This window comes from Danio aesculapii, chromosome 10 (assembly GCF_903798145.1).
Source record: "Danio aesculapii chromosome 10, fDanAes4.1, whole genome shotgun sequence".
Classification (NCBI taxonomy): Eukaryota; Metazoa; Chordata; class Actinopteri; order Cypriniformes; family Danionidae; genus Danio; species Danio aesculapii.
In genome coordinates, this window is record NC_079444.1 from 12,753,903 (window position 1) to 12,870,979 (window position 117,077).

At 36.2% G+C, this 117,077-nt stretch overlaps 4 protein-coding genes across 12 annotated transcripts; 3 read left to right on the top strand and 1 right to left on the bottom strand.

The window, feature by feature from the left end:
- The first annotated feature begins 3,309 nt into the window (after window positions 1-3,309).
- On the top strand, window positions 3,310-39,678 carry carm1l (coactivator-associated arginine methyltransferase 1, like). Of its 3 annotated transcripts, none has more exons than XM_056466921.1 (13): window positions 3,310-3,511; window positions 9,740-9,865; window positions 10,741-10,847; window positions 12,841-12,924; window positions 14,351-14,461; window positions 23,202-23,379; window positions 25,092-25,182; window positions 33,257-33,338; window positions 33,418-33,503; window positions 35,521-35,610; window positions 36,752-36,889; window positions 37,038-37,127; window positions 39,452-39,678. In XM_056466921.1, the coding sequence occupies exons 1-13, from the start codon at window positions 3,352-3,354 to the stop codon at window positions 39,459-39,461; spliced, it is 1,353 nt and encodes a 450-aa protein (XP_056322896.1). In that variant the 5' UTR covers window positions 3,310-3,351; the 3' UTR covers window positions 39,462-39,678. The 3 variants fall into 3 exon arrangements, with proteins under 3 accessions (XP_056322896.1, XP_056322897.1, XP_056322898.1); XM_056466922.1 differs by having other exon boundaries at window positions 12,844-12,924; XM_056466923.1 differs by lacking the exon at window positions 39,452-39,678 and having other exon boundaries at window positions 37,038-37,131.
- A 1,942-nt stretch (window positions 39,679-41,620) lies between these two features.
- Window positions 41,621-83,926, bottom strand: sec31a (SEC31 homolog A, COPII coat complex component). Of its 7 annotated transcripts, none has more exons than XM_056466915.1 (29): window positions 83,750-83,926; window positions 79,776-79,855; window positions 78,785-78,908; window positions 76,322-76,520; window positions 76,139-76,234; window positions 74,614-74,754; window positions 74,244-74,386; window positions 71,996-72,095; window positions 71,750-71,911; window positions 71,049-71,201; window positions 70,731-70,961; window positions 70,578-70,652; window positions 70,424-70,471; window positions 68,630-69,577; window positions 66,766-66,934; window positions 66,138-66,316; window positions 64,959-65,085; window positions 62,115-62,260; window positions 61,862-62,035; window positions 61,170-61,376; window positions 60,971-61,066; window positions 56,283-56,376; window positions 53,770-54,048; window positions 51,103-51,138; window positions 50,459-50,517; window positions 48,586-48,825; window positions 47,567-47,686; window positions 44,681-44,752; window positions 41,621-43,840 (listed from the first exon to the last, which is right to left on the bottom strand). In XM_056466915.1, the coding sequence occupies exons 2-29, from the start codon at window positions 79,852-79,854 to the stop codon at window positions 43,661-43,663; spliced, it is 4,677 nt and encodes a 1,558-aa protein (XP_056322890.1). In that variant the 5' UTR covers window position 79,855; window positions 83,750-83,926; the 3' UTR covers window positions 41,621-43,660. The 7 variants fall into 7 exon arrangements, with proteins under 7 accessions (XP_056322890.1, XP_056322888.1, XP_056322895.1 ...); XM_056466913.1 differs by having other exon boundaries at window positions 53,725-54,048; XM_056466920.1 differs by lacking the exon at window positions 68,630-69,577 and having other exon boundaries at window positions 53,725-54,048.
- A 40-nt stretch (window positions 83,927-83,966) lies between these two features.
- Window positions 83,967-95,490, top strand: zgc:113274 (uncharacterized protein LOC552925 homolog). Its single transcript, XM_056466924.1, has 5 exons — window positions 83,967-84,017; window positions 86,806-87,019; window positions 90,401-90,786; window positions 90,865-90,950; window positions 94,155-95,490. Exons 3-5 carry the CDS (start codon window positions 90,411-90,413, stop codon window positions 94,305-94,307), a joined length of 615 nt encoding a protein of 204 aa, XP_056322899.1. The 5' UTR covers window positions 83,967-84,017; window positions 86,806-87,019; window positions 90,401-90,410; the 3' UTR covers window positions 94,308-95,490.
- A 5,121-nt stretch (window positions 95,491-100,611) lies between these two features.
- LOC130236480 (serine/threonine-protein kinase pim-2) lies at window positions 100,612-106,687 on the top strand. Its single transcript, XM_056467199.1, has 8 exons — window positions 100,612-101,119; window positions 102,933-103,262; window positions 103,466-103,563; window positions 103,688-103,738; window positions 105,505-105,886; window positions 105,973-106,149; window positions 106,337-106,466; window positions 106,602-106,687. Exons 1-7 carry the CDS (start codon window positions 100,732-100,734, stop codon window positions 106,453-106,455), a joined length of 1,545 nt encoding a protein of 514 aa, XP_056323174.1. The 5' UTR covers window positions 100,612-100,731; the 3' UTR covers window positions 106,456-106,466; window positions 106,602-106,687.
- Window positions 106,688-117,077: the final 10,390 nt, after the last annotated feature.

Consider the following 117,077-nt stretch of genomic DNA (forward strand, 5'->3'; position numbering starts at 1 on the left):
TTGCAGGTGTGGGTTTAAAAATCTCACTAGTCTGACATTTTTCACACAACTTTAGACATGACTCTTATACCACATATTTTGGTACAGAAAGTCACAATTAGGCAGTTCTTTTTTCTTATCATTCTTTGAGAGAAACAGCAACTGACACACTGCCAACAGATTGGAGTAACAGAATAGAACAGAACATAATAGAATAAAATATAACAAAATAGAGCAGAACAGAATAGAATAGAATAAAATAGAATAGAACAGAATATAATGGAACAGAATAAAAAGAATAGAATAGAATGAAATAAAATAGAATAGAACAGAATAAAATAGAATAGAATAGAAAATAATAGAATAAAATAGAATAGAAAATAATAGAATAGAACAGAATAAAATAGAATAGAACAGAATAAAATAGATTAGAATAAAATAGAATAGAACAGAATAAAATAGAATAGAACAGAATAAAATAGAATAGAACAGAATAAAATAGAATAGAATAGAACAGAATACAATAAAATAGAGCAGAACTGAATAGAATAGAATAAAATATAATATAATATAATAGAACAGAACATAATAGAATAGAACAAAATAGAGCAGAACAGAGCAGAGTAGAATAGAATAGACCAGAACAGAATAGGACAGAAAAAATATAATATATAAAATAGAACAGAATAGAATAGAACGGAATAAAATAGAATAGAACAGAATAAAATAGAACAGAACAGAATAGAATATAACAGAATAAAACAGAACAGAACAGAATAGAATAGAATAGAATAGAACAGAATAAAATATAATATATAAAAAAGAACAGAATAGAATGGAATAGAATAGATTAGAACAGAATAAAATAGAAAAGAATAGAATAGAACAGAATAACATAGAATACAGTAGATTAGAATAAAATATAACAGAACAGAGTAAAATAGAATAGAGTAGATTAGAATAGAATAGAACAGAATAGAATAGAACAGAACAGAATAAAATAAAATAGAACTGAACAGAATGCACTCAAAATATATATTTTTTTGCTTGTTCAAACTACTTTTTTAAGATGAGCTGAAACAACATGATTCTTGAAATTTCATTAGGACTTAATTTTTTTTTTCATTAAACTTAATTTTTTATGTTCAATCCACATAAATTTGTTAAAAGTGTTAAGTTAACTTAATCAATTTGTGTTGGGATAACATGAATGAATTGTGTGCAACCCTGCATTTTTACAATGTAGAATAGAACAGAACAGAATAGAACAGAATAAAATAAAGTAGAATAGAACAAAACAGAATATAATATAATATAATATAATATAATATAATATAATATAATATAATATAATATAATATAATATAATATAATATAATATAATATAATATAATATAATATAATAAAATATAATATGGCTGCATGGTGGCGCAGTGGGTAGCACGTTCGCCTCACAGCAAGAAGGTCGCCGGTTTGAGCCTCGGCTGGGTCAGTTGGCGTTTCTGTGTGGAGTTTGCATGTTCTTTCCGTGTTCACATGGGTTTTCTTCGGGTGCTCCGGTTTCCAAAAGACATGCGAGACTAGGACAAGAGACTAAGCCGAAAAGAAAATGAATGAATGGATAATATAATATAGGGTGGTGCAGTGGGTAGTGCTGTCGCCAAACTGCAAGAAGTCAGTGGTTCTGTTGGCTGTCACTTTGGTGGAGCTAATCAGTTTTGGCGAACACAAACTGTTATTTTTTATGAGTCTAACATCTAGCTGTGCAAGAAAACACAATCTGACGTAAGTCAAGTGAAGTCAAAAGGTATGAGCAGCCAATATTAAGGTTAATTTTAAAACAAATTAGGCTATTGTTGTTATCCATGAATTTTCAAGTTTAAGAGGAGCTAGATAAATCATGACGCACTACATTATCATTACTATTATTATCATTATTTATTTCTGTGTGTCACGGAGGTGCAGTGGGTAGCATGATCGCCTCACAGCAAAAAGATTGGCGTTTCTGTGTGGTTTGCATGTTCTCCCTGCGTGTTCCGGTTTCCCTCAAGGGGAACAAACCACAAAGACATGTGGTACAGGTGAATTGGGTAAGCTAAAATTGTCCGTAGTGTATGTGTGTGAATGAGAGTGTATGGATGTTTCCCAGTGATGGGTTGGGGTTGGAGGGCATCCGCTGTGTAAAACATGTGCTGGATAAGTTAGCGGTTCATTGCGTTGTGGCGACCCCAGATTAATAAAGGGACTAAGCCAAAAAGAAAATGAATGAATGAATGTTTACATTTTTTATTATTCAAATGGCCAAGTTTTGACTGAGGAACGTTTTGGTGTGCTGGTGAGTTTGTTTTTTGCCTAATAAATAAAAACAGGCTACAGTTTTTAATTTAAAACATATTTCTTTATTCTAAAAATTTAGGAAATGTTTTTGTTACGTCAAAAAGTGTAGTTATGATGACCATCTGACAAGCTAATCCTGCTAAAAATTGTGCTTAAAATCTCACTATAAAGGACGACGCAGTGGTGCAGTAGGTAGTGCTGTCACCTCACAGCAAGAAGGTCGCTGGTTCGAGCCTCGGCTGGGTCAGTTGGCGTTTCTGTGTGGAGTTTGCATGTTCTCCCTTAGTTCGCATGGGTTTGCTCCGGTTTCCCCCACAGTTCAAAGATACAGGTGAATTGGGAAGGCTAAATTGTCCGTAGTGTATGAGTGTGAGTGAGTGTGTATGGATGTTTCCCAGAGATGGGTTGCAGCTGGAAGGGCATTCGCTGTATAAAACATATGCTGGATAAGTTGGCGGTTCATTCCGCTGTGGCGACCCCGGATTAATAAAGGAACTAAGCCGAAAAGAAAATGAGTGAATGAATGAATGTCACTATAAAAACAGTTTTAAATCTCATAATTGAATAGAAAATGAGGCGAATAACTGCAAAAAGGTCACCATGGCCAGGATGTACATTGAAATATGACCAGACATGTTGCCCAGAACACTTACACGTTCTAATGATGTTAAAGACTTTACTTACCTCCTTCTTCTCATCATAAACAGACACATGAAAACGAAACTGAAAATGAGTGTTGCCTCTGATACTATTTACCACACAACCTTCGAATGTCATAAACAGAATTAGCCTTTTTAACATGATTTACTCTGACTCACCTGTCGCTGTGTGGTCATTGTTTTATTTATATGTTGTTTGAAAATATCGCAAGCCGAGAGCTCTCTCAGAAACCTTAACACCGCCCACTCACTGACGTCACGCCGCTTTAGACCCGCCTCTGATTAGAATATATTCAAAATCTCTGTCGGAACTTTTTTTTAAAGACTCGAGAGCTTCAGCACAACGCATTTAACACAATGCCTGCTGGATTCAATCATGGGCGATAATCAGTTGCAGAGCAGTTTCTCTGTAAGTCTGACCTTTCTGAACGAGAGCGACGTGAAGGAAGATCTTCCAGCAGCATCTCTTCAACACCAGGAGCTCAAGCTTCAGGTCCTCAGAGAGGTGGAGGACATCAATCTCAACATTACTGACGGTAAAAACACTAACAAATCCTGCTTTAGTGTTGTACAGAGCTGCAGAATTTACGTGGACAGTTAGCATTGGTTAGCCGGAAAGTAATTAATAGTTGTGTTGTGTTGTGTTATTCAAATGTCAACGACTTCTATGGTATTTTGGGAAATGTGTATGACAAGCCGTTTTGACATTTACAGTTTTTTTTTCGATTGCTTACACACTGAAATTAAACTTTTCCCACAATTAGCAAAACCTTACGCTCAAGGCTAGATCTGCACAACTGTAAGCACGTTGTCAGCTTCACACCTTTTGCAAAACATTACACACAGTGATTTGAAAATCACCAAACAAACTTGAATACTTTTGGCACAGATATTTTTCATGATGGAATTTCCTTGCAATTTCAAAGCAAAGGCCTTTAAATGAACACACACATGAACCATGGGCAGTGGTGTGAAGTAACTAATTACAAATACTCAAATTACTGTAACTGAGTAGTTTTTCTCAGGAATTGTAATTTACTTAGTAGTTTTTAAAAATGTGTACTTTTACTTACACTTGAGTACAATTTTAGGGCTGTATCTGTACTTTTACTCCACTACTTTCCTTGAACCTGCGGTCACTACTTTATTTTTTCTTGTCTATGGGGATTAGAATAATCAGTGCTGCGAGACCAATCAAATCACACATAGAAGGTAAATCGCATCATAATGAACTACCTCAAGACATGGGTGATTTAGAATTGCAGCAAACTGTTTGGAAGTATTCAAGAAGACGTCACTGATGACAAGATGACGGATGTTTACTGTATGATGACCGAAATGGCCTTAAACACCCAGCAGGCACAAGACGTCAACATGACGTCAGATTGATGTTGTACCCCAACGTCATAGGGACGTTGCATTTTGTTTGGAAATGAAAATCGGGTTGACGTCAGAACTCAACATCAGGCCAACGTCAATGTCCAATCTAAAACCAACCAACTATCAATGTCTAATAATGTAACAGCTTGACGTTGTGTGGACGTTACCACTAATGACATTTATCAGACGTTGGATTTTTGTTGCCATACCTGATGAATAAATGTCAGGATTTGACGTCAATATGATGTTGGTTTTAGATGTTGGGTCGACGTTGGATTTTGGTTACTTTCTAACAACCTAAAATCAACCAAATATCAACGTCATTGGATGTCATTATTGGACATCAAAATAACGTTGTCCTTAGATGCTGGCTAGACATTGAATTTTGGTCACCTGACGTCACAACCTAAATCTAACCTAATAATAACGTCTTATGACGTTGTGTGCCTGCTGGGCTATAACTAAATGCACTACAGAATGTTACGTTTACACACATCCACAAATTACATGTAAACGCACCAGTTTTTAACAGCGTAATACTCACTACTCTTGAGTACTTTTGAAAGGTCTTGTTTTTACTCATACTTTGAGTAATATTTACAACCGATACTTTTTATTCTACTTGCACTACAGTTTTAGGCAAGTAATGGTACTTTTACTTGAGTATGATTTTTCAGTACTCTTTCCATCACTTACCATTGGTTAAACACAGCCATCAGGTGTGCACACACACTGCTGCAAAATTGTAGACACACCAATCAGCTGTAACCAATAAAAAAGCAATAGGTATAAACTATTAGTCTTCAATAAATATATTTTACTGAAGCTATAAATATTAATCTTCAATAAATATGGAAGGCAATGTCGCAATATGGAAGAGGAAACACGAAAGTGAGAAAGATTGGTAAACAGGAGACAGGGGATGGGAATTTTTTTAATATATTGAAACGTATACATCACCAGAAAGCTGAATAAATATGCTTTACATTTGTTGTAGGGTTTGTTAGGATAGGGCAATATTTAGCTATCAGTCTGTCACTGTTTGGTGAATACAGTATGCTCATGTACTTTATAGCAATTTATAGCACCTCTCAAACCCTGATCTGTGTGTAAATAAAGCAAACAGATTTGTCTTGAATGAAGTGTGTGTGTTCTGTACAGTGTTCAAATTGTGTTTGTTATATTGTAGTAAGGTTTTGAATGAAGTGTTTCATTTTGCAAAAGTTCTGATGTGTTCTGCTGTTTGTGTGTGTGGATGTGTAAATTGTGTGTAGGGTTTTGACAAAATGAGCCTTAATTTCAAAGTTGTGCTTAAGCAATCAGAATAAACGGTAACTTAATCTATAGCCTGTACTAGTATCTATTTTCATATTACTAGTACTTATTTTTTAGATACTAGTATCTTTTCCATTAAGTACTAGTGCTTATTTATTAGATACTAGTGCTTATTCGTTAGATTTTTTAAAAATGTTTGTGTGTGTAAAACAATATTGCACAAAGAAATGATGGGGTTTTCTTCTATAAAGCAATTGTTACCACCCCGTTTAGAGCATCATTATGGGTGTTTTACGTTATAACTAATGTGGTTCCAACGATGGATCTGCGACAGAGAAACTAAGAGTTTTGGGAAACACTCGTCACTACATCGTTCTTTTCCCAAAATGATGCATCGTACTAAGGTAGTTCAGCCGCGAGTTACAACGTTGTTTGGGAAACGCACCCGTGATCAGTAATACAATTACATTTTTTAATCTTACATTAACATAAAAATTGTCATAAATGTGACTCTTTCATTGATTTTAACACATAAATGTTTACTAATTTACTGTTTAACTTTGTAGTCCTTGTGCAATGACATTTTTTAGTGCTGGGCAAATATTAATTGTAATTAATTGCATCCAAAATAAAATTTTAGTTTTACGTTTATATATGTGTATTATATTACAGTTGAAGTCAGAATTATTAGCTCTCCTTTGAATTTTTTATTATTTTTTTAAAAATCTTTCCCAAATGATGTTTAACAGAGCAAGGAAATTTTCACAGTATGTCTGAAAATATTTTTTCTTCTGGAGAAAATCTTATTTGTTTTATCTCGGCTAGAATAAAAGCAGTTTTAAATTTTTAAGAAACCATTTTAAGGTCAAAATTAGCCTATTTACGCAATTTTTTTTTCGATAGTCTACAGAACAGTAATTGCTAATAATTCAGGGGGGCTAATAATTCTGACACTTCAACTTTATTATGTACATGTGATACTTACACATACATATACATATATATATATATATATATATATATATATATATATATATATATATATATATATATATATATATATATATATATATATATATATATATATATATATATATATATAAAATAAATAAACAATTTCTCAAATATATGCATGTCTGTGTGTGTTTATATATACGTAATAAATATATACAGTACACACACATGGGCAATATATTATGTTAAAACAAACGTTTATTTCGAATGCTATTAATTGTGTTGCCAGCACTATGTTTTTAAACATTGGCTTAGTCTAAACATTCATATAAAATAAATCGGTAACACTTTAAAATATGGGTCCATCAGTTAATGTTGGTAAATGTATTTACTAACATGCACAAACAATTAGTAATACATTTATTATGGTTTCATTTAACAAAGTTGAATAAAACCATAATAAATGTATTACTAATTGTCAGTTGGGTCAGTTGGCATTTCTGTGTGGAGTTTGGAGTTTGCATGTGTTTCCCCGTGTTCGCTTGGGGTTCCTCCGGGTGCTGCGGTTTCCCCCACAAGTGCAAAAACATTTTGGGTAAGCTAAATTGTCGGTAGTGTATGTGTGTGAATGAGAGTGTATGGATGTTTTCCAGTGATGGGTTGCAGCTGGAAGGGCATCCGCTGCTTAACACATATGCTGGATAAGTTGGCAGTTCAATCCACTGTGGCGACCTCAGATTATTAAATAGGCCAAGCCGACAAGAAAATGAAGGAATGAGTCAACTAATGGACCATTATTCTGAAATGTTACTTATAAATAAATAGACAAAAAATTGTTTTGTTTATGTATTATACCTTAAAGTGACTCTTTTTTCAGCTTAGGTCAATATCATGATAATATTCTATATAGTGCTAAAACTATTGTTAAAATGATCAGCAATTATTGCAAAAGGAACATTTGATACCATCGAAAGAAGCCGGTTTTTCAGTATCTCCTGTCTATATAGCGAATAAAGAAAGTAAAGAAGCACATGGAACCGTTTACACTGTAAATAACGTCATAGCAAACGGTTTTCTCCAATGGCTCTTTTGTAGTGTCTTGTTTATTAGCCGAAGGACGAATGAAGACTCTTTATTCAGGTGGGCCACACATTTTCTCGGCTCTCATTGTGTGGTCTTGACTGCCTTGACAGATCGCTGGGATTTACTGCACCGCTGTACAAAACTCCATGACTGTTCTGCGGCTGGAGCTCTAGCATCGCCTGCACCGGACTCTGTTTTCTTTGACATGGTACACTGGTCCTGGCCGCCAGTGCTTTCTGCCTCCTGTTGCACAAAATCAGATAGCGTTGGGCTGTTTTTCTTTGGGGCGACATGGTGGCGCAGTGGGTAGCGCTTTCACCTCACAAGAAGGTCACTGGTTCGAGCCTCGACTGGGTCAGTTGGCATTTCAGTTTGCATGTTCTCCCGCGTTCACGTGGGTTTCCTCCGGGTGCTCCGGTTTCCCCCACAAGTCCAAAGACATGTGGTATTGGTGAATTGGGTAAGTTAAATTATCCGTAATGTATGTGTGTGAATGAGTATGTAGGGTGTTTCCCATAGATGGGTTGCAGCTAGAAGGGCATTAATAAAGGGACTAAGCCGAAAAGAAAATTAATGAATGAATGTTTTTCTCTCTATCCCATGTATCTTGAAAGCTGAATACAGTTATTTCTCGTGTCAAACTTATCAGTGTGACTTACTTTTTAATGGTGAGTGAAAAATAAGATGTTTAGCAAAATGTTCATGCTTTTAGTTTTGTTATTGAAAGCATTTAATGAATGGTTAAAGGCCTTTAAAGGGATGGTTCACACAAAAATAAAATTTCTGTCATCATTTACTCATTCTCCACTTCTTTTACACTGGTTTAAGTTTCTTTCTTCTGTTGTACACAAAGGAAGATAGTTTGAACAATGTTTGAAAAAAGCAGCCATTAACTTAATAACTGGGTATCAATCTCTTAGTGTTTATGCACATTTTGGAATATCACAAAAAAAAGCTTAATGGAAATGCCAAGATGGCCATAGATTTTTAAAAATGTGTGAAACATATGCGCACACTGAATCGGATACATTTTTTATTTGATTTTTGCTACTAGGTTATCAGAAAGGGTCTATTTTGTTCTCTTTGACTCATTGGATGCTTCATTCCTACGTGTGTTATGCAATATTCCAGTTTCGTGCAAGTGTTTAATTCACATTTTTGATAGAATGGCTGCTAATTTCCAGCATTCTTCAGTTATGTAATCTAAAGAAGAAATAAATTCACCAAAGTTTAGAAACATTGGCGGTGAGGAAATCGTTTAATTTTTGAGCGAACCATCCTTTTATGTTAAATTTTTTTATTGCGAAAAAACAAAAACTATTTTAGTACAAATAGTTACATATGATTATTTTTGTTGTTGTTGTTTTTTATAAAAAAGAAGATAATAATAATAATAATAATTGGAAATAAAAAATGGAAACAAGAATAATAAAAGTGTACAGAAAATTACAACCAACTGAATGCAGATGTTCAACAATCACAATCAATTTTATTTAATCAGACCTTATACTTCTTCAGGGTGGCGCTGAATAAATTTATAATTTGTCTTTCCAAAATTTTGCGTTCTGATGAGCTGTAAACTATAAGATGTTGTTGCAATGACTTGCCCCAGAGCTAATTCTGGTCAAGTCTTTTTTAAATAATAGTGCCACATATACCACATTCATTCATTCATTCATTCATACATTCATTTTCTTTTCGGATTAGTCCCTTTATTAATCTGAGGTCAAACTTATCCAGCATATGTTTTGCGCAGTGAATGCCCTTCCAGCTGCAACCCAACACTGGGAAACACCCTTACACTCTCATACACACACATACACTACGGCCAATTTAGTTTATTCAATTCACCCATACCGCATGTCTTTGAAATGTGGGGGAAACCAGAGAAGCCGGAGGAAACCCACGCGAACACTGGGAGAACATGCAAACTCCACATAGAAATGCCAACTGAGCCAGCCGGGGCTCGAACCAGCGACCTTCTTGCAGTGCTTACCACTGAGCCAGCATGTCACCCTCGTTCCTTTAATATTTATCCATAATTCCTATGCTGTTTATTCTTGTGCTTGCAGATGCTGGTGTTTGTGTTTTTAAGTTCTCCATCACAAGGGAGACCGAGTGCTGTCGAGTGGCCACTCGCTCATTCCTCATCACGCTGGGCTGCTTCAGTGTCCTCATGCGCTTCAGCACTCAATCAGGTCAGATTTATGCATTACGTATTGTTTCAATCAGTCTTTACCTCAGAATTATTCAAGTTGCCAGGTTAGTTTTGAAATAGTGACAGTAATGTCTTGATTTTTTTATTTTTTTTTGCAAAAAGTCACTTCAGATCTTTTGTGCGTCACAAACCTGATCCAAGTTGTGCAGCGTAAATATATATTTTTTATGGCCTGTCGGTATAATTTCATTTAATGTTTTGCTTGTATTACTAATCCAAGATCAAAGTATGGAATCTTTCTGTCTTTTCCCTCCGAGGAGCATTTCGTTTTTCCAGCACATCTGTTGTACATCTGCGTTAAACGGCTCAAGTAGATTTTTGGATAAATCCATTGGCAAGTGTTTCAAACGTGATAGAAATATCAGTGAATTGTAAACCCCATGGAGACACGCTCAACATTAGACTCATAGCATAAAATTTAGCATAAAATTACATCCTGACCAGTCTAGTGTTGGCAGAAACAATAACAAAATATATAAATTAAACTTTTAAATAATAAATTTTGGATTTTCCCCTTCTCCTGTCCTTGCTCACAATAATCACAACCAGTTTATCAAGGAATAACACGGTTTATTTTAATCATTTTAACAATAAAGATCTCGGAAGCATCTCTTCGGAAGGGAATCCAAGCCAAAAAAAAAACAGCTAACTTGCAGGAAAATAATCCTAACTTACCTGCTAAAATACTGTTTTAGAAGAAACTAAAACTTAAAAATACTCACAAAATATGGAAAGCTGCAAATTTTTTCACACTCTATCTATCTGCTGACAAAATTCATGCCATAGATTGTGTTCCGCAGGCACAACATCTGGCAACATTTCAATGATTTAGTCCTTATATTATTCTGAACACAGAACTTCAGGTCTTCCACAGAATGCTGATCTCATGGATCGACCTCAGAAGAGACCAGTCTGTGTTTCGCCAGAGGAGCGAGGATTCATCCACACTGCAGTACTTCCAGGTAAAATCAACACAGGCTCATTGTAAAATACTTGCATCAGGGTACATTTTAGTGAATGGTACTTTGACATACATTTAACTGCAGTTTCTAGATCAAATAAGCGTAGTATGACACCATGAACTTTTGTTCCTTTTCACACTAATAATGTTTACAGGACATATTATTAAGGAATAATTTATTATTATTGTGCAGTTCCTTACACAGCACTAAACAAATACCACAAAAAGCTTAATGGTGCCTATGATTTGTAATCGGTAGTGTTTGCCTCATCAAACTATTAAAATATCGGCAACTTTTCTGGCGTGGTTAGTTTGCTTAGTAGCTTATTTTGTAAGATGTTGTAATTGTTGTGCAGAGCTCTCGGGCTCGATTTAAGTGCGGCACAGTTCCACAAAACAGGTAAAAATCATAGTAAAACTATGTGGCCCCAATGCAGTTTTCTCTTACGCCTGCTTTTGAAAACTAGTCTAGATTTGCTGGTCTTCTCATGGACGTGTACAAGAAGGACATGTAAATTACGTGTAACAAAACATACCCAAAGTAACATATTTAAGATTTGCACAAATATATACAGCACCCTCCAGTGGATTTGTAATCAGAAGCTACAATGAAATGTACCTAGATGAACATATTGCAGGATTTGCAAAAATGTAGCCCGAGGCACACATTTTCAATAGGGATCGATCCTAATATCGATAGTATCAATACCAACATTGGATCGATAGTAGCCTTCCGAGATCGATACTTTTATTTAAATTTCATCTAATTTACGTTAAAGTACATTGCTCCTGTTTCATTAAAGAGCAGACATGTCTCTAAATACCCCGCTCCTTTTATATCTTGTATGCACCGTTGCTCCTTTCTGTTCTGCTGTTATTAGTTGGCCTTTCATCACGTGACTCAGCTGCGCCAAAGCGCAAGCAATTTTTGCTGTTCTGAGATGACGGAAAGAAAGAGGAGCGCTGTTTGGAGTTAATTTACAGCAGTAAACGAAAATATTGCAAACTGTGATGTTTGTAGAAAGTCTATTCTCTACTGTGGCAACACCACAAATCTACACAAACACATAAAACAACACAAAAAAGAGAACTCCGAGCTGCAAAAAAGGAGAGAAGAGGAGGGAAATCTTCCAGACAGACCCCCAGCAGTGCCATCCCTGAAACAGAGGTCACAGGCCGAGTCGTTTCGGAGAGGCAATGAATATCCAGGTAGTGGATGAAAGTGGTGAAAATAATATTTGAGTTATATAGGACATTCAGTATTATTAGTTAATGCCAATTTGAGAAAAACAAAAAAACAAAACAAATGAATACTCGGTCATAGTTGAACTGATTAAATGTTGCCTATAAAGTCGGCACATTAAAACCTGCTATTTATATTAATTATTTTGGAATTTTGAAAAAATATACAGTGGTAGCCAAAATGATTAGATGATCATTTCATTTTTTCACCAGCTTTTTCACCAAGTCAGTTATCTTTTGCTGTAGTGTGTTAGTAGAAAATAAAAACCCCATTTAAAAACACTGTTTCTAATAATTCTGCCCACCACTGTATACCATAAACTTAAAATATGAAAATGTCTGAATATCCCTTTTTTGTTAACAGTGAAAGGGACACTATAGGCTATATTTAATTAATAATAAAACTGATTTTATTTGGCTTAAAGGTGTTTAAAATTTGTCCTGGGTTTAACATATACATTTAATCATAGCTGCTTTGACAGAATTCAACTCATCACACACTGTTATCCCCTTTAGAAAAGTACAAATAGGTTCAGGTGCATGCTTTTTAAAGTATCTGTATTAGTATCAATATCGGCGATACTGGCCCTGTATTTTCGCCCAGCCCTAACTTTCAATGAGTCTGGGTTGGGTAAAATTTTGAATAACACCATGCATACTTGGACTTTTAATCAGTATGCATTATTTACCACAGTAAGGTGTGTGAGATTTCACGTGTAGTTTTCTCTCAGTTCTATGATTGTCTGTCCCAGCAGCAGAACATGCTCCAGGATTACCTCAGGACCGCAACCTACCAAAAAGCCATGCTGCTCAATGAGGTTGACTTCAAAGATAAAGTACGTGTTAATGTTCCTTAAATGGTTGATTTGTTTTGATTTACTTGATAAAATGACACCACAGGAAACTTTCACCCGTTTGTCTGTAAAGGTGCACTCAGTATTGTCGTATGCTTTGTTGGCCAGTGGGCCAGCGGTTTTGGACACATACTGACCGTACGTTCACACTGAAAGCGGCAAGAGCGCCAAAGTAGCCGGAAGTCGTTTATTTTCAATGAGAGCGGCGGCGAGAAGCAGCGCAGCGCGGCTTTACCGGTGTGGGTGTTGAGGAGAGAAGAAATTAAGTCAATTGTATGGTAATGAGCTATGATACGGTTCGACAGCAAGCAAGAATGTAGGAGTCCAGAGAACACAGTCACTGTGAATTTTGGTTCCGACCACAGTTATTCCCAAGGGTTTGATTATTGCGGTTGCCGGATTTCCAATTATTTGCGATGTTTTCTTACAGGAACATTCATTAGAAGTTACTGGCGAGTTACTGATGTTTATTAACGTTCTATATATTTTTCTTTAAAAAAGCAGGAATCTCATGCGACAATGCAAAACAGTATTGCTGCTTCAGAATATTTCAGACATATGGACACATTGGATAATTAAGTGGAGCAAACCCACACCACATGCAACTTGATCTTCCATTGTTAAATGAATTTGATAAAAATTGCGCAACATTTTCACGCTAGAAAGCCTGTTTTATGCGGGAATGTAACCGATATGTTGCAACGGCCTCTTTAAATACGAGATCAATGTAGCGAATTTTAAAGCTGAAGGGAGACAGCGTTGTCGATAGGGTGGCCAGAGTGACCTTTGATGCTCTCGCCGCTTTCGGTGTGAATGTATGGTGATATTGTTCTTCCAGAACGTTTTAACAGCGCTTCACTTTTTCCACATTTTATTCCAAACTGGATTGGTTTCCAAAGTTCTACTAACAATACGTCATAATTCAGGGATTAAGGAATAATTTTTTGACCTTAAAAGGGCTACTGTAGTGCACCATAGTGCGCTGTTTAAGGGTATAGGGGACAATATCAGATACAGCCATGTACTGTACATGAGATTTTCTTTCTTTTTAAATTTGTTACAAACTCACAGAGGTTTCATTATGGGGTGGAAAGTAATAACATTATTATTAAAGATTATAATATCTATTTTGAAACAAAACTGCAACATAAAATGTGTTAAGCTGTATTGAAACCATGTTTTGGTTGGTGTTTTCTGACACAACAGCAATCACATAGAAACCAATGAGGTAAAAAGTACAAAATAAATATGTATAACAAATGTTACTGAGTGCATCTTTAATGTTTTCAATAAGTACAAGTCTTGTATTTTAATAAACACATGTAATATACAATAATCTGACTTTATTGTCTTAATTTTCTCTACTGAAGACATCATGCTTATGTTTATTCCTTTCATCTGTTTGTAGGTGGTTCTTGATGTCGGATGTGGAACAGGGATTTTGTCTTTCTTTGCCGTCCAGGCCGGAGCTCAGAAGGTTTACGCAGTGGAGGCTAGTTCTGTGGCCAAATATGCAGAAGTACAAACTCCACCTCACATCATTTCAAACCCATACACCGCAAAAACATGCTTTTCTTACTTAGATTTTTTGTCTTCTTTCTAGTCCAAATATCTAAAAATTCTTATATGAAGAAGCATTTTCTAGGTAAGCAAAATATATGGTCTGGATTTCAGAAATAATATGCAAAAATTAAGTGAGTATTTCTTTAAAACAAGCTAAATAATCTGCCAATGGGGTAAGCAAAACAATCTTGTTTTTCCATTCAACATCAGATTATTTTGCTTACCCCATTGGCAGATTATTTTGTTTGTTTTAATGAAGAACTCACTTAATTTGGGCATATTATTTCTTAAAACAAGACCATATGTTTTGCTTGTCTAGAAAATTCTTCTTGATTTAAGAATTTTTAGATATTTGGACTAGTAACACGACAAAAAAATCTAAGTCAGAAAATAGTTTTTTGCAGTGTATGAGTTTCTTGCTAAACACAAAAGATGATTTGCATGTTTAGCAGAGTGTTTAAGAGGGGTCTGGATGCAGACTCAGTGCAGTTGCAATCTGAGCTGCATGCAATGCTTTTTAATGCCCACACTTTACCCCACCTCAAACCTTACCGCACATCATGATATTGCCAATTATGATGCGATCCTGGATTAACATCTGTGTTGATCCTGGAACGTCATTTTTGTTTGAAAATGTAACCCATACCTATTCCCTACCCCTTAACCCAACCATAGCTGTAAATTATTCCCCATATCAGAGGGGAATAGTTGAATAACAATCATGTAGAAGTGCATAAACCTGTAAGCCTCAACTTAACACAAACAGTATCCCTTAAATCTGATTGGCTGATTGGAATGTTGTTCCAGGATCAACTTAGAGGAACATGTCCGACTTGGAGAAATCAGGTTGGTGTAACCTTACCCCTCACACTGACGTCACTAGGTCCAATGAGTGCATTGAGATATGCAGTCTCAGCTTGCAAATCCAGATACAATTGGAATGTTTTCCAAAGCATACAATGTACAATATTCATAACATTTATTTGTGTGTGAAACAGATACATTTATTATTATTATTTTTCATTTTAAAATAATTTAATAGTGCATTTGCCAATGCTATAAAGACCCAGTTTGCACTGAAAGATTATGCGGTCTCTGTTGCCATCTTGTGGTGGAACTTCAACCGTCTCTGCTCTGCTCAATATGACAGGCTGATGGATGCAGATGCGCTGTATCTCTGAAGTCATAAATATTAAAAATAGGCACTATCCGTATAAATAAACTTTATAGTTGCAATCTAAACAACTACATTCTCACCTAAAAAATCCTCAAATGTACATTATGTTGTCCAACAGCTGCAATATTTGTCAAACTGTAGTCAGTTTATTGATCTGCTGTCACTCTATGTGAGCGGAGTAATACACAATGGCGAAGAGGCTGTATGAGTGCTGTTATTGCAGAATATCACACGGCTATCAGCCAATCAGATGCGAGAACCAGACAGAACTGTTATATGATGGGTGTATAAAGGGTTAATGGTGCCAACTGATGATCAACAGTAAAAATGACAAATGTGACCTCTTTCCAACAGGGAAAATCACCACAATTAAGAATGCATGATTATATGGTGTCAAGGCTTTGCAATCAAAAAATGTCAGTATATTGGAAGTCAATGGGGCAAAAACAACCACAAACATAATGAAAGGGTAAATTTGAACCGTACACAAGGGTTAAGAACCCACATAGCAAAATTTTTCTGACCCGGTACATGACTGGACCAAGTCTGGCTTCCAGACAAGGGCCAAATATTTTTATATTTTTTTGAAGCAACCTGATTGGTACAATTTTTTTCTTTATTCAAAAATAATTTATATATATTTTAAATGTGGGTCAAACGTGGGCCAAACGTACATGACCCACATATCAATTTTTAACATCTGGGCCAAATAATACACTGTAAAACCCAACAGTCAACTTTATCAAATGAAATGAGTGAAGTTAACTCAAAATTGACTGAAAGTTAATTCTACTCATTTGAAAAGATTTTTGAACTCAGTGTTGAAGGTAATGAGTTAAGTAAATACCTCATTGCTTCAACTTAAATGGAGTAAGTTCACAGTACTTATAAATTTAGTTTTTAGCTCAAATGGTTTGTAGCAATCAGTTTCCTCAAACGGTTTGAGTTGCCTTAACTTATTGGGTTTTACAGAACTCAGCTGGTTTGAGTTCTCTTCATTTATTGGGTTTTACTGTGCTCAAATTGCTTTGTTTATTCAAATTGATTAAGTTCACAGTACTCTTTAGGATTCGTTTATTCAACTTAAATTGTTTGTTTTAATCGGTTTCCTCATGGTTTGAGTTACCTTAACTTTTTGGGTTTTGTGTGCCGTTTTAAAGACGGTGACACCTCTGCCAAACCAGGGCCATGTTTTTCCCATATGCTGTATGCCAGTGCCAGATTAATGCCCTATGTGCAAACTTTATGCCAAATCTGGGCTAGAATTCTTTGCTACCTGGTAATCTAAATCTGGTGGCTTGGAATGATATGAGAGTGAGGACATCGAGACATGTTTCCAGCTTTTGGTAAACCTAGGAGAAAACGCCCTAGCAGAATATGTGAAGTTTATTTATAAACTAATTTCGAGAGGATGATGTGCTTATGATTGCTTGCGGCTGGTCCCGCATTATTCAATTTATGATTCACCAATGATTCACCAAAGCCACTATAAATACCCTAAGTTCCATATGACAGCCATCTTCGTTTTAAAGAATCCCCCCTTCCACCCCTACTCCTCCTCCTTTCCTAGTGGTTAGCACTGTTGCCTCACAGCAAGAACGTCACTGGTTCCAGTCTTTACCAAGCCAGCCAACGTTTCTATGCAGAGTTTACATGTTCTCCCTGTGCTCACGTGGGTTCCCCAGTTACCTCCCATGGTCTAAAAACATGCAACTTAAGTTAATTGACTAATTCAAATCGGCACCATAGACTTGCTCCTTGTAAGTCCTTATCTCTTAACAGCAATCACTATCTGTTCATTAGCTACTACAGCAGGGGAGTTTTCGAGATCTACCTGAGCTCAAACTCCCCTTTCTCCTTGCAAACGGGAGGGAGCCCCGGGCTCGAGGATCTTATGAGCTCAGGGCTCTCTCCCAGGACAGCATGCCAAACAAGCTTTATAATCAATCATCAGCTAAGAACTCTTGAACACTAGTACTTTTTCTTGCACTGTGGCTATTAAAACCTCCATGTTACAACATCTTTGAGTGCTTAGTGAGGACATATGTATTTCTTGGCCAACTGCAGGATGTGCGGGGATGATAAATCACGTATCACTATCTGTGTCATCATACCCATTTAACCTGTGATTCAGGACTATGGGCTTTTTGTGGAAAAATACTCAGAGCGAGCAAACTTCTCTGGAAGGTTTTCACAGGGAAACACCTTCATGAGGTCCTTCTGAAGGATCTGTCCTGCATGACTGGAATGCGTGACATTCTGCCTGCTAAATGACTTGAAGACAGATTTGGCCCAGAATCCTGCATATTGGGTATTTTTTGGATAAAGACGGCTTTCTTAAAGAGATAGTTCACCCAAAAATGAACACTTCCTCAACATTTACTCACATTCAAGTGGTTCTGGATGTTTGTGAGTTAATGAAAGTAACACAAACTTGAATATTATGAAGAATGATGGAAATCAGCCACTAACATTCATGGTAGAACAAAAAAAATACTATGAATGCTGTCCAACGTTCTTCAGTATATCTTCCTTTGTGTTCAACAGAGGAAAGAAACTCAAACAGGATTAAATGATGACAGAATTTTCATTTTTGGGTGAACTATACCTTTAACAGATGAGTGTAGTACTAATAGCTCACTTCTTTGTATTTAGTCGAAAGGTCTTGTTATTCTTGTGGCATTTTGTACATAAGAGACGTCTGTGTTGTTTCTGCCACATCTGATTTACGCAACCAGTGTTCCGACCATAATGCATACAGATTAATCTCTAAATGGTTTTCTGCTTTTAGAAAAAAGATTACAAATGTTGTATTCTTATTGTGCAAGGGTGATAATCAGATTAAAACCCAGTGAGGTATTATTCATTTTAGTTATTTTTAAATGTGCTAAATAGCAACATCATCTCTGGTGGGCACTATATGTACGGAAAAGAGAGTAGACGTGTTTATGAGAGGCTCTTAAAAATAATCAAATTTATTTTAATTACTAGCCATTTTTTAGAAAAATCTTATGTTTTCATGACAAGGCCGAAGCCTAAACCTACCAAAAAGTAGACAAGATGGATAAACCTGCAGAGAAACAGGATGACATCCAAGTCGACCAGGCCTCAGACAGTCAGATGCTGCTGAACTTTAGCAGCAACCCCTTTACAAGTGACAACAGAAATGACATGTAGTGTAGTACGTTTGGTGCATTGGTGCACAAAGGTGCTATAAAGCGCATTGATTAAATAGGTTAAATTGTTGTCTACATAGAAGTTATGTGGCTTGGGTAAGTTCAAACATTCTCCAAAAACAGTTTTATATGCTCATTTATAACCACAGGAATTACCCCTAGGATGAAAATCTCTGTTTTGACCATATTTGGTATGGTCGTGAATATTAATGAGCTCTGCTCTGACTTTCTGCTAGTCATGTCAGTAGCTATGTTTACATCCACCTATTTTTAAAGAGTTCACACTTAGATAATGCTCGACTATGATAGCAGGTTTGGCATGCTGTCCCGGGAGAGAACCCTGAGCTCGGAGATAGATGAGCCCAAGGTTCCCGCCTGGTCAATGAGCATTAGGAGGGATACGAGATCAGGAGTTTCTCGAGTGCCCCCTTTTGCTATGTATGCGTTAAGTGCTTGTGACTGTATTACGATTCACTTATGTACATGTTTTAGACTGTGGGAGGAAACCGGAGGACCCGGAGAAAACCCACGCAAACACAGGGAGAACATGCAAACTCCACGCAGGGAGTGCCGACTGGCTTAATTAGAACTTGAACCTTTGGCCTTCTTACTGCAAGGCAGCAGTGCTAACCACTGAGCCACCGTGTTGCCCGATCATGAAAGAGGAGGAGGGATAAGGGAAGGATGGGGGGGGGGGGGGGGAGATATTTATAGTAGTTTTAGAATGATCTGATAGGCTACCTAATGATTAGTAATGAGGATCAGCTGTAGTCAATCATATCACGTGCTCCTTTTGAAATTAGTTTGTGCAAACTTCACTTATGTGCATTTTGGAAGTGCGCATGAAAAAAACAGTTGATGGAAATGCCAAGATGCACATCAATTTAGAAAATGTGCATAAAAATATATATGCGCATAACTGAGTAGGATAAACTTTTTTTTCAATAAGAAAAGATGCGCAAAAACTGCGATGGAAACAAATTCCAATATGCGCATTAAAAAATGTCATGTGATTTTGTTGTAAGAGATCATGTGATAATAAAAATTTGTGTAAATGGACAAAAGAGCAGGCTGACCACATTGTAAACCATCTGCAGTATTGTTTTGGTCATTCTAAAACGCCAGTATTACTGTTATTATATTAATAATGACCTCCAGAATCAAGAGCGGCCATGCTCCGCGTCTCACGCCTTCAAACGCCTCTCAGGATTGCCTTCTGAGGTGCACGTCATTTATTAAATGAAGAAAAGATTGACGCAGCTTCTCCTACTGCTGCAAATTCAGTTGTTACTGTTGATATTTGGCGGCAGTTAATCAGGAAGTGACAATTTTGTTCGCTTTGATTCGTTGGATGGAAACGCTGCTTTATTCGCACATCTTTTATGAGATAATCCCGTTTTGCGGATAAATTTCATTCACATTTTTGGATGGATACATAGCTAATGCCTGCTCACACATACACACCTTGTTAAATCGTATTTTTTAAAGTGGTGGAGTATTTTAGCTAGAATGAGTGCATGAGCTATCCTTATGCCAACAGGTTAACTTAGTTTACTCCTGAGTTGTGTTTTGGTTGGAATATCGGTTAAATTATAATTATACTCGACAAAAGGCACAGACCCAGATGTATTTAGAGTTGTAATTTGACACTTTAAAGTATATGAAAACAAAGGCAGGAATAGGGTATATGCAGAAGCATGCTAAAAGGACTTTTAATTTGCCAGTAACCTGGGTTAAGCGCTTCCGGTGAATTGTTTGCAATTGCAAAATCGGCGTGTTTAAGGTCTTGTTTTCTTTAAAAATCAGCGATCTCCACTGGCTGAGTGATATCCGATATAAAGTGGGTCTCAGATTGTACAAGAAGCACTACATTAAGTTACCTTTTTCCCCGCCATGTCTTTAAAATATGAACATATAACTTACCCCAGTATATTCAATAGAGCTTCTGCGCTAGCCTGCCGATTCTGACAGGCACGTGCAAGTAACCGGCTTTTTGTGTCTTTTTACGCTTGAACAACTAAATGAATGCCAAAGTCTATTTAACTGATTGTATTTTAATCACATTACAACATCGATGCTGTAAAAGGAATCGTATAAATTGGAAAAATCTCACAATAACCGGTCACCAAAAGTTTATCAGTATGGGAACAACACTAGCTCGGCATATACCCTATAAATGGCAGCTTCTGCATAAACAGATAATTTTTTAAATAAAATTTATTGACATCCTTTTGTTCCAAATCACAGTAAGAGCTGAAAGATATGACACAGTGCATTAACAACACTTATATTCAGCAGTGTACATGTGTCTGTTGCTTTATTGCAAGCATGTGTGCATGCACAATATACACGTTAAATCAACAAAAGATACATGACCTTGTGCCTCTTTTTGGAGTGACACTTAATACATTTTTAATCTATCTTCACTGCAAATTTGCATTCTCATGAGCTGTGGTCAGGCATGTCTCCGGTTTTTCTTTTTTAAATATTTCCCAAATGATTTTTAACAGAGCAAGGAAATTTTCACAGTACGTCTGATAATATTTTTTCTTCTGGAGAAAGTCTTATTTGTTTTATTTCGGCTAAAATAAAAGCAGTTTTTATTTTTTTTAAAAACATTTTAAGGTCAAAATTATTAGCCCCTTTAAGCTATATTTTTTTCGATAGTCTACAGAACAAACCATCATTATACAATAAACTTGCCTAATTACCCTAATCTGCCTAATTAACCTAATTAACCTAGTTAAGCCTTTAAATGTCACTTTAAGCTGTATAGAAGTGTCTTGAAAAATATCTAGTCAAATATTATTTATTGTCATCATGGCAAAGATAAAATAAATCAGTTATTAGAAATGAGTTATTAAAACTATTATGTTTAGAAATGTGTTGAAAAAATAAATAGGGGGCTAATAATTCTGACTTCAACTGTACATAGTATGTTTAATACAAGCTTATATGAACCAAAAAACCTCATCAGGAATCAAACCAATCAAATGCTGCTTGGGGTGTGTATATTAATGCTCCTGTGTGCAATGTAACAGTTGTTACGACCAGCCTGTTTTTAACTGTGAATTTACATTAAAGTGATTTACATTAGAATGAGGAAACAGTGGGGACTACGACAACCAGTAAGCTATTTCCATGTACTGAACTCAGATAATTTTTTCAGATAAACCTATACCTATACTATGCACTTTAAAAACAGTAATAAACTTAAAGCTGCATAATATTTTTTCATGCAATTTTTTTTTGGTTGCCAAAACTATTCCAGATTTTGACAGATCTAAGAAAATAACTGTGCTGCTGTAGTAAAGCAATGGCCATTAGTAGGGCCAGATAGAATCTGCTGACATTTTTTGCTATTTTTGCGCAGAATTTTGTTAAAAATCTGCAGATTTATGCGGAATGATTTTGGGAGGATCATAACTAAAACCTTAACATATGAACTAAAAAGTAATAACTTTTTAACCTGTATTTTTACAATGCAAATCCAATTTGAGCTACTTTATTTGATAAAAAAAGTGAGTCTTCTATATAATATATCTACTAAAAGACAGAAAATATTACTTCACAAACTATATTGTAAGTAAATCATATGAACATTTTCATATTTGTCAGTAATATTACTGAAATTTATTAAAAGAACTCAATAAATATAAATGTACACACATTTACACAAGTAAATGAACAGAATCAATGATAGGCTAAAAATCTGTGGAATTATGAGCACGCAGATTCCATGTGTGCCTAGGCATTAGTTGATGATTCGACTGTAAATAACACTACACATCTGCACAGATATGGTCCTTTAGTTCAACATTGATGTTTTTGATTGTCAAGTACTCGTGCTCATAGATAGACTTATGCTCATAGACTGAACACATAATATGAGCAACTCATAATATCATCGTGCTTTTGTAATTTCTAGAGAGATAATATTGTTTACAAGACTTTTTAGACAACTTCACTGTTGTTGCCTAAATGAATGTCCACAACACATTTAAAAATGTTTTATAATTGGCACTTTATTTCTTTTTGTTTCATTACAAAATATACATTGAATGATCGTTTTTGTATCTTAAGGCTTGCTTTTTAAAATCGTTAGTGTGTTTGCTAAGTGCAGCAAGACGTTTTTTGTTTTGGTCAGGCTAAATGAAGTGTGATCACACCACTCATCTCATTACCACATATAATCTTAAAAAAAACAGTGTGTGTTTTCAAATATCCCCCAGTGCAGAAATAAATTGCCCCTCAGTATTTTATTATACTCAGATTTCTGTAAAAGTTCTTTTTGATTGTTTGGCAAACTAATGTTTTTTTTTCTGTCATTCTCGTCTCTTTAGATGCTAGTGAGAAGCAATGGCTTGTCCAACAAAATCACGGTTTTGTCAGGAAGGATTGAGGAAGTTTCCTTCCCAGAGAGGGTGGATGTGATCATCTCAGAGCCCATGGGCTACATGCTGCTCAATGAGAGGATGTTAGAGAGCTTTCTATACGCCAAACACTGGTTAAAACCAAAAGGTTTGCAAACCATCTGTGTGTATTCTTCAAAAGCCCATCATGTCATAAAGCCCCGGGGGTTTTCAAACTTTTAGGACACACGCCCACCAATTTTATCCAATTTCACTCGTGCCCCCCCAAGCACCCCTCCCCCAAGCCTATATTATAATGCATGCCCTAACATCATTCACATGTTACTTGCTGCTATTAAAGTAGGTAGCATCAGTTACATTGTAACATAAATAGACAGCTTACCTGATTCAGTGTGATGGCTGAGCCTGTTTCTGAGGACTGGCTGAGGACAACATGCTAATATGTGGTCAGATTCCTGACACGACTAACCATAAATCATCTTCCACTGTGAATAAGCGTGAGCCATAGCCTACTTTCTTTTGATGTACGTACATACAGAAAATTTTGCTTCGCAAAGTCTAGTTCGCAGAGCCCTGACGATGTGTTTGAGTCTAACATTGAGTATGTTTACATGGGCAACAATACTTTAATACGATTTTAATACGATTAAGACAGTACTCTGATTAAGAGTCTACCATGTAAACAATGATTTTTGATGACCTTATTCTGACTAAAGTCATAATTGAACTGAACAGAAATGGAATTAAGACGTGGAGTATGCATATATTAGTAGCTTTACTGAAGTAAACACTGCAATCAAACTATTACCGTCATGTAGGACTTTTTTTGTAGCATTTTTTTCTGACAATATCCACACATGTGACTGTCAGTAAAGGAACACAGACACACACACACACACACACACACACACATCACAAAATGCTGATTTTTTTTATTTCCATTAGGCGTGCGGTATCAAATTCCAATAAAACAACACTGTTCCACCAGTCCTTACTCCATATTTGCATGTTATACCCCAGTTTGTCATGGGGGCATGAATGAAATGTTCATGAGTAAATGTGAAACTGCCGAACTGCAATTAAAGTCGAAAAATTAAAGATGAAACACCTAAAATTACATGAGACTCTGCAGGAAACGTGGATAGCCTAGTGACGCAACATTCAAAAAGCGCTTCATGTAACACCTTAATTATATTATTGTCTTATTCAGATTAAGGCAAATAACTAGATTACAGGTTGTCCATGTAAGCGTAGTCAGTAGTGTCTTCAAAGTAAGTGAAAGATCCAGGAGGGCATCCTGCTGATTTGATTCAGAAGGGCACTTTTTTGTCAGACGCTCACCGGATTTACTTTCATTTGTTCACCGACATTCATTTTAAAAAGCACCCGCCCATTTTATTTGTATATATTTTACTTAAACGCACTATCTCTACAAGTGCCTGATAGTTAGATGTGGAGCTAACGTTAATCAGATTCACTCTAGTGAACGCATAAAAATCCTCTTCATAATTTACTCAAGTGCACACCTCAAATTCTTGCGCTTCCCTTAATAGGTGCCGGCGCCCCCTTTGTGGGGTGCACCCCACAGTTTGAAAACTCCTGATCTTGCCTGTAACCTATTCATTTAAGTATTTGATTATTTTATTTATTATTTATTTAGTAAAATAGTGTAATATATTTTTGACATGCCACACTCGTGATCTGTTTAAGTATCACAAAAGCATAAACTAATTTTAAACTTGCTGAATAGGGAACAGTTACATACACACAAATTCATTTCAGTTACTCAATTATGACCAATACTGTGGATTATTGAAATATATTTTATATGACTATTTTTTTTTTACTATTACTGTCCAGGAATGATGTTTCCTACTCAGAGTGATATTCATCTGGCTCCTTTCACTGATGAACATCTTTATATGGAGCATCATGCCCGCTCCAACTTCTGGTAATAACTTCATTACAATGTTCAGCAATTCTGTAAACTGTAGTTTTCATTCATAGAAATAGCATCTTGACATCTAAAACATAGGGCTTGAAAATTTTTACTAAATTTTTCTCCATTGTGCATGGGTTACAGCAACCCAGGCTCATTCTGAAAACGTACCTCCACGGACGTTTCTGGAGACCGCGAAATACGTCCCGGCGGCACGTTTTTCTGCAGTTTTTGTTTTCGCAAATCCGTCAGAGGTCGCTGTGTACGCTCTTTGAGATCTCAAATTTTCCTCGCGAGGTCCATTCGCGTGTGCAGTTCTCGCGTGAACCCACAAGAGGCCGCTGTTGACTCACTTTTTGACAGACTTTCTGACTGACTGAGCGAACGATCGACTGACCCACCCTCCTCCTTCCCTAAACCCAACCAATTTTAGTGATTGACCCGCCCACCCACTTCCCTAAACCCAACCAACAAGTTTCAAAAGCAATCCAAAAAAATAAAAGCCCTCGTCTGATTAAAAAAATATATATTTATTTACCATGTTCTCAGATTTAACCATGTTCTCACCCTGCTATTCACCTGTTTGTTTTATATTTTGGATTCTGTTTTTGTCTTACCTGCTTTCTGGAACCGCTCTTCACCAGACTCGGACCTCCGGAAATGCCGTCCAAACGGAGGTAAGTGGTCGGTCAGCTGGTAAGCTCGAAAAAGAACGGCGTCACACCGCCCTGCAGCGTTCGTTTAAAAAAAATGAAATGCAGCCATACGTACCTCCGCCTACGTAATTCACTGTCTCCAGAAACGTCCGCAGGGCTACGTTTTCACAATGAGCCTGTGTTGGGTTACAGAGATAGTTTTAAAAGAAGAAATGGAGATGCTTGTTCATGCCTTCATCTCTTCATTGTTGGACTGATATTATGTTCTGTACACTAGTTTGAATCAATGATCTTTGGAGCGATTATAAGTTGTCCAGAATGCAAGGCTTTTAACCAACACTAGTTGGAGGTTGCACATTACTCCTGTGCTTAAGACCCTTCATTGGGCCCTACACTGTAAAAAATGTTGGGTTCCACACAATCGATTTATGTTGGGGCAACATGAGGAAATTAAGTTAACTAGGTGGCTTAAACACAAAACAATTAAGTTGCCCCCCCCAAAAAACTCAAGAATTGTGTTGTTTCAGCTCATTTCAAGTCGTTTAACAAACAGCAAACCTCATTATTTGCGTGTATTAGTTTTAGAGTTAATTTTCAAGTTCTAGTTATCACATACAGAGCTCTGCATGGTCAGGCTCCCCCTTATATCCAAGAACATTTACATACACACTCCTGTGGCCGGTCTCTGAGGTCTCCTGGCCAAGACCTTTTAGCTATTCTCAGAACACGTCTTAAGACAAAAGGTGACCGTGCCTTCTGTGTTATGACTCTGGATCTTTTTTCCTCCAACATTGAAAAATCTGAGCTCTGTTGAACTGATTAAAAAACATTTAAAGATACATGTTTTTGGACAAGCTTTTAATTAACAGTATAGTGGGCTGGTAATACACTTTTACTTCCGATGAAAGGTTTCGTAAGGGTTCTTTTACAGAGTTGATGTTGTGATGTAATTAAAATGCAATCAGTTAAATAAAACTGATATCAATAAAATGAACATTTTATACTACTTTTACTTTCACATGCTTATACAAAATATATGTGAAAGACACTTGTCAGATTTTATTTTAGAGAGCAGGCGTGAGGTTCAGCTGTGTCCTTTGTGTCATTTTCTGTCAGATTCAAGAACAAACTGCTGCGGCTAACAGCTACTCTGACTGACAGTGTTTACACAGCACAAAAAGTGCGTGCTTGAAGGCGTGTGATGCTTCCTGGTGACGAGGAGCTGATCCGTGAATCACGGCACATTATGTTAGCTGACCAATCAGAGCCTCTTGAGGGCAGGCCTTTCGGAGGAACTAGGAAATATGACTGTCATTTTTAATCAGATCAGATCTTAATTGTGGTATTTTGTGATGGCAAAACAGTTCACCGAAAGTGCTTGAGCTGGCTGACTGAAAATTAAAAGTCCCCATATACCCTATTTATTGCACTTTAATGTAGACTCTTGCATGAGTCAATGCTAAATGCCAACTTTCTCTATCTTGCCATTTCTTATGACATACATGCAGTGTTTTGGAGGTTACTTTGGAAATGTAATTGATTACAGATTACAAATTACCCTATTTAAAAGTAATAAGTAGTGTACCTTCTCAATCGCTTTATAAAAGTAAAGTAACTGATTACATCTGATTACTTTTTGATTACTTTAAGTTTCTGATGGATATTTTCAACTAAATCATTTTCAAGCATTTATACTAAGCAGATGTGACCTTACAGTAGCTCTGTTTACTGTTAGAATTTCTAAATCTTTCATCACTTTAATTAAGATTATATTCATTTAATTTTAAAGTACAGCCACCACAAAACCAGACCTTATAACAAAACATTGTTTACTGTTGTTACAAAATCTACATTTTAGTTAGTTGTGCAGGGAGATTTTTGTGGCATTTGCAATAAAAAAAATACATCTAAGCTATTTTTTGCAATTTTCATTTTTAAATCGAAGCAACTTAAATCCAAGTCAATCACATCTTAGTGATCAGTAACTGTCAATGAAACATATGAGGCAGAAATGTTCAGTTCAGTTTTTTACTGTAAATAATATGCTGTACCAAACAAAAACAAATGATAGTATATAACAGCAAAAACAAAAACCAGGGGAAACCGGAGCACCCGGAGGAAACCCATGCGAACGCAGGGAGAACATGCAAACTCCACACAGAAACGCCAACCGACCCAGCCGAGGCTCGAACCGGCGACCTTCTTGCTGTGAGGCGACAGCACTACCTACTGTGTCACTGCGTCACGCGGATTAAGCATTATATTGTGTGTATATTTATATATATATATATATATATATATATATATATATATATATATATATATATATATATATATATATATATATATATTTATATATATATATATATATATATATATATATACAACTCTTAATTATTAAACTACACAATACAAAATATATATTTATAGACCTCCTCTCCCTCAGTCATCTTTCAATCAAGCAAATTTCTCGTGTTAGCCTTGGTTGGTGACATCACCGACCAGAGCGAGAGGTGGCAGTAACGCACAAAAATGTTTGTTGTCGACCACTGAAAAACAGGTAGAAGAAATTGTCATTCTCACAGTCAAACGGATTTACTTTTATAGACACCGGCCTCACAGCTCTGTGAATGTTGATGTTGTCACTTATTGATCCGCGATCAGTAAATGTAGCTTGTGTGGATGCTACTGCGCTATTTAACTAATAAAATAGCTTCGCTACTGAAAAACTATTTGATTTAGAAAGTAGCGATGCTACCACCATGCCAGTTATAGCAGAATAGCACCGCTTTAATAAATGGTCTTAGCAGAAGACATCGTGCATATCAAAAACAGCCAAAGCAACAGATTAATATTATTCAACATATGCCAGATTATAAAGAACATATTTAGATGTAACTTCATTTGTAATCTTTAACATTTTCATAGGTAACTGTAATTTAATTACACATTTTTTCTCAGTAACTGTAACGGATTACTGTTACTTTTATTTTGTAATTAAATTACGTAATGCCGTTACATGGAACTAGTTACTCCCCAACACAGTGTACAGGTTGTTCTTGGACCCTCTTCTTGTGGTACCTTCTACCCTTCTATACAATGCAATTTAGGCAATCCTGGTTTCTTCCATATGAAGCCACATGACCAAGCCACTTGTGTTGACTTTCTTTGATTTTTTTTGAGTGATTGTTACTTTATGCTTTGTAAATTTGTGCTTCTTGAACATTGTCAAGCTTAAACAACAACATCGCACACTAAAGAAAGCTAGTTAACACTGCAAAAAGCTTGTCAACGTAAAAAAAATAACATTTTCTCAAACTATTGTTCAAACTACTTATTTAAAGTGGACTGAAACAACACAATTCTTGAGTTTTTTTTGTGACTACTTAATTGTTTTCGCTACTTAAATTTGCTACAACTAATAAATTGACCTAATTCCTTCATGTTGTCTCAACACAAATCGATTGTGTGGAACCCAAGATATTTTACAGTATAGAAGATCATGGCGCTTCAGACCCTCTCAACCCTGAATGTTTAGAGCCTCATCCGTGATGGTTTATTTTACATTGGCCCGCAGGGGATTGTGGTTTGCTATAGCATGGAAAGACAGTAATCGTCCCACCGCCCACAGCCTGCACTGTACCTGCACCGTACCGTGACCAAACTGAAGCCGAGCAGCTTCCTGGTGCTGTAAAACGCTGTGCAAAAATTCAGTCCATTCTGAATCGTGGCACATAGTTTTCCTCTCTCTGTCTGCACTGTTAAACCAGTACTATACTGTTGAGCCATACTATAATCAAGCGCATTATAACTGTATACTTTATAGTATTTACTATAACGAACTCTATGTTAATGGATTTTACAGCATAGTATCAACTATATAGAAATGATAAACTGTTGTAAATGCTGTAGTATACTTTAGTTTTTACTACAGTAAGCTGTGGTGTTTTGTAGTATAATATACCATATGGTCATAGCAAACTTAGCGTATTTTATGTAATTTGTTTATATTACTATAGTTGTTGTGTTACCATAGAAACTACAGAATTACCACAGCAGATTAATTCAAGTACTTTACTATGGTACACTATATTAGCAAATGATTTTTGCTGCTTGTTTAAACTACTTAATTAAAATGAGCTGAAACAACACAATTCTTGAGATTTTTTTGGAACAACTTAATCGTTTTATGCTCAATCCACTTAAATTTGTTCATTTAACTCAATCAATTTGTGTTGGATTTAGTATTTACTATAAATGACTAGTATTTTTTTAATGTGGGTTGTGCATATATTGGACAATATTATAATATTTCATTATTGAAGTAAAGTTTTACGCCCCATATTTGTTGTTAGAACAGACGTTTGGCTCATGCTTTGCTGTGGGTGTCTGTTGAAATGTTGATCTCAGGAGCTTTGAAGATATCTTTTCTTGGCCTTATTAGTCACATGGAATGAAGACAAGTTTTAGCTGATCATCTACACTGTAAAAAGTGAACCCGTTGCTTTAAAAGCGACAAGTTGACTTTATTTTAAAAAAGTGAGAAAACGTGGTATAGATTGAGATTGATGAGTTGACCTAACTTACTTTTTAGAGTTATGAACATTTTATTTACCTAATAAATGTAAGGCAACGAGGTTACTCAGTAACAATGGGTTTACTCAACTAATTGTGTTTTACAGTGTATGTTAGCAAAAAGCCTCTTTCCCACTTGATAGCCATTTTAATTATATTTTATATGCACTTAACCTGGATCTTTCTTGTTTTTGCTACCCATGTTAAAATCACTACTTTAAACCAGTGGTTTTCAACCAAGATACACTGAGTATAACATCAGATAGAACAAGCATTTGTGTTCATGTACATCTTTACATTTTATAGCCAGCCTGGTGAAAGGGGTGATTCTCAAAAATTGGAACAGAGATGAGGTTCTCAAGCTGACTGCGTACCTTGTTTCCAAGGTCAAACAAAACAAAAAAATAATAATAAAGTCAAGAATCTTGGTGTGACGCTGTTGTCAGATATGAGTTTCAATAGTCATTTCAAAGCAATAACTAAATCAGCATACTATCATCTCAAAAACATTGCAAGAATTAGATGCTTTGTTTCCAGTGAAGACTTAGAGAAACTTGTTCATGCTTTTATCAGCAGCAGGGTGGATTACTGTTATGGCCTCCTCACTGGCCTTCCCACTGTGCCACATCACACCTGTCCTCAGGTCTTTACACTGGCTCCCAGTTACATTCAGAATAGATTTTAAAGTATTATTACTTGTCTATAATTCACTAAATGGCCTAGGACCTCAATACATTACAGATATGCTCACTGAATGCAAACCTAACAGATCACTCAGATCTTTAGGATCAATTAAATTAGAAATTCCAAGAGTTCAGTACTACACCCCTCGCTGCTGAAATCAGCATCCAGAAATGTGCTCCAACATTAGGCAGGTTCAAATCAAGCCTGAAAACACATCTGTTTAGCTGTGCCTTTACTGAATGAGCACTGTGCTACGTCCGACAGATCGCCCTATTATGTCGTTTCTTTTCTTTTTTTCATTCTTTTATAACCTGTTTAACTTATTTTAATCTGTTTTAATTTGTTTTAATTATTTTTATTTTCTTGATACTTTTATTCTTGTTTATGTGAAGCACTTTGAATTACCACTGTGTATGAAATAGATAAAAAAAACTTGCCTTGCTTTTTTGCAGTTATTCACCTAATTTTCTATTTAATTATGAAGTTTAAATATTGCATTTTAAGCACTTTTTTTGTTGGATTAGCTTGTCAGATGGTCATCAAAACCACACTTTTTGACCAAACACATTTCCTAAATATTTAGAATCAAGAAATAATACATTAGTATATCATTCACTAGGCTTAGTCCCTGCATTAATCAGGGGTCACCACAGCAGAATGAACCGCCTACAATAAAATATACTAGCAAAATACAATAGTTATTTTAAAATTTTGAATACATTACAGATACGCTCACTGAATACAAACCTAACAGATCACTCAGATCTTTAGGATCATATAAACTAGAAATTCCAAGAGTTCAGTCAAACCCCCTCACTGCTGGAATCAGCTTCCAGAAATGATCAGATGTGCTCCAACATTAGGCACGTTCAAATCAAGACTGAAAACACATCTGTTTAGCTGTGCCTTTACTGAATGAGCACTGTGGTACGCCCGACAGGTCAAACTGTTGTGTATTTCTTTTCTTTTTAAGTCTTTTATAACCTGTTTTTAACACATTTTAATCTGTTTTTAATCATTTTTATAATTTATTTTTATTTTCTTATACTTGTCTCTTTTATTCCTGTTGATGTAAAGCACTTTGAATTGACACTGTGTATGAAATGTGCTATAGAAATAAACTTGCCTTGCCTTGCCTTCATCAAAAATCATTAGAAAAAATAGGAATCTGTTAAAGTTTTTGAATGAAAAAAAAGTGTAGTCTATTATCATTGATTGGGCAAAAAACAAACTCACCAGCACATTCAACTTTCCTCAATCACAATTTGGGATGCTGAATTTGGCAGGGCGTAACTTCAGAACAGGAAGTCCCAAATTCTGTACTGACAAAGGATTCCGCTTGGTCTTAAATCCTTTTTTGATGGGTTATTTTCACAATCCATTATGTCATAGCAGTCAAAATAGGACAAATGAACTCATTTATGGGACAAATTCTGCACTTTTGTCAGTGAGGGGCGGTCTTTCGAACCCCCCGAATCCCTCCTGGCTACGGGCCTGTATATGGTTAAGTTTAGTGCTTGTTGCATGTAATCATACATAACTTATTGTTAATACTATACACGTATATCTTATAATAAGGCTCCATAAAACTAAGTGTTACCAAAAATCAGTGAAAGCAGGAAAGCGTCTTGGTCATACAGTACAAATTAATAGAGCTTAAAATAAACAAACATCAAGAAACCTTCAGGATGTTAAAACAAACCAAAAGCGCACCTCTCAGATCTCCGACAACACTGCTGACTTTAAACAGGAAGCAGCCGGGTTCGTCACTTTTTGGCGTCCCCAGATATATTTTTGTTGTGGTTCATGTTATTTGTAGCACATTTCTGTATTTGCATGTGTTGTTGCAATTTGCGAGCATATGTATTGCAATCTGATGACAGTGTTATCTCAGTTTTATTAGTGTTTTCCTATTTACCAACTTGCAGCTTTTTTTGGGCTCTCTCAGCCACCATAGAAAACACCCTTAAACATACATCCATAGATTAAAACAGTAAATACATGTTGTAATTACATCAGATGAACCAGTGGAGACATTTTAGTCTACAATGTGGGTGGAAGTTATAAAAAGAGTGTAAAAAGGATGAGAACCACTGCTCTAAATCATATATAAACTATATTGACAATCCTGAAAATGTGTTTGACCCACATATATCTTGATTTTACTTCAGGAATCAAAGCTGTTTCTATGGTGTGAACTTGAGTGGGCTTCATTCTTCTGCTGTGGACGAGTTCTTCAAACAGCCGATAGTTGTGAGTCTGTGATTTTCGCATGCAGTTGAGGACAATATTATTTGCTGTGTGATGTTGTCATAATGTCTCTGTATTTCAGGACACGTTCGATATGCAAATTCTCATGGCCAGGTCTGTGAAATACACAATCAACTTTCTGGAGGCAAAAGAGGAAGATTTACACAGGTAAACGCATACAACTGAAGAATAGAGCTTCAAGGAAAAGTTACAGCGTTAAGCAGGAACATTTTAAAGAAAATTCTTTGAGCTGATTCACCATTTTACTAATTTTCCATTTTAAATCCGTGCTTATCAGTACATTTATTGGGCTTATTTAAAAGCAGCCAATCAGGGTTATTAGAATTAAAGCAAACTAAATTCATTTGCTTTAAACTTGAAATACATGAACATAAGCTAAACATCCCAGGTATTTGTCAGGATAATTTTAATCAAGTAATTTGTATAATAAAATAATGATAATTTTCAATATTCAACAATAATAATTAATATTTTTATTTTGTATAATCTTTTTAAAATAAGTAATAGTTATTATTAATAATAAATGTAATTTTGTTTTAATAATTCTAATAATATTCTATTTGTAATGAGTTGGGTTGACAACAGAGTTGAGGATCCACATGCAGTTTATTTAAGAATCTACAGGCAGGCAACGGTCACAACAGGTGCATACAGGAGCATAAAAGGTAATCCAAAAGCGTAGTCGGAATACAGGCAAAAGGTCGGGACAGGCGGCAAAGCAACATAAACAGTAAAACAAACAAGAGTCCAAAAACACAAAAGGCAAGACAAGGAAAACACTTCGAAATGCTCACTTACAAAATACAAGACTCAGTAAACTGTGTGTGTGTGTGTGTGTGTGTGAGAGGTGTCTTTATAGTCCTGGTAAAAAGTCCATCATGAGCTTCCTGTTGTGTGTGTGTGTGTAATCAGGGACGTTCAGGAACTGGTGTGTGAATGTGAAGACTTCTGGGAGTTGTATTTCATATAGTGGCAGATGTATAGTTATCTAGCGATCTGCAAATGCTAGATCACTAGTGATCGTGACTAATAAAATACACATTTTTCTAATTACAGAAGTTATTTTCAGAAATGTTTGTTATTATTATTAATTATAATGTTTTTGATGTCCTGTATGATTTTAATGATTTTCTTTAAATTAAGAAGTTATACAATTATTTCTGTATTTAGTCTGCACATTCCTATTTATTATAAGTAAAAGTTGATGATACACTTAGTTCTATTATTTATATAATTTATTAATCATTCGTTTTATTAAATAAGCTCCTTTTTACAACGCCCCTAGTGTAAAACAGTTGAGTTTTACCATTTTTAAATCCATTCAGCTGATCCCCAGGTCTGGCGGGACCACTTTTAGCTTAGCATAAATCATTGAATCAGATTAGAACATCTATCTATCTATCTATCTATCTATCTATCTATCTATCTATCTATCTATCTATCTATCTATCTGTCTGTCTGTCTGTCTGTCCGTCCGTCCGTCCGTCCGTCCGTCCGTCCGTCCGTCCGTCCGTCCGTCCGTCCGTCCGTCCGTCCGTCCGTCCGTCCGTCCGTCCGTCCGTCCGTCCGTCCGTCCGTCCGTCCGTCCGTCCGTCCGTCCGTCCGTCCGTCCGTCCGTCCGTCCGTCCGTCCGTCCGTCCGTCCGTCCACAGTATCTATCTATCTATCCATCCATCCATCCATCCATCCATCCATCCATCCATCCACAATATCTATCTATCTATCCACAATATCTATCTATCTATCTATCTATCTATCCGTCCGTCCGTCCGTCCGTCCATCCATTCATCCATCCATCCATCCATCCATCCATACATCCACAATATCTATCTATCTATCCACAATATCTATCTATCTATCTATCTATCTATCTATCTATCTATCTATCTATCTATCTATCTATCTATCTATCTATCTATCTATCTATCTATCTATCTATCTATCTATCCGTCCGTCCGTCCGTCCGTCCGTCTATCTGTCCGTCCGTTACCTTTGGTTGAATTGTGTTCCTGCCATCAAGATAAATTTGAGTTTATTGTTGTAAATATAACCTATAGACAAAAGTTACCCAGGCCGTTATGATGCCCGTTGAAGGGTTAAAAAGCTCATTTGATGCATTTGAAAAAAATAAAATAAAATTATCACAATATTTTGTCATTTACAGGTTGGAAATTCCATTTGTCTTCAAGCTGCTGCAGTCAGGACTGATTCATGGACTTGCTTTTTGGTTTGACGTGGCCTTCGTCGGTTCAAAGTGAGAATCACACAAATATTAAAGGAAAAGCATCTGACAGAATAGGGCTGAATGTATTAAAGTTTTTCTCAGTCACTTTGATGTGTTTCTCACAACACTATTTACATTTGCACAAGCGTTAATGCATTTCTCAAAACAATTAGTCATTTGTGCACATCATAGTAGCAGTTTCTCATTCCTTCCAACAAATTGTGAATGCTTTTAGACATGCATCAATTGCTTTCACACAACTCTCTGCTGTTTTATAACATTATCATTTGCTGATGTCATGTCAGTCAAAATTTACTAAACTTGTGAATGCTGAATGGTCACTCCACATAAAACTAATAGTCCTCATTTCATTACTTGAGTCAGTACATACCAAAATGTTGAACTAGTTGTCAAAATCTGTCAAGCAAATATTATAAAACTTTTAAAATCTTTTTTTTCCTGAAAATGTCTCCTAAATTGAACATTTCATGAATGATTTACAGACCTTCGTATGTTGTAGGTTCAGTTCCAATGTGTACTGCAATATTGTTCACTGTTGTGCACAGCTCTACCCAAAGGGAGTTTATGTTTGTTGTAAATAAGGGTGTATTTATTCTTTTGCACAATGCTGTGAATAAATTAGAATTGTAAAGAGCATGTGCAGTAAAAATGTGAAACACATATTCAGTGTCTTGTGCTCAGCTACCTCACTAAATGCAGTGATGTCTAACTTTACTGTGGTTTTCAAATGGCTGTGCGAATAGTATACAGTGCTGTCTTGAGGAATACATTTCACCAAATACGTGTCACCAAATGTGTCACCAAAATCTGACTTTTTTTTTACATTGGAGTAAATGTAGAGTAAACTGTCATAATGAAAACATGACAAAGCCATTTGACTATCTTGTTTATACACAATGGTGTCAGGACTTTTCATCTTGATGACACTGACACTTTCATTGGCATCAATACTTGCTTTTGAGGAATGAGCTCTCCATTTTCAGCAAGTGACACGCTTTTTCAAGTTATCAAGTACTGTAGGTTTTGCAGATTGTACTAATTGTTTTGAGAAATGCATTAACTGTTGTGCAAATGTAAATATTGTTGTGAGAAATGCACCAAAGCCACTGAGAAAAACTGTCAAATTTATTCTTTTGTTATGTCTGTACAGGATGACCATATGGCTGTCTACGTCTCCTACTGAACCTTTAACTCACTGGTATCAGGTGCGCTGTCTGCTGCAGACCCCCCTTTTTGCCAAAATGGGACAGACATTATCAGGACACGTTCACCTTATAGCCAACAAGAGGTATGACGCAATTGTTTGGCTTCAATAATGCATATGAATGGGATGATAGGTCTGGGTCTGGAACACATGAAAATTCATACAGTTCAGTTTTAGACACGCCATGAGGTTAACAATATTTGTGTGTAATTATAAATCTTTTCTTTTATAGGCAAAGCTATGACATTCACATCACTGCTGTTGTCGATCAGTCCGGATTTAAATCTGGGAACTCGCTGGATTTGAAAAATCCTTTTTTCCGGTAAGTCCCATGGAAATATAAGGGGAAAAAAATCATACCAAATAAACCAGCTGATTCAGAGCTGCTCCAGAGCAGGTTATCTTCAGAGAGTGAGCTGCTATGGCTATTTAACATACCCCAAAGCTTACCTCCGTATTTGGTACCAAAGCCGAGGTTATCCACTCACTTGCTCCTAAACTTACCCGGGTATGTTACATAACCTGCTTTCTGGAATACCTCCCAGTTTCTTGTAAGTGTGAATATTGTAAATAAATACGTGGTTTTGATAACCCCTGTGATTCTGTGTATTTGTGGAGTGAGAAGTCGTGACACAATCATATTTTGTCCTTAATTTTTTGCAAAAAAAAAAATTTAACTGCATTTTCATTTTAATATTCAGTTCCATTGAATGTTTCAAAAGCAACCCGACAATGCAAAATGTTACAATTTTCTACAATTCGAGTATTTTTTTATTATTAAAACACTGAAAAAGTGGAATAATTACATAAATAACAGTGTTACTTTCATCCCCACAGGAATCTTGCCATTTAAACCTGATTTTTGCTGCAATCACACTAGAATTTGTACATGCGAAATTTCCTACGGCACTGCGAAAAGGGGCGGGATTAAACGAGATCATTACACATTTTAAAAAACGAGCGATCGCTCCCTGTTTTAAATTCCTGTCCAGAGAGGTCATGTTTTTTTTTTACTTATTTTACTTTTATTTTTATTAGACAATACAACATTGCATGAAGTACAATTATAGTGTGATAGTTTTTTTTTACATGTTAGACCAGTGTTTCCCAACCCTGTTCCTGGAGGCACACCAACAGTACATATTTTGGATGTCTCCCTTTTCTGACCCATTAACTTCAGGTGTTGGAGTCTCTTCTGATGTTATGATAAGTTGATTCAGGTGTGTTTGATTAGGGAGAGGTTGAAAATGTGTACTGTTGGTGTGCCTTCAGGAACAGGGTTGGGAAACACTGTGTTAGACCATCAATTTCTATCTACCAAAATGGTTGTAAATACATGTACAGAACAAAAAGCATCCTTAGGACATATAAAATACAGAACATTTTTTTTTATAAAACAACAATTATAATAATAATTATAAAAAATTAAGAATTAAAAAAAATATATATATTTTTAATAATAAAAAAAAAAAAAAAAAAGATAAAGTGAAGAAAGGAAGAGAAAAGTGGCCTTGTTCTCCGATAGTTCGCAGAGTTCTGTATGGCTCATTATTGAAGAATCAGAGGCATGACAGGAGACCATCTCTTTAGGAAAATAGTTTTTTTGAAGTCGTCAGAGAGGTCATGTTTTGATCCTCAATTGGTCTCACGCAGTCATGTGATGTGATTTCGCAAAGTTTGACCTTTCCAATGCAGCGAACTGTGAAACTTGTCACATGAGCTTGCGTTTCCGGTCTGACGCATTCAGTTAAGTCTATGGGGAGAAAAGTCCAGTGTGACCGCAGCTTTACTTTTAAACTGAAAAACTCAGACATTTCAAACTCACGAATGTGTTATTGTACTTAATAACCTGTAGATTGATCATTATTGTGACACATGAGAAGAGAAACACGGCTTGTAATAAGGAAAAAAGAACTGCTACAATAATTTACTTCTGGCATTTAAAAACTGAAATTTAAAACTAACCACGAAACCAGCGGATATTTGGCAGCTTCATCAAGGGTTGCATGCTGAATGTGCTGTTATAATCTGAAAATCAAATGTTTTCAGGGATTCGAGAAAATCGATTTGTTACTTTCGTATGTTTCTACACACTCAGAAAATAAATAAATACATGACACAAAAATATTTATGCAAAAGAGACTTTAATTTCGGGTACGCTGTTGCCTCACAGCAAGAAGGTCGCTGGTTTAAGCCTCAGCTGGGTCAGTTGGCGTTTCTGTGTGGAGTTTGCATGTTCCCGTGCTCCGGTTTCCCCCACAGTCCAAAGACATGCGGTATAAGTAAATTGGATAGGCTAAATTCTCCGTGTGTGAATGTGAGTGTATGGGTGTTTCCCTGTGTTGGGTTTTAGCTGGAAGGGCATCCGCTGCGTAAAACATATGCTGGATAAGTTAGCAGTTCATTCCGCTGGGGCGACCCCAGATTAATAAAGGGACTAAGCCGAAAAGAAAATTAATGAATGAATGACAAAGTATGGAAATTACAGTTTTAAAACTCAGATTTTCCAGGCTTTTCAAGATTCTTTTAATGAAAGCAGCGTTTGTATTTTAATTGCTAGCATTTGGGTCTGTATTTAAGGTTTATTTTTTTGGGTCTGTATTTAAGGTGTATTTAAGTGGGATTTCTCTCTTTTTTTATTCACAGATACGCCTGAATCTTCATTTTCATCAGTATCCACATCAAAACAGCAGATTTTACAGCATTTCTACACAGATTGTAAGCCACATATCTGAATCTATGCTGGTTCCATGTGCAGGTGAAATCAGTGTTATTTGTTCATGAAAATAAGGTGACTTGAGTTTGTGTTTTTATACATTTGCTATAATCTTTAATTGTTTAGTTTTACATTAAATGTATCTTCCAATAGGAAACTGTAATATTGTCTTTTATTTCCATATAAATATTGATCCCCTTACATAAAATGGTGTTTGTTCAAACTAATTTAAAATGAGCTGAATCAACACAATTCTTGATTTTGTTTTATGGACAACTTAATTGTTTATGTTAAATCCACTTAAATTTGTAAAAACAAAAAAAAAGTTAACAATTCCTTCATGTTGTCTCAACACAAATCGATTGTGCGGAACCCATTATTTTTTATTGTGTAGGGAAAAGATGCTTATTCAAGTGTGCTATTAGCATACACTACCTGACAAAAGTCTTGTCATCGATCCCAGTTGTAAGAGCAACAAATAATATCTTGACTTCTGGTTGATCATTTGTAAAAGTGGCAGAGGGTAGATTTTTCTAATGAATCATCTGCTGAACTGCATCCCAATCATCACAATTACTGCAGAAGACCTTTTGGAACCCACATGGACAACATTCTCACTAAAATTTAAAGTTTGGTGAAGTAAAAATCATAGTTTGGGGTTACTTTCAGTATGGGGTGTGTGAGAGATTTGCAGAGTGGATGGCAACATCAACAGCCTGAGGTATCAAGTCGTTTGTTCTACCCATTACATTACAAACCACAGGAGAGGGCAAATTCTCCAGCAGGATAGCGCTCCTTCTCATACTCCAGCCTCCACATCAAAGTTCCTGAAAGCAAAGAAGGTCAAGGTGCTCCAGGATTGGCCTGCCCAGTCACCAGATATGAATATTATTGAGCATGTCTGGGGTAACATGAATGAGGAGGCATTAAAGATGAATCCAAAGGATCTTGATGAACTCTGGGAGTCCTGCAAGAACGCTTTCTTTGCCATTCCAGATGACTTTATTAATAAGTTATTTGTGTCATTGCAGAGATGTATGGGTGCAGTCATCCAAGCTCATGGGAGTCATACACAATATTTTCCCCTGCACCATGACTTAATTGTCTATACTGTACATTATTTCTGTTAAGTGACAAGACTTTTGTCTAAGCAAAGTCAGACCTTACTGCCCTAATTAAATAATTAAAAATCAAGTTTTGATCATATTTTATTTAGGTAAAATAAGCGTAATCTAGAGGTCTTTACCTTTCATATAAGCCACTTCTGATACCAAATAATCAACTAGAAGTCAAATTATTATTAGTTGTTCCTAAAACTTGGATCAGCGACGACTGTCAGGTAGTGTAGTTATTTTGAACTAAAAATAATGAATAACTACTTGTTACTTTTTTAGGTAAATCTCAGAAATATATTTAAAATTGCACTTATAGGTGCCATATAGTGCATTGATTCAATAAGTTCAATTGTTCTCTGATTGTTCTCTGTAGGTTTGTGGCTTAGATAAGTGCACAATTTCTCCAGAACGGTTTTAAATGCTCATTTTGAAATTGAGGAATTACCCCTAGAAACAGAAGGTCCTTATTGACCATATTTGGAAGGGTTGTTAATATTAATGAGCTCCACTCTGATGCTCTTCCTTCAGCTGCATACATGTACACATTTATAAATGTAAAGAATTTTACTTTTTTTGAATCAAAGAATGCTAAAAGTAAAATGTATCACATGAAAATGTTTCACAACACTATGAAGTAAAAAATCTGATAATTGTAAGAATGATTATTAGTGATTTTTGTACCAATAATAACTGATCATAATAGAACACCAAATCATCCTATTATAATGATTTCTGAAGGATCACGTGACACTGAATTTATCACTTTTGAAGTTAATTGGAAATAAATAAATTGAAAACTAGAAAAGTGTTATTTAAAATTGTTACAAAATTTCACAGATTTTACTGTATTTTTGATCATATAAATGCAACCTTGGTGAGGAGAATTTTCTTTTTTTAAAACATTAACAAAACCATTTCCAAACTTTTGACTGGTAGTGCAAATATATATGAAAATTTCAAATAAAAACATTTGTAAAATCCAGCTGACTCAATTAGTTTTTAATAAAACTGCAAAACAGTCATCAGATTTACAGTACAACCTCAATTATTGAGACAGTACATCCACTGCATTAAAACCCCCACAGTTTTACAGCAAACGTCCAAACATTTGCGCAGCCATATGTAAATTTCCTCAACAGAGGCTGACAGAACGACCAATGGATGAGACAGATTTAAAAAAAAGAAAAGAAAACATGATTATAAAAATAACATATTCCCTTTACTGTAGCCAGACCTTTTTTTTTGTGTTCGACACATCGGATCTCCATCAAGATGGCATACGATAAAGACAGGCAGCACGATCGTGACATAAATCGCTTCAGATTTAACTCCAAGTCTCAAATATTTCTGTGTCAAATATAGAATCAAATCAACAGTTTAAATAAAAACGAAATCAGGGTATCTGACGTCTATTTCATATCCGTTTTCAAAAAAAAAAAAAAAAAAAAAAGGAAAACGAAGAAAACGGACCTTTTTGTTTTTTCTTTTGCTCACAATAAACGAAAAAAAAACAAGATTTTGGCTCGATTTTTTTGTTTTTTTGGTTTAGAAAAGGAAAACAGATAAACGACTTTAAAATTCATTATACACATGTAGGCGGTGCTAAAATGCCCTTTTTCCTCTGATTGGCCAATCAATCTCATGACGTCGCCCTCAAAATAATAGTCCTATATATATATATATATAATAGGAGGAAATAAATCCAATGGTACCCTTTGTTATAGCCCCAGGGCCCATTGCATTCTTATTCTAGTCCTGCTAACAACTATTAAAAAACTAAACAACAAAAAACATTAAGTAAACAATATTAATTATTATTATTATTATAATTAGCCTATTATTATTAAGGCCTACAGTAGCTCTGAAACAATTATGCAAACCAGGTGCTGCTTGGAAATTGTTATTTTTGCTCAGCATCAGGTGCACAGCAGCAAAAAGTTTGGCGGCAAACTATAGGCATATTATTATTATTTATTTTATTTTCGACTTAGTCCCTTCATTATAGTATTATTATTATTATTATTATTATAAAGGTCTTGCTCGGAAACAATCATGCATACCAGGATCTGCTCTGAAATAGCTATCTTTGCTCAGCGTCAGGTGCACAGCAGCAAGAAGTTTGGCAGCGAACTATGAACTATTTTAATGACAAATGTGTAATAATACTGCTAATTAATGTTTTTATTTAATTTATGCATACGCAATGAATGCAAGCCTGATAACTGATCAAATGATAAAATATGTAAACTTAGGTCATATATATAATTATAATAATTAAAAGCCTGAGTGCTGATCTGCAGAGGACTTTTATTTTGAGGGCGATGTCACAAGCTCAGATTTGATTTGCCAATCAGAGGGAAAAGGCATTTCAGCACCGCCTACATGTGTATAATGAATTTTAAAGTCGTTTATCCGTTTTCTCACCCTAAACCAAAAAGCGAAAAAGCGTTTTTGTTTTTTGTGACCAAAAGAAAAACTGAAAAACTTCAGTTTTCTTAATTTTCTTTATTTTTAGTTTGAAAATGGATATGGAATGAACGGAAGATACCCTGATTAAACGAATAGCAAATATTTGACCACGTTGGCAGATTTATCAGCAGAAATAATGCCATGATATAAATCAACTTAAATTTCCTGAAAATAAATTGAAATGCAAAGGAGCTGTGATAATCATAAACATCTTAAAAATCGACGATAAAAAAACAAAGTCAGCTCGCCATTTTAAAGCATAAAACACATTTAATTCCATCGAGCTCGTTTTCCGCTCCAACTCGAGACATATGAGGGACACATAAAAGCCCTATTGCACTCTGCTCTGTCATAATTACAAATATGTAATGACAACATTAAAATACATGTGACAACGAATAAACTAAACGACCGCCAGTCATTTCTGTAAACCAAATCTGCTGGTCAGACTGGCAAAATAATATATATATGCACAAGTGGTCCTTGCGGAATGATGGCTTGAGGGATTTTGACAATACTTGTTGGTTAGCGTGCGCGGCATTCGGGACGCTGCTATCAAACACCCAGTTTGTTGGCCTGTGTTAGCACGACCTTCAGCACCGGCATAAAGGCGGACGTCTCGCTGAAGTTGCTGCTGCTGACGATGTGTGTGTGGATGTTCAGTCCGTCGGCATACGAGCGGCACTCGATGCTGTGGGCCATGTTGTGAAGACCGCCGACAATAGCTGGAGACAACTGCACAGAAAAAAATATATATATAGTGTTTGTGGAAAAAAAAAAAAAAAAATTCACAGTGCAAAATGCCAAATGATACAAAATCGTTGTTTCCATTCATCTCATTTTTTTACACCCTTTAATTTCATAGTAAAAATACGTATACATACATATAGTACCACCTAAATCCTTACAAGAGAGATGGACCATATATCAGAGTTCTCTTGGAAGTACTTTTACGCAGTAAATTTAACTTACTACTCTCACAATCAGCAGCGATCTAGCAGTTGCAGATTGCTAGAGAACTACAAATCCATGCACCTCACACACACAGTAGTTCCAGTTCTTTGCCGGATTGCACACACACAGCTGGTAGTTCATCATAGATTGATTACCAGGACTACAAATACACCTCACATTCACACACACAGTGCTGAGTCTTGTTTCTCCGTAACATTTATGAACATATTCCTTGCCTGTCTTTCTGTGGTCTTAGATCTTTGCTTTGTTCGCTTTGTGCATTTACAAGATATAAACAACCAAAGGTTGCAGTTTGTCACTTCTGCCTAAATAAGTAGATTTTTTTGATGATGTCATACTTATGAGGGGGGTTATTTTACTACTACTGACGTTGCTACTGCTGCTGTTCAAGTACCACATCTACCACCTGTGTAGAAATCAACAATATGATGTAACTAGATAATATGGAAGCATGCGATTTCAGACAAAGCCTGACTCACTTTGCAGAGTGAATTGTAAACAATGAAACATTAAAACATGTAATGGCAAAAAAAGCCTTTTCAAACATGTTGTGATTAATTTAGACACAGTCTGTGTGTTTGTTAAGAGTAAAATACTCACTGTTTGTTCTCTCAGCTTGTCATAGAGAAGCTCAAGCCTCTTATGAGCATCGTCCAGTTTCCTTTTGGTTTGCTGTTAGGATGAAAGGGGGAAACGTTGACTATTTGTAATGCATTACTGGCTTATTATTATAGTTAAAAACCTGTATGCTTATCATTTTACCTTTTTTTTTCGAAAGAAGTTAAATATATACATGATATTGAAGTATTATGGGATGTTGGTGTCTACACTTGTCAACAGATAATCTACAGATACATCATGTAGAAGTGGAATAAGAAAATTCAAATACATGAAAACCAATATATCAAAAACTCAAATAATTTTTGTGTGTTTTTTCTTTTTGGAAAGCAACTAGTACATTCATTTAAACAGGGTACATTAAATACAGTGCATCCAGAAAGTATTCATAGCGCTTCACTTTTTGCAATTTTTTTTATGTTACAGCCTTATTCCAAAATGTATAAATTCATTTATTTCCTCAAAATTCTACACACAATCCCCCATAATGACAATGTAAAAAGGAGTTTTTGAAATTGTTGCAAATTTATAAAAAAAAATTAAAAAATAAAAATAAATAAATAAAAATTCACATGTACAGAAGTATTCACAGCCTTTGCCGTGAAGCTCTAAATTGAGCTCAGGTACATTCTGTTTCCACTGATCATTCTTGAGATGTTTCAGCAGCTCAATTGGAGTTCACCTGTGGTAAATTCAGTTGATTGGACATGATTTGAAAAGGCGTACACCTGTCTATATAAGGTCCCAGGGTTGACAGTGCATGTCAAAGCACAAACCAAGCATTAAGACAAAGGAATTGTTTGTAGACGTCCAAGACAGGATTGTCTCAAGGCACAAGGCTGGGGAAGGTTACAGAAACATTTCTGCTGCTCTGAAAGTTCCAATGAACACAGTGGCCTCCATCATCCATAAGATGAAGATGTTTGGAACCACCAGGACTCTTCCTAGAGCTGGCCGGCCATCTAAGCTGAGTGATCGGGGGAGAAGGGTCTTAGTCAGGGAGGTGATCAATACGCCACGCCCCTCCTGGAATTTGCCAAAAGGCATCTGATGGACTCTCAGACCATAAGAAACAAATTCTCTGGTCTGATGAGACTCAAATTGAATGCCAGGCGTTACATTTGTAGAAACCCAGGCACCACTCATCACCAGGCTAATACCATCCCTACAGTGAAGCATGGTGGTGGCAGCATTATGCTGTGGGGATGTTTTTCAGCAGCTGGAACAGGAAGACTAGTCAGGATAGAGGGAAAGATGAATGCAGCAATGTGCAGAGACATCCTGAATGAAAACCTGCTTCAGAGTTCTCTTGACCTCAGACTGGGGCAACGGTTTATCTTTCAGCAGGACAATGACCCTGAGCACACTACCAAAATATCAATGGAGTGGCTTAACAAAACCTCGGTGAATGTCCTTGAGTGGCCCAGCCAGAGCCCAGATCTAAATCCTATTGAACATCTCTGGAGAGATCTGAAAATGGCTGTACACCGTCGCTTCCCATCCAACCTGATAGAGCTTGGGAGGTACTGCAAAGAGGAATGGGCAAAAATTCCCAAAGACAGATGTGCCAAGCTTGTGGCATCAAACTCAAAAAGACGTGAGGCTGTAATTGCTGCCAAAGGTGCATCAACAAAGTATTGAGCAAAGGCTGTGAATACTTATATACATGTGATTTTTCAGGTTTTTTATTTTTAATAAATTTGCAACAATTTAAAAAAATCTTATTTGACATTGTCATTATGGGGTATAGTGTGTAGATTTTGGAAGAAATAAATGAACTTAATCTATCTCGGAATAAGGCTGTAACATAAACATATGTGGAAAAAGTGAAGCAATATGAATACTTTCCGGATGCACTGTATATCCCAACATTATCCAGTAAAAAGAATGTTTTTTTTAATACTTTTAGTGTAACAATTTAATTAGTGTATACCAAACAGACACTGCATTGAAATTCATTAAGCGGTACAAAAATTTTCGAAGTTTTTTTTTAGATATTTAAATATATACATAAATAAATACACTTAAATGTTCTATTATTTAATGTTATAAATATTCTACTATATTAAATATATATCTAAACCATGTTGTAGAAACTTCAGGTTTGACAAAAATAAACTTCTACATAACTACTATACAACTATTTTTGAAGTGTAATATTTCTCAATATCACTGACTGGACTACTATAAGAATATAGTTGATGTCAGAATTACTACCCCCCTGAATTATTAGCCCCCGTTAATTTTTTTCCCCAATTTCTGTTTAACAGAGCGAAGATTTTTCCAACACATTTCTAAACATAATAGTTTTAATAACTCATCTCTAATAACTGATTTATTTTATCTTTGCCATGATGACAGTAAATAATATCTGACTAGATATATTTCAAGACACTTCTACACAGCTTAAAGTGACATTTAAAGGCTTAACTAGGTTAATTAGGTTAACTAGGCAGGTTAGGGTAATTAGGCAAGTTATTGTAAAACGAAGGATTGTTCTGTAGTCTATCGAAAAAAATATATAGCTCAATAAGACTAATAATTTTGACCTTAAAATGTTTTTTAAAAAATTAAGAACTGCTTTTATTCTAGCCGAAATAAAATTCTTTCTCTAGAAGACAAAATATCATCAGACATACTGTGAAAATGTCCTTGCTCTGTTAAAGGTCATTTAGTAAATATAAAAAATAAATAAATAAATTCAAAAGGGGGGCTAATAATTCTGACTTCAACAGTATAAACGCACTTAAGTTTACAATTTTATCTGCTTCTAACACCCAACACAATTTCTCAACACATATATCTGGTGTGTATACCTTCGGGAGTGCACGAAATCAGAAAACAAGCATCATTTCTTTGGAAACCCACCGGATCTGAAGCAGCGGTCAAGCATTTCTGGATCAGTCCCTCAAAAGTGGTCTTCAGGACCATGTGCTCTTCTGGGATGGGCTTCTTGGTGATCTTCTCAGTAGGTATGGCCTGAAGTGGCTGACAGGGAACACGGTATAATATTAATAAAACAAACAACATAATACTGGTCAAAAAGTTTGGGATCAGGAAATTTAACATGTTTTCAACGAGTCTCATATCACCAAGGCTGCATATTTATTAGAGCAGAAAAACAGTAATATTGTTTATATATATATATATATATATATATATATATATATATATGCATTTTATAGTCATTTATTCTCACGGCTCAAAGCTGAATTCACTCTAGTCGTTAGATGATCCTTCAGAAATCAATGTTAATATTCAGGTATTATGATCACTTATCGTTCATGCTCAAATTATCATTATTAAAGAGGCACTAAGCTGTTTTTGAAAAAAGGCTCGAGTCCAAAAACAAACTTGCAGCCAATCCGCAGTAAGGGGCGTGTCTGGTAATGATGGCAGAGAGGTGAATCAAAAAAAGAGGCGGATCCTGGTGAGTGGTTTTGTTTTGGTTCTTACAAATAAAAACATTGTTTGGGCAAATACACTTAGTGCACCTTTTTAATCTAGATGAATTACAAGATTACAGTGCGATTAATCTAGATTAAAAAAAATTAATCTATGCCCACCTATAGTACTGTATCAGTTTCCAAAAAAACAAAGAAGCCCTAAAGTTGATAATAACAGCGATAATATTGTTTTTGAGCAGCAGATTCCTGACATGATTTTTGAAGGATCTTGTGATGCTGAAGACTGTATTAAAGAGGCTCAAAATGTAATATTAAATGAAAACTACGCTCTACTAGACTACACTATACTAAAACTACACTCACGTTATTTTAAATCATAATAAAACCTCTGATTAAATAACATTTCATAAACAAAAAATCTCATTCTCACTGACCCCAAACATTAGTACAGCAGTGTTTTTATTTTACATGAGCCAGTACCTTTATGACATCGCCAATTGGAGCTCCGGGCGCACCTTCCATGTTCCCCTGAGGCATGCTGGGATTCCTGGGTCCCAGTGGCTGCTGCTGGATGGGGGTGAAGGTTGCAGGACCCATGGGCTGATCTGGTGCCTGTTGTTGAGGCTGAAGGGTCTGCATACCAGCAGGGGCCTGAGGGTCCCCCAGAGGGGCCATGATGGGTGCTGTAATAGGTGCTGGTGGAGTGAAGTGTTGTGGAATCTGGAGGGCAAAAACAGAGAAGTCTTTCTTGAAATTAAGGCTATGTATGTCAGGATTCTGCTACTTCAATCTTGTTAATTCTTGTAATGGTGGCAGAGTCGAGACACTAGTCCTGACTTGTCTTGTATGTTGTACTCAGCTTGAGTGTTCTCGGGTCGAGCACTTATTCGGATCGAGTCTCTGCGCACTCTTGTCCTAGTGTTTGTTCTGTCTGCAGCATGCCGTTTCATTCTCAGTCTAGTTGGTTTCAGTTTGCACTGGGATGGAACATGTGCATTGCATGTGAGTGCACGATAAGTGTTTTCATTTATCATGTGCTTGTGTCTTGCGTTCTGTTTGTGTTGGTGTTATGTTTATCACTTGATTCACGTTTACATGCGCCGCATGCTTTAGTGTTGCGTTTCATGTGAACACGCGGTTAATGAGTTCTCTCATTGGCTGTCTGTTGTAACATATGGGCCGCAGCTGAAAAACATGATTGCCTTTAAATACCATATTTATTATTGGTGTGACATCCATGACCGTAGGTGCCAGGCGTCTGGCCTCAGAGATCGCTGTGCATGACATTTTGTGTTTGCCCAGGTTGCTTGGTCGGCCCTTGGGATCCATTTCTTGCGCTTCAATCTATATTACAGATGGCGGTGAGATGGCTCGCTTCTCATCTTTGCAACCCAAAACATTCCAAAGAAAACCACCCACCTTTTCAGACACAGACACACACCCAAACACACACACTATTGAAATTGAAAATGTGGAAATCTCAAAATCAAACATGTGTTTGTAACCTATGCAGGGCTTAATTTGTGCCGGAGCACACCGGATCCGGAACCTCTGAAATCTGATCCGGCACCTCATTTTACATCCCCCTCCTCAACTGCCCTTCTGCCACATCCGCTGTTCACTTTCACTTTCTTCCTCGACTCCCCAACCCTCTTCACTTTCCCCTGCGTCATCCAACGTCCTGCCACCCCCTCCTACACTTTCACACCTATACATCCTCGGGTATATGCCCTATCCGTTAGCCCAATCTGTTTTGGGACCTCGCAATTCACAAATTAAGCACTGAACCTATGTATTCTCTCTCTTTACTTTATCCAAATTTGTACACTTGTATATAGCCTTTTTCAAGTATTAGATAAACGAAGGATGCATGAATTATGTTTTATGTGCTTTTAAAAGTGTCATGTCTGGTATCATTCTGTTCCGTACATAATCCTACAGCTCATGATCTAGAAGGCATGATCTACCTGAGCTCAAACTCCCCTCTCACCCTGCAAACGGAAGGGTTCGAGGATCTTATGAGCTCAGGGCTCTCTCCCGGGACAGCATGCAAAACAAGCTTTATAATCAATCATCAAGTGTGAACTCTTGAATGTTGTTTTGCTGCCTGTGCTGACCATTCGCCTGTTTCTGACTATGCTTCTGGATTACCCTTATGATTTTGTTTGTGCCTGTTTGACCTCTCTCTCTCTTTAATAAACTGTGTGTGGATCCTCATCCTATTCATCCACATGACAGGCTGAGCCAAATGATAATTGCTAACAATATATCCCTGTTCAAATATTTTAAGCTTCTTTCCACCCCTAATTAAAGAATGTATAAGAGCATAGAGGCTTTAGGTTTTCAAACTCACCTTCTTCTTTTTGGCTGCTCTGTTGAGGGCCGGCGGGTCGTTCCAGCCATTCTGAGGTCCTGCAGACAAACAAAGTGTCTCATTTTAAATGCAATGGAACAACCTGTACCTCAGAGCGGACAACAATTTAACTCCCAAAATGGCTGTTATTGTATAGAAAATCATACTGATTATAAGTAGATTCATAATCACTAAATCTGCATCCACCATTGAATACAAACAATGTCTTGGAAAACAAACAAAATAAACAATTTTAACGTCTAAAGAATCATTTGCGACTGACCATGCAAATTAATTTTTAATCGGCCACTGTTAGACTACATACAGGCATGTTTGATTTAGTACATAATTACATCCTAATTAGATTAATATTTTAGGAAAATCAAAGTAATCAGCTTTTAAAACTCTCTGGATCTGTACTTTGATTCAGATTTTTTAATTAATAATCTGAACTGGACAATTATGGTCCAGCATGTTAGACTTTTATAACATTTGCACTTTATCTTACAGTACATGCACTTAAAGTGTACTACTGGGTACAAAAGGTACATACAGGGGATATAGCTAGCTAGTACGCCAGAGGTGCATGTGAAACTAGACTGTAAAATAAAGTACTTCTGTTATAGTGCTCTTTATAAATTCACCTTCTAAACCCCAGGCTGTTTCTTGGTAAAATCCATCTGAAAATAAAGGCAGCCAGCCAATGCATAACATGTAGTTGGACATTTTAGTAACAAAAATGAGTATTTATATGTAATAAGCATGTAATAAATATCTGATGATCATGTCATGCTGTTACTTGGTAAAATTCAGCTATAGCACAACATAATTGAACATTTTGTATTCAAACAAAAGTGCTGCAGTATTTAATAGGCATGTAATAAATGTGTAATAAGCATGTAATAAACCTGCACTAGGCATGTAATACTGTTTCTTGTCAAAATGTATCTGAAAATAAAGAAGGTAGACAACACTTAACCCAGTTTACATTTTTGTAATTAGAGAAGAAGTAGTTTAGTATTTAAATGCAATAACCAAGTAAGAAACATGCATTAAGCATTTAATAAACAAGCAATAAGCATGTAATAGGCATGTAATAATGTTTCTAGGTAAAATAATCTCTATACAAGGTAGACAATGTGTATAATCTTTTTTATAATCAAAAGTAGTTTGGCATATGTAGTAAGTTTGTAATAAACATGCTAAAAGTATGTAACGCGTGTAATTGAAACAACATGTAATTGACATGTAATGTGTCTTGGTACGATACATCTCAAGGTAGACGATGTGTAACGTAGATGGAACATTTTGTAAGAAAAGAAAACTTTAGTAATAATATGTAATAAGTATGTAATAAACATGTAATAAGCATGTGATAGGCATGAAATGTTTCTTGGTAAAAATCCATCTGTAAATAAGGTAGACAATGCATAACGTAGTTGAACATTTTGTAATAAAAAATAGTATTTATGTTATAAAATATGGAATGGAACATTTTGTGATATAAACTAGTTTAGTACTAAATATAATAAGCATGTAATACACATATAACAAATAAGTAATAAATGTGTAAAACGTGTAATAGGCCTGTGATCATGTAATAAGCATGTAATAATACATAACAGTTGATCATGTAAGAAACATGTAATAATGTGCAACAGGCACATTTTAAATAAACAAGGTAGACGATGACTAAGGTAGTTTAACATTTTGTAATAAAAACTAGTTTATTACTATGTAATAAGCATGTAGTAACTATGTAAAAAGCAAGTAATAAATATGTAATAAGTGTGTAATAGACATAATAGGCATGCAATAATGTTGCTTCATGAAAATAGTCTAAATAAACAAGGTAGACGAGGGATAACATAGGTAAACATTTTGTAAGCAAAAAAAATAGTATTTATGCTATAAAATATGGAATTAAACATTTTGTAATAACTAGTTTAGTATTACATGTAATAAGCATGTAATAAACGTGAAATAACCATGTAATAAATGTGTAATAGGCCTGTGATGTTTCTTGGTAAAATTAATTTTTAAATAAAAAAAGGTAGACGATGGTTAAGGTAACTGGAACATTTTGAAACTATATATATATATATATATATATATATATATATATATATATATATATATATATATATATACTAGTTTGGTAATAAGGATGTGATAAATGTGTAATAGGTATGTAGTAATTAAATTAGTCTGTAAATAAACAAGATAGACAATGCATAAAGTAGTTAAACATTTTGTAATACATAATTTAGTACAATATGTAATAAGCAGGTAATAAATATGTAACAATGTGTAACAGGCACAAAGATGACAGTACTATCACACTTAAATATTCTATGTTTGTGTAATACTTGTGTAATAATGTTTCTTGGTAAAAACCATCTCTAAATAAGGTAGATAATGCGTAACGTAGTTGGAACATTTTTTAATTATAGTTAATAAGCATGTAATAAATATGTAATAAGCATGTTATAAGCATGTAATAATCGTTTCTTTGTGAAATGAGTCTGTAAATAAACTGGTTTAGTACTTGTGTAATATGTAATGAGCATGTAATAAGCTAGTAATAAATGTGTAATAGGCCTATAATAATGTTTCTTGGTAAAATTTATCTTTAAACAAATAAGGTAGAGATAACATGGTTGAACATATTGCAATAAAAGAATACTAGTATTTATGTAACAAAATACGAAATGGAACATTATGTGATAAACTAGCTTAGTACAACATGTAATAAGCACGTAATAAACATGTAAAGCATAATAATGTGTAATAATGTGTAACGGGCACATTTTTAGGATGGCAGTACTATCACACATACAATCCAATCTAAAATAAAAGCCTAGAAACTCCAATTCTGAAAAGTTTAAAAGATGCATCATTGCAAAAATTAATCGTTTTTTTAATTGAAACCTAAATTTCAGAATCAGATTGTGAAGTTTTAAAGATTCCATTGTGTAAAAAATGTGTAATAAGCATGTAATAATGTATATATATATATATACAAATATATAAACATATATATATATATATATATATATATATATATATATATATATATATATATATATATATACATACATACATATATATATATACATACATACATATATATATATACATACATACATATATATATATATATATATATATATATATATATATATATATATATATATATAATGTGTGTGTGTGTGTGTGTGATATGAAACACTCATAATATGATCTTTCTGGAGCTAAGTGCAGACCTGTTCTCTGGGAGGCTGGAATCAGTGCGGGTTCATTCTGAGTACCTGGAGCTCGGGCTCCTGGAGGAGGAGGGTAAGACGTGGGCGACCCGGGCCCACCATGCTGGAAACACCCTCCAGAAGACACGGCTGGAGGAGGACAGAAGGACTGAGGAGGTGCAGAAGCCTGAGAAGAGGCTGAGAGCATGAACTGAGGAGGATAAACAGCAGCAGAGGAAGATGAAGGAGGAGGAAGAGGAGAGCTGGCAGAGGAAGAGTACGGCAGAGGCTGATAGATGCCAGGCGTCCCGGCAGAGGGTGTGAACTGCTGGACAGGAGGATAGTCTGAAGTTTTTGAGGAGAGGAGAGAATGGAGCAAATGCAGTTAGTCATTCATAGAGGCATTTCATCCTTATGAGCATGCTAATATTATTATAAGGATATTTAATATTATAATGGGCACAGTTCAAACTAAAATGCCATCTACTCCAAACCTGTTTGAGTTTATTTCTTTTGTTGAACACTAAAGAAGATAATTTGAAGGATGTTGGAAACCGGTAACAATTGACTTCCCTAGTATGCTTTTTTTTTCATACCACGGATGTCCATGGTTGCAAGATTTCAGCTTTCATCAAATGATCTTCTTAAGCGTTAAACAGGAGAAAAAAAATCAGGTTTGGAACCACTTGAGACTGTGTACATTTTCATTTTTGGGTGAACTGTGCCTTTAAAGCATCCCTTCTCAAACAGGTATAGGTATATGTAATGATTACATCCTGAGCAAAGGATCATGCAAAGACGTTTTACAGCAGCCTGCATTCTAAAGCTCAAAGTAGACTTAGCTTTTAACATTAGGGCTGGGTTATGCAAAGAATATTTGAAGATGGGCTGAAAAATAATACACAGCCAGGATGTGAAGTGGAGTGTGCATTTTTTTAATGGGGTTGTGCATTATTTTGTAATGATGTAATGGGACAGAGTGAATTATTCCAATTATGGTATGGTTACTACACCTAAAGCCAAATGTTCACATGTTGTATTTCAAGACGTTTGTCAGGTTTTAGTCCTTAAACTTTGTAGGCTGTAAAATAACTCAAATCATTCAGATAAGTAATATGGAACTATAATCCTTACAATAGGAAAAAAAAAATTGGTTCTTCAAGCTGAAAGGGCTACGGCATGTTTGTGTTGCCACGATACTGCAATTTGATACCAATCGATACTGAAATTTGAAAAATGTCTTCTAACATTTGAGCGCTGTTGAGCACTTTCTTAAACACAGCTGATTTGCCATTGTGTTCACTTGCTCAACAGAAATGACTGTAATTGACCGTGAAGGTCATCAGTTCAACCACAGATACAGATACAGGGAAACTGGAGTGTTTTAAAGCCGCATATTTGGAACAGTTTTGTAATGAATGAAAACTAGTTTTGTATGTATTTGTAAAAAGCATGTATTAAACATGTAACAAGCACATAATAAATGTGTAATAGGCATGTAATAATGCTTCATAAATCTATATGTAAAGAGGTAGACAATGTGCAACGTAGTTGAACTGTGTAATTTTTAAAAGATGCTTTGGTATTTATATGTAATAAACGTGTAATAATCATGTAATAAAAATGTAATGAGCGTGTAATAAATGTATAATAAGCATGTAATAAATATGTAATAGGCATATTTCTTGGTCAAATTGTCTGTAAATAAAGAAGGTAGACAGCAGACGATGCGCAACTGTTGAACAATTTTGAAATCTAAGAAACTAGTTTTGTATTTGTGTAATAAGCATGTAAAAAAACTAATAAAATAAATAATTAAATATATATATATATATATGTCATTTTAACTACTTCAGCTGTGTGGTTTCCTGAAATTAAGTGCACAACTAAGACCCGGATCACACAGAACATGAAATAAAAAAAGGTTTTCTATTGGCAGAGCATTTTGCGTACTGCTTGTGTTCTCTGGGCACCTCTCATTTTAACCGCTTCCATGTATTACGCTTTTGCAGGATCGATCCTAGTGTCTGCAGTTGAAAAAAAATCAGCGCAGGCTCATTGGAAATACATCCCTTAGACTACAATTTTGAAAGAAAAAATGAACATGTTGTTCCAGGTATGTTTCAAAATCTGAAAACATTGTCAAAACGTCACATGTGACTTCAGTCTTTTAACTGTAATCAAACAAAGATAGAATAAATTGTATTGGCATTGGAGTCAGCATTCAAACATGTGTTGCACTACCTGTAGTAAAAGCACAAGCAGATCTGTCATTTCTGAATAGAATACATAGCATGTTTCAGATGACAAATACACTAGACGTCTAGGACTATTGATGTCTGTGAAGGATTAGAGAGCTCCAGGATTTCATCTAAAATATCGTCATTTGTGTTATGAAGATGAACGAAGGCCTCAGGGGTTTGGAACAACATGAGAGGAATTTAATTATAGAAATTTCTCCTTTTATATATATATATATATATATATATATATATATATATATATATATATATATATATATATATATATATATATATATTTGTTGTAAAAACCAGGACTGCAGTGTTTTGCAAACTTACTTTGGTACTGCTGCGAGTACATGAATGGAGTGGAAGCAGGAACAGATGCAATCGCTGGAGACTGCAGGCCAAAGGCTGGAGGTGGGGAGTCCACCTGACCAGGCAAATAAAGACAGAGAAGAGCATTTAGAAAGACTTCTGTCATGTTGTGTGTTGAGGAAAACCAGTCCTGCCATTAACACAAATGATGCACAAAACGATTTAATTCAATACTACTACTAATGTTTTAAAAAGCCTCTTAGGGTGCTTTCACACCTGTGGATCTATTCTCTTGTTCCGAAACAGGGATTAAAATGGTTACATTGTTGCTCTTTGTTCTTGGTGCGGTTTGCTTTCACACGGCAAAGTTTCTAAATGGACCAAAAGAGCTAAAATAAGTCACGTGTGTGTAAACTCTCCTCACATTGGTCAGTTTCAAGGTTTATTTTTCAGAGTCCTGCTCAGCTGTCATGCGTCCTTATTTTAATTTATGACGATAAGCAATATGACAGTATAAGCAAAAAGCTGTGCTTTAATTTTGAACGGTGACACCCACAGACATTGTCACCAAATTTAAATCAGAGGGAAGACTTTTTAGGCTTTTAAAAGACTTTATAAAGCATTATATGCTTTACATTATAGATAGAAATAACAGATAAACCAAGACTGCTGTTCGGTCAATTTTCCTAACAGATAAACAGCTCTTGTTAATAGTTCAACATGCTTTCACTTTCGTATTTTACATGAAACGCACATTAACTGGTAGGAATGACATCCCGTCCTACTGACGCCTAGGGCGGCACAATAGAGCGGGTGGCGCCCGCAACATCCCTCCCCCAGGTCCTCACTTTCATCCGTGAGCCCCCCTAACCCGCTTTCTCACTACAATTGATACACTCCAGAGTATCCAAGCGTGATTGCTGGTTTCATATATGCCAAACGAACTGCGCTAACTGGGGAAATGAGACAGGTTCCGAAACAAAAGTCTAGGTGTGAAAGCTTCATAATGCTCAACAAGGCTGCAGTTAAAGCAGAACGATTATTACAATATTAAAATAAATTACAAACAAATTGTTGCAAATTATAAACAAGTGTTTTCTATTTGAATGGATTTTAAAATATTATTTTCAGCATCATTATTACAGCTTTTATTGTCACAAAAGATCGAGATTTTTGTCTTTGAATATGAAGTTTAAAAATATTAATTTTACATAGAAATGATTTGAAATTGTATACATTTCCACATGGTCACATTTCATTAATGATTCCTTGTTACATGAAAGTGTTATTATACTTTATTATTATAAAATAATTAAAAATAAAAGTACAGACCCTAAAGTTTAGGTCAGGGATGTCAAACTCAATTCCTGGAGGGCCGCAACCCTGCACAGTTTAGTTCCAACCCTAAGTAAACACACCTGATTAAACTAATTGAGCCCTTCAGGCTTGTTTGAAACCTACAGGTAAGCGTGTTGGAGCAGGGATGGAACTAAACCGTGCAGGGCTGCGGCCCTCCAGGAATTGAGTTTGACATCCCTGGTTTAAGTGCTACTACACTAAAGGTTAATTTAACTTTTTACACTAAAGAGGCTCTGTTATATCATGTGTAATATGTGTGTGTGTGTGTGTGTGTGTATATATATATATATATATATATATATATATATATATATATATATATATATATATATATATATATATATATATATATTTATATATATATATATATACTGTGTATCTATAGTGTGTGTATCACTATATACATCACATATAATTTAACTGGTATATTGTACATGTCATATGTTGACACAAAAATGTGAACCTTTTTACAAAATTCACAATCATAAACCATAATAAAAGATTTTAAAAATTGGTCTGGCTGCTACTGAAAGGCACTGTAATGCTTGTAGTTTAAAAGACAAACACTCAAGACACCAAATCTGAATCCATGAACAGACTTGATCGCTGGTGACTTTAGGGAGTTATTACATACATTAAACAAACATCTCATCAGCCACTACTGTCAGTATTTCTTCAAATAAATCTGTTTAGGCTTGCCATTTATAATGTTGTTCATAGTGAGGCTATTATATATACTTATATTACATACTTATGTACAGTAAATTTCATTATTTTATGGTTAATATTTTATTATTGCAAAATTGTAATTTATAATTAAAAAGAAATGTACTTACAAAATTCAAATGTATATTTTTAAGATTTTATTCAAAACATTTAAATCACCCTGTTCAATGATTTAGCTGAATAGTTTTTATGTGAATGAAGTGTTTATTTGAATGCAAATAAACAGTTATTAGATACAAATAGAAAATATACATTTTTATCAATGCACCCAAATTTTCAAGCCATTATTCCATTCGTCGACCAATAATTAATGAATCACAATATGGATTACAAAATCTAAATAAAATGATTAAATTGTCTACGAAGTGTATTAGAATATTTAGCTTTATTTGACAGCATTCTACATTTGTTAATGTAATTGTGTAAGTATGAAATGGTGCAGGTGCTTTTTTGTTGTTGTTTACAAAAACAACTGATCCAATGAAACTTAAAGATACAAATTTTCCATAAAATATGATATAACTGAATAAACTGCTTTCAAAATAAAAAGGTTAACATAAAAAAGATAAAACATAGATGTGTAAAGTTAAACAAACATTAATGTGTAAATAAAGAGAAGCCACAGAACATCAGAACAATAGCAAACCTGCAAACTCAAATCAGCTCTAATATTACTTTTGCAATATTACTTATTAGAGAATCATCAGTAAATTATTGTAATTGAATAAAACTATGATGTTTAAGTGTTTTTGAAACTACTCCAGCATCTGGAAACTTCCTAAACCATAAAATGATGATTTAAGTTAAGTCTGCAGGTATGATACCGTTCCTTAGTCTGCAAAAGCAAACAAAAAGGTGTCCACAGTAAAATACACATAAAATGGAAATCTAGGGGAAACTGGATGTACTTTTCCAATATATCAACCAATAAGGCAAAAGATCCCCAAAATATAGTGAGAAAATTAGCATTCCATCTGCTGCTGAAAGACTAGCGTAGCACACCAGCTGCTGTAAAAATGTAGCCTACAGCTCCAACTGCTGTTAAAAACTAGCCTAGAGTGCCATCTGTGGTTAGAAGCTAGCCTATAGCACTGTCTGCTATAAAAAAAAAAAATTGCCAGGTCTGTGCCAATAACCTTGTAGTTAGTGCGTCGACATGTTGCACTAAAGTATGCACAGCAACTTGAGCTTGATTCCTGCCACGAGGTCCACGCCTCTCTCTGCTCCCCATACTTTTCTGTCAATACTCTCCACTATCCTATCCAATTAAAGCCGAAAAAGCCCTAAAAAATATTATTTTTTATTTATTACTATTAATTACAATTCTAATAAATAATATTAGACTATTTACTGTTTAAAAAAAAATAGCCTAGAGCGCATGTGGGGGTAAAAAACTAGCCTATAACGCTGTCTGCTGTTAAAAACTAGCCTAGAGCGCCACTTGCTGTGAACAACTACACTAACTGCTGTTAAATACTAGATTAGAGCAGCGTCCGGTGACAAAAACTATTCTAGAGCATCATCTGCTTTTAAAACTAGCCTGCAAAATGGTCTGCTGTTAAAACTAGCTTAACTGCTGTTAAAAACTATAGCCTATAACAATGTCTGCTGTTAAAAACTATAGCCTAGAGCATCGTCTGCTGATAAAAACTAGTACAGAGCTCTGTCTATTGCTAAAAACTAACCTATAACACTGTCTGCTATTAAAACCTAGCCTAGAGCACCGTCTGCTGTTAAAAACTAGCCTATAACACTGTCTGCTGTTAAATACTAGCCTAAAGCACTGTCTGCTGTTGACAACTAGACTAACTTCTGTTAAATACTAGCCTAGCACACCATCTGCTGATAAAAAACTAGTATAGAGCTCAGTCTGCAGTTAAACACTAACCTAGAGCAACATCTGCAGGTAAAAGCTAGCCTAGAGTGTCATCTAATGTTAAAAGACTAGCACTGGGGGCCATTCGCTGTTAAAAAGTATCTTAGAGCATTGTCTGTTGTTAAAAACTAACCTGCAACAGTCTCCTTGTTAAAAACTAGCATAGAACAGTCTATGGTTAAACACTAGCTAAACTGCTGTTAAAAACTAGCCTATAACACTGTCTGCTGTAAAAAACTAGCCTAGAGCATCGCCTCCTGCTAAAACCTATAGCCTAGAGCATGGTCTGCTTTTAAAAGCTAGCCTAGAGCATCGTATGTTGTTAAAAACTACTGTTACAGTCTACTGTTAAAAACTAGCTAAACGACTGTTAAAAACTAGCATAGAACACTGTATAAACGCTGTTAAACTCATGCTAAATGGCTGTAAAAACTTATCTCAGAATTCTCAGGGAGAATTGTGATTCATTCAGAAAATCTAACAATTGATTCACGATTTGCAAGGCTTCAATTTACTTTCCCAGCCCTAATATATATTAATCTGAATGCCGCTCTTAGAGTTGAGATTTTTGCTAACAGTAAACCGATCCTCAAGTAGTTAAGTCTTTTTTACCCCTAAGCATCCAAACAGCAAAACAGAAGTTAACTGAGAATTTTGAGGCCTTTATATCTTTGTTATTGCCCATGCGGGATGTAGAGTTTGCATCTGTCAGTGTGAGCAGCGCGGGCACAGCTCTGTCAGTCTGTACCTGCGGGTCAGTAGAGGGCACTAGCTGGCAAGGGACACTGGGCAGAACTGTTGGGGTTTGGTTACTCCAGGACGTGACAGTACTGGCGGATCTACCCTGAACACAACACAAACACAAACACACTCTGGTATCGGCCACAGGACCACAAGTAATGGACCTGCGCGTGTGTTATTCAGCTATGTGTGAGTGTATATTGTACCTGCTGGTAATACTGAGGAGGTACAGCAGGCGCAGCGGGCTGAGCGGGGACCTGCGGAGGTTGAGGTTGTGTGTATGTCTGCATCGGTACAGCAGCTGGACGCGTCTGATGCATTTTCTGGATGCCAGTGACTGCGGCTGCAGGCTGTTGAGGATGCTGATGTCCTAAAGCTCTGCTCAAACGCTCTCGCAAGTGCTGCACAGAAACCTAAAAATAAAAATCATCAAATTACAAAGCTGACATTGTAATGACATCCATTAAGCATGGTTGTGGCAACTTTTCCAATCATCCATCATAATGCATGAAAATGTATACATGGAAAATCTTAATTCATTTTCACAGTTCACTTCAATTCCTTCCATAAAGTCTGAATAAACTGTGCAATGACTGAAAAAGTCCTGAATGAAAGTGAAAGTGCCAAACAGCAGTTAGTCAAAATTTTTTATTTAAACACCCGAAATTACATGAAACTCCGGAAGTAATGTGGATAGTGTGGTGATGCAATGACGTTAATCGAATTATGTGCTACAACATGTAAAACGGGATCATGAAAGGAACATTCGAAAAGCAACTCATGTAAACACCTTAATCATATTATTGTCTTATTCAGATTCAGGCAAATAATTACATTACTGATGTCCATGTAGGCAATGTCACATTTCTTGCACAAATGTTTTTATAGAGTTGTTTACCTGTTCAGTGTTGGTGGGCAAGTAGGATATTGCTGTCTGCAAGCTGCCCTGTGATGCCAGCACACTGGCATACTGATTCATCTTCTCTGCAAGCAGTGCACCCATATCAGCAGGAAGGGCACCCTGAGCTTTCTCCACAGCTCTCTGGAGCACCACCACCTTCTCAACCAGCTCCTACAAACACAACACAAAATGGTGAAAACAATCCACTTAAAGATAAACTCAGGTGTAGGAAACATGGGTCTGGTCTGACCTGCAGGGACAGTGGGCTGCAGGAGTCCTGAGTTTTGGTCCAGAAGGAGACCAGCTGCTCGACTGTCCCCGCACAGATGTAGCAGAGACAAGCCTGAGCCTGCAGCTCCACGTCCTCTGAAGACTCCAGCCTGGAGCCCAGCAGACCTGCAGGAGCAAACAACAAAATATTCAACATGGAGTAGAAGTCAGAATGGTTAGCCCTCCTGTAAAATTTGTATTCATTTGCATTACAATATCTCCCAATGGACATTTAACAGACCAAAGACATTTTCACAGTATTTCATATATATGTTTTTATTATTCTGGAAAAAGTCTCATTTCCTTTGGCTTGGCTTTGATAAAAGCAGCTTTTAATTATTTTTTTTATTTAAAAAAAAAGAATAAAACTGCCCCTAAAGGACATTTTTCCAAATGGTTAGAAACAACAATTAATAACTTGACTTCTAGTTATTATATGAATAATATAATATGAAAATATGAAAGGCAAAGACCGCTTTTTTTTACCAAATATGATCATGCCTTGATTTTTAATTATTTAATTAGGACAGTAAGGTCTGACTTTGCTTAGACAAAAGTCTTGTCATTTAACAGTAATAAAGTACAGTATAAAATATAAAGTCATGGTGCAGTAGAAAAAGAATGAATATTGTGAATCATGAGCTTGGAGGACTGCATCCATACATCTCTGTAATGACTCGACTCACAGATTAATAAAGTCATCTGAAATGGCAAAGAAAGCGTTCATGCAGAACTCCCAGAGTTCATCAAGATTTTTTGGATTCATCTTCAATCCTCCATCTTACCCCAGACATGCTTAATAATGTTCATTTCTGGTGACTGGGCTGGCCAATTCTAAAGCACCTTGACCGTCTTTGCTTTCCGGAACTTTAATGTGGAGGCTGAAGTATGAGAAGGAGCGCTATCCTGCTGGAGAATTTGCCCTCTCCTGTGGTTTGTAATGTAATGGGCAGCACAAATGTCTTGATACCTCAGGCTGTTGATGTTGCCATCAACTCTGCAGATCTCTCTCCCACCCCCATGCTGAATGTAACCATGATTTTTCCTTCACCAAACTTGATTTCTGTGAGAATCTTGGGTCCATGAGGGTTCTAATAGGTCTTCTGCAGTATTTGTGATGATTGGGATGCAGTTCAACAGATGATTCATCTAAAATATCTACCTTCTGCCACTTTTCCAAATGATCAACTAGGAAGTCAATATATTATTTGTTGCTCTTACAACAGGGATTGTACGACAAGACTTTTTCCTGCTATGAACAATATTAAATGTAAAGATGAATGATGTGAAATGAGAGGAATCAAAAAGCATGTTTGTAAACATAAATAAATGAGTAAAATGGGATTTGTAACCAATATGACTAACGTGTGTATTTTTTTCTCTCAATAATATTATTAAAATAATTTTGCCATTAGTAGAACTTGGAGTCTAGTGGCAGCTATATTTCTTGGAAAATATGATATTTAATTTTATATGATCAATATATGTATGGCATATCATAATACGTGTTTAAAAGGAGCTTGTGACTTGATAAAAAGCACATGAGACAGTTAAGCTTTGTTTACTAAAGAAAGAAAATTAATTGATTTATGTTTAATATAAGCAAGACGTTGTATTGCTTTGTGTTGGAAAAATGTTAATCACCCCTCCACTGGACTTTAATTGAGAAACCTAATAACATGCTTGGCTCTTGAAAAGCTCACATGTATAATAAGAAAATAATCCTCTGAATTTTGTGACATCTGTGAGGTGTTTTTGAACTTTGTGAAAATTAAGATATTGAAGAAGCTTTGTAAGTTCTGGAATGCAAATTGGTGTTTAATTAGATTTTTAAAAAATAATTTTATAATTTAATTTGTATTTTCCTCTAAACCTGTCTGGGGTCAGCTTGGGTATTGGGGTTTGATTTATTGTAAAACCTTATAAAACTGATTTTTTTAGCAGATTGTGCAACAACCCTATTTCTATTGGAGGTATCAGTGTCAGTATGGTTTAAAAAACACTACAGTATTTACTATAAATTACTATAGTATATTTTCATGTGGGTGTCTGACAACTGAAAATAGATCTGGTAGCAGATATCGCAGACTATATTACACTTTACCCTGCACTTCTTGGTTAACATTTATTATTATTTCTTTATTTACAATATATGTTTTCACATTCTGATTCCAATGCCTAATTATTAAAATTACTATAAATTATGTGTTCTTTGGAAGAGTGTACTTGCATTTTGATACTATTATATTGTCGTTCTGGCATTAAATGATGGAGTGCTATAAAATGGTCTTAAAATGACAATATAATTTATTGCAATATATTTTGGTGCAATATGTCATACAACAAAAAATAGACATCGGAACAAGCCTACTTAGTCTATCCACAAAGAGTTTATGTACTAAGATTTTCACTGAAAATCTTTCTACGTTTGCAAAAGAAATTGGGAAGACAGAACAAGACCAAAAACACTACTGAAAAAAGGCAAAAACAATAAAAATCCACAAAGGTATTGACAAGTCTACATTAAATGAGTACAAAGACATTTTTATCACGCATTACGACTAGAGAAAAAAGCTCAGACACTGTACAAGAATGAATTTCTAGTCCTCGTGTGTCCTGCACCTCTGTGTGTGTATACAATTTGAAAGCCTCTGTGGGCATACACTAATGTGCAACTAAAAAAAAACAAAAAGTATACTTTGGGCTAAAGGGATTCACAAAAACGTTTCTAGGGCTGGGTAATCATCGTCAAATAATCATGACCCAGCTCTAGTTAAGTCTTTAACATGAAGACTGTATGTTTTAGGAAGGATAATAGACTCACCACATAGTGCAGAGAACTCCTCTGGCTTGGCGTAAGTCATGACCGCAGCCAAAGCTTCCTTCCAGTTCTGGAGGTCACAGGTTTCCAAAATGTCCAACCAGTCCTTCATCACCACTGCGCTAATAAGCTAAAACACATATAGATCCTACGTTAGTTTGGCAAATATCATTCACCAGATCATGTGCAAGTTCTTCCAGGTTAAACAAGCAGCAGTACAATATTAAACATTTAGAATAAATACGAGAGAATAGACAGCCCTGTGAGGCCGTGGTGTACAATGAATTTAAAACAGCTAAAAAGGTGGTTATTTACTATAAACCACAGATTTGCGGGGCTTGTAAAATGGTTATTCCATATATGTCACATGTGCAGATCTTACATTTATTAACAAACACTTCTAATGGAAACAGGAACCAAGGAATGACGATGATGTTGACAATACATTGACAATTCAAGATCAGACAAAGTTAAAGCAAAACTAGGGATGCATAATTACACAAGACATGATAAACTTAATTACAAACAGGAATAGGAACACGGGTGGAACTGATGAACACTAATAAACAGCAGGAAAAGAGAACTAAGGAATTACATGATACAAACAAAAGCACATGGAACATAAGACGGACACACAGAAACCTGACAATATGTAGCAAGGTTTAAAATTTGAATTGGGATTGGGCCTAAGTCTGCTAGAACCAGAAGTTGCTGAGACTTATTTCAGCATGTTAATGTACTTTCAACTGAAGCGGAATACTGAGTAGGGGCGGAGCTTTAGTTTAGCATACCATTACTTTATAGCAAACTACCCGTAAAGGGGGCGGGATTACGAATATTGTAGCTAAAGCAGTCAAACTGACATCAGAGAAGGACCATCTTTGATTGACGATTAGCAAAACTTTAACTTAACTTTCAAAGATTAACTGTTCCTCTAAAGAACAAAAATGTGCACTAGCAAAATAAACTTTTGAGTTCACACAGACTTCAATACAAAAGTCTTCCACAAAACAATACAGTTCTTCAGAAAAGGTTGTAGCTGTTAATAAATAATTACCAAACAACACAAATGCAGCAACATAGGCAATGAAGCAGTGATACTGATATAATGAAGTCACAGGTGTATGTTAATAGTAACTAGTATAATAACGAGAAAATACATTGTTTACAGGGGTACCTCACCTTGGAGATTTTGCTTTGAGTTTTGGAGAAGTACTTCTTCTGAGTCTTTTCCAGAAGCTCAGGACCACCAGCAATGGCCAGGATGATGCCGTCAGCCATTCGGTTGTCATGGAGACAGAGATTAACAGCAGCTTCATAATCACCAGTGAGCAGCGCTTGTGTTATCAGTCCATCAATATCTGAAACAATAAAACAAAAGCAATAGGGGCGTCATGGTGGCGTAGTGGGTAGCACGATCGCCTCACTGCAAGAAGGTCGCTGGTTCGAGCCTCAGCTGGGTCAGTTGACGTTTCTGTCTGGAGTTTGCATGTTATGCCCGTGTTCGTGTGGGTTTCTTCCGGGTGCTCTGATTTCCCTCACAAGTCCAAAGACATGTGGTACAGGTGAATTGGGTAAATTCAATTCACTTTAACAAGCCTAATTGTCCATAGTGTATGTGTGTTAATGAATGTGTATGGATGTTTCCCAGTGATGGGTTGCAGCTAAAAAGGCATCCGCTACGTAAAACATATGCTGGATAAGTTGGCGGTTCATTCTGCTGTGGCGACCCCAGATTAATAAAGAGACTAAGCTGAAAAGAAAATGAATGAACAGAAGCAATAAATTAATCAATAATAAAGACACTTGCCCTGGCTAACTTTGAGGTTAATGGCGTCTGAAGCTGGAGCGGGAGGAACTTCTGTGTTGGATGTCTCCTCAACAACAGGTTCTTCATCATCAACAGGAATATTGTCCAGGTCAGACGTCTCTGTGGCAGCAGGTTCTGCTTCTTCCTCTGTGAGGACTTCCTCCTTATCCTGGATTAGAAGATAAACTAAATGTAAATGTTTGTTACATGTAATGTTATTCAATTATTAACCAAGTATGGTATTTACCATTTTAAGCCACCATTTAAACCACGAATAACATGCATCCCAAGTAAATTTACAAAATATTCTATTCAAATAGGACTGTTTGCTGCTGCAGCTTTTCCTCACGTGGTGAGGAATGGTAAATGTTTGCTCTTTGACTGAACTCATTGATTTGTCAGAAGCACAGCTAAAATGATCTCTATTCCAGTGTTTCAAACCACTCAAAAAATTGAAAGATGCTGATGTCTTGTTAAACTATAATTCTTGTTCTGCCATCTTTTTACCAGTACAATAATGCAATGTCATCCATCTGCAGCACTATCACACATGCTCTTTAACCACAGTAGAAAAAAAATCCACACAAGAATACCTATATATGTATATGCCTGTACAGGGCAAGGGATAGCTCACCCAAAAATATAAATCTTCATTCTCAAGTGGATCTAAACTTTGAGTTTCTTTCTTCTGTTGAACATTAAACAAGCTATTCTGAACAATGTTGAAAACCATTGACATCCACAGTAAGAACAAAATATGCTATAGAAGTCAATGGCGGCTGCTCTCTTCAGTCATGCTCCTTTCTTAAAACCAACGAGCTAGCATTCAGTTGATCTGCCCCCAACCAAAACAATTTGTAAAACTCACATAGTCCACTATACTTGACTTGGATTTAAAACACAAACAGGAGGGAAATATCTGATGCTTGATCATAAAATGCTATAAAATTCATTAAATGTGCCCAATTCCAAATGGCACCCTGAACCTGCGCAGCCTTCTTCAAGTGCACATTTTTTCTGATAATATTGATCTGACTGTTTGGTAGAGGTCTGCGCAACTCAAGTACTGAGGCAAGGTAAAATTGTGCATCGAGGTCCCATAGTAGCCATAAAGGGGGTGCTCATGATCACTATTCAGTAAGCCAGAATAAATGAGACACTCTACGGCAGGGGTCACCATACTTGTTTTCGGAGAACCAGTGTACTGCAGAGTTTAGATCCAACCCTAATCAAACACACCTTAAAAAAGCCAATCAAGGTCTTACTAGGTATACTTGACACTTCCAGGCAGGTGTGTTCAGGAAAGTTGGAGCTGAAGTTTACAGGACATTGGCCCTCCAGGACCGAGATTGGAGACACCTGGTCTAGGGCCTTGTGGACTTTGAGGACATGTGCCCTCAGTGACCATTGCAAGTCTGATAGACTACAAGTACTCATGAAAAGTGCCATTTGGGATGGTGCCACTAATGATATACTAAGTGAGACATGGGAATATCATTCATGCATTGCCAAAATGACTACATTTGTTAGTCGACTACCACCCATTGTAGTACAATAATGCAGATTCTCCATGTACTCAGTTCCCAAAGAGGTAGTAAAAAGTACATGCACATTGCCACAAGACTACAAGCCTTGGTTGAGGTTAGTTGCAATACTCAAATCTACAACAAAAAAACTACTATGCCAACATTCCTGTGTGAGACTGCAAGTTTCAGAAGGAACAATTTAACATTTCTTGATATTTTTGTCCCTGCATCTTGTCCAGTTTATATAATTTGATTCCAGAAATAGAATATACTCTGTCACACAGGGATGTTGCAACAAGAGCCTCTACCAGGAGTATTTGTCAACATGGTGAAGGTACCTCCTCCAGTTTCGTTTCCTCTTTAGCCCTGCCATTATTTGGGTCATCACCACCCAAAACATCGTCAACTTGCAACTCTGGCTTGCAGTCACTAGTGTTCAGAAGATTAGCCATAGAAACAGGAAGTTCTGTCATTAAGCCAGACTCTAGTGTTGGTAGTTGAGGGTCAACACTTAATATTTGCATAGACATGGCTTCTTGAGACAAGATGTCTGGAGAAAGGCCAAGAGCATCCAGTGGGTCACATTTTGGGATCACATCAGATGCTGGATGTAACCCTATAGTAGATGCTTGTGCAGGCTCAAGATGCTCAGTCAGCACTACTCCAAATGCTTGCTCTGTGATTGGCACAGATTGTTGAAACTCAACTGGTGTTGCACCACATGAAGACCGGCTTGGCACCATTGTGGCAGTAGATTCAGGAGGCAACAGTAGATCAGTAGACTCCAGACCATGATTGGACTCTTGAGGACAAGTCGAAGGTGTAAGGAGAGGCACAGAATCCAACTGTTCTTGGGGTGAAGTAACTTGCCCAGAAGGACCAACCTGTGTTACAATGTCAACAGGAGCAGCAATGCCCACTGGGGGTGTCTGGTCAAAGGAGTGGGTGAGATCAACTGGAGGCGTCAGGTCAAAGAGGGTGGTGAGATCTACTGGTGGGGTGAAGTCCACTAAGGGTTGGGAGTGAGGTTGTAAGGTATTGGCACTGGGGACGGTTGTGGACTCAACTAAAGGGTCTTTTGCAGAGTGAAGGTGTAGCTCAAGGTTTGGAGGACTTGCATATTTAGGCTCAATCTGAGGCTGAACCAGCAAAGTAACAGGATCAGGCTCTGACTGAGTTTCAAGGACTGGTTCAGTGTTATCATTAATGTCAGGCAAAGGGTCTGACAGCGGGTCAGGAGCAGGAGTGGTATGATGAAGAGGAATGGTGGCAGGGATGATGGAAAGCTTCACACATGACAGTGAGGATATGATGGAATGAAAGCAATGAAAGATTGAAAACACATGATTAATACAGAGAAAATGTGATGCTGATGTGAAGAGCCAGTATAGACCATGATTTAAAGAGATTTAATTCTTTATGGTATTTCACACTTAAAAATGTAACCCTGGGTTACGGGGTAAACAGAATCCAGATGTTATCCTGCTTGACGGAACATAAATAATAAATTATTTAATTAATTAACCACTATTAATTAACTCTGGGAATTCATTGCATCCGTTTCTCCTTGTACATGTCTAGCATCACAAGCCTGGAACCTCACCCGAGGTGGTACAAAAAAGTGCCAGGTACTAGGTACGGAACACAGTGGGGAAAGCCTACAAAAGTGAGAAGTACTTAACAACACTGTGTGCAGTGGAAAAGCACCTTTAGTGTACTTTAAATACTGACGCCCAGTGGTGGTATGTCTATAGTTTGTATAGTAAACAAAAATAGCAAATTACAGATAAAAAGAGGGTTTTAAATGACTAAGCAACTGTCAAGGGTAAAGGTGCAAATAAAGGTTTTATCAGTTTGCTTATTTGCTTAGTTTCCACTTAATTTAAAGGTCTCCACCTAGGTTGAGTTCCAAATTTTTCCAATAAGGAAGCTTCTACTTTAAAACTTTCACTTCCTCTTGCTAAAAAGAGCAAGAAACAAGAACGGTATTTTGTGCTTGCTTTGTAAAAATTAACCTTCTCGCAGGCATCTCTAAAAGCTATTTTTGAAATTGGATCCCGATGTTACCTGAACAAGTTGCAAAAATAAAAACCTGGAACCTTTATATAAAGCCCAATGATTGGTCCGCTTACCACATCGGCCTCTTTAGGTTTGCAGTTTCCTTCTAACGCTGATGCAATCTGAAAACCACAACCAAAACTTAATCAAGTCCAAAACTCTGAGACAGAGAGAAACAATCTCAGGGATTTACACTACAATTCAATTTACAAATAATGAACACAATACCTTTAGGGCGAGTTCTTCCTTCTCATATCCCAGAAGTTCCAAATATTTCAGTCGTGCGTCTTCTTCAAAGTTTACCTAAGAACATGAATCTATTGGTTACAACTCTGATAAAAAGTTACTTAACCTCTGTTCTTCTGCACACAAGAGTCTTACCTTCAGAAATGACCAAACCGTCTTCTCAAATTCATTCTGAGCAGTTTCAATCTTGTTTTGGCAGTACTCAAGAAAATTTCCTGCAGTGAGAGTCGTCTGGAGTTGGTTTGATCGATGAATAAAATCTGTTTCGGTCACAACTTGACTTATGTGAACAACATGAGCAGCAGTCTGCTGGGGCTGTTGAGCAGTTGGCTTAATGTTGTCCAAAGTAACAAGTTTCCCACCAAACTGTTCACAAAAATACAAAGCAGATTTAGAACAAGCCCATTTATTAGTGCATCTTCAATGTGCAATGCTAGATGTATAGCCACTTACAGCAAAAGATGCTCCAACTGGTCTACGGATCCATTTTGGAGGTTTCTTCAGAGGTGTGATGGTGCTCTGGGGGGACGTTTGCTGGGGCAGTTGTAACGGTGGCAATGTCTTCCCCGTACCAAATGGATCCATACTTCCAAACGAGCTACTTAACTATTCATCCAAAACACATCAGGATCGACTGTGAGAAGATTTTCATGCTAGCTTAAGAGAGTTATCTTGTATACTGAGCCCATCTACACGTACAAAGGTTTTCGTATAAACTGAGCTTTCACTGCCTTCATTTTAAAAAACATCTGTTCACATGAAAATGCACTGTAATGCACTGTTAAAGGCCAAACCAACAGGCAATAAGAGCCTTTTATGCTGGATTCACACTAACCACAGAATTAAGTATTCATGCGAGTAAGTTACATACAAAATTAATGCAAACAGCCAAATGAATGCATCAACTCGCCTCAATCGTATCCACAGTATTTGCTGTGAAACCCGCATGAACAAAGCCTTGTCGGCCAATCAAAAAGGAGAAAACAGCACGCACACTGATGGCCACTCGACCACACCATAACCAGAGTTTCTAAAAACCTTCACCTTAGCCAGGAGTCTTCAGAGAGTTTCGGTTTCAGTCAAAATGTGTAGAAGAAAATTGATATTTTGAGAATACCCATGTTCCTGTGGACAGGTTCTAAGTTTACTTGTACCTGATCAGCCTGCAAATTAATGGCGTTGTCATTGCTTCCTCCCATAATGGAGTAAATGCTGATGTGGCCATCAAAAGCAGCAGCAGACAGAACAGCTGGGTTTCTCGGGCACCACTGAATGTCGAAACACCACTGAGTACTGGTGGGCAGCTCATACAGGACCTGGAACCAGGAATGAGCAGACATTTAATATGTTACGGAGATCAAAGTATTTGACAGCATTTTTTTAGAAAAATAAACACTCACTTCAGCCGTGTTTGGGTTCCAGCAGAGGATCCGGTTGTCTTTCCCACAGCTCAGAAGAAGTTCTGGATCTGCTACACTCCACGCTATGGCCAAGATACCTCTGAAGAACACATATAAAGAGATAATGCAATTAAAAAGAGTACTAAATTCAATATATTAGAGCAAATGCCACTGTGTGACTTTATGTAAAATATTTATTGACTTTATAGTCATCAGACTTTTTATTAGCTACACCCTTGCTGGTGAAGCTACAACTGCTGGTGAATGAAAAATATTTAATCAGCTAATCACATGACAAGAAGTGATATTTTTGATTTGTAGATGTGATCAAGATGATCTGCTGAAGTTCAAACGGAGTATCAGAATAGCAAAGAAAGGGGATTAAAATGACTTGGCACAGCTCTTGGATTCAGATGGGCTGGTCAGAGTATTTCAGAAACCGCTGATTCGCTGGGATTTTTACATGCAATAATTTAAAGAAAATGGTTGGAATAATAGAAAACATCTAGTGAGTGGCAGTTCTCAAATATAGAATATAGAACAAATCATTGATTTAGTAAAACAATGAAAACAGTCACAACTAATCTGCAAATCAGTTTAAGTAGGCAAATATCAGCCTATAATAATGCACATTTCTATCACTGATAAGAACTGACAACCACATATAGCGCATCCGGAAAATATTCATATCGCTTCACTTGTTCCATATTTTTTATGTGTTACAAAAAGTTTTTTACAAAGAGTTTTTGAAATTGTTGCAAATTTATAAAAAAAAAAAAAGCTGAAAAAACAAACAAACTCATGTACAGAAGCATTCACAGCTTTTATCGTGAAGCTCTACATTGAGCTCAGGTACAATCTGTTTTCACTGATCATTCTTGAGATGTTTCAGCAGCTTAATTGGAGTTCACCTGTGGTAAATTCAGTTGATTGGACATGATTTGAATGGCATACACCGGTCTATATAAGGTCCCAGGGTTGACAGTTGTGTCAAAGCACAAACCAAGCATCAAAACAAAGGAATTGCCTGTTGATGCCCGAGACAGGATTGTCTCGAGGCACAAGGCCGGGGAAGGTTACAGAAACATTTCTGCTGCTCTGAAAGTTCCGATTATCACAGTGGCCTCCATCATCCGTAAGTTGAAGATGTTTGGAACCACCGGGACTCTTCCTAGAGCTGGCCGGCTATCTAAGCTGAGTGATCAGGGGAGAAGGGCCTTAGTCAGGAAGATGATCGATAACCCGATGGTCACTCTGACTGAGCTCCAGCGTTCTTCTGTGGAGAGAGGAGAACCTTACAGAAGGACAACCATCTGTGCAGCAATCCACCAATCAGGCCTGTATGGTAGAGTGGCCAGACGGAAGCCACTCCCCTCCTGGAATTTGCCAAAAGGCATCTGACGGACTCTCAGACCATAAGAAACAAATTCTCTGGTCTGAAGAGACTAAAATTTAACTCTTTGGAGTGAATGCCAGGCGTTACGTCCGGAGAAAACCAGGCACTGCTCCTCACCAGGCCTAGACATCCCTAGAATGAAGCATGGTGGTGGCAGCATCATGCTGTGGGGATGTTTTTTAGCACCAGGAACTGGAAGACTAGTCAGGATAGAGGGAAAGATGAATGCAGCAATGTACAAAGACATCCTGAATAAAAAAACCTGCTAAGTGCTCTTTACCTCAGACTGAGGTGACGCTTCTTCCAGCAGGACTATGACCCAAAGCACACCGCCAAAATATCAATGGAGTGGCTTCACAACAACTCTGTGAATGTCCTAGAGTGGGCCAGCCAGAGTCCAGACCTAAATCCTATTAAACATGTCTGGAGTTTATCTGAAAACAGCTGTACACCGTCGCTTCCCATTCAACCTGATTGAGCTTGAGAGGTACTGCAAAGAGGAACGGGCAAAAATTCCCAAAGACATCATATTCACTGTATATGGGGAATATCTGCTAACCACAATACTAACTTATTGCAAGAAAAAAGCCAAAAACACAAAAGGATATCTAAGCAGTGCTTGGACAGGAAATGCTTATTTGTATTTATTTTCCAACTGTCAGAAATTGAAAGCACAGATTTGTGGGATATCAATGGCAGTAAAGGACACATCTATGCTGTCTTTGATATCAAATCAAAAGAAAATACAGCATGAGTAAGCAAGCTAATTTTGGCTTATTGTCCTTCCACCTTAGTATAATTTTCCACCTAAAATTATCTGCTGGTAAGCTGATCAAATGTTTTTTTTTCTACCTTGTGTGGTTCTCCAGCACTTTGAGAGGGGACGTGGCGAAGCGCAGATCCCACATTTGAATCACTGGCATTCGGTCATCTTCAGAAGCCAAAACCAGCTGAGTGGCCACCTCTGGATTCCAGGCCAGACCAGAGCAGTGCATCTAAAACCACAACACACGTCACTAAAACCACATCATGAACACAAACATGATATCAGACGGTAATACTGACACAAACAAGGAAGGAAACTACTTACATACATCGTCTATAAGTACATCTAGTTATTATCTGAAGTACATCTAGTTATTACATATTCATAATGCAAGTTAATCAATTCAATTAGGAAAGCTGAAGTAAAAGTGAGTGAAATACGAGTAACAGCACAAACCCTGTTGCTGTGATCGCTGACTTTAATGATTAAATCGTTCTTTCTCAGATCCCAGACTGAAGCCTTTCCGCTGGGACTGGCTGAGGCCAGGATGTGCTGCACCTGTTTGTTCCACGCAACACAGCTGATATCCTCTTGAGGCTAAAACAAACAGCAAAGTCAAAACTAAAGAAGGATGCTTACTGTCCCATGACAGACATCACCAACAAGAAATATGGGAGCTCCCTTTTATATGCAAGTCTGTAGGATATTTACAGGGTTCATACACATTTTTACTACAAAAATTCCATGACTTTTCCAGGACTTTCATTTATTACAGCATGTCATAAAACACGCAACAGTTTCAATTTATTTTTATATCTATGCAAAATAGATGATGCTTACACAGCACTAATAATGTGAGAGCATGTTTTGGCCAATAAAACAAAAGAAGTAAAAACAACTAACCTTCATTCCAATATACAGATATTTGTCAAACTGATTTTAGATAATCTTAGTAGTTTGTTAAACTACTAATAGTGGGTAAAACTACTTCTATTATAAAGCCACGATCACACTGCACTTTTCGCTCCATAGACTTCCATTCATAGGCATTCCAGGCCTGGAAAACTCCATGTCAAAATTTTATGACTTTTTCAAGTTTTCCATGACAGTATGAACCCTGTATTTATTTACTAGTTAAAGATTTATATTAGATACTGGATTCAACCCGATAAAAGAGTTTCACACACCCCTACTGAATGGAACCCCAAACCATGATTTTTTCCTTCACCAAACTTGACTGATTTCTGTAAGAATCTTAGGTTTATGCGGGTTCCAATAAGTCTTGAGCAGAATTTGTGATGATTGGGAAGTAGTTCAACAGATGATTCATTGGAAAAAATTTAAATTCTGCCTAAATTCTTTTCCAAATGATCTACTAGAAGTCAAGTTGCCCTTACAACTGGGATCGATGACGAGACTTTTGTCAGGTAGTGTATGTCCCAAGACACACTGGAAACATCTGAAATGAACTGGTTTCAATCAGGTTTTAACAGTTGCACATTTTTTAAATAGTCCAACACTTTTCCCCAAGACATTCAATATTTGCAAAAAACTAAATGTAACTTGTACAAGGAATCAGACCTGCATCTAATAGGTACAAAATGTAAAATGTGCATGGGGGAAGTAAAGCAACTGCTGTGCACAAAAATCACTTTTGAAGATCATATTGAAGTCATATTGTGATTTTTTTACCTGTGCCTATCTTAAAATTGTAGACAGTTAAATGTTAAATGGATCCAATTTATGTTAAGTAAAACTTATTTAATTAAGAAAAAAAAGGACCAACAAGTACAGTATAGGACTGTATGCATCTGACCAATAGTGTATCGGTATGAGCCAAAAGCATTTTGCTAAAATCAGTATTGGACCAAAAAAAAAAAAATCTTTTCAGTGCATTCCTAATGCAAACATAATGCACTTGCAAAATATTTAACCAAACTACAGGATGTCATGAGAGTAAATAATTAGCTGCGTTTTTAACCTGTGTTTTCGGTCCTGGTGTCATTGGCGAGCTGAAGTTGTTCAAATCCCAAATGTAGATTTCGGACTCATTTCCACCAGACGCCACAAGGTTTGACTAAAATAAAGAAAAGAGAGTCATTTACATTTACACAATCAGAACTACACCTACATATATTCTTGCACAAAATGACTGAGTGATTACCTGAAATGAGTTGACGTCAAGAGCTCTTACTGCTCCCGTATGTTTTTCACTCTGTGAAATGATCACTTCACTATCTCCAGCAATGATTTTGGAGGCGTCATAGAGGATAATATTGCCATTCTCCCCTCCAGCAATGAGAACACCAGATGGCAAGCCCTGGTTTTCAATGCCATGCGGACCCCAGACTAGCTTGTGGTATCTAGAAATTGGACAAACGGGTTACTACAAGGTTTCAAAATTAACTAACTTTGAGAAAGTACAACATCAAATTTTTTACACTGAATTTCAGGAATTGTAATCTCTCACTGAAGTAGCAGAACGCTAAATAAAACAACCGGTTTACCATTAGATGTTTATCTGTCTTTTGAAACGGAGACTTATTCCAAGTCTTCTGAAGTTATACAAAACTGACGTCATTAGATGTTTGATTATATAATTATAAAAAAAGATTACTTAACACACAGTAGCAAGACTAAACCCACAGCTAGCACACCGTTTTAGCAAACTGTAACTTTATTTAGCACACTTATAAAAATTCTTGCATGTCGCTAACAGGATTTTATAACACAATGGGCTCTATTTTAACGATCTAGTTGCAAAGTCTGAAGCGCAGTGCGCAAAAGCATTAAGGCCGTATCCGAATCCACTTTTGCTATTTTAAGGATGAAAAAATATTTGCTCTGCGCAGCGGCACATAATCTAACAGGGTTGAGCTTCTAACAGGGTAACTTCATCAAGATCCTCTGGATTCATCTTCAATGCTTCCTCCATCTTACCCGAGACATACTCAATATGTTCATGTCTGGAGACTGGGCTGGCCAATCTTGGAGCACCTTCTTTGCTTTCCCGAACTTTGATGTGGAGGCTGAAGTATGAGCAGGAGCGCTATCCTGCGAAAGAATTATCCCTCTCCTGTGGTTTGTAATGTAATGGGTAGCACAAATGTCTTGATACCTCAGGCTGTTGATGTTGCCATCAACTCTGCAGATCTCTCACACACCCCTATTGAATGTAACCCCAAACCATACTTTTTCCTTCACCAACTTTACTGATTTCTGTAAGAATCTTAGGTTTATGCGGGTTCCAATAAGTCTTGAGCAGTATTTGTGATGATTGGGAAGCAGTTCAACAGATGATTCATTGGAAAAAATCTAAATTCTGCCACTTTTCCAAATGATCAACTAGAAGTCAAGCTGCCCTTACAACTGGGATCGATGACGAGACTTTTGTCAGGTAGTGTATGTCCCAAGACACACTGGAAACATCTGAAATGAACTGGTTTTAATCAGGTTTTAACAATGGTTGAACATGAGTTGACAATGAGTTGCACATTTTTTAAATAATCCAACATTTTTCCTCAAAACATTCAATATTTGCAAAAAACTAAATGCAACTTGTACAAGAAATCAGACCTGCATCTAATAGGTACAAAATGTCAGATGTGCATGGGGGAAGCAAAGCTGCAAAACTGCTGTGCACCATGCTCAAGCCTAAAACCATTGGTTGGTTTGAGCTAAAATGAGTACTTTTCTGGAGCAGTAAAATGTATATTTTACATTATTATTGCAACATAATCTAACAGGCTTGAGCTTATTCTCTTAATGAGTTATGGGTGTGTTTTGAGAATAAACCAATCAGAGTCTCATCTCCCATTCCCTTTAAGAGTCTGCGTTGCTCCATGGCGTATTTGCTATTTACATGGCAGACTATGTAAGTGGAAAACTGAATGCTTCACTAGTGAGAAAACAGTTAAACAGAGAATCTGCAGAGCGAGAATGAGCCTCCTCCATTTGGCCTTTACTTTCACTTTCTCTCTTTCGTGGATAAGGAAACAGTGTTGTAGGTTATGCACAAACATTGATTAGCCTACATAATTAATTTCGTTCGTTAAACACAAAGATTTGTTTAAAACTATTTCAGTTCTAATTTCCAGCAAACGAATAAATGAACAATAATAACGAAGTGTGGTCAAAATAGCAACGCACAAACAATGCGCCTTAACACACCTCTTTTCCAGACCGAAACACCCATGAGTCCACAAAGTGGTGCAAATGGATTTGCTATTTAAAAAAACATGGCGGAAAATGGAAAAATTAGGTTTGCATTGGTCTGAAAATAGCAATATGTCATGGAAACACGTATTGCGCCAGGTATATGATAGGGCCCAATGTGTTAACAGTATGTTTTAAGTAGGTTGCTAGCATGTTTCTAGCATATAATAACACTCAGCTAGCAAGTTTCAACAGACTGCAAAGTTTTTTTTTTTCATAAATAAAATTCCAGAAGAATTCCAGAAGAATTTTCAGAAGTCTTTGAGGGTTTTACCACTTTTCCACTTGTTAATGAATAACAAGGAAACAAGAAACATTACTTTTAAAGTTTCTATATGATAAAACGGTTCAGAACAGTTCCCTTGCCTGAAACTCTAAACCATTAGCACATTATGCTAGCCAAACTCAGTACCTGTGTGGAGAAGAGAAAGATCCACATGACTTCATGGCTAAAGCAGGATCCGTCAGATCCAATTCAAAGATCTCCAGTGATGCATTAGTGCTGAAGGTGGCATCGAGCTGCTGGGCCGAGGTACCTGAACCAATAAGAAGCAATAATAAGCATTAGATTAAATTACAGAGGTTTTACATTCTAACTAGTTATTTGTCATTCAAACGTGAATCTTCAAAAGAAAAATTATCATTAACTTCGAGGTTCACCCAGTTTTTTGATCCTTATGTACTGTTCAATTTTACAACCCACAATGTTTGTGGCTGTTTTTGCACCATTGACATCCATTATAATGACATTTGTTGATTGCAAAGCCATGACACCACATAATCAAGCATTCTTTATTTTTGCAGGTTTTCCCTGTTAGGAAGAGGTAAAACCTTTAATTTTTACTGTTGATCATCAGTTGGCAGCATCAACCCTTTAGATAGGCCTGCAACAACAAATTAAGAGTATGCGCGCATAAATACACTTACTTTGTTTACTCAGAGTTGTTCTGAGAGCAGAGCTGCTTATTATTATTTTCGCAATCATATCAAGGTACTGTGCTAAGATCTCTCTCACACACACAACTCTATATAACCACATCATTTTAAGCCAGTAACTAAGCTTTTTTGCTCTGCAACTGATGATCAATGTAAATAAAACTGAATAAAAATGTAAAATTTTACCTCTTCCCAACAGGGAAAACCAGCAACTATCAAGAATGCATCGTTATATGGTGTCATGGCCTTGAAATATATATATATATCATGTTTAAATCTTCTTTACCCACTTACATGTCAGGCGTTCTGTTTTATAAATTACATTTTTGTAGAAAACATTTAGTGTTTTCTGTCTTTCACTGCTTAAAACTAATGAGCATGAAATTTCTCATGTCATCTGTACTGTGTCTAATAGGAAAAGCTTGGCAATGTCTGAAGGAATTAATACAGTGACTGATCATGGTTACCTGCTGCCAGATAGATGGGGTGCTGCTGAGCTGGACTCCAGGCCTGGATAGCAGTTCGGTTAATTTCTTTTAGCTTCATCCTAAAATGAGGAAAAAAATTCTAATCATTTGATGTGCCATTTGCTATGATTATTTTAGCAATCGCGTCCATTTTCAGCCAATGTCTAAAATGTCTAGATGAGGGGTGCCTTTTCAAGGGTGCCAAACCTTTTGTTATGAAGGGGCAAAAACCAAACTAGATTGAGGCTAGTGAACTGAAGGTAAATATAGCTGCCATGGGTACTTCCTAATTTATTTAATAATATTTAAGAATAACTAGAAAACATTGCTTTGTATTACCTAATGAAGTACACATTTTTATAATTAACTTATTACAGTAAAAATTATCTTATTTACAACAGAATGCAGCTACGCTAGTCAAGCTGCACCTGATTTTGTCTTGATTTTCTCACAGATGTCTTCTGCATTGTCCTCTATCTGTCTCTATAAGTGACAGTATTTACATTTTTACAAAGTATTTATTTACGTCTTTACAATTAACATTAAAATGAAACATTTAGTTGGCTTTTTTTTTGTAGCTCAGCAACAAACCAACCAAACAAAAAAGATTATTTTAAACTAGAAATGACAATCTCTGTTAAAATCATTCCCCCTAACCCAGCCCGTCATTCGTACTCCTTTCTCAGATGGGATGGTGGGCCAAATCAAAGCTTACAACGGGCCCTAATTTGTCGCATGCAAGTATGACGTCAAAACACAGGATTCACACACATTTTTACTACTAAAAATCCATGACTTTTCCAGAACTTTTAAATACATTTTCATGACGTAATGTTTCATGTAATGTCTACATATACATGGTAAATAATAAGAAAAACAATTCAATTTATTACAGCACATCATAGATCATGCAACAATCCATTTTGTTTCAATTAGTTTTTATATCTATGTAAAATGGATTTTGATAATGCCTACACAGCACTAACATTGTGAGAGCAAGTTTACAGAAGAAAAGTAAAGACAACCAACCTATATTCAAGTTAGGGCTGCACAATATATTGTTTCAGCACTGATATCGCAATGTGTGCATCCGCAATAGTCACGTCGCAGGATATTAATATAGAGATTAATCATAATGGAGCAAAAATGGAGTAAAATCATCTGCATGCAATTTTAAAGAGATAGTTCACCCAAAAATGACTTACCATTTTCATTAGACCCTTCACTTGTTTAAAACATTTATGAGTTTTCTATTTTTTAAATGAACACAAAAAATTATTTTGTAACTACTATAGTGTTGAAACAAGTGACGTGTGAGTAAATAGTAAGTACATTTTAATCTTTGAGTAAACTGTCCCTTTAAGGCCTGTGACTGTGTGAACATTTCAATATTTTAAATTTTAAAACATCCAGCCACAAGAAATGTTTTGTAACTTTAATAAAGATGAAATAATCTACAATGAAGACTATGCAGTGTTGATTATTCAATATCTGTATCAGAATAGTGAATACCTGAAAACTATAATTCACTTTTATCTTCACTATATTTTATTTATCTATGCTTGTAATTTATTTGTTATATATTATTCGAGATTCACTCCTCTACAAAATCCCCCCAATCAATCCAATTATACCTGTTAAATCATCTGGTGAAATTGTATTCACATCGCAATATACATCACAGAAATACAAAATATGGTAATGTCAGATTTGTCTAATATCACGCAGCCCGAATTCAAGTGTACAGATATTTGTTAGACTAACTTCCATGACTTTTCCAAAACTTTGTGGGTTTTTCTGTTTTTCCAAAACCTTTTCTGGCCTGGAAAAAGCCATGTCAAAATTTCATGACTTTTCCAGGTTTTCCATGACCGTCAAAACCCTGAAACCAACATTAGTACTATGGGATTGCTCCAATCGATCGGCCGGAGATTGGTATCGGTCAATAATCACATTTTATGACTCGATCAGTACTCTCTAATCTGGCTGATCACATAAACTGATCTCAAGCGTTCGTTTATGGGTTTACAAGCAGAGGAAGATGCATTTTAACTTCTTATGCATCAAAAATGCACTCTAAACTTTTTCTTCATTAAGGTACATTAAATTATTCTTCCATCACTTGCAATGTTTCCAAATTGCATTGTTAGTCATTTTACTTACCAAATTTTTTATCTGTTTTATCAATTATTTTCTGTAAAGCTGCTTCTGACCATGACGTGTCCACACTGAATGGTTATAAGAGACGTGTTTAAGAGATCTTCACCTTCAAGTACATGGGCGTCACTAGGCCTATTTTAGGGGGGCTGTAGCCCCCCTAAAATGTTTTGCGATTAGCTCATAAACTAAATTATCACCTCAGTCCTCTTTAAATTTGATATGAAAACAGCAGCAGAATTTGGCTCCGCCCTGTATTTCGTTTTCCATTTGATCAGCAAACCACAGCCGTGCAGAGCGAGAGCACAAGGTGTGTGTTTATTGATAACTTATTATAATATCTGCTAATCTGCTATAGATACACTTGTATCACTTATACCAATGTCACAGAGAAGCAATCGGGTTTCCAATCTACTGTTTCCTCAGTGCTCACCTCCTTCAGCGAAAATGTAACTCTTAAAGAACATTTCGCTATTTTTATTTTTAAAATGAACTACGAATATAAAACACATCACAGTGTATGTGGCATTAACTAGTCTATACCATACAGTCACGCACAGAAAAGATCATACACAAGGACAGAACCACTTAGTGAATGTACTCATTTTAACTGTCAGGGTCACTGACAGAGAGAAACATCACGTGTTGTCTTGTATTAAAAATATATATATTTATTATTATGATTCAGATTGTTAAACGTGTGAATTAGCCTGCAACTTTAAAAAATATTTATATTTATGCCATTTAAATATAAAAGTGCCAGTTTTATTTCTTTAATACACTGTACTACAGTAAACAGGCGTGTCGAGCCTATTTGATTCATTCAGAACTCAAATTGCTATGCCTGTGTATACAATAGAGTGCTAGTTTATTTTACTTTATTTTTTAAATGTATTACTATTAAATTATTACTTCTAAATGTAATATTAGGATTATATATATATATATATATATATATATATATATATATATATATATATATATATATATATATAATTTAATTAATTAATAAAAAAAAAATTACCTCATAAAGAGCTGAGCCCCCCTAAAATGAATATCCTAAAATCGCCCCTGCTTAAGTATCATACTTAGAGGGAAAATGCGCTTTATGCAATGTTAATGTATAAAGCTTGAAGTATTAGAATTGTACTCTGCATAGGCTGATCACCATGAAGATGAATCGATATTCGGTATCGGTTCCTAAAATCCTGATCGGAGCATCCCCAATTAGTACTACTTAATTGACTATAAACAGTGTTGTACTTTATTATTCATTAGCTGCCAATGTGATTTCCCTATTCAGTATCTGCAAAGAATATTTTCTGAAATTATATTATTAAGGAGAAAGTCCAAATGTGTGAATATAAAACCAACTTTAACTCAATTGTTACTTGAATGAATGACATTTTAGTGTCTTCTCTAAATACTGTCACAATTGTTCTGCTATGACCCCAGTGATCTCTTTAACACATAACGAAGCAAACAATTCCATTGACAAAACATGACAAACAATATAAAGCCACGAAGTACAAACCAATCTAAACAATATTCAACTGATAAATAATTAACACTTCAGATACATAATACAATACAGCCTGCAGATTAGAGTACAATTAAACATGACCAATATTAACCGTGACTTCATAATAAACCACAGTTATGAATAATAATAGATATGATTTTTCACAACAGACACGTTCTGGTGAAAAAGATGTGCAGTCTTTCCATGTAATGTCCTTTTAAAACACATAATACTGTAGCAGAGAGGCTAATGCAGCTATCGTTGAAGGATTTTCTTACTTTTAAAAAGTGTTTACCTTGTCTTATTGTGTTTCCAGCAGTCATACACAGATTCATCCACGCACAAACACGCGCGTTAAAGTGAATTAACAATTTAACTTTATGATCTCCGTGAGTATGTGCGTAATGTATGAGATTTGCCCGGCTGCAGATGGACACAATTCCACGTCCCCACTGCTGTCCATCAACGTGGCACATTAAGCCCCGCCCACTTCAGTGACGACTTCCGGCAACAACTCCCTCCCCCCTGAGGCGACAGATTCCGGCGGAAGAGCACTACTGTCTGTAAGTGTGTTTTGGTGTTGTGGTGGCGGTTGCGCGTGTGTGTATTTGAACCTATGGTTTGAACTCCTCGAATCTCAGTTACATTTTTACCAGCTTAATATCCTTTAGCAGTTTGTATGTACAGAAACATTCTGTTAACGATACGTAAAATTACTATATTTCACATTATATGATACATATTCACAGTGAGCGTATTATAGACATATTGGCAGTGCATCCGTTTCTTTACATGCAGTATTTTGTCAATACCGTGGTACGGTGACAATTTCAAATGTTTATATTTTAGTGCAGTGTCGTTAGCATATTAATTTTCCCTGTTCATTTAAATACCTGCCTATGGGGAATTTTATAATAACACATACTTAAGGGGGACCTATTTTGCCCCTTTTTACACTATGTAAAATAAGTCTTTGATGTCCCTAGAGTGTGTATGTGAAGTTTCAGCTCAAAATACCAAACAAATAATTGTTTATAACACTTTGAAACTGACCTTCTTAGGCTTTGAGCCAAATTGTGCCGTTTTGGTGACTGTCACTTTAAATTCTAATGAGATTGAGGGGGGTGGAGCTACAAACATACCTTGCTCACCATAGTGACAGATTAAAAACAGGACTAACATCTCTAATAAACTGAAGATGTCAATAGAAGTGGCTCTGAAAAAGGCAGTCTGCTGCGTAAACACCAAACGCGGAAGATGCCTCAAGCACGAGTGATTTACATGTTAAGTCAACGCAAAGGCGTTATTTTAGAATTATAGAGTTATTTTAAATATGGAAGACATTTTTCCCACAAGCTTTGAATAATTGCAAACTGGTCTGAACAAAAAAAGGAGTGCCAGCGTAATGCAGAAGTGACATACAAAGAACTATTGTACACAAATAAGTAATAATAGTAAAAACAGAAATTAAATTGCTGTTAAATTATAAACCGAATGATTTTGAATAAGATGCTTTCTTTGTAATAGGCATGTTAGTGGCTTTAAAAAAGAGCTAAAACTAGCTAAAGATTATCTAAGTATTTTCATAGAAGAAACAAAACTTGTATTAAAATAATCTAATAATTATAATGAATTAAAACTACAATTGAATACAATTCATGTAAATAATCCAATATGAAATGTACAGTTGAAGTCAGAATTATTAGCCCCCCTTTGAATTTTATTATTATTTTTTTTTATATTTCCCAAATGATGTTTAACAGAACAGGGAACCTTTCCTTTTCTGGAGAAAGATTTGTTTGTTTTTGGTTAGAATAAAAGCAGTTTTGAATTTTTTTAAAGCCATTTTAAGGTCATAATTATTAGTCTTATTAAGCTATATATTTTTTCGATAGTCTACAGAACAAACTATCGTTGTACAATAACTTGCCTAATTACCCTAACCTGCCTAGTTAACCTAATTAACCTAGTTAAGCCTTTAAATGTCACTTTAAGCTTTATAGAAGTGTGTTGAAAAATATCTAGTCAAATATTATTTACTGTCATCATAACAAAGATAAAATAAATCAGTTATTAGAAATGAATATTAAAACTATTATGTTTAGAAATGTGTTGAAAAAATTCTGCTCTCCATCAAACAGAAACTGGAGAAAAAATAAATAGGGTGGCATATAATTCATGGGGGCTAATAATTCTGACTTCAACTTTATATAAATAAAATGAATGATATTAGCAAAAATACACAAATTAATAGTAAATAAAAATTGTTTTTATAATGACTCATCAAAAAAATGTGTCAATGAATTAGTTAATGTGTAAATAAACAAACAGTCCTTTAAATAGTATGTTACAACCTCCTGGCTCAAGAGTAAAGTAACTAAACCAAATAAAGATCCAAGCCAGAAAATCAAATCAATTTAAATATATTTAATAAAAAATTAATTGATATGATACATAAATGTAAAGAAAGAAAACAAAACTCCAAAACTGAAGAGGAAAGCCTGAACGCTGTTAGTCATGGGACGATAACCGTTTTCAAGGTATTCCACGGTTTGGAAAAGTCAAGGTTTTAAAACCGGCAAAATTTTCTGCTTTACTGTTACTAAGGTATGTGTTAGATTTTTTTATTTACGTTTTTTTATTTACGTTTTTTTGGACAACAGTATCTCCAGCAGAAAAAAATATCCAAAAATGCCGTTTTAAATTGAAGGAAATCTGTGTTTTTGAAACTAATGAAGACAGCAGAAGTCAATAATTCAATTGAATTATTTAGCCTGACATGTTTACAGCCCAAAAAACTTTTTATCCAAGGTTATCATACCGTCAGAGTCTTTTACCGGCCCATGCCTAAATGCAGTCCAGTTCTCTGGGTCTTCATCCAAACACATCACAAGCAACACCCTGATCCTGTTCAAAACACTGTGGAAAACTCCAGATCACTGAACACCTCCATCTAGTGGATACTGGAAAACATAAGACAGGATCACTAGGGCCGTAACAAGTAGATAATAATAATATTAATAGAAATTTTATATTTTCCAAATAATTTCCAATAATTTATAATTGGACCAATAAATTATTATTAATTTTCCAGATTAAAAATAATGCATTAACAGAGAAACTAGTGAACATGAATGTCTATATAATACTTCCAAGTGAACATCAAACTAAAGTAGATTTCATGTTGGTATTACCTCAAACCTTGTTGTTACAGTTGCAATATGTCCTGCATGACCATATAGGCATTAATGATCAGTTATGACAATATAACAATTTTTTTATTTTGTAATTTATGAACCATATATACCTTCATAAAGGCAGCTACTACAAAAATACTATTTCTTCTTTCAGAATACAAATCCTGGACAAGAGGCTGTCAGACTACGTTGCTCCGTTTGCGGTGACACAATAGACAGTAAAACATACTAGGGACATGGGGTAAGATGAACCAGTGTGGAAGTTGAGACACTCGCCTTGTATCAGGGCTTTGTCATGTGAGCAAGCATAATGGAAGTGCATATCATACCCAGCCATCAGTAAATGATAGAAACACAGAGGATAAGTGGTAAGTTGTTGTTTAAATGTATTAACTGTAATTTAATCCTTGTTAATAAGAATATACATTTAAAAGTGCTGTATGTAAGTTTTAGACTCTTCTAAAGTATAAAAATACCATAATATGTTTGCAGATATTTAGGAAACATGCTAAGTGAGCATTCTTGTTTATCTGAAAAACAATTCTGAAGTCAGATATTCTGTTTTGAAAATGCGAGTTACATGCCGGAACGCCTTTCTTTGTTTTGGTCATTTAACCCGCCCAATGCCAGTTTAGCCTATTATATTTCAGCTTCCATGATGAAAACCATGTATTTCATTCATTCAGTCGGAATGGCTCTCAAAGTTTGTGTTGGCGATCGAAATGGACCTTCGGTGGACAGTAGCAGCCTCCGAAATGAGACGCAGATTCAGAGTTCAGTGGTTATTAATTAGCAAATAATATAAATATTACGAATGTAAACATTCACATAGGTGAGCAGGTAACATTGTAACCCCGTGTCCTAACAACATGCTACGTAAAAAGATTTGCAGTGATAAGCAATTTAGCTGTTTGCACCGGACGAAACAAAACAGAAATTTAAATACAGCCATTCAGAAGCACAGAATAGTGCACTCACTGCACTCGAACGAAATGCTAAGGTTTATAATCTAACTAATACATATTAAACCTCTTTAACATTATTAAATGTACATGCTGAATCACTGATATGTGTTGGTTTGCACTGAGTCACAGTTCTGAAGTTCAATTTCAAACAGTTTATTTTATATTCAAGATCTGAGGTAAACTATCTGCTCCTGCGTTCAGTATATGGCAATAAATGTCATGTAAAATGGCATTCAAACTCACATTATTAGCATCTAACACTGAATAAAGCACATGAGGTGTACCTGTCAGTACCTGTCATGAGGTAAACATTGTCAGTTTATTCTGTTGTTCAGCTGCAAGAAACGGAAGCCGTTTCTAAAATACAAAATTAAGGTGTTGGTTTGGACAAAAACTTCTATTCATATAGAAAACATTCCTTCTATCGTGTGCCATTGCTTTTATGTTTAGGTTTAAATCAGCCTTTAGGATCGATAGGCACACTTCTGTTGATATCGTCAATCTAGCAACCTGCGCTTGAGTGTGTTTTGAACCAGGTGTGTAATACCTAGTTCAACCACTGGGTGTCAAACTGACATACTGCACCTTTAAGACTCTTGCTAAAAACCATAGGTCTCAAATTCCTGGAGGGCCCCAGCTCTGCACAGTTTTGCTCCAACCCTAATCAAGCACAGCTGATGCAACTAATCAAGGTGTTCAAGACTACTAGAGACTATTAAGCAGGTGTGAGTTGGAAGTGCAATTGAGTTTGAGACAATTGCTTAAAACGGCGAAGATTAATGACTTGCGCCTCAGAAGGCAATGCTGACACGCAGTGAACGCGCTGTGGTGTTTGAAGGTGTCAGACGCAGAGCACAGACATTCTTGACTACTCTGGAGGTAATTAAAGGTGCAGTAGGTGATCTGCCACAATGCTAGACTGTTAGCATAAATCTCTGAAACACCGTCCCTACCCTGCCGTCCAAAGCCACGCCTCCTGAAAACACAAGCATGCATACCTTAAAGATGACAGCAGAACCCTCTCTCATGTGTTGATCTAAAGCTAAAGCCAAAGCTGGGACGGCGGCGTGCAGGAATTACACTCATTATTACACTCATTTCTAAGCCATACTTACATGCTATTTGTGACCGAATATTCAGAGTAGCTGTAAACAATATAGGGAACGTGTCACAGGTTGTCATTGTTCAAAAATGAACCAATGTGAATATAATAATAATAATAATAATTCCTTACATTTATATAGCGCTTTTCTGGGCACTCAAAGCGCTTTACACATAGGGGGGAATCTCCTCATCCACCACCAGTGAGCAGCATCCACCTGGATGACGCGATGGCAGCCATTTTGCGCCAGACTGCACACCACACACCAGATGATTGGTGTAGAGGAGACAGAGTGATGAAGCCAATTATCATATGGGGATGGTTAGGAGGCCATGATGGGCATATCTGGCCAGGATGCCGGGGTTAAACCCCTACTTTTTTTCGAAAGGGATTTGGGATTTTTAATGACCACAAAGAGTCAGGACCTCGGTTTAACGTCTCATCCGAAAGACAGCGCTCACTGAGCAGTATAGAGTCCCTGTCACTATACTGGGGCATTAGGACCCACACAGACTGCAGGTTGGGCGTCCCTGCTGGCCTCACTAACACCACTTCCGGCAGCAACCTAGCTTTCCCATCTGGTCTCCCATCCAGGTACTGACCGGGCGCAGCCCTGCTTAGCTTTAGTGGGCGGCCATGTGAAAGTTGCAAAGAGCTAGCTGCGGGCAAACTCCAATATAAAACCATCTTCAGCTCAGTAAAGCAGGCTAGGCAGAATAGCACTATTTACTGATGTTTAGTTGTGAAACTAAATAAAAATCTACATTATGGATGCTGTAAAAGGCCCTTATGAAACTGAAAATAATCACATCAATCTTTCGCCAGAAGATTTTAGTGGCTGAACAACACTTCTGTGCATATAACCCATTCATAACAACCCAGCCTTAAAGTTTTAAAACATAGTATTACCTGTCTAAGAGAAATACTTCAGCCATGGTGTCGTCTTTCCTCCGGCGTGCAAAAGTAACTCCAATATTGATTCAGGATTTAAAAAAAGTTTTGATTCAGCATGTTTTTACCGCTGGCTCTCTCTCTCGTGAATATAAAAATACATAAACATACATTTAGATCATTTACTTCATTCAGTACTATTGGAATGTGAAGAGACTTTCAACCAGAACAACAAAAAATGTTTGAAGACGATCACCTACTGCACCTTTAATAATATAATAACACTAATACTTAAACGGTAAGGTGTTTTAGAATGACCAAAACAATATTTCAGATGTTTTACAATGTGCTCAGCCTGCTGGTTTATCCATTCGCACACATTTTTATCATCACATGATCTCTTATAACAAAGTCACATGACTTTTTTAATGCGCATACTGGAATTTGTTCACTAAAAGTGTTTCCATCGTAGTGTATGCACATCTTTTCTTAGCGAATAAAAAGTTTATCCTACTCAGTTATGCGCATACGTTTTTTATGCGCATTTTCAAAATGTATGCGCATCTTGGCGTCTCCATCAACCATTTTTTATGCGCCTATCTAAAATGCACAGAAAAATAAGTGGATGGATACGTAGCTATTGACATCACTAGTCTCTCACAGTTCAAGAATAATTCAAGGAAACATGCAACAAAATCAGTCATTTTAGTCTCAAATGTCTTTATTTTTTCTTGGAGGGACTGATAAACTTCATCTAAATCTCCAATTTATGTTGTTGTCACAAATCATAGGACAACTATCATGCCACGAAACTATATTCGCAAAACCGACTGGGGCTCAGTGACCTACGAGGAGCTGGAGAAAGCGTTCGTTGAGGTAAAGCGTGGGAAATCGATCCGAACAGTGGCGAAAGAAAGAAAGATTGGCAGATCCACACTGCAGAGATACATGAAGAAGGCTGAAGAAAGAAGAGAGAGAACTGTGGGCTACAGAGGAACGGCAGAAGCCAAAAGGGTTTTCTCTGAAGAACTGGAGGAAGAGCTTGCAGAAAACATCCGCATAATGTCTGAACGCGTACACGGCCTCACAACAAAGAAATGCAGAGAAATCGCTTTTGAATTCGCACAAAAATACAACATTCCTGTCCCCAACAACTGGGGAGAGCAGAGGTTAGCAGGTAGGTTTGGTTGTGACAGCTTGATTCGATAATTCAGTCCATTATGTGTTGGATAATTTGAATGTTTAACTCTTTTAGGTCGAGACTGGCTGAGTAGCTTCATAAACCGCCACAATCTCTACGGCCATATTACTGAAGCAGCGTCTTTGGGAAGTCATGAACAGGTGACAGAGCCAGCATTTTTCACTAAATAAAAGTTCCTGCAGTCTTGGAAAAATTGGGCATTCAGAATTGTGATTTAAGCCCTGGGAATATAGAAATTTATACAGTCAGTAAGAAATTATTAGTTTATTAGTTATAATATTAGTAATTTATTAGAAATATTTCAGTATTTATGTAAAAAAGAAACAATATATTTGATATACAGAGGTAGGACAATGAAATTGAACACTGGCTGTTTAGGACCTGTCCACACAAACGGGGGTATTTTCAAAACTGCACTTTTTTCTATGCGGTTTTGCTGTTTGTCCACATGAAAACGCAGTGTTAGGTTACTGAAACAGTGTGGTCATGTGGACGCTAAAACCAGAGTTTTAGCCTTATGACGTCATCGTGCACCTCTCTGATTGTCCAACAGGGCTGGGTTCACTCCAAACACTCTTGGCCCTATCATACACCCGGTGCAATGCAGCGCAAGGCGCGACGCAATTGTTGTTTGCTAGTTTCAGCTTGGCGCATGAGTCATTTTGACGTTTTGCGCCATGCTGTTTAAATAGCAAATGCATTTGCGCTCATATGTGCGCCCATAGGCGTTCGGGTCTAAAAAGGAGGCGCATTGCTGGCGCGTTGCTATTTTGAGAAACTATAATAGATTGTTCAATAGACCAGAACAAAGCCAGTCTAAAGTTCAGCGCAGAGCGCGTTAGTTGTACGCCTCGCTTACACATTGCTTAATACACACAGGATGTACAACAATACGCAAATATCTTTACATATAAAATTTTTTTTTTAAATATTAAGGATATATAGGATATAATAAGGAGATATATAGGATAAAATATAAAGGATTAAAATATTACAAAACATATTTTCTAGCCTACATAAATATTAAAACCATACTTTCATGCCTGCTTCATCTCAGGGGCTTTTTTAGTTTATTCTTGACAATTTGCTTTTGTATAATGTTATCATTATTAGCAGTATTATTTATTATATGCATTTTTATATTTGTTTTATTTAACTGTTTTCTTGCTAATGAAATGCTCAGTTTTTCCACTTACGAAGTCAGTTATGTAGATAGCAAATGCCCTATGGCGCGGCACCACTGACTCTTAAAGGGAATGGGAGATGAGATTCTGATTGGTTTATTCTCAAAACAAACCTATAACTCATTAAGAGAATAAGCTCAACCCTTATGCGGATTTTTCTGTCCCTAAAATAGCAAAAGTGGATTCCGACACACCCTTATGGCTTTTGCGCTTTGCACTTTGCGCATGGATTGTCAAAATAGAGCCTCAAGTGTATTTGTCTGCGGACTGCAAGACAGGGGCGTAACACAAAGGGGCGTAACTTGTAGTAAGTTAGAGGTGTAACTTGTAGACAGGGCTGGCCCTCCCTATAAGCGAACTAAGCGGCTGCTTAGGGCCCTGCCGCCACTAGGGGGCCCCTACAACCTTGGTCCAAGCCGCTTGCTTACTAAAATCCTTTTTAGTAAGCACAATTATCTTCATTAACAGTGCTTTACCACATATGCATATATACATATATACATATACACACATATATATATATATATATGCACTATAAAAAATAAGCATATAAAATAATCGTTTTATGAACGTTGAGATTGTTTTCATGTGAAGGTGAAATGATCAACAGAAAACCTGCAACATTTCATTTCCAAGATTCGTTCTGGGTTCTCACGGTCTGAATTCGTTCTTCTAAGGTAACTGAACACAAATCCATGCAAAGACACAGCCATGGCCTTTGTTTCATTGCGTGCCATGCCCCATACCTGATTTTTTGTTTTGAAAATTGGATTACAGTAATTAAACAAATCTATTCTTCAGGCACAGAAAAAGAGGAGGGGAAATTGATGATGAGAAGAGACAAGCACAATATTATTTTTAACATCACTTTTAAGTGGTAATACTCATGATGTTAAAGACAATCTAGTGGCACATTTATTGAAAATAAGCAATAACAGATTAATAAAATTTGTCTGAGATATTTGATCTTTGCCTGGTTTTACCAACGGAACTAGTTAAACTAGGTCTAAAACAAATTTTACTGAAGTGTCTTTCACTGGCATATTTTGTACGCTGGTAAATTTCTTCCAGAGGCATGTTTATAAGAGTTACATCCTAACTGAATTAATCATACTTTAATAAAAGATCTGAAACTTGCATCTCAAAAATCTAGACACCAATTAGAAAATAAGTCAAGGGAAGGAGACTGAAGGGAATTATTATATTATCTGCTTATCGATTTTGTAATTTATAGATCTATTTTTGCATTGAATAATGTTAAATGTTTTGTTATTGTTGTTTTTTCTTTCTTTTGTTCTGAATGTATATTTTATTTTTGCATTTTCACTTTTGGCTAATTATTGTTCAGCGTCATTTCATTGCAGGTTTTTATTTTTTAAATTTACACATAAAAACAAACTCAATCCAGAAAATTTTATAGATTTTTTTTTTTTTGCTAAATTAATAGAACGTTTTAGACACTCCAAGTAGGAATCACTGATTGCTTTATTAAAGATTGATTAATTCTTCATTTTTGAAGCTGGTAGTTTACAAAAATAGTGCTGTTTTAAAATGTCCAAATCAATTAAACACTTTTTAAGTAGAAGAAATGTGGAAATCTTTAAGCTTTACTTTTCTGTTTCATTGATTGTATTCAACAAGCGCTAAAACCATTGCAGTCTGGTATACAACGGCAGTGCTTCACTAATCAGAGCAAGGTAGGGCCCCAAAATTATTCTGCTAAGGGCCCCCAAATGTACAAGGCCGGCCCTGCTTGCAGTTATCAAGATCCCATTGAACCATGTGAGATGTCACATTGAGATGTTGTTGGCAAGATGCCGGAAATATTTACCAGAGAACATTTTTATCAAATGTTTTCATCATTTTTCTCCAAATGTATGCTAAACCAATTAATTTGATTTATATATAACTCCACCATGCAACTCCACTCGCTGACTTCTTCATCCGTTTTGTCATGACAGTTAGCCTACTCGGGGAAGGTGGTGGGGAAGGTGTAGACGTTAATAACTGATGGTTGGGTTTACGGTTGTGGTAGGTATAGACATTAATAACTGTGATGGTTGGGTTTAGGTGTTACAGTGGCAGAGAGAGCTGTATTACCTTTTTTACGTTTGCTGTTTAAAGCTGCTTTCTTCTTTGACCCACATCTACATTTTCTAGGGCATCCGTTTAAGTCTTGTCAACCATGATGAAATCAAGTCAGAAGTCATAGAGGAGAGTGATGTCCCTACCCTGATCCATGATGCTTCAGAAGAGGAGAGCAACAAAATCTGTCATCCAGACCTGTTAGACGCTCACATATTTCTAACATGATGTTATATGATGAAGCAAAAGGGGTGAGAAACTTTGTGATGCTTAATCTGGTTACATGTTGGTTTATGGATAAACTAAAAAACGCTGTAAGAACAGTTTTCAAATTTCACAATTACAAGTAACGGATTGAATTAAACGTATAGCAGGGTTCATACAGTCATGGAAAACCTGGAAAAGTCATGGAATTCTGACATGGCATTTTCCACGCCTGGAATAGTTCTGGAAAAACAGAAAAACCCACAAAGTTTTGGAAATATTTGTTAGTTGTCTTTAATTCTTTTCTGTCCTTGGCCAATCACATACACTCTCATAAAAAAGGTACGGGAACCGTCACTGGGGCTGTACCTTTTCAAAAGGTACCAATTTGTACCTGAGGGGCCCATAATGGTACCTCAAAAGAACTTTTTAAGTACAGTTGGGTACTAATATGTACCTTTGAGATACTACTGTTGACTCCTTGGGTACACATATGTATCTTTTGACAAGGTACTGCCCCAGTGACTTGTGTACTTTCACATTAATAGTGCGGTGTAAGCATTAGCTAAATTTTACGTAGATATAAATATATATTGGGAGTCAAGGTGGCGCAGTGGGTAGAACGTTCGCCTCGCAGCAACAAGGTCGCTGGTTCGAGCCTCGTCTGGGTCAGTTGGCGTTTCTGTGTGGAGTTTGTATGTTCTTCCAGTGTTGGCGTGGGTTTCCTCCGGGTGCTCCCACAAGTCCAAAGACATGTGGTATAGGTGAATTGGGTAAGCTAAAAGTGTCTGTAGTATATGTGTGTGAATGAGTGTGTATGGATGTTTCCCAGTGATGGGTTGCAGCTGCAAAGGCATCCGCTGCCTAAAACATATGCTGGATAAGTTGGCAGTTCATTCCGCTGTGGCGACCCCAGATTAAAAAAGGGACAAAGCAGAAAAGAAAATTAATATATGAATAAATAAATATAAATTAAAACTAAATAGATTGTTGCATGTAATACATTTTAAAATGTATTGTTTTTTTTTTACCACGCATATGTAGGCATTGCATGAAACATTCGGTCATAAAAATTTACTTGAAAGTCTTGAAAAAAATCATGGAAAAGTCATGGAATTTTGGCAGATAAAATGTGTATGAACCCTGGTATAGGAAATAGTACGTAATAGTTAATCTGTTTAAAACTTTATAAAACAACTTTTACAGTTCATCTCACAGTTAATAATTTTGCTTAAGTGAATGAGATAAAAAAAAAAACATCATGTTTTTAGTTATGCATATATATTTGTGTTTAAAGATGCAACAAAAAATTTTAAAAAATCCTTAAATCTTTATATCTGTACATATGTTTATTTATTTATATGTTCTTCTAGCTGTCTCTGGGTTAGATATAGATGTTTTATGTCTGACAAACAAAAACAAATTGTTTTAGATAATGAATTTAGACCTCTTTATTTTGCCACTACAGTCTACATTATAGAAAAGGAAATAATATGGCTTGTTTTTTACTGCTCAATAAATTGTATATTATATTAAATATTATTGTTACATTATTCTTTCTCTCTCTCAATTTACTCAATATATATATACAGTATATATATATATATATATATATATATATATATATATATATATATATATATATATATATATATATATATATATATATATATATATATATATATATATATATATACACACACACACACACACACACATATATATATACCTGCCTAGTAATATATACACACATATATAACCTGCCTAGTAATGATTCACACATTTTTAACCTGCTTAGTTAACCTAATTAACCTAGTTAATCCTTTAAATGTCAATTTAAGCTGTATAGAAGTGTGTTGAAAAATATCTAGTCAAATATTATTTACTGTCATCATGACAAAGATAAAATAAATCAGTCATTAGAAATAAGTTATTAAAACTATTATGTTTACAAATGTGTTGAAAAAAAATCTTCTCTTTGTTAAACAGAAATTAAGGGGGGAAAATAAACAGGGGGACTAATAATTCAGTGGGGCTAATAATTCTGACTTCAACTATATATATATATATATATATATATATATATATATATATATATATATATATATATATATATATATATATATATATATATATATATATATATATATATATATATATATATATATATATGTGTGTGTATATGTATAGGGAGGGAGAGAGAGAGAATAAAGATTATAATTTTATGGTGTGAAATTAAACTTGTTATTTTAAAGTAAGAATGCTTAAACTTGTCATGTATATTTAATGGTATAAAGAGAGATGAGACAGTAAACAATACCAAACACGTACAGCAATATAGCTACAGTTGAAATCAGAATTATTAAACCCCCTTTGAATTATTATTATTTTTTAAAAATATTATCCAAATGATGTTTAACAGAACAAGGAAATCTTCACAGTAATGTCTGATAATATGTTTTATTCTGGAGAAAGTCTTATTTGTTTATTACCACTAAGAAGTTTTACATTTTTTAAGGTCAAAATTATTAGCCCATTTAAGCTATATATATTTTTTGATAGTCTACAGAACAAACCTAATTACCCTAACCTGCCTAAGTAAAAGTAATGATTCACACACTTTTATAATAGTACAAATTCTATACAATATAGAGAAAAATAATACATTAGCCTATATCAAGAGCAAATAGAATATGAAATAGTATTTGTGTATCTATAGATGAGACTGATTACAGTATGAATAATGTTAATATAATACTAGTGGAATTACAACAAATTATAATTAAATAGGCAAATAAGTATCATATAGCAGAATGTAGACCATAACAGAAAACATGCGAGGAGAACATGCAAACTTCACACAGAAATGTCAACTGGTCCATGCAGCCGTTACTCGAACCATTGACCTTCTTGCAGTGAGGTGACTGCTAACCACTGAGCCACAGTACCATAATACTTTACTAAATATTTGTGAAGATAGTATTCAGCTTAAAGTGTAATTTAAAGGCTGTCATTCGGTTTATTAGACACGTAGGGTAATTAGGGAAGTCATGGTATATGACAGTGGCTTGTTCTTCTTAAGGAGGCTAATAATATTCACCTTAACTGCTTTTACTCTAGTCGAAATAAAACAAATAAGACTTTCTCCAGAAGAACGTTAATGGAAATACTGTTAACAAGTTCCGTGCTCTGGAAATATATGAAAAAGAATAGCTAATGATTTAGACCGGTCAAAAGTTTGGGGTCAGTAGGATTTTTAAATGTTAAAATAAGCTTATCCTGCTCACCAAGGCTGCATTTATTAAATCAAAAATACACTACAAATTGTCAAATGTTATTGCACTATAAAATAGCTGTTCAAAAGTAGTTTATAATTTAATTTAATAATTTATTCCAGTGAATTTAAAGATGAATTTATAGCTTCAATACTCCAGTCTTCAGAGTCAATGATTCTTCAGAAATCACTCTAATATTAATTATTATTATTATTATTATTATTATTAATAATAATATTATTATTAATATTATCATTATTATTATTATTATTATTATCATTATTATCATTATCATTATTATTATTATTATTATTATTATTATAAATGGTAATAGTAATAAAAGCAATAATGACTGGACTAATAATTTCATTTAAAAAAACTACAAAGTTTTTTTTTTTTTAATTTTTAATAAATATTTAACAATTGAACGTTTTTTTTTACATTTAATAAATGCTGCTTTGATGAACAGAATAATTTTCTTTAAAAAAAAAACATGATAAAAAACTTTTGACCGGTTATATATATTAGCATATGAAATTGTGCTGTGCTCTATTCCTTCTTACAAGCACGCGTCAACAATGACAAATAAATAGAACGAAAAGAATGCCGTTACGTCACAGAACAGAATACAGTTTAGAATTTCCTCAGAGTGACAAACGAACAAGTACAGTGAACAGTATTTAATGACTTTAGCGACTTGTTTTGCATCTCAAATAGCGAATAATATGTCGACTGTGTTTTTTACACGTGTTAATACGATCACGACTGACTTTGTCAACGACAATCATCAGAGTGACACGATGGCTTCTCCTACACCTCCTACCATGATGAGAAGTCCAACAGGTGAGATGAGAGTTTACAAAAACGGTGTATTCCAACGTATTATTTAATAAAAAGTAACGTTAAAATGATAATCGTATATCGCCATATGAAGTTGTTAGCTTACCGACTTGAGAGGCAAATATGCAATCCCTCGTGATTGTAAGTTTTTCGTGTTATGATACTGAACGCCCTCACTCAACTGAAATTGTGCCTTGTTAACGTTACTGAAAAAAAAAAAAAACATTTTTATTTTATAATCTTTCATTTAAATTCTATGTGTCTACACATAGACCTACACAGTAATTTTCTTAGGATCCGATTTTGATGGTGTGGAAAAATATTTGTCCTGTTTCAGCAAACCGAATGAGAATATTATATTTAAGTCTTTATTTGTTCAAGCAGGGATAAATTAATAAACGTCTATAGCTCTGTTTCTGTAACTGAGTTTCTGGAGCAAGACTTTTCTTTTCATTTGTATTTGCAAGAATGCTAAATGTTTAAGTTATTATAATTTACTCACAGATTTCTTACCTGAAGCTCCAGAGCAAGAGAAATTGTTCACTTTGAGTTTGATGATTGCTAATGGAAAGATGAAAAAATGTTGATTAATTTTCATAAGTTTTTTTTTGTGGTGGAGAAGTGTAAGAATGTAGATGTAGCACCCACTGGTTAAAAAAAAGCCTACATACAGTTGAATTTAGAGTTATTAACTCCCCCCTGAATTATTAGCCCCCCTGTTTATTTTTCCCCCAATTTCTGTTTAACGGAGAGATTTTTTCCAACACATTTCTAAACATAATAGTTTTAATAAATCATCTCTAATAGCTGATTTATTTTATCTTTGTCATGATGACTACACAATATTTGACTAGATATTTTTCAAGACACTTCTATACAGCTTGAAGTGACATTTATAGTCTTAACTAGGTTAATTAGGTTAACTAGTCAGGTTAGGGTAATTAGGCAAGTTATTGTATAACGATAATTTGTTCTGTAGACTATCGAAAGAATATATAGCTTAAAGGGGCTAATAATTTTGTTCTAAAACTTTTATTCTAGCCGAAATAAAACAAGATTTTTTCCAGAAGACAAAATATTATCAGACATACTGTGAAAATTTCTTTGCTCTGTTAAACATAATTTGTGAAATATTTGAAAAAAGAGGGGCTAATAACCTCAACTGTACATTTGATTAAACATTGTGATGGTTAAATAGCTCAAACTGTAACTGGTAATATTAAAAGAATATTGACTCAAAAATGAATTATTATAATAGTTTGCATTTAGTTTGAGCAGGAGTGAAATGTTTATTTTGCAAAAAAAATTATTGCTTATAGGATTTTTTTTATGTCTATATGTTTTATATCTTTCTTATGTCTAGACCCACACGGAATCTGAGCGCGCAAAGATTTTTAGCCCATCATTGTTTCTGTTTATTTACTTGTGTAAATGTGTGGACATTTATATTTATTCAGTTTTTAAATAAATTTTAGGAATATTATTGACGAATATGAAAATATTTATATGATTTATTTACAATAGAGTTTGTAAAGTAATATTTTCTGTCTTTTAGTAGATATATTACATGAGAGACTTGCTTTGTGTGTAACAAATGCTTAAAAGTAATGCCTAAAAGTAAAAATTTATTACTTTTTATTTCATATATTAAGGTTTTAGTTATGATTCTCCCAAAATCATTCCGCATGAATCCGCAGTTTTTTTAAACAAAATTCTGCTCAGAAATAGCCGAAAATGTCCGCAGATTGCATCTGCCCCTATGACTTACCAACTATTTGTCAGGTTGTATTTGTCATTGAAATGGTTTGCAATTTCACATAATTAATTTTAGTTTTCAAACATTTTCTATTATAATTGTACATTTATTATTGTTGTTTCTTATGTGTGATTGACTTTTATGTTTCTAATTTTCAGCAGTTTGTCTATTTTAAACCTGTGGTTAAAGAGGTTTCTAATATTTCCCTGTTCTTTCCTTTACTTTAGAAAACCCAGAGAAAGGAAGGAAAGGGAAAAGAGCCTCTGCTTTCTTTAAGAGAGCATGGAAGGCTGCAAAGCACCCTTTCCTTTGCTGTGACCGGAACAGAGTGGTTCCCTTCGAACCACGGTCAGATATCGACGATTTCGAGCATCTTCCTGTTCCAGGTCCCTCCAGGACCGTCGCAGCACATGCAGACCCTGAGCCGGTGTGGCAGCCAGGCCAGGTCTGTGAAGATCCTCAGCCGTTGAGTGTTCCGGGCCCCTTCAGCATCAAGCAAACAGCAGATGTGCCAAATGTAGATCCGGCCCGTCCTGAGTCCTCAACGGCCCTCACAGGTCATGTTGACACTGAGCAGATGCGTCCGCCAGTCCAGGTCTGTGATCGTCTCGAGTCGTTAGCTGTTCCAGGAACATCCAGGATCAAGCCAACGACCATCGCAGATCATGTTGACTCTGAGCAGATGCGTCCGCCAGTCCAGGTCTGTGAAGATTCTCAGCCGTTGAGTGTTCCGGGCCTCTACAGGATGAAGCAAACAGCAGATCCGGCCCGTCCTGAGTCCTCAACGGCTCTCACAGGTCATGTTGATACTGAGCTGGTCTGTCTGCCAGGCCAGATCTGGGAAGATCCTCGGCTGATCAGTGTCCATGGCCCCTCCAATATTAAGAAAATGACGGATGCAGATTCGGCCTGTCCTGAGTCGCCTCTGTCTGTTCAAGACCCCTCTAAAATTGATGGGACTGATGGTGAGTCCTCCTGAATTTGGTTCATTTTAGTTTTGCCATCTGTTATTTTTTATGCTTTGTTGTTTTTAGCTTAAAATAAGACAGTGGGCCTGTTTCAGTAAGGAGGTTCAACCAATTCGGAGTTTAAACTTGAACTCTGAGTTGATTTACCAAGAGATTAAAAACTCTGAGTTTTCAGTTTCAGAATAGCGGATTTAAATTAGGTCAATCAACTTTGAGTAGACCAACTCAGAGTTAAGCGCGCACACCGCGACTATAAAAAGACATTATCAATGGAGCGCAGATATTACAAGTGACTATGGCAACATCGTAAAAAAAAAGAGATCAGCATTTCTTTCTCCAGCTGAACTTGATGTGCTCATGCAGAGTTATAGCAAATATGACCATATATTTTAAAAAGCAACACCACTGCATCAGTGAAACAGAGACAGCGTGGGAAAACAGCTGCTCAAGTTAATGCATAATTTTACATTTAAAGTATTTAAATATTTAAGTATATTAAAATAAGTAATGTTATGTGTGACGCTTATACATTTTTTACACACGTTCCCACTTTTATACAGGTTTTAATAGATTTAAAAGTGCACTTGTGTGTATGCTTTATTATTGATCAAGTGATAGAGGTTGATATGACATTTATGAATGTAAGCAGAACAATAGTTTAGGAAGAATATTAATCCTATTAATAGTTACAGTACATGTCCCTGTCGAAGGTCAGTGAATTTAAGCTATTTATTCATTAAAAAGGACAAGCCATACATGACTTTGTTCTTTGTGTGACTGAAATGTAGGCAATAGCTATGTTTCCATCCAAATATATTAATTAAATTAATGTGCAAAACTGGAATAGCGCATAAAAGATGTGCGAATAAGCAGCGTTTCCATCCAACGAGTCAAATAGAACTAAATCGTCACTTCCTAATTTAACGGGCGCCAAATATCAACAGTAAAAACACTGCAGCAGAAGAAGCTGCGTCAATCTTTTCCAAAGACAATGGTGACACAAAATGAACACGTGGAGGCATTTGAAGCAATGGGACGTGGAGTACAGACGCTTTTGACACGCTACAGACGCTCTGGAGGTCATTAATAATACAATAATACTGAAACGGTTAAGGCAGTTCAGAATGAATGACCAAAACAACATTTCAGATGTTTTACAGTGTGCTCGGCCTGCTGGGTTGTCTATTCACACACATTTTCATCACCACATGATCATCTTATAACAAACCTTTTTTTAAGGCACATACTCTAATTTGTTCAGTAAAAGTGTTTCCATCGCAATTTAGGCGCATCTTTTCTATCGAATAAAAGTTTATCCAACTCAGTTATGCGCCTGTTTTTTATATATTAAAAGTTATGTGCATCATGACGTTACCATCAATCGTTTTATCCGCATCTCCAAAATGAGCATTAAAATAGGTGGGTGGAAACATAAGGCTAAGGCGAAAAATACAGCTTCCTCTGTAAAAAAGGGGAGGATACCGACAGAAACTCTGAATTTAGAGAATAAAACCTACTCCTGACCAGGTTAGGTTCACAGAGTAAGTTACCACAGTAACTGACTGAATTAAATTTACCTCTCTTTCAGAAACAGGCTTGACTTACCCTGCTTTCTCGAGTTTAACAAACCTGTCATTTTGAAACGGAAAACCCAGAATTTCTCTTATTTCAGGGTTAAAATACTCTGAGTTTTCACTTAACCTCCTTTCTGAAATTAGTCCAGTGTCATTTGTTGTTCTGTTGGTTGTGTATTAATTAGTAGCTGTAGCTCTGTTCATGGAGATGTTTCTGTTTGTTTTCTTCATTTTAGAAAAACCCAAGAAAGGAAGGAAAGGGAAAAGAGTCTCTGCTTTCTTTAAGAGAGTATGGAAGGCTGCAAAGCTCTCTTTCCTGTGCTGTGACACAGATATAGTCCAGCATCTTATGCCACTACCTGAGCCTGAGCCAGAGCCAAAGCCCGAGTCCGGGCCCGAGTCCCAGCCAGAGCCCAACCCCGAGCCAGAGCCGGAGGAAGAAGCAGAACCTGAGGCAGTGCCTGTTAAAGTTACGCCTGGAATCGCAGAACCAGCTGACCCCGAGTCAGTATGTCTGCCAGGCCAGGTTCCTGAGGAGCCTAAAGAGGCTTATGGGCTCACTCTTGGTAAGTCACCATTTCCTTCTATTTTATGTAATTCATAATTAATATAAATTAATAATTATTTTACTCCTGCAATTCTGATTGAAGTTACTGTTTTTAGCTCATTGCATTAGATCCAGATGCAAAGTATGGGAGTCATTTATTTGATCCGTTTCATACCAGACAATCTAAGTAAATCTCCATTCTATTTTCTGTGTGTTTTTCAGGATCTGTGGTGTCTCATTTTGAAGTAATGGACATGATTGGAGAAGGAGCTTTTGGCCAGGTGTATGTGGCGTCTCACGTATTAAGTGAAAAAGAAAAGGTAGAGAACTATTTATAAAATTCAACCAACATTTTTCTCCAGATTATTAAATATAAATAAATTGTAGGCTTTAATTTGCCATTTATTCTAAAAAATGTACTGTTTGTTTTTTGTTTTTTTGCAGGTTGCCCTGAAGTATATCATCAAGCGTAGGCAGGACCGTTATCTAGACATTGTAAGTTGACAAACCAAAGTAACATTTGTTTAAACGGATAATTCACGCATCAATGAAAATGTGCAGACCATTTACTCATCCTTCACTTGTCCCATACCTGTCAGGACCACTTTAATTTGAACTCAAAAGCAGATATGTTGGAAACAGGTAGCCACTGACTTCCATTGTAGAAAAAGAAAATACTTTTGAAGTTAATGCTTACTGGTTTTCAACATTCTTCAAAATATCTTCTTTTGTGTTCAGCAGAAGAAACCCAGAGACAAGTTTTGAACACATTAATGAAATTACTTTTAAAAAATGTAACAATAATGGAGATAAAGATAATCATTGCATCATATCCCGTCCCCTTGTAAAGCAGTCTGCATTTATTTCTACACTCAGTTACATGTGGAAATCAGTGAAATCATGTAACGTGACTTTTGCAGCATGGGATGTGTTTGATTTAGTGTAGATGATTCATTCATGTCTTCAACAGTGCTAAAGAGAGCTTGTGCTGTTGTGTGCATGTGCTCAGTCTCAGAGACGGACAGAACACACACATGTAGAGTCCTCTTTTAGCTTAAACTGCATGACTAAATGCTCAAATACATGCACAAATGTGCCAAAACATTAATTCAAAGCATTAATTCATGAGAAAGACTTGGTTCGAACCAATCAGCGCGCTCTATTGTGAATGAGGTGCAACTTCATTAAAATGCATGATAGCATGATAGCGAAGACGAAGAGGCATGGGTCGTCAGTGTTGCGTTTATAAATGTGCTGCAACGAAGGTTTTATTTTCAGTTCCCCCGCTATAAGAGCACAGCTGGACTCACGTGTGGATTAAAGTGGTCTGCTAACATGCGACAAAAATACGTTTGTAAGGAATATTTTTACCCGAGAGCTTTTCGCATCTGGAAATGGTGAAATCTTGATTTGTCGTTCATCTTTTAAAAAACAGATGTGGTTCCAGTTAGTGTTGATTGTCCTGTCTCTACAGATTTGCTTATGTTTATTCAGATGGCAAAGTTAGTTCGTGTTGTCAGCAGTACTCTTTCAGTGTTTAAAGACATACCTTAGTCAAAATTATTTAGTTTCTAAGTTTTCAGTACGTTAACGCTGTAAATGCTGCTTTCCGAATGTAAACATGGAAACACCTTAATCAAACTATTACCGTCGTGTAGGATTTTCGCCGCATTTTGTGACAGGATAGTCTAACACACGGCTTTCTGAGGCTACCTACCGAGTGCATCTAAGTTACAGAGAAATGTGGATGTTCTTTTTTCCCATTCCATTAAAACTACACTCCTCCAGCAGTTCCTCACATCCAGTATCTCATTTGTTACGAGGGTCATGCATGAAATGTTCCTGAATGAAAGTGAAAGTCCCAAACTGCAGTTAAAGTCGACAAATTAATAATTTGGCAAGTTTTGCCTCTGTCAAAATCAGCGTGTGCCCAAACTGAAACTTCTTTTTTTATGCAAACCCTTCCCACTTTCCCTCCCTCGACACTCCCACCTAAACAGAGCTGGACACACCCACTTTCCTGACTTTTTTCAAACTAGAGGTGTGAAAACACCCTGCTGAGATGGGTTTCATGACCCTTCAGTTAAACCAAAAGGAAAGAATCTCTCACTGCTCTTGATCAAATGACTTTTGTAGTTTTAATAAGACATTCTTTAAGATTCTATTGTATTAATATATTATTCTCCATAATTTAAAAAGGTTTTTGTTACTTTGTGCCATTCTGCTTTGGTAATATGTTTGAAATCTGTTTTTTTTCCCAGGATGGTCATTCCAAACCTGTGCTCGCAGAAGTGGCAATCATGCTTAGGTTGATGAATGCTCCCCAATGTCCAAACATCATCAGATTACATGACTGGATAGAGAATGAGAGCGACAGCATTCTCATTCTGGAGTACCCAGAGTCATGCCAGACCTTGGATCGTTACATCACAAATGCATTGGACATTAGTGAAAACCAAGCACGCCGGTTAGTGCATCAGTTAATCCAAGCTGTCAAGTTCTGCGCTGAGCGTGGAGTTTTCCATGGTGATATACACACGCGGAACATCCTGGTGACTACACCCCAATTAGAGCTCAAACTGATCGACTTCGGTTGTGCTTGGCCTCTTACCCGCGGACCTTTCTACAGCTGGAAATATCAAGGTGAGTTGGCATTTTTGTGTTACAGTGTCTTGGATCACATTATTGCCTGATGAATTTACTGTATTATGAAAATGTCTCTCTTACAGGAGCTATATGTTACACGCCACCTGAGATTTTAAGGCATCGCAAATTCTTCCCTAGCATGGCAAATGTCTGGGCAATAGGCATCGTGCTGTATGAAATATTGCATGGACGGTTGCCCTTTTACGACAGACAATCGATAATGGTTGGAGACCTTCACACAGACCCCACTTTATCTTCAGGTAAGCAGACACCTCTGAACAATTTAAGGCTCAGTGAATAAAATATGTAAAAAAGGATTAAATATAATGGTTGCAGGCACTGTAGAAATTAAAATTATTTAATTGTGGATGTTTTGTCATTTGATGTAGTAAACATGAATCTTGAGTATGCAGACATATTTCACACTTTCACTGTGATGCTTTTCAGCATGCCAGGACCTGATTTCCCAGTGTTTGATCCGTAATCCAGTGAGGCGAATACAGTTACATCAAGTTGAAGAGCACCAGTGGTTCAATACAACGAGCCCAAATGCTGTGCAGCAGTGACACAAGAGGAGGTAGAGGAACACATCTATATTCTTTCTTTGGTTTTTGCTATTCCTGTTGTTTTCTTTTTTTGTCTTATTTGACAGCCCTTCATATTACTGCTTAAATAACCTTGTGTTATTTCTGCTTCTTTTTCTTCATTTCAGAACAAAAAGTAGCCAGGAAGAGGAAAGCACCATTAAGAGCACCAGAAATTCAGTTATTAATTACTCCCTCATGTCATTCCAAACCCCTAAGACCTTACTTTTCTTCAGTGTCAGTTCATGCCGTGTCTTGATGAGAGATCTGTTGTGCACTGTATGCGTGACACGCTGCTAACGTATACCTGGATGTGCCCACGCTTTGTTAAAATCAGAGGAAGTCGCGCAGGCCTCTGGGTTATACCAAGTGCGACACGCATTCAGTGCAGTACAGTATTTCTATAGTCATTATTTTTGTGTTTTTCTTTTCTGCATAAAAGAAGTTTACATCTCCAGTTTGGAGGAAAGTCCTTACCCCAGGTGGAGTTCAAGTATGTTGGGGGTTTGTTCATGAGTGAGGGAAGAATGGAACGTGAGATTGACAGGCGGATTGGTGCAATGGCAGCAGTAATGGCATCTATGTACCCATCCGTTGTGGTAAAGAAGGAGCTGAGCCGAAAGGCAAACCTTTTGATGTACCGGTCAATCTACGTTCCTACTCTCACCTATGGTCATGAGCTTTGGGTCATGACTGAAAGGATAAGATCTCGGATACAAGCAGCCGAAATGAGTTTCCTTCGCTGGGTGGCACGGTGCACCCTTATGGATAAGGTGAGGAGCTCTGACACCCGGGAGGAGCTCGGAGTAGAGCCGCTGCTCCTCCACATCGAGAGAAGTCAGCTGAGGTGGTTTAGGCATCTGTTTTGGATGCCTCCTAGAAACCTACCTAGGGAGGTGTTCCAGACGGGGAAGACACAGTATCTGCTGGAGGGACTATGTCTCTCGGCTGGCCTGGGAATGCCTCGGGATCCCCCCGGAGGAGCTGTAAAAAGTGTCTGATGGACGTCCAGGGTTTTCCAGCCCTGGCGCCTAGCAGATCTGCCCAAGAAGTTTGGCCAGAGGAGAAATGGTCGTGCCCAACTGAGCCTGGTTTCTCTCAAAGTTTTTTTTCTTCACTTTTGTCAATTGGTGAAGTTTTGTTCCTCACCACTGGCTTGCTAGGTTTGGGACTTGTGGAGCTTCGCATCGATGGATTTGCTCTTCAGTGTTTGGACTTTCAGCAGTGAAAATTAAACCACACTGAACTGAACTTCAACTCTGAAAATTGAACTGACAGTTTCTATTTACTAGAACTTTTGTGTTAAGCTGCTTTGACACAATCTACATTACAAATAATTGAAATGAAAAATAAAAAAATAGCAGTGAGCTTTCGGATTTTATCGAAAATTAATTAATTTGTGTTCTTAAAATGAACTAAGGACATGAGATGAGTAATTAATGACAATGATGGTAATTAATGGTGCCTAGACTGCAGCTCTGCACAAGAAGTTTGGCCAAAGGAGAAATGGTCGTACCCAACTGAGCCTGGTTTCTCTCGAGGTTTTTTTCCTTCACTTTCAGCAATTGGTGAAGTTTTGTTCCTCGCCACTGTCGCCACTGGCTTGCTCAGATTGGGACTTGTGGAGCTGCGCATCGATGGATTTGCTCTTCAGTGTTTGGACTCTCAGCAGTGAATATTAAACCACACTGAACTGAACTGAACTGAACATCAACTCTGAAAACTGGACTGACACAGTTTTAATTTACTTGTATGTTAAGCTGCTTCGACACAATCTACATTGTAAAGGTGCTATAGAAATGAAGATGAATTGAATTAATGACAAATCTCCAATAGGAAATCCAGTGCTGTCATAGTTGTCTCCTCTAAAGTGTCATCAAATATCTGCTCACCTATCTGTCTACCTCATAAGTGAATCTGGTGTTCTGTCAGAAGCGAGAGTAATTGCTTTATACTTAAGTTTTGTAAATAAGAATTGTTTTGTAATGAATTGTTCTTTGAATTGATTTGTAATGAATTGCTTTTGTATATTGTTGGCTAATAATTCAAATAAAATCATGTGAATCAAACTGAAGCCCTAATCATCATTTCTGTGAGTTTTTTAAATGACTTCTTCAAGAGTTCACACTTAGCTGATGATTGATTATAAGCTTGTTTGGCATGCTGTCCCGGGAGAGAGCCCTGAACTCAAAAGATCCTTGAGCTCTGGGCTCCCTCCCTTTTGCAGGGCGACAGGGGAGATTGAGTTCAGGTAGGTCTTGTAATAAATTACGCTCAAATGTAATAAATTGAAGTATTTACTTTCCTTTTTCTTTTACTTATCTTAAAAAAGTGCACTGAACGTGTTTTTTGGTGCATTTGGTGTAATCAGTTTTATTAACCAGGAAAATCATAAAAATAATATTATTATAATCAATTACAATAAATAACAATAAAATACATGTAAAAGCATGTTTAGTGTAACAAATCCATGAAAAACTTGTGGTAATCACGATTTAGCTACAATAACTTAAAAAAAATGTTATTTATGTATGTTTCTGTGCTCGACGATCGGGTTGTTGTGGTCCTAACCTTCGACCACCACCTGTTCCACAATGCACTGGGCCCTTCCTGCAGGAGAATGTTCCCATGTCGCTCCTTCGGACTGAGCCCGGCCGGGTTCCGTAGGATAAACCCTGGCCACGAGGTGCTCACAAATGTGTCCCAACCCCAGGCTTGGCTCCAGTTGTATGAAAGTCCTTACCCCAGGTGGAGTTCAAGTATCTTGGGGTTTTGTTCACAAGTGAGGGAAGGATACAACATGAGATTGACAGGCGGATTGGTGCAGCGGTAGCAGTAATGCGGTCGATGTACCAGTCTGTTGTGGTGAAAAAGGAGCTGAGCCAAAAGGCAAAGCTTTCAATTTACCGGTCAATCTATGTTTCTACTCTCACATATGGTCATGAGCTTTGGGTCATGACCGAAAGGACAAGATCTCGGAAACAAGCAGCTGAAATGAGTTTCCTTTGCAGGGTGGCAGAGCGCACCCTTCTAGTCAAAGTGAGGAGCTCTATCACCCAGGAGGATCTCGGAGTAGAGTCGCTGCTCCTTCACATCGAGAGAAGTCAGCTGAGGTGGCTCGGACATCTGTTTCGGATGCCTCCTGGACACCTACCTAGGGAGGTGTTCCAGGCATGTCCCACCGGGAGAAGACCTCGGGGAAGATCCAGGACATGCCAGAGAGACTATATCTCTTGGCTGACCAGGGAACGCCTTGGGATCCGGAGGGGCTGGAGGAAGTGTCTGGGGTTCTCTCCTAAGACAGCTGCCCCCTGCAACCCAGCCCCAGAAAAGCGGATGATGTTTTAATTTATTTTTTAAAACCACACTCCTAAGTCACATTGCGGTGGGCCTCAGAATTGCACGTATTTGGATCTTATCTGAAAAAAGAAACTTATTGTGTTTCTCTCACTCCAATATGATTGTGGACACACTATACCTGCATACAGTTCTGTCCAAACAGCTTCCAAATGTTGATTTTCATCATAGGTGCCCTTCAAGTTAAAACATTGAAAATAAATATAAACATTTGAAAACATGACACCTTTTTGGAAGATTTCATCAGTACTTTAGAGATTTAGTTTTTTATTCAAATAAATTGGAAATCCATAAAAATCTAATTTACTGAAAAACATCACTTTTATAGGATTTTATAAAATTATTTACAGTAAAATAAAGCAAATGTTGTGGTTATTAAATTCTAAGTAAAATTAGAATAATGTATTTTTTTGTTGTTGTTTACATTTAAAATGATTTCAAACTAACATAAATTGTAAATATGCCCAACAAGATATTTTGGTATGCTGGTCTTTTTTTTGTTACACATTCTAATATTTGAAAAACAAACAAAAAAAGGTTCTAAGCTGTTTTTGCCTATACACATATTTTTGATATTTTTGTTTATTTGGATTGATATGAACAAGGTTTAGGGGTGGCACAGTGGCTCAGTGGTTAGCACTGTTGCCTCACAGCAAGAAGATTGCTGGTTCAAGCCCTGGCTGGGTCAGTTGGCATCTCGTTGTGGAGTTTGCATGTTCTCCCCGTGATCGTGTAGGTTTCCTACGGGTGCTCCGGTTTCACCCACAGTCCAAAGACATGCAGTATAAGTGAATTGAATAAGCTAAATTATAATCTAAATTGGCCATAGTGTATGAGTGTAAATGTGAGAGTGTATGGGTGTTTCCCAGTACTGGATTGTGGTTGGAAGGGCATCCGCTGTGTAAAACATATGCTTGATAAATTGGCGGTTCATTCCACTGTTGCAACCCCTGATGAATAAAGGGATTAAGCAGAAGGAAAATGAATAAATTAATGACCATGGTTTATCTCATGATTATGGACCAAGCAATTGAAAATATGTCTAATAGACTTACAAACACAGTACTGTGTAATAGACATTAAAATGCAGGATGTCCAAACTTGGATTAAGCAAGATTAAATTTGCACTGTGAATGAAAAAAAATTTTACATTCATTCACTCATTTTCTTTTCGGCTTAGTCCCTTTATTAATCCAGGGTCACCAAAACAGAATGAACCGCCAACTTATCCAGCACATGTGTTACGCAGCGGAAGCCCTTCCAGCTGCAACCCATCTCTGGGAAACATCCATACACACTCATTCACACTCATACACTACGGACAATTTAGCCTACCCAATTAACCTGTACAGCATGTCTTTGGACTGTGGGGGAAACCGGAACACCCGGAGGAAACCCACACGAACACAGGGAGAACATGCAAACTCCACACAGAAATGCCAACTGACCCAGACGAGGCTCGAACCAGCGACCTTCTTGCTGTGAGGCAACAGCACTACCTACTGCGCCACCCATATATTTAACAATAATCCAAAAATATACTACAGTAGTCCGCAAATAAACACATGAAGTCATTCACTCCTGTCCATTTGATGACTAGTTTGAGTTTGAGAAGACCACACCGGGTGCCACTCCTGTCAGCTAATAACAAGAAACAGGAGGCTATAATTTGTACAGGCTCACCAAAATTGGACAATAGAAGATTGGGAAAACGTTGCCAAGTCTGATGAGTCTCGATTTCTGCTACCTGTGCATGTGCCTGCTTGTATCAATAGTTAGGTTGGTGGTGGTGTTGTAAAAAGTGTGGGGGATATTTTATTGGCACACTTTGGGCCGGTTAGTACCAATTGAGCATCGTGTCAACGCCACAGCCTACCTGAGTATTGTTGCTGACCATGTCCATCCCTTCATGACCAATATATCCATCTTTTAACGGCTACTTCCACCAGGATAATGTGCCATGTCATAAAGCGTGAATCATCTCAACCTGGTTTCTTGAACATGACAATGAGTTCACTGTACTCAAATGGCCTCCACAGTCACCATACTCAATCCAATAGAGCACTTTTGGGATGAGATGGAACGGGAGATTCGCATCATGGATGTGCAGCCGACAAATCTGCAGCCACTCTGATCTCTGATTAATATTTCCAGAACCTTAATTAAGGCAGTTCTAAAGGCAAAATAAGGTCCAAAATGATACTAGTAAGGTGTACCTAATAAAGTGGCCGGCGAGTGTATGTTTACGTCTTTTAAAACAAAACACTCTGGAAGCTGTTGGGAAACTGGACTAAAGTACTGGGTTTGCAGTAGAGCCAGGCGAATGCTAGAAAATAATGAGGTAGATTACAGATTACAACTGATAGTTTTTATTCTAACTCTAACACCACTGATGCGTCTGGAAACGTGAGAAAGAAACATGAATCACATCGCTAGAGAAGTGTTGTATTACCCAGTATCAACACACAGGCGGCGCTGTTTCCCTGTTTTTCTCTGACCCACCGGGCGCACAGTGGGAGTGTTCCGCCTCATTCAAAGGGTTTCCTCCTCTCGAGCACTGCTGTCATTTACAAGCAGAAAAGACACAAAGAAAGATCTATGATGTGCGTGTGAAGTGCACCGCATGCTGTCTGGGGATGTGCGGCGGTTTTCTGTTCACTCTGCCGAAGGATCTACTCATCTGATGTTCGGCGCAGGTGGATCATTTACCGCATTGATCATCAGCTAAGCCTCGAAAATCAGCATCAGCACCGGGCGGTAAGACGAGCTTCTTCATGCTGTCATTCATATCAGTTCATCAGCTCACAGCTATTAACTTCACATTCAGCAATACAGCAAACATTCTTAATGAAACATTTTTTAAAATAGGATTATTAGCTATTATTTAAAAATCGTTTTAAATAATAGTTAACCGCTGTCATAAGTAATGCAGCGATATATATATATATATATATATATATATATATATATATATATATATATATATATATATATATATATGTGTGTGTGTGTGTGTGTGTGTGTCTGTGTGTGTGTGTAATATAATCTCACAATTTGGGTCCTTTTTATTATCTTATACGTTACAAAATGATATAGCACGGCGTCAGTGTAATTCCATGTTATCGTATCCATAGGTTACCTGTTTTATGGTATAGTAGGCTGTAGAGGCGTTTACCGGGAACATTGTGATCTTTACTGTCACTGACGCTGCCTTGCTGTACAGAAATGCTGTACAAACTGTTGAATACAGTACATTTCGGTTAACGTTAGTCGTTTTATTCTGTTTGACTTACATTAAAAGCAAAACATTAGTCATTTATTGTTATGATAATTGTTAATTGATAATTGTTATGATGTTATGATATGCTGTACTGCACTGCAGACGCCCATGTGAATTCATAAAACAGTAGTTCCAAGTCTTTATTCTCATTTGACGAACGTGGTTTATGATAAATACATAGGCTACTTGATCCCTCATATTATGTTTTAATGCGCCAGTTGCTATGCAACCATAAACTACAGTATTTGAATTGGCGGGAAAATGTTGAGGCTATTATCTGTGCTTTTTTTTTACTGTAAATAATTTGATTATTTGTTGAACATTGGTTATACAATGTGTAATACATCCAGGGTGCGAATTACAGGGGCGGTTGGGGGGGATTGACCTCCCATAATTAATGCTTGATCCTCCTGAAAAACATCAAATCAAGATGTATGGGGGGTCAGCGGTTTAATAGTAAGAAATAGCTATGGGTAGTGGGTAGAATGTTCGCCTCACAGCAAGAAGGTCGCTGATTCGAGCCTCAGCTGGGTCAGTTGGCGTATCTGTGTGGAGTCTGCATGTTCTCCCCGTGTTCGAGTGGGTTTCCTCCGGGTGACCTGGTTTCCCCCACAAGTCCAAAGACATGCGGTACAGGTGAATTGGGTGGGCTAAATTGTTCGTAGTGTATGTGTGTGAATGAGTGTGTATGGATGTTTCCCGGTGATGGGTTGCAGCTGGAAGGACATCCGCTGCCTAAAACATATGATGCATAAGTTGGCGGTTCATTCCGCTGTGGCAAACCCCAGATTAATAAAGGGACTAAGCCGAAAAAAAATGACTGAATGAATGAATAAATAAACATTTGACCTATCCTATAACAGTTTATACTATTGTGAATGCATAATAATGATTGAATGCCAATAAACAGTAGGAAAATATCACTCAACAGTCTGAAACTGGCAGTTCTTAGAGCACCGATAGACATCTTAAGTATTCACAAAACACGTTTCTTGTAAAATAGGTGTTTATATCTGCATGTAGCCTGAAAAAAAAAAGACAAATTAGACACATAATTTGTATAGTTTGACCTACAGTATCCTCTAAAATAGTCACTAAATATCCCTCAAAACACTGAAAATGTATAAATTTTATTAATAAATTATTTTTTAAAACTTTTTATTTAAGATTTTTCTCTTTTTTTTCCAGAACAACCCTATCCCCAGCAATTTAACCCCTTAAAGATATGGGAATACACAAAAATAGGAATAATGAAATTATTTTAAAAAATGATAAAAAAAAAAAAAAATAATAAAAATAAATAAATAAATAAATAAAAGTTACTTCCATGATAATAACTTTTTAGGGGATACATTTGTACATCAAGTTACACTGAGTTACATAGTTACTTCAAATTACATTGGTCATAATTACGGCCAGACAGAATATGCGGACATTTTTTGCTATTTCTGCGAAAATTTTGTTTGTGGATTTATGCGGAATTATTTTAGCAGTATCGTAACTAAAACCTTAATAAATAAAATAAAAAGTAATACCTTTTTAACTTTTATTTAATGCTAATCAAATTAGATCCACTTTATTTGGTAAACAAAGCAAGTCTCTCATATAACATTTCTCCTAAAAGACAGAAAATATTACTTTACAAACTATATTGAAAATAAACCATATGGACAGTCAATGATATTACTGAAATTAATTTAAAAACTAAATAAATATAAATTTACACACATTTACACAAGTAAATAAACAGTATCAATGATGGGCTACAAATCTGTGGACTTCTGCGCGTGCAGATTCTGTGTGGGCCTAGGTTAAGTAACCTCTAAATATACATATCTAAATATGTAATACTTTTCTTCATTTGTAGGCATGCGGTCATTTTTTCCATTATATAATTTAAGTCTCTGAATGCACTGAGCCACCTTTGGAGAAACTTCTTCCATCCAATGTACTGTTATCTTTTTTTTGCAACCAGTAATTATATCCTTAGGACAAATCTTGTTTCTTCATTAAACATTTCTGTGGACAGTGCTCCCAGTAAGCACATAACTGGATCAAGAGGTATTTCTATATCTAATATCTTATCTATTTATTTTTTAAACATTTTTCCAAAATTCTTGAATCTCAAAACAGTCCCAAAAAATGTGGGTATGATCTCCTATTTTACCACATTTTCCAGTAACAGATGGTCCTTTTACCTATGTTACAAAAGGAGTATTAAAGCACCTCATTTTTACTTTCCAATCAAATTCTTTTCCTTATTAATTCCTTTATGACATCCTTCACATAACTCAGTCCAGACCTCATCCTCAATTACGGTATTTAGTTCTAGTTCCCATTTTCCTTTAACTTGATCTGTATTTTGTACAGTATTAGTTACTAATCCTTCGTATAAATGGGAGACATGTTTTGTAGCTGGAATGTTTTGTTTTTTCTAAAATATTTATGAAGTATTCTTCTGTTTTATTTGGTTCTTGCATGACTAGAGCTTTTTCTTTATGGTTTGTAATGCAGTGTCTTATTTGGAAGAACCTATACCTTTAGATAGAATATTAAATTGTTCTCAGAGTTGTGAGAATGATTTCAATTCAGAACAATAAAACTGATTTATTGTTATAAGACCTTTATCTGCCCATATTCATATCCACCATCCAGGTATAGCCCTGGATATAGATTCTGGACCTCCAAATATTTTTTTTATTTTATTCCAAATTTTTAAAGTGTGTTTGATCCATTGGTTATCAATTTTAATTTTTGGGGCCTGTTTTACATTCATAAAGGGTAGAATGGACAATGATGTCTCTTTTATTGTGCTTTATTCTATTTCGACCCATCCTGATTCTTTATCATATCTAATCCAAGCTACTATTGCAGTTAATTCAGCACACTGAATACATCTTCTCTGAATGGAAAAGGTCTGTAAAGTTTGGTCAATCTATGGGTAGTGTTGCAAAACGGTGGTTCAAATGTGGTAAGGTTTAACTACAGAACTATTGCTTCGTTTTTTTAAGGGTTGCTATATGATTTTCCTGTGGGTTTTGATAATGGGGCTTTTAGGTTAAAAGGTTTGCAGTAAACATACCTTTACAATACGCGAACGTTGTTCTACAACACATTATACAAAGCCAAATCTCTAATAACTAACTAGATATGAATGTTTTGGGGGTGGAACGGTGGCTCAGTGGTTAGCACTGTTGCTGGTTTGAGTCCCGTCTGGGCCAGTTGGCATTTCTATGTGGAGTTTGCATGTTGTCCCAACAATTGGGTGGGTTTCCTCCAGGTGCTCCAGTTTCCCCCACAAGTCCAATGACATGCGGTATTGGTGAATTGGATGAACTGGCCATAATGTGTAAATGTGAGAGTGTATGGGTTTTCCCAGTACTGGGTTGCAGCTGGAAGGGCTTCAGCTGCATAAAACATATATATATATATCATGTACTGGATAAGTTGGCAGTTCATTCCACTGTGATGACCCCTTATAAATAAGGGACTCAGCAGAAGGAAAATGAATGACTGAATGCTTTGGGTGTGAATGTATGCAATTAACATTGTTTCAGTATCGTCAACTTATGTTTACCACAGACCTTATTTCACTCATAAGTGTAAAATTGCGTTAAAAATTCCCACAGGAAAATTCAAAGGAGACCAGTGGTGAATTAGTCTTCCTGGTTTTGCGGTACTCTGTTGTTCTCTAAAAGAAAGAACTGATTCTGAAAAAGACAAGTCATTAGTAATTTCAGTCTTACTTCCTGCATAAAGTCTATGCCTCAGTCTATGGCCTTCATTGGTTGTCTACTTTGACTTGCAAACAGAAGAAAAGAGTTTGGTTTGTGTTGTCAGAATGTTGAAAGGGTTAGTTCATCCAAAAATGTTAGTTCTGCTATCAATTTCTCACCCCTGTGTTGTGCCAGTTATTTATTCATCCTCTAAAAGCTCGATGGAAGATATTTTAGATGAAATCTGAGAG

Bases quoted from the DNA above. Each gene is read 5' to 3' on its own strand.
- carm1l (XM_056466921.1), top strand. From the start codon at position 3,352: ATGGGCGATAATCAGTTGCAGAGCAGTTTCTCTGTAAGTCTGACCTTT. The intron at 10,848-12,840 runs GTAAAATCAACA...TGTCTGTCCCAG, and splicing joins CCACACTGCAGTACTTCCAG to CAGCAGAACATGCTCCAGGA. The intron at 25,183-33,256 runs GTAATAACTTCA...ATTTTACTTCAG, and splicing joins CATGCCCGCTCCAACTTCTG to GAATCAAAGCTGTTTCTATG.
- sec31a (XM_056466913.1), bottom strand. From the start codon at position 79,854: ATGAAGCTAAAAGAAATTAACCGAACTGCTATCCAGGCCTGGAGTCCA. The intron at 56,377-60,970 runs GTACAGACTGAC...TTGCCTGGTCAG, and splicing joins TGCCCTCTACTGACCCGCAG to GTGGACTCCCCACCTCCAGC. The intron at 44,753-47,566 runs GTGGGTTTCCAA...TCATCCTAACAG, and splicing joins TGACCGCTGCTTCAGATCCG to CAAACCAAAAGGAAACTGGA.
- zgc:113274 (XM_056466924.1), top strand. From the start codon at position 90,411: ATGCCACGAAACTATATTCGCAAAACCGACTGGGGCTCAGTGACCTAC. The intron at 90,787-90,864 runs GTAGGTTTGGTT...TAACTCTTTTAG, and splicing joins GGGAGAGCAGAGGTTAGCAG to GTCGAGACTGGCTGAGTAGC. The intron at 90,951-94,154 runs GTGACAGAGCCA...TACATTTTCTAG, and splicing joins CTTTGGGAAGTCATGAACAG to GGCATCCGTTTAAGTCTTGT.
- LOC130236480 (XM_056467199.1), top strand. From the start codon at position 100,732: ATGCGTCCGCCAGTCCAGGTCTGTGATCGTCTCGAGTCGTTAGCTGTT. The intron at 103,564-103,687 runs GTAGAGAACTAT...GTTTTTTTGCAG, and splicing joins TATTAAGTGAAAAAGAAAAG to GTTGCCCTGAAGTATATCAT. The intron at 105,887-105,972 runs GTGAGTTGGCAT...TCTCTCTTACAG, and splicing joins CTACAGCTGGAAATATCAAG to GAGCTATATGTTACACGCCA.